Here is a 104,058-nt window from a genome sequence, read left to right as displayed (position 1 = left end):
ATAACCCATATATATAAAATGAGCTAGACATGATTTTTAGCGTTTAACACACCAGAAATCAACGATCATTGGCGCACATAGATCAACGAACCATTGTATCTATATGGAAAGGGATGCCTTTAGTCTCCAATTTCTAAAAGTTAACAGCTATCTTTTAGCTACATTGGAATGATAATGGCTATCTTTCTAAGTTCTAACTTTATAATGGAGTAACTAGTTGAAGTCAAAATGGAGTATTGTATACTTAAGAAGTTGTAGGAAGGAACTCTATTACGTACTAAATTTACGTTTTAGACTTTAGTGTAACTAATAGTATTATTTAGGCTCTGAGTGGTGACAATGTATGAATCACAATAAAGCACTAATTCACATGTTCTTTTTTTGTTATAAACCCAGGTGTATAAAATGCTTGCAATCAGTATAGGTTATAATAATCATAATCCATAGGTTAAATGTCATTAATAGTGATAACTGGACAAGAATTAAAAAAACTGCCACAAACACACACAAAAAAAAATTGAAAGTAAACACAAAATTATCTCAAGTAAATGTCATAATTATGAGTAGTGCAAGGTATATTAATTTGGTAACATCTACCAAAATTTGAATTTTACTTATATAAGATTTTGCAAATTGGTAATAACTTAAATAAATGAGACTTATAGTTAGTTTAGAAATTTAACAAAAAAATCTTTTCCAACTTCAAAAATAATATAAACCAGTTCAAGAACAGAGACCAACTCTGTCAAAAAAAAAAACACATACTGCAAAATAAAGCTTATCTTCCTGAAATGAATTGATTTTTTTTTTGTTTTTGGGTGGTGTTGATGAACCGTTGACGTATAGAGGAATAGGATGTGGCCTTGTTTTCTATAGGACGTGGCCCTAATCGCTATAGGATGTGGCCCTAATTGCTATAGGATGAGAAATCTTTGCTCAACTTGGCTTTTGAGTGGATCCAACCTTGATGTCGTCTTCATCTTTTCCATATCTGTGTATAAACTTCAGAATGCTTTCCCTTTTGGAAATGTGTTTTTCTTTCTATAGCTATCCATGAAGTCTTCTTCTTCTTCTTCTTCTTCTCGTTGCTGGAGATACGATGTTTTCCCCAACTTCAGAGGGGAAGATGTCCGCCATTCATTAGTCAGCCATCTTCGTAAGGAACTCGATCGCAAGTTAATCAAAACATTCAACGACAACAGGATCGAAAGAAGCCGCGATATCAACCCGGAGCTTTTAAAGGCGATAGCAGAATCGAGGATTGCGATCGTCGTCTTCTCTGAGAACTATGCTTCTTCCAAGTGGTGCTTAGATGAGTTGGTGAAGATCCGAGAGTGCCGTGAGGAGTTTGATCAAATGGTGATTCCTATTTTCTACAAAGTAGATGCTTCTCATGTTAGAAAACAGACGGGAGAGTTCGGCAAGGTCTTTGGAGAGACCTGCATCGGCAGAACAGAAAATGAGATACGAAAATGGACAAGAGCTCTAGTAGAGGTAGCAAATCTTGCCGGAGAAGATCTTCGGAACTGGTAATTATGTTTTTATTTATTTATATATTTTAGCTTACATATCAGAATTAGTTTATGCTTTTAGGGATGTTCCTTGATTAGAATTGGCTATTTGTTATTTGTTATGAACCTTTCTTTCCTTGTGAATTAAGAAGAATATATGAAAGGTTAGTTCTCGAGATTAAGGTTAATTCTTGGGGTTTGTTCTTTTATTAATTGATAGATACCCTTATATATCTAGGTTTCATACAACTTAATCATAACCCTAATGCATAACTCTAACGTATAAAAGATAATATGAAAACCAAACTCATCAAGTAAACCACTAATATAATGTTCTAACCATATCCTAATCAACCTAACCATAGTCTTGTATCATTATTGTTATGTAGGCGTAGCGAAGCAGAAATGGTTCAAAACATTGCCAACGATGTTTCAAACAAACTTATTACCCCATCAGATAATTTTAGAGACTTCGTTGGGATTGAAGCTCATATAGAGACATTGATATCAATGTTGCGGTTCAACTCCAAGGAAGCGAGAATGATAGGGATTTGTGGACCTCCCGAAAGTGGTAAGACTACCATAGGAAGAGCTCTATACATCAAACTCATTAGCCAGTTCGAGGATCGGGCCCGGGCTTTCGTAGCATATAGGAGAACATTGGGGAGCGACTATGACCAGAAGTTGTGTTGGGAAAAACAATTTTTATCAGAAATTCTTTGTCAAAAGAATATAAAGAAGATAGAGCAATGTGGTGCGGTGGAACAACGACTAAAGAACAAGAAAGTTCTTATAGTTCTTGATGATGTTGATGAACTTGAGCTACTAAAAACGTTGGTAGGACGAATCAGGTGGTTTGGATCTGAGAGCAGAATTGTTGTGATTACTCAGAAAAGGGAACTTCTCAGGGCTCACAAGATTCAACAAGTTTATGAAGTGGAATTCCCATCAGATGAACTGGCTCTTCAAATATTTTGTCGATATGCTTTCGAGAAAAACTCTCCACCTCATGGTTTCAGCAACCTCGCAGCTGAAGCGGCAAAGCTTGCGGGTAATCGTCCAAAAGCTCTCAAGCACTTCGGTTCGTCTTTTCGAAGGATATTGGACAAGGAAGAGTGGGTGAAGATGCTATCGGAGTTTCGTAATGAGAGCAACCTAAAAATCAGATATGATGGGTTAGATGGCAAAGATCAAGATTACATTGCGTGTTTAACCAATGGTGAGGGAATCAATATTAAAAAATTGCATGGAAATAGTGTTGTTACCACTTGAATTATAATTATTGCTGATATGTTATAATTCCCTTAAACACATATGCATGCAGGTTCAAATTCCCAGCCTCAAAGAAATTACATGGACGCAAGCTCAAGTGTTTCTCAAGTGAAAGCAGAGTGGATCCACTTAGCACTAGGCGTGTCTATGTTACTTAACATCCGCAGTGACGGAACAAGAGATCTCAAACATTTGAGCTACAAGTAATGTGGGATCTTACACAATGTTACGCTTCTTTTTTCATATTACGTTAGAATCTTAAGTAACTAGTAGGATAAATACGAATCAATCTAACAATAAGTTATTGGTTGCAGTCGAAGTGTGGCCCAACAAGTAGAAGCATGGTGGTCGGAGAATTGTGCAAGAGTGTGCAAGAAGTACAATATTTTATGTGGCATTGATAGATCAACTGGTGGTGGTGGTGGTAATTTTGAGGAAAGAAATAAAGTTTGCTATGTTGGGTTAGACCCCAACGGCAAGGATCAAGGTATTGGCCTATTGGGTGACGAAATTGATAATATGAAAAAATGGCTCGGTGATAGTTTTAACATTGGAATTAGAAACATTGATTAAAAGTCTCTCGGACTAGCCCGTTCGTTTCTCCATTTTCGGATGTGGCATCTGGATATGAATACACCATGCATATGTTGTTAGTTGTTTTCTAATTTGGTTTTTGCATCTAGATGATGCATTTGGATTCAAATCCAAATGAATACTAAACTATATCATATCACACGTACGCAATGAATAACTCTCTTGCTTCACATTAGCTATGCATGCAGGTTTAATGTATGGGGAATCTTCGAATTCCCAATTTCAAGGAAACATGGACGCAAGCCTCAGAAGATACAAAACCAGTAATGAATTCTCAAAAGATATACAAAGCTCGAAAGCTTCTCAAGTGGGGGAGGAAAAGACCGAGTACTGTGAACCAGGTGTGTATAATAACTTTTGGCATTCGTACCAATCTTTTGGCGTACGTTGCATGTGGAAAACTATTTTTTTTCACCCTTACTTCTATGCCTGCAGATTTAAGGTATGGACAAAGTTCAAATTCAGAGCTTCAAAGAAACATGGAAGCAAGCAATATGAGAAATGAACCTGTGAGTGAGATGCTTTTCAAAAATTACGGTGCGCATTTGCCCAATGGTAAGGGAAGTGATATTTTAAAACTTGCATGGAGATTTGTAATCTGGACTTAAAATTCTTGCTGATATAAGTCCCTCAAACACTTTATGCCTGTAGGTATAACCGATGGAAAATGTTCAAATCCCCAGTCTCGAAAAAAACTGGACGCAAGCCTCCGAAGAGACAAAATTGTGCATCACTGGATTCGAAGGAGTAGTGACCTCTCGTTTGATTTTCAGGGGCCAACATCTATAGTGAGTGCTTCTCAAGTGGAGGAGAAAAAGATCGAGTGTGAAGAAGGCGTGTATATAACACTTGGCATCCTCAGTGGCAGAATTGTAGTTCTCAAACGTTTGGAGTTCAGGTAATGTGAAATATATATATTCTTACGTACACATAGGATTCATGTCAGTCAATCTAACAATGAGTGGTTATTTGTAGCCGAAGAGTGGCTCAACAAGCAAAAGTTTGGTGGTGGGAAAATTGGATAAATGTGTACGAGAAGTACAACATAAGTGGCATAGATAAATCATTTGATGGTAGATTTAATGGTTAAAAACAAGCTGAAGCTTAGCCTGGCCCTAGAAAGAGTCAGGACCGAGCTAGATATTGAAGCCTAAAAGGCTAAAACGCAGGTCTACTACTGGAATTCTGGTCGCATTACCCCGAAATTGTCTAAATCTGTTTAACTGAATTTAGTGCAAGTCTTTTTACTGCATGGCCTCAAGGCCCTCAATACTATTTAAAATCGTTTGATCACTTATCATTCGTTACATTATGATTTGATTAACTATACTGTAATATGTTTACATAGTGTAGAAAAACATTATGCGCGGGTATTCACCTAGGTAATAGGTTCCGTTCTCGTCTCGGTAATCCTCAAATCATTTTTACCTGTTCAAGTTACTTGATGAAAGCACAAGTAACACTCATTTCAATGAACCGTTTCATCATCCAACCAGGATTCCGTTAGCTTAAACATTTTTTGTATTGATTAATCTGGAAACTGAGCAAGTGTTCAATTATAGACAACAACACAATCTCACTTCTGTTAATCATCAAAGATCAACCAAACTTACAAGACTCCCGTGTGACTCAAACTGCAAACATTTTTAAAAAGCCGACCTTAGGCTTGTGATGCCAATCTCTTTGTACAGCTCTTAGGGAGATGAATACTATGGAAGTTTGGTCCCTTTGGGACAGTTGCAGGTCTTTTCTCCCCTGAAGCAAGAACACAAACAGAAGGTTTGTTGATGACTGCAACTTCTTTAGATTCTCCATTCATCTGTGAGGTTTCCTCCACGGTTTCAATTCCTTTCCTTGCTACTTGCTTCTTTCTACCTAATGCAACCCTGAGAAAATGCACAAAATTTTCAGATTACATTGCGAGAAAAGGTAACTGCTAGACAAGTCAAGACTCGTTTGCCATGTTCTCTCAAGTGATAGAATATACTTTTGTCTTTCTGATCAAGCAGTTTTTACCTCTTGCTATTAATCATGTTCTCAGAGACAAGTGTTGTGGATGTTCCTCTTGGAGCTTTTAGCTGGGAAGTTGTGTTCTTCTCTACCTGCAAGTTGGAGATTATTATATCACCAAAAGAAACACTCACACGATGAACATACATTGATATGCTTCACAAAGAACTTACTCGAACAGGATGATGTTTTGGACCCAAGTTTTCACTATGGAACCCCATAATGCTTGCAGTTTCTTCTTTGGCAAGAGTAGTACACTGTGGTTTCTTCTCCGTGTGTGCTTCCTTGAGAATTTGTCTTTCCTATAAAAAAAAATTCTACCATCAGAAATAAAAAACCAAAGTTGCATATGAGAGAATATATCTTTGATTATTGCACATCATACATCAGTTCGAAGTCGAAAAGGCTTTGGATTCGTGAGCTTAGGTTTTGTATACTTCACACGAGTACCAGCCGAAACAGTCTTGCCATTGAAACATTTATCTGCTACTGTCATAACCTGGTCCATACAAATGCATATAAATACACAAAAGATGATAGTAGAGCCCAATTAATAACTAATAAGTATACAGAAGGTACATAGGCTATGTAACATACCTTTTGAGTAGTTTTACAATTTTCTTTCTTGCCAAAGACTTTCTTTTTCAACAAAGGGTAGGTAGCTTGGTCGACTTTTCTGCAAGATTCCCACAAAACAAGTGTATCTGTGAGATGATGAGCGAACGAGAACCCAAAGTAAAGCAAACAACCAACATTTTCCTCACCTGTTATTGTCCAAGGCTGAAGAATTTTCCTTATCATCGCCTTCTCTATCAACGTCTGTCGCATTAGTAGCATTTTCTTTGTTCTCACACTCCAATGGTAATGCATTTTCCTTGTCTTCAGTCTCCACAGTCTCACAATGCTTTGCTTTGTTCAGTCCACTCACCTTTATTACAGAAATATCTTCTCTATCGACAGCCGCTGCAATAGTAGCATTCTCTTTGTCCTCACACTCCAAAGCTAATGCATTCTCCTTTTCTTCAATCTCTGCACTCTCCTTTACCACAGCAGGATCTTCTGTGGCCTGGAGTTGGTTGTTCATGTTAGCCTTCAATGTGTCTGACAATTCTTCAGATTTGTTTTGGACCACGAGCTCTTCATCTCCACTAGTTTTTTCAGTTCCTGGCAACGACTGATTCTCAAGTTCCTTGCCATTAGCCTCATGAGCTTTAGAAGCATCAGAGGAAAGTACAGGCTCTTCCTTTTTCTTAACCCTCTTCTTCAAAGTACTGACACCTTTGGTATTCGAATCGTTCTGTTTCTGTGACCGCACAGAATCAAACACTCGGCTCTTCACCTCTCGTGTCTTTAGCGGTCTTCTAGATGGAACTGAACTCACAACCTTATGATTAACCCCTAAACCGTTACTTTTGTTCTCAATCTCAAGCTTCCGCATCCCATTACACAACTTCTTCACCGAGGAACTAAGCTCCACAGATCTCTTCAGTTTCACCAACTTCTTTGGTGATTGAAACACCAAAGCCTTTGCAACAACTCTGTTTTCTGACACCTTGGTTGTTGCATTTCTCGGGTTTTGTACACTCCTAAAAGCGGCTGGACTCTTCATTTGCTTCTTTCTCTCAGTTAACGCCTTCTGAGGAACTGATGAGATCACTGAGGACACCTTTGCCTTTGGAGTTACATTCTTCTTTGTGGGAACTACTTTTACTTCCTTTGACCTGATGACATTACCATTACCCTTCTGAGGTATTGCCGAGATCATAGCCAATCTAGAAACGCGTGATCTCGATGGCTTTGCAGGAACCGTGTTTGGACATTTAGGATCAACACTGTAACAACAAAAGTATGTAGAACACTGTAACATTAAACACACATTACAGTGATGATCTCTCTAAGTAGGCCTGGGCATAAAAACCGTACCCGAATACCCAACCTGGAATCCGACCCGAAAAATCGGGTTCGGGTTGGGTACGGGTTTGCCTATAAAATCCTATTGGGTTCAATTTTCTAATACCCGTGGGTTCGGGTTAGGGTCGGATAATACCCGGTACCCGTTTGGATATCCATTAAACCCGAACATATAAACATATTTATAATATTTATCATTAATATAATGCAATTACCCCAAAATTATGATTATAATTTTGAATATTTCATTTAGTTTTATACCTAAATATCAAAAATAATCAAAATATCTAAAATATTTTTTATGTAAGTCAAAATTTAACTAAATTTATTTAAATTTAATTATATTTTTTCGGTTACCCGGTAGTTCGGGTACTAATCGGGCTCTAAAATTTGTAACCCAAACCGACCCGAACCCGATAGTACCCAAACCGAACCGAACCCATATATCTAAAAATACCCAATGGGTTCTATTTTTCTAAACCCGTTTACCCGAACCCGAACGGGTTACCCGAATGCCCAGCTCTATCTCTAAGTACAAATTGTACATGAGAAATGAAGTTCAATACCTGAAATCTTTTCTGTAAAGAGCTTTTCGAAGACGAACACTTGGACTCCTAGCTGCCATGACCTAGTAATGTTGATTAACATCAAAGTTAGTGAATTTTTTTCTAAACGAATGAAAATAAGGAAAACAAAAGTTTAGATCTTTCAGCTAACCCGAAGAACGAATTTTTGGTAGATTGCTTCCGAATCCATGAACTCTTCATGCTTCTGATCACATCCTAAGGTACACACATTATCACCAAGAAACCAAAAACGGATCAAAACACATTCCAATTAAAAGTCAAACCCAAAAACAAAACAAACACTGTTCACTAAGAACCCTAATTTAGCAATTTTCAGAAAACATCAAAATCAAATTTTCCCAGATCTCTGGAACATTAATAATAATGGTGTTACTAATGATTGATTCAAATGCTCAAAAAAAAAAAAGAGAGAAAGTAAAATGTTAAAAAGGATTCAGACCAACTCTGGAACAGAACCAGTAACGATCATCTCCTTCAGGGCGATGATCTGGTGCGGTGAGGTCTACGAACTTTGGAGCTTCTATCGTCTCGTAGAAGTCTTCTTCGGTAAACTCGTCCACTATCATATGCTCGAATGCCTCCATTTACACTAATATTATCAATAAAAATTAGGGATTCACAGGAGAGAGGAACACAGAGCGAGAAAGAGAGAAAGAGAGAAAGAGTAGTGTCTAATTTGGTGCCTGCCTGTCTTTTTTAGCTCAGACAAGATGATTGATGAAGGAACATTCACATAAACTAGCCGTTAAGTGGAAAGGATTGTAATAATGGTCTCTTCTCAGGGTTACTTTTGTCACTACTTGGATTTTGAGCATCTCTCTTTCATCGTGAATAAAGTAAATCTGAAGGAAAAGGAGGATAAAGAAAGAAAGAAGAAGCAAAACCGGTTCTTTTAAACCGGCATTTCCACAGAACCAAACCAAATCCCGTAATGCAGGCATATATTTCTTGTTTCTTTACAATTTTTTTTTTTTTTTTTTTTTGGGGTAAACTTAACAAATCATTTTTGCTTTGTATTCTTCGACAGATTCAAAAATGATCTGTATCCAATTTAATTGATCAAAGTAAGTATACCGTAATACACATATTTTTTTTAATTAAAGACGTCAGCGATCTAAACATTCAATATTCATCGGTATTTCAACCAAAATTATTGGTTGAAAATTAAAGAGTTTGGAGCCTAGTAATAAATTTAAAATTGAAACAAATAGGAATTGATCAATAGAATTTATTTTCAACGGCTACTTGTGAGTACTGTCGAGAATCAATCAACGGCTACATGTGACTGCAGAGCCAAAGGGGTAGAGTTGGCAAGACATATCGGGCCGGTTAAGCCCATACTAAGCCTGCTTCAATTTAAATGGCCCTAAAATAGCCCACTAAGGAAGAGAGAAGCGTTGGTATTATCCCCTTCAAGTCAAGCGAAAGAGAGATCGGTGACGGAGTTTTCTTGCCGCCGGAGCCGGAGTTCCTCTTCCTCAGTCTGTTGTTGAACCAGTAGCAGATATTTTCGATCGGATTATCTCAGTGACTCCTGATTTTTTTTGTTCTTCGTCGCTCGCTTGTGTGGTTTGTTGTGTGGCAGAGTCAAGAGTTAATCCCATTTGAGCAATCCGGTCTCTGTCGATCGATAATTTAGTTCCTAATTGAGGTTCGTTTGCATAATTCCAATTTTGTGTAATCCTCTTTTCGATTCCATCTTTGATTTTCTGGGATTTGAACCTGCGATTCCCGTCATTTCGTAGTCTTCGATAAGAATGATATAGATCTATAGTTTGATTCTATGTATCGGAGCTTATGATAGTTATAAGCTCTCCTGTTCATTTGATCGATAATGATAACTGATGCGCGATGTTAGACATCTTAGTTCTCTTTGGATACCAACTTCAATTTCTCAGCTATGTTTGTTTGTGGCTAGTGAACAATCATTTCTAGGTTTGTTATTTTTTCCTTTTGGTTTCACAGGATCCATTACACTTGTTGATTTTGATAGGTTTTGCTATTCATTGATTGTTTAGTAAAACTCGTGATGGTTTGCAGGAAAGATGAACAAGCTGCTGGAATATGGGAGAAAAGCAATGTTCTATGTGAGAGTCCTCTCTGGGTATGAAGAGCGGAGAATCCGGACTTACAGGTTGCAACTCGAAAAGCGTATCCAGCAGGTTTCTTTCTTTTTTCTTTCTCACCATGCCTTAGTATGAATGGTAGAATAATTAAGTTGATGAAACCCTAATTTCTGCCTTTTCTTGGACCAAAGTTGATCGTATACTTTTGAAAAACCTTTTTCTACATGATTGAGGATGAGACACTGAAGCAGCTTGTATGTCTATAAACTTGTATGCAGAATACTTACTTCAATATTGTACATTTGAAGTGTGATGAAATAAGATTTTCCTTCAATTAGAGTTTCCTAATCATATGGACTTATTAGGTGTTATATATGTTCAACGATACTTATGACTTTTAGCTTCTAGCAAGGGTTGTCATGGAATACCTTTTTTATCTGTCTTGCAGGCCCAACAAAGGAAAGCAGAGATAAACAGACTCCCAGAGCAGATTGTATTATCTGAAGTCCGCCGTATGGTTGAGGAGATGCAGAATTTGAATAAGCAGATTGAGAATACGGTTAGTCTCTTGTCTTTATCCTCAGTCCCCAACTTTGCAAATTGTTTGCTTTAATCCCATTGAGTTTATCACTTTCTTAATATCAGCTATAAGCCTATATATGTACATTAAGTGTCGTCAAAATATGTTTGTGATATCGTGTCAGCTAAGTGCCTTTTTGATCCAAAGCATTCAAAGATGGGAAATTTTTTTTAGTTTTTTGGTGTTTGAGATTTTGATAGCAAAACGTTTTGGAAGGAAAGACCGAAATAGCGAAACGAGACCAGTCACCAGAGCTTGTGTTTCCCAAATTAGAAAGCTTTCCATCTCTTTTGTTTTACTTTTGTCCGTGTTAGGAGAATTTCAAGTCTTAAGTTTGTTTCGGGTCTTTACCAATACAGGAGGCTCAGATTGAAGACTACTTCAAACCGATAGACAAGCAAGCTGGTACCATAATGGAGATTCAGCTCGAAGGAGAGAAGAAAACAATGGGGACAATGATGAACGCAACACAACAGGAAGCTATAAGAAAGATTGAAGAGGCTGAGAGACTCGCTCGGGCACGTGGAAATGCAAATATGAGTGCAGAGGCAAACACGGGCGAGAAGATCCAAGATTCAGAATCCTCAGCCAACGAAAAAGCTCAAGCAAAATAAAGACTGATCTTTGTCTTCATGTTGACACATAATAGATTCAGAGTCTCTGTACACATCCAACGGTTTAAGTTCTCTTAGTTGAGTAAGCTGAGATCGCAGCCTCGCATTTGCTCGGTCTTAATAATTTGGAATTCGGTTGACTGAATAGAAACAAAACCGAGTTTCTGGTCTGTCTACTGTCTAGCGTGCAAGAACTTATAGAGGTGGCCCTGGTTGGATTATCACAGATATATTATTTTCAAATAAACTTAACATCAACTGAAGAATATTTTGAATTAAGTTATCAGTTACCAGTATTTCCAGATGAGTTTGCCGTGTGCGTTTAAATGTAGAAAAAGTATGACGAGTGTTTGTGCATAGTATCGGAAAGATGTGTAGTTTGCTTGAGATTGATGTCAACACTTGCATGTAAATTGTTTACCGGTTTTCAGAATCCGTAAAAATGGGGCATCCTCTCAGACTATATACATCAACGATTTTGACAAGATTGGTAGGTATATTCCTAAAGCTTGTACAATCGACAGGGTACAACATGTGTTCCCAGGAGAAGAACTAATATAAAGTAACAAGACATCTTTCTCTTTCTGCTGAAATCTTACGCAATATATATTTTGTAGTAGCAAAACATGAGGTTTTGGTTTAACCAAGAGATGAAAATGTGAGTTCCTTCTTATTATTTGCTTTGGGTATGAAGAAAATCACGCATTTGATTGTGAACTTCAGATTTCACAACAAGTCGCATTCTCTTAGAGTCTTCCCAAAGAAGGCCTCCCCATTCCCGAGCAAAGTCACAAGCTGCCTCAAACACATCCTGCCAACATAATGTTTCACGATTTTGGTTACTGGGATTTACTATTAACGGATTTGCGACATAAAGAAAAAGCAAAAATTAAGAGGATTCAAGTTTGTTACTTTTGAAGGAAATTCATCGTAGAAGTGGGCTTGGGTCATCTCGATTCTCTTCAGATCACCCTCCCAAAGCCGTATCTGCCAAAAACAATGCATTTGAACTCATCAGCACAAGCCTGATAAATCAGGGGGCAGAGATGGTATACACTTTTCAAGCTATAAACCAATCATAGACACATTTTATTATAATTGACACTAAATGGAAGGAGGGTGTATAAACCTGATCTGTGACATTTTCTGGAATAGATGGGACTCGATCAGCACATCGTGGATGAGAATTTTGCTGGAGAAAAGTTATAATCTGTGACAGCAAAAAGAAAAAAAATAAAAAAGATCATTCAGAAACTTATAAGAAAAGCATCAGCAATTTGATCACCATCTTATGGACAGTATGGGTCCGGTCAAGTGTAAGCATAAAATCATGTATTGGATGGATACTTCAAAAAAAATTTCAACCGAAACCAAAGGTACCTGGTCTGATGTGATGCCATTGTCAAATGCATTGTACAAACTTTCCTTTGTAATTGCACAAGCAATAAGGTTTGGAAGTTGGTACTCTATCCTGGACAAATGAAGCAGCAACTACTTAGACCTAAAGGATCTTAAAACACAGACGAGTAGAGTTTCAGGTCGATGTTCAGGAGCTACTACCTCGCAAACAGACGTAAAATTTCACACTGTAACTTAGATGTGGAGTACGCATACATCCTGAAGTTTGTTTCCATCACGACAAAACCCTGAAAAAGAATAACAAACAGCAATGATACTCGAAATCAAGAAAATGTTGGTAGTACATAGAAATGGGACAAGAGGGGGATAAAAAAAGGTGTGACCTCTTTTCGCGATGATGAATCTGCCAGACTGACTGATAAATTTGTAGCCAGTTTCGTAGGAATAAACCAACTGTCTTTCATTCCCTTTAATAATTAGAAAGACTAGCTCAGCTTATGATATAATTCTATAATCTCTCTAATTTTAACTTCTGCAAAGTTTTTTTCTTTTGGCATTTGGTAATATTACAAATGGTCTAACTCTAACCTGTTGAAGCTTGACTAATCCCAAGTCTTCAAGGTCCTTGAGTGTTTTTCTTTGAACCTCTGTCAACGTATTTGAGTTATATGCCTGCAATGTGTATAAGATGTTTGAGCTCAACGAAATAATTAACAAGTTTCCAGCGCAATCCAGTAAGAGTGAAAAAAGAAGAGAACAAGAACGCTTGAAATGACTTTTTTTGTGAAGTTCAGTTATACCTCACCAGTAACATGAAAACTAAGCTCCAACAAAAACGAAATCAAGTCTGCTGGTTCTACATTTCGTTCCTGAACAACAATGGTATTGCGTTATTCATTCAGCGATATAGAGATTTTAACTTAAATAAACCTTGTTAAGGCATGATACAAACCTCGGCATTCGATATGTATTCTCGAATAATGTACCAAAGCTGGGCATTTGTATCCATCAGCTGCAAGTTAGGGTCAATAAGGTTACACATATATATACAAATAATTAAAGATCACTGATTCATAATTTGCATACCAAAAACTGAAAGCCACTCTCAGTTAATCTTGGGCCATCTTTATCTCTGCAATGTCGCATGAACTGTATTAGGATATATGCCACCACTGTGCATCTATAGACGTGTATGATAATAACATTACCTTTGACTCAATAAACCTCGCTGGAAGATTTTCATCATAGATTCACTGATGCCAGTTAGCTTCTCACCATGACCCGAATTTATGAGTTGTAGCAAGAAACTCTGACAAACATTAGTGGCACATCATCAGATACAAACCAAATTCATATTGAAAAGATATTTCTTCTTTACAATTGCTTCCATCTTACTAGTATTATCAATAAACAAAATTAAGAAAATAAACAGACCTCCCATTTCTTATGGGCATAGGCCTCGAGTTCTTGTAGACTTGGAAGCTTAATAGCATTGTGGGAATTCATAGGCTCTCTAGGTAAAACTCCACTGCAAAGATTAATTTTTGGCTCATCAGCATCTTCTCCAAAAACCTAGAGAAAAAATTAACGAAAAAGGACTATACCATCAACGTAACAATGCCTTTACCCGGAAATAATATGTTTCTGAAGATTGTTCTGAAATGTACGGTTGAGGCTGTAACTGGTTCCCCTTTTCCTGCAAAAATAGGAAGTGGAGGTCAGAGGGTTGAATAAGCAAGCTAACATCCAAAGTCAAGAGAATATATAACATCTGAACAAGTCTTTAACAATGATACTATCAAGAATAAAAGTCAAGAACGCATACCTATCTACAATTTCTGAAAAAATGCGTAATTGAATCAGACGATCAATAGCAACTCTATGCTTAGATGCGCCATCTGCAAGCACCCACTCCTCCATCATTGTAGAAGGTACAGGAACATCAATGTATAACATCTGCAATACATACTTCTTGGCAAGAGGTGGCAAAGACCTAATAAACCATCTCAATAAAATAAGTTCCTTAAATCTTACTTCATAACTACTCTTACTGGTCTTTCAAATCATATAAAAACTATCTATGATTCAAAAAAAATTAACCTGAGAATAGCCTCGCAGATGAAGACATTGTTGTAGAGCTTGTCAAGCTTGATGGCGGGAAGAGACGCCACCATGTCCATGAAACTCTTCGCGATGATCTTAACTTGCGGCATCCTTTCACCAATAGGGATTTTTTTCTACTCACAGGAACGGTTCTGAAAGAGTGTACTAACTGTGAGCTTCCACTTCCACAGTGACCACGAAATTAGGGTTTCTGCCTCAATCGACGCAAAACTAGATAAATAAAAGCATCAACCCAAAATCCAAAAACAGGACTAAAGAAGGAAGGTTAAAATTAGTGCGTTTCGGTTGAAGTTGTAGATAAAACTTAAATCGAAATTAGGGTTTCACTCCTCTCTTGCTTGTCTCGAAGAGCTCCAGAATCGATTACCAACTAAAATCAAAGGAAACTGACGAAATCGATCGGAGAAGATGACCAGGAACAGGATTCGAAGTATGAATTACTGAGATTTCTCCAATGTAACAATTGCATTGTCGTAAATACAGAAGAACCTGCGTGTTACGGTGTTGTTTAATTTCTTATTAAAATTTAACGGGCCTTCAGAATACTAATGGGCCTATGTGAACTCGCGCGCCAAATTTGTTTGTGTTCATAGCATGAAAAAAGGTTGACTATATTTATATGACTATTGTTGACTGACTAAAATGTAAAAAATGCTTACGAAACGATTGGTCATCTGTTAAACTTATTATTACTGATTTATTCCATTGAAATCGAACTCATACAAATCATTACAATCTTCTTTAACGAGATACAATACATAAACTATATGAATCTATACTACGAATGTTTTATTATCATTGTTCTAGAGGGCATTATTTAAATATATTAGCCATTACATAGAGAAACCATATATATATAAACACACTGATCGATGAACTGAAGATGGAAATTTAAGTAAGTAGAATGTTCGAGTCGTATGTGGCTCCGGCGGTCCAATCGGCGGGAATAGCGTTTGGCGACTGGACCCAATTGATACCGGCGCTTCCGTAGACTAAGAACCTCAATGTGAGGGCACCTCTTGGTGGGTTTTGCAAATCGTGAACCGCACCAAACACTCTTCTCATACGTATCCACTCTTTGCAACCCTCCTAAAATCATGCATACACAACCATATAGTAGCATATATTAATTAATGTTTAAACCTTAACAAATATACTTGTTTTGTTCTGTAATAATATTAGATTAAGTTACCTGCCAGACTTCAACGGCGAGGATGTCATTAACACCACCAACGTACAAAACAAGGATGGCAAGATAATGAGGATTATAGCTTTTCTCATGGACCTTGTACACCAGGTTATACCCTGCGTACCGGCAAGGGATCCTCTGGTACTCAACGTCCACCACACCAAAGGAGTAGAGCTGATTCTCTGTGCCTGGTCGGGCCATACGTCCGTACGCCTTAGGGCTTAAGATGAAGTCCGTACCATGTCCTTCCCCGGAGTCCGTAGCCACTACGTATACTCCTTCCTCGCTGCAGTGTGGTGGTATTTTGCACCTCACCTTTTATAATTCATAAAATTATCACATTATACGGTTAGTAATGGACATAGTATTTATTTAGTATGGTGTTCTGATGATATATTAATTAATGATGAAATTGAAATATATAAACCTGGTAACAAGCACCGCATCCGGTTCCATTGTTCCATAGTCGCCATGAAACACCACTCACTTCACCATTATTGATATCTCTTCCAAATTCTCCATATCCACAATGTCCTCCTGCATACATATATAATAGTCAATGATTAACATATTTTTATTCTCGTCAACAAATAAAACATATTTTTTATAATAGATAGCACTAGGCATTTTATCCATTACTAACACTTGAAAAGGTTTATACTAGCTAATTACATAATAATGTCATACTCGAACTGAAGATATGCACACTTTTAATTAATGGAATCGTTTCAATTCTATATTAAGAATTTGGATAAACAACCAATACGTAGACAATGCATAAATTAATTAGTGTAGGTTCATAAATGAGATGTTAGGTCGTACTATATACTAATGAAAAACTAATAATTAAGGACCATAATCTATAGCAATATTTGATTAAAAATACATACGTGGATTTGCTTTGCAGTCCGGGCTGCCATAATAAGTAGCTCTAGAGCTAACAAAATCGTCGGATAGACAATGGAGAGGCAAAAGAACAATGACTTGAACGAGTAGAAGAAGCAAAGCGTGAGATTGATTCATAATGCTATCTTATCTATAAAATATTGTAAGATTATGTATTTCCTTTTTCTTAACAAGCGCGATAGGAAAACTAATAGAATTGGTATAACAAAAGATAGGTGGAGATAGAGGCAAGGCTTAATAGGGTATTTATAGTTGAAGCTAGAGTGCCTACAATTGATTACTATTTGTTACTTTCCACTTGGCAAAAAGCTTAAAGCTAACTCAAATTTATATTAGCTATAACGCGTACTTGCATTACGCAATTTTCTAGTTTAACTTGATCGGCTCAAATGTTAAAATAAATGTTACATCATTCATATGCCAATGTAGCTGTAGAGTTGGCATCAACCCAAAAGGCGCACTTTTATTCTTTGCATACTCTTTCTGTCCCTCAAAGATTGATGTTTTGTGATTTCTTTTTGTCTTACAAAAATTGATTTTTACCACTTTTAGTTAATTAATATTAAACTTTTGTAAACTTCAAGAAGTATTATTAAGAAAATTCAATAGTCATTGGTTTATAAATATATAATATTTTTTAGTAGGAAAACAATATTGTATTTAAAATTAATAATCATTATTTCTTAATTTGTGTAAAATCTCTCAAACATCAATCTTTGAGGAACAGAGGGAGTAGATCTTAGTCTTAGTACCGAATAGTATGGTACTAAATTATTAAATATCAAGTATGAGTATCTGTTAGTGGACTAGAACACTATCTCTTATAATTTATGATGAATGAAATGGAATAATTTATTGTCCATTTTATCTTTTAATTGTGTAGAAATTGTAAAGCTTGGAACATTGAAGACCATGAACCATAACTATCTCCATTTTCTTATAACTGGAGATTCACATACCGAGATATGCTATTATTTTCTGGTTGATGCATTCTCGCTATATTGTGTATTGAAGATATATAATGGGGATTATTATTGTAGATTTCTTATATATAAAGTTATCTATATATAGTGCATTAAAAATGAGAGTGAGGAAAATATCCAAAATATGTGATGCAATAGACAATGGTGGTGGGGGCATGTAACTTTTGGTCTAGTAAATTATCTTAAAAATGATAGGTCGTGCCTCCAAAATGAGAAGTTTATGACACCTAATACTTAATAGATTGATTTGCGACTAACTGCTTGGTGTATTGGATGCATGAACTCAATAGAATTTGCCAAGCGTGCTATTTTTTGGAATCACTAAGCCTTCATTGATTTTTTTCACTAGTAGGATTTTTAGGATTGTGTACAAGATAACATTTTATTTTCTTATCTAATAAAGATCGACATGCCCTTGCAAGTTGTAGCCAATTATATATTTTGACAGAAAACACGGTTCGGTCATTTCCCCGAAATTGTTTTCTTCTGTAACATGTTGTTCGAGTTAGGATCCGGTAAGCCTACGTCAACATGATTTTACGACGAAAAAAACATTTCTAAAGAGTAAAGATACACACAAGTTGCTACTAACCTACCACTGCATCTATAAAATATGGAAAATTAAAAAAAAAGCGCTTTAACTTTCTAAAACTCATAAACTAATGTAAAATAAGATAAACACACCACGTAAGTAGCAGTTGCTCTTAGATGTGTATATATTAATTTTAGTGATGACAATAAGAGTAACACATTGAGTGGTAGGATATTAACAGCAGCCTAGCTTTATATTTGAATAATAAAACAATTGTTGTTACAATATAAGTACGCTTATTAGGAGAAGATTATAGAAAGACAAAAAGGATGCTACAAGTCTAGTTCGAATAGAAGCTAAGTAGAGAATTCACTGAACCCTTTTTGTTGTTGGTTTGGTTGTAATACACTTAATGGTATTTGATTTTTAGTCCCCTAAAGCTCCTAGATACATTCCCTTTGTCACAGATTATATAATATTCCTCTGAATGAGATTCACTTTCAAGGGAAGTTTATATACAATCATCATCTCTACCACAAATATTTTTTTCCGACGGAGTTTGTTTACCAAAATTCAGATTAGTCTCATGATTTACTAGTCAGATAAATAATGATGCCTCGAAATCTGACTGACATGTAGAGAACCGATGACTCCACAAAAGAAAACCAATATCTGATTAGATATGAACCCTTTTTTTTGTCAACGTTTGGTTATGATAAAAAATGCGTACCCTAACTCTAAAATCTAAATCTAAATGATGGTTTCTTCTTCTTATGCCACTGGACGATTCATATTCGCCGGCACGTAAGGAGGAACCGGTGACGTCATTAAAACTGTTGACTGTTTGTGACAAATGTGGGCTTTTCATAGGAAAAAGGGATACAAAGATAATGGGGTGGGTGGAATTTATCATAATGCCTATCTCCTTCTTATTCCAGAAACGGTACACGTTCTTGCTTGGTGTGAACACAAAGCAACATATTGGTTTGTAACACATATACACATCCGCATTAGGGGTGAGCAAACGAAATTGATTCATTTTAAATGATTAAAAGCATATACTATTGAAATACACCAATCCATCCTGTTTCTAGGCATCAAGCCTACACATGGGTTTGTTTCTGTTCAAATAGCACTAAAAATTTGCAGCATTACCAGTAACATTACTAACATGTTTCCAAGACTTTACCCCACTTTTGTGCTGGTGAATGGTTCACCGATTCCCCCTTTTGATCAGTCGTCAAATCTCCAGCCTGAGAAACACAGCGAAATGATAATGTCATGACAGATTAAATTTTCAAAAGGAACGCAAATAGAATTAGAAGTCATAACATAATGATTATAACGTCATAACAAAGTAAAAACTATTAAAAGGAGAAGCCAATAGAATTAGAAGTCGAATATCCTTGCTTTTAGTCACGAAAGACGTATCAATGGTTGGTGTTAATAGGCAGACAATCAAAGAGGACAAGAGTTTGAGATTTAATCATTTGTTTAAGACAACCAATGATACGAATTCTAGTGTCTGAAGGAGCATAACCCTTGGATAGGTGTCGGCCATCAATAGTGAAATTTGTTATAATGGGCAATGAAAATGATATCACTATAAAAATGGGTCCTAAGAGAGCAACAGAGGGAAATGGGAAGTAACTATTTGAACTAGAGGAAATGCAAAACTAGAAGATACGCATCCACTATAAGCATGTATTCGTCGGGTTTCTTCTATAAGGCTATTGCATGAATGCTGAAGTAATTATTATAAACCATTTGTGAGGTGTAAAAAGTATTTCAACTTTTACAGGTGTTCCCTTTTGTTAGTAAATGCTCCTACAATGGGATAATTGGTCCAAATGTGACAGAACGAAAGCAGTACATGATTCCAGAATATGTCCCCGACAAGTGTAAAATTTATGCTTTGTGCAATTATATAGGAGATTGAAGTCCAAAATGCAATTCCATAATCATTATAATCGATATCCAGAATGAAAGCGAGCAAATTTTAGCTTTAACCTGTTAATTTTGGGGGATTTCGGAAGACAATCTGACATTTAAATGAGTTGTGCCTTTTTAAGGTCGGACACAACTCCTCTGTCTTGGCTGCCCCTTTCGTTGTAAACCACCTGCAAACGTAGCACATGAAGAAAAATTCAATTTTGCAGATGGAAAACAAAACCACTAATATGTTTTTCCGATTTTTCTGTCATTTACCGCACCTTATCAATGATCCCGTATTCAACAGCCTCACTGGGACTAAAATATTTAGGGCGTTTCATATCAGCTTCAATCTGCTCCGGGGATTTACCAATATGCTTTGAATACAGCTTGACCTTGAGCACAACATTACATAGAACAGAGACACAACTTTTCAGCTAAGTTTTACGATAAAAAATGAAAAGCATCGGAAAGATAATGATAGCATGATTTTAGATTCGCTAGCAAGCACATACAATTAATGGCTAAGTGATGCATATCAAGATGTCTGCAAGTATAGACCCATTGCCTACATGTTACATATATTTATAGTTCCCCATATCACATATACAACTGGACACTATTGCATAACGAAGATCAAACTAAGTAATCTATGTACATCACGAGGGTCAACACTTATTTCACTACTATGTGAATTTATATCAAGTTTATCTTCTCACCATTTCTGTCTTTATGTGCTTGATTTCTTTCCTTGCAATTTCAACATCGGTTGCTTGGCCTTGAAATCGAGCAATGGGCTACAAAGTTAACATACACGAGAAAATAGATGGATGAGTAAAAGATGCATGAACAGAAATTAGGAATCATAAGCCTTAGTTTCTTCTAACTCGAATACGAAGCACAAAATCTTCTATGGGAGGGAAAAAGACGCCACCTAAGATCTAAAAGAATGATCAGAAAGAACCTGCTTTATCATAATAGTTGACGAGGGCAACGCAGAGCGATTTCCTTTTGCACCAGCAGTCAGAAGCAAAGCAGCTTCACCCCAAGCATTCCCGACGCAAAGAGTAAAGATTGGTGGTTTGACATACCTGAAGTCAAAGAAAAGATAAGAGTTCATTGGTGCATGGATAACTGGTTGGTCTCCCCAAAATAGGCATGATATGAAAACTGTCTCCAAGTGCAATTTTAAATATTTGGGAAGGCAGTTTCATGATTCAAGTCCAGTTACCAGTACTATTAGGGAAAAAATAAGTGAAAGAAGAAAGTAGTAGAAAAGGAATGAAGATCAATTACCCCATGACATCATAGATTGCAAAAGCCTCAGTATCATAGCCCAACTTTTCACCATTCTGAAATGGGAGAAGATAAATTCTCTTAAAACATTTTTAATGAATAGGTAATGATTTGTAGACTCATCATCATTCATTTGAAACAAACAACAGTTTCAATTTTACTCAGCATGCGTTGATAATATGAAGGACTTTCCATATGGAAGCCTACCTTGGTTGTCCCTGTCGAGTTTATGTAAAGGTAAATAGGCTTTTCCTCGTCTTCATACTGAAGGTAAAGAAACTCTGCGAGTATCAACTCAGTAACTGAAGGTACAAGAGACATTCCCAAATATACAATTCGGTTTTTGAACAAATATGATGCCAAATCAGGGGGAGGTTGTTCGTGTGCACTTCCCTTTGAGAAAGGTATAACCTGTTGATAAGAGGGAAGCACGATGATAAGAATCAAAGAAAAAGAAAAGGCTCACCAACAGTGAATCGATCAACCATAAATTTCAGCACAACTAAGATTAGGTAAGACAAAGAAACTGTATGTGAAGAATACAAAAGCCTCCAAATCCTCTATGACAATTGTCAGCCAAGGATCCTGATCATAATCAGAGAAACCTCTGCCACATAATAAGTGACAAATACTCAACTTCTTCTTTACCAGGAAATCATACAACACATAATCTTCATACTCAACCTTCTAATTAAACATGTACCATCTCCTATCAATTAAAAACTAGCAATGAAGGAGCATTCTTTGATATCTGACTACACATATCTAGAGTCGCTCTAATCCATAGATATCGCTGGTTCAAAACTAAATAACAACAGCAGGTCGAAGTATGAACGACCAATACAATTTCTGGAAATTCACTACCACAGAAACATAAATGTCAGCTATAGAAATGAATGAGCAGTCGTACCCCTTGCAATCTGATTCCCTATATCTAGAATCACTCTAATCCATTGGTTCAAAACTAAGGAACAACAATTGGTGTCTCAACCAATAAAATTTCTGGGAATTCACAACCACGGAAGCATCGAGCAGAAATATTAGCTATAGCCACGAAAACCTAAGAGCGGAGACCTCAGCTAATCAAGAAACGATGTGAAGAGTATACAAAATTCAAGTACCATAGTGACAACTCCGCGCTTAGGTTTGGAGCTGGACAAATTTAACGGATTAAGCGATTGCGAACGAAGCTTAGCGCCGCAAAAGTCACTAGAGATGCTTCCTCCGGTATACGGCGAGAGAAAGCCATTAGAGAGAGAAGCTCTGAGAGACGAGGAAGAAGAAAATCTCGCTTTAGATCTCAGGTTACGTGTAGAAGACGGGATTATCGCTGACGGACGAGCTCGGAGCGTTGTGAAGCTCGTCGCAGTCGCTGCGGCTACCTCCATTTTTTACTTTGTTGGAGAGAGAGAGAGAGTGGCCGATAGACCCCGAAACGATAACGACGATCTGAATCAATTCGGGCTTCATAACATTATTAATGGGCTCAACAATAACTCAATAAGCCCACTAGTTTTAGTTTTTTTTTTTTTTTTTTTTTTTTTTTTTTTTTTTTCCAATAAAATCCGCAAGCAATATCATTGATTCAGCAGTAGTCAGAAAATTTGGACAGAAAGAATACAACATATATGGATTATTATGAACTGTCGCCGCTTTTGCTAAGAGATCTGCGCATATGTTCTGCTCTTTATGATTGAAGGTGAATTTTATGGAATCAAACGCTGAACACCATTGCTTTATCGTATGGATATAGTGTTGTAATCTCAGAGTTCTTGCATTGCCATTGATTAATTGTATGACAGTAGAGTTGTCCTCCAGTGAACTCCACGTTTTGAAATCCTAACGCCCATGATGATTTTATTGCCTGTAAGAGTGTTGTACATTCTGCTTCTTGTACTGTAGGACGTCCTTGAAATTTGCCCATTCCGCCTTCAAGAAAGATATCTGAAGAATTCCGAATTAGCCATCCTAAGCCAGAGACACGGTCACCTTCATGATATGAGGAATCGTAATTGCACTTCACCCATCCATAGTCTGGTGGCTTCCATTTTTGGCGCCAAGGTTGAAATTGTTGCCTAGTAGGATTCGGATCCAATAGATGAGTTTTAGTATTCAGCCATTCTTCTGTATCAAGCTTCACATGTTTTGCCGTATCATTGTGGTCAGTCACTTTCCTGTTGAATTCCAAGTTATGTTGGCTTTTCCAGATGTGCCACATTATCCAGAAGGGGAGTGTTTGATTAAGCTTTGGAATATTGGTGTCTCCATGGAGTTATAATAGGTCTCGGAGTTTATCTTCTATTGGAAGATTTTTGTTACCAAGGACATGCGTAGGTATACCAGCTGATCGCCATATTGGAATGACGTGGGGGCATGAGAAAAAAATATGTCCACTGGTTTCCAGATCATCACAACATCGAGAGCAATACGGGTTTAACTTGTATGTTCCTTCTTCTTAAGTTGTCTGCCACTCCAACTGCTCTGGAAGCAATACGCATAGGATATGCTTGAGCTTGGGTGTTATATCCAATTTCCATATTCTTTTAGCAATATCAGGGTTAGTAGCCAACAAAGCTTTTGGTGTGTTGTCGCCCCTTGCCAAGGATAAGGCCTGCCAGTATCCTGATTTGACAGTGTACTGTCCATCTTTGGAACAACTCCAGAGATAATCATCTGCTGTTGGCGTTGAAGGGAGATAAATCTTGTGTATCAGGTAATGATCCCTAGGATCAATAAGCCTTGGTATCTCCATATCATCCCACTTTGGAGAAGACTCATGGATTAATAGCTTAACACTCTTCTCCATATCATTCTCATTAATCAATCTGAGCAGTCTAGGAGGATTTGTTGGAAGCCAAGGGTCGACTCCCATCTTGGTGTTGTTCCCATCTCCAATATTAAATTGAACTCCGGTGGCCAACAGGTCTCGTCCAAATCTAAGAGAATTCCAACCATATGATGGTTTGTGTCCTTTTGTTGCGGAGAAAAAAAATTCCATCTTTAAAATATCTTGCTTTGAGTAGACGATAGACAAGACTATTTGGTCTCTTCATGATTTTCCAGACATGGTTAGCAAGAAGTGCTTGGTTAGAGAGCTTAAAATCGCGAAATCCGAGGCCACCTGTGTCCTTTGAGGTGATTAGTTTTTTCCAAGCCACCCATGAGAGTTTCCGTTTATCCCGTGTAGATCCCGACCAAAAGTTTGCTATTAATCTATCTAGCTCTGAGCACAATTCAGCAAGAAGCTCGAAATAATTCATCGAGTAGACCGGCATAGCGTATGCCATGGCCTTAATGAAAACCTCTTTACCCGCCGGTGATAAGAATTTATTTTGCCAGCCATCAGTCCGGTTCTGGACCTGGGTGTGTATATATTGCAGCATCTCTTTCTTTTTTTCCCCTTCCAAATTGCTCTGGTAGTCCTAAGTATTTGCCACCTCCTCCAAGATTTGGTATGTGCAATGTATGTTTAATACGCTCTCTTCTATGATGGTAGACTCTGCTCCCAAATGTTATTGAGGACTTGTCGAAGTTGATTATCTGTCCGGAGGCTTCCCCATATTCATTGAATATCTTGAGTAGATTGACACTATTTCAGTGATCCGCCTTTAAAAAGAACAAGGAGTCATCAGCAAATAAGAGATGGGAAACTTTTGGTCCTCCATTACTTATTTGAATTCCTTGGATTATCCTAGTCCGTGTAGCTACTAGCTTGTGTCATTAAAGAGCTTAGAACATCAACACATAAAATAAACAAGGAGGGAGATAACGGGTCACTTTGACGTAATCCCCGACTTGCCCTGAAGAATCCATAAGGACTTCCATTAACAGAGAAGGAAACAGAGCGTACACATGCCATTATCTATTTTATCCATTGAAGAGCGAAGCCTTTCTTAACTAACACTTCTTCTAAAAATGTCCACTCAATACGATCATATGCCTTACTGATGTCAGTTTTCACAGCCATATATGAGTTGGCACAACGTTTACGAACCCTTAGTGAGTGGAATACTTCATGAGCGATCATAACATTATCAGTGATGTAACGTCCTGGAATGAAAGCTGCTTGGCTTTCTGAGACAATTCCAGATAAGACATTCTTCAATCTCTTAGTTAAGATTTTGGATATAATCTTATAGGTAACATTGCAGAGGCTTATGGGGAGGAAGTCCTTCATTGTTTTAGGCTCCATAATCTTTTGGATGAGAGACATGTTAGTGTGGTTCCAATCTACTTGAATTTCGCATGTAAGAAAGAAGTGTCTAACTTCGTGAATGATGGCAGGGCCTACAATATGCCAATAATGTTGATAAAATGCAGCATTGAATCCATCAGGGCTAGGAGCTCTCGTCCCACCAATAGAGAATATTGCTGTTTTAATTTCCTCCGTTGTGATCTTCGATAATAAAGTAGCATTCATCTCTTCTGTTACAACATGTTGAATATTAAGAACGACAATGGAGGGAGCAGATTGAGTACTACTAGAGAAGAGATCACTGAAGTAGGTTATGGCCTCTGAAGCTATATCCTTATTCCTGTAGATCGAGGTACCATGTGAGTTTTGGACTGAAGTTATGCGGTTTCGTGCAATTCTGTTTTTTTGTTACAACATGAAAGAAGCGGGTATTGCGGTCTCAATAATTTAACCATAAGTTCCTACTCTTCAGATGCTAGAACTTTTCTTCATCGCGATATGCATTGGCCAACGAGCGCCGTAGGTCATAGATCTGAGCAAGGGTAACAGAGGTATCGGTATGTGCAACATCAAGCTTTTGGGTTAAGTCTTTTATCCGAATAGCCGAATTAGTTCCATTGTTCCTTTTCCAGGCAGATAATTATCTTCTACAATACCTGATTCTCTCATATAAAGAAAGATGTTGTGTGTCTATACCATTCCAGCTTTGTTCGACCACACTTTCAATATCAGGATTTGTACACAATCGTGTATCAAACTGAAAAGGCTTAATACCAATCTCAGTTGTTCGTCTAATCTTATTGATGGCTGGGCGATGATCAGATTCTACCATTTCGAGGTAGACGACTTTAGAGGCTGGATAAGTAGCTTTCCACTGGTCATTAGCCATTGCACGGTCAAGCCAACACTGCACGATATGCTTTTGTCTCTTCCCCGCCCAAGTCATGTTATTTCCTTGGAAAGGAAGGTCGGAAACTTTGCACATATTAACCATGTTCCTGAAATCTGTGAGGCTCCAATTTTCTCGAACTCTTCCACCTCTTTTTCATGCTTATGTAAGATTTCTTTAAAATCACCACACATCAACCATGGACCATTTCTATTGACTGCAATTCGTTGTAATCGTTCCCAAAGAATATGTCTCAGTTTCCGAATTGGGTGACCATAGACACAAGAGAAGTAAAAGAAAACTTCTTTATTATTGATTTTGTAGTCGATGATTTTCTCATCAACTTCATAAAAACATACAAAAATAGTCTTTTTCCAAAGTAAAGCTAGACCACCCCCAATATCCAACGGAGATACACACTCAATATAGTCATAATCTAACTAAGCAGCAACATCGCAGATGAAATCATCAGGATTCTTCCTTTCAACGAGAAAGAGTATGTCCGGGGAATAAGTTGTCTTAATCCCTTTTAGGCGTTGAACTACTAGGGACCCTTTTAAGCACCGGCAGTTCCAAAAGCTTGTATTCATGGTGGCTCCAGTGGATTATGGCCCACCGTACCTTCACCGTTGGTATTTGGGTTGGTCGGAGTTCCTTTCCCTGTACCTTTAGGTGCTTGCTCGGGTGTGTCCTTTGGAATCAAAAACCAGTTACAAACCTCTAGAACTTCAGACTGGCGGATATTACGCTTCACATAACATTGTTGAGTATCCTTCGTAGCAAAAGTCTGTCGCATGTCACTGTAAACCAGAGGGAATTCAGCCTATTCTGAAGAGGTTGATGCCTCTGTTTTCCTCTTCTTGGATGCATTTGGATTACCTTCTGCGTCAGTCGACGCCGGGCTTATTTGGCGGATGGGTGTCGGTGCCTCAGGATGTTGGACGTCGTCACCTTCTGGATTGTAGTCGGGATCATCATCATCCTACTCTGGTGGCGGCGGAGGAGGGTTAATGCCAGAGGGACAATCAGAGACATCATGGGTCAGCATCGCACAGAGAGAGCAGAAATTCTGGAGTTTTTCGTAACGAAATTTCAAGATACAATTCCTGTCTCCAAACTGAAATTGACGTTGGAAGCGGAGTGGGGTCTCAATGTTCCACAGTAGTCGGACTCGAACGTAATCGACCATTACTGCATCGTCACTGCCGAACTCTGTTTCAATGAAGTGACCCAAGGATTCTCCGATGTATGTAATCATTCAGAGAGTGAGGAAATGGACTGGAATTCCTCTTATTTGGACCCAAAACGGAATTGTCTTTAGATCAATATCAGTATGCGTTGGGTTCCAGATTTGGGTCACACACATCCAATCATTAAAGGACCAAGGTCCCCGGCTTACAATCGCCGACATTGATTCCTCTGATTGGAATAAGAATTGAATTTTCTTATTCTCCATGTTCAACCGTAACATCGTCAGCAACGCCCCACAGCCTGGGCAGAGTGGTAAGCGGAGCATGAAGGTTTTTCTTATGGAGATTGACTGGCTTCACAATCAGACTAAATCGAGTCTCGTGAATCGCTTCTTCACATAAATCCCCTCTCTCTCATTTTTTTAAAGGCATCACTAGTTTTAGTTTTTTTTTCTCTGGAAAAATTCCGGTTTTTTCGATTTTAATAGAAACCAAATCAAACCGGAGTAATACTGAGATTCCTATTTTTCGAAAAAGTAAACTCCCTCTGTTCCATAATATATGATGTTTTGAGGAAATATTTTGTTTCATAATATAATATGTTTTCAAGTTTCTGTGTAACTTTTATATTAGTTTAATACTTTATATTATGCAGTCTTGTTTATAATTGGTTGAACTTTTTTAAAATAGTTATTTTTTAATCTGCGTGGTTTTACTAAAAACATCCTATATTTTGAAACGGAGGGAATATAATTTTATGAGGCTACCAAACAAAAACATCTATTGGCCACTTCAGAGAAGCATCTGTCGTGTTCTGTTTTTCTTCAGATTTTTTTATAAACATGAATGAATAGAGAGAGCATTGAACCTGAATTGTTCGACCAATTCTCAGCAAAAATGCGATCAGTTCACTTAATCGTCTTCATCATTATCAGTAAGTAGGATTGTTTTACGAATCTTCATATAAGTTTTTTTTGCATATTGTGTGAAACTAATCAGAACTTTGTTATTTGTGTTTATCAACTTCAAAAAAAGGTCTTGTTAAAGCTTCGGAAAGCGACGATGGATTTTGTTCAGCGCCTTCGATTGTTGAATCAGATGAGAAGACGAAACCCATTTATTGGAAAGCAACAAATCCAACTCTCTCTCCTTCACACCTCCAAGGATTTTATATCTTTCCTTTACATCACTTGTCTTAAGCTTCGTATCATTAAAGTGTGATGCTTTTGTAGGTTAAGTTCTATTACTTTTTTGTGGTCGATTCTGCGAGGTCTTAGTGAATAGGGTTGATTTTGAATTCTAGTTAGAGAGATTAAGTTATTGAAAAGTTAGGATTACTTGAATTAGTGTCTAATCTGAGAAGGTTTATGGCTCATGCCTTGCGAAAATCTCTTAACTTTTGCTCAATTAGGTGCTGACATAGAATTATAGAAGCCATGGAAGCATTCAAGTTTCAGTTCTGTGGAGTGTGGATTCAGATTAAACGTCTCTTTCTGATAGTTGTCATTTTGTGTATTCAGATAGGATTTCTGATAACTTGTGTAATTGATAATTCTGCTTTTGGATCTTCGTTATGTTTTTTAAGCATAAATGTTTTGATTATGTTGTTTTGTAGACTTGCCTGGTTTCACAAGAAGTGTATACAAATGAGATCATGCGTTGATAACACCGGAAAGTCATGTCTACAGCCCTTTACCTGACTGGAAAATTACATAACACTATTTTATTTTCAATACATTTCTTCATCTTGTAGTTACTAGAGTCTGCAAGTTTTGCACTTATTTGTTTGTTTCTCAAATTTGCAAGACAAACACATTAGGGGCATATTTGATCACACCGACAAGGGGTTCCCATTTTGTTATGTACTTGGCAAAAATGAAAGGTTTGGAACCAATTTATTCTCACAAACGATGAACATCAAGTTCTTAGGGATTATTTTCTTATATTCTTCCATAATAGAGTTACTATTGAGATATCAATGTAATCTTTTAGGAACTAGCTTTGTGTCCTTGAGTGCGCTGCTACACCATTCTCATTGTTATTAGAAGAATCCCTTGTTCTTGTTCTTATTAGTCGAGTGATTAAGGATTTGCGGTATTATAAAGGTCTACTCGTAGGAATTGGTGGCATCTAGCTGCATTTATTGTCTCTTGCAGAAATGTCAAGTTCAAGTTTGCCTCCACAAGACAAAGAGAGGTATTGTTAGTTATATGAGCTCTCTCTTTAACATATGCTTATACTTATGATCACCTGCTTATTAACTCCTTTCAATATTTTAATTTTTTTTTCAAGTCTTGTATTTGTGGTTGAGGGTGCTCATTAGGAATATACCTTCCAATCTTGTCAAGATAACTGATGTATATAGTCTGAGAGATGCCCCAAGATTGACGCTTACCACACTCATGGAGAAAAAAGTACGCTCATGTTGACTAGAGCCTTCACAGAGAATAAATGACAAAGACATGAGTCAAGAAAAACAACCAAAACAACAATCCTTCCTTATATGATATATATTCTCAAACCTTTGGACAGAAGGTGGACTGACAAACGCGGCAATTGACATGAAAGACACACTCAACGTCACTGGAAAAACAAAGCATGTTGCAGTTGGGACCAGGACACTTGACAAACTTCAAAAGAGGTAAAACACAAAAATTATCAGAAGTTAAGAGAAACAAGAACGAAAAGAAAAGCTCTGAGTGAAGAAAGATTACCTTCTTATCAATCATGAATGAATCAGTTACAATATCATTGTAAAGAAGCCTACTAGGAGCGTCCAAGATAGAACATAAATGTGTGATGGCACAAAATCAATTTCTCATGTTTCTCAAAATCTGGCAATTTTTCCCCCATTTTGTCACTTAACTCCCGATATGCCATTAATATGTTTGTTAGAATCACCCATTGATTTTAAATTGCCAGATTCTGAGAAACATGAGAAATTGATTTTGTGCCATCACACATCTGTATCCTATCTTGCTCAATACTAAGTAAATAAGGTTGACTAGTATCATTGTAGAGCAGCCTACAATGATACTATAACTGAGGTAGAGCAGCCTACTGTGGAGCAACCTACTGTGGAGCAGCCTACAACTGCTAAGCAGCCTACTGTGGAGCAGCCTACAACAATACATGGGCGCGTACGCCAACTGCTAAGTATTGTTGGACATGGGCTGCGTCCAATATGCCACTCGGCCGAACAAGACTCATTAATTGTGATCTCGGCCCGACAAAATTGGGAGAAAGTCATTAACTCTCCATAGAGGGTAGTTTCGGAAATCCGCGTTGGACACCATAGGGAGTCCTAGGTCAACAGTCGCCTATAAAAGGAAGCAGCATTTATTGGGATCATCATCCTGATCCCTTGACATTACCCGGAGAGCAGTACTTTGCATCGATATCTGTTATTGTTTTATGTGTAATCCGTTTCCACTTTTTAGCTCGTCATTATTAGCTTGTTAATTCTCTTGTGAACTGAAGAGCTCGATCTTGACTCTCTGTTAGTGACGACCTCACGTTTCCTCGTTAATAAAAGAACTAGCTTCACTCTTTCCTCGAAACCTAATTTACTTAGTATTGCAATCCCCGGTACAAACAATTGGCCCCCACCGTGGGGCTAGAGTAGAGCGCTTCTTTTTTACGAATCAAGACCAACAGTCCGCATTTCCACGAAGATTCAAGACCAATGACGAACTCCAGTGAAGATCTCAACATCACGTCCGAACAGACAATGGAGCAACGATGGGGGTGAACAAGAACACACACTGTCCCGCCTCTACCTTCCACGACGACCTCAATCGAAGGCTCCCTACCGAACAACACAACCTCTCCGACAGCGCCCGACGTGCCCTATGAACCTCTCGTCGCTGCACACGCCGAGCCTGGGCTTGTCGCAGAAAAACTGGTCACCAACACTGCTGCTCTCCCAAACGCCTTGCCCACAACACGAAGGAGTGAACTCGACGACCTGATGCAAGCCATACTCGATCAACTCGACAGAACAAACAAACGGCTCGAGGTGATTGCAGCTGCACAAGAGGCCTTCCAAAATCAGATCAGCAGGCTCCAGCGAAGGAGGAGCGAGCGCCGAAATGAGAGCAATCCTGCCGATCAAAACGAGAATCCTCCTGCCCCTCCGCAGCTATTTGTGAAAGACCGATATGAGAGCCACAGACGCCGCCCCGCGTCTATAATCGTAGGATCCGTCGACAGACACAACAGAGAGGAGCCAACTGACGAGCAGCGGGACAGCCGGGGCCGGCGAAGCGGGAGTCCCCCGACTCCAACACTGCCGTGCCGACAGTTTGACGAAGATCTCAAGGACGAAACCATACGACGTTTAGAGACGATGGTCCATGAAATCTCCTCAAGAGTCCACCAATCCTTATCGAGTACTCGAGGAAGTCCAATGCTCGCTGTTTACGGCAAGGATCTCCCGCGTTCGCGTCCGTTACATGAACAAGTTCAAGTTTATCCCATACAACGGATTGGATGATCTGAAACCATTTTTAACTTTAATGTGCTTTGCAATTAGCCGAGCTCATTTCAGCGAAGATGAATACGAAGCTGGCTGCTGCCAGTTGTTTGTCGAGAATTTAGCTCATGAACTCGATAGGAAGCTATCACAAAATCACCACCGCCTTTCTCCAGCATCACTCTACGTTTATGATTAGAGGTGCCTCAAATGCTGATCTCTAGAATATGTTCCAGCAGAATGACGAATCGCTTCGGGACTTTATGGAAAGGTTCAAAAGGATCGTTTTGAAGCTTTTAATAGCCGACGATACGGCAGTCTCTTCCCTTCGTAACGCTCTTGCTCATGGATCCCGATTTAGGGAAGACATCATAATCCACGAGCCTCTAACTTTGGACGATGCATTGCACCGCGCTAACAAATAAATCAAGGTAGACGAAGAGAGGGCATCAAGAGCCTCGTCAACACTTTGACAAATAGTATTCCGATAAATTAGAAAAACGAAAGAAAGGTCAAGCATTCGCTGTTAGCAACCAAAATCCCCAAGTGTCCTCATCAAAACCTTGGAATAACAAGTGGGTCCGGGATCCATTGGGTAAAGGTAGAAATAAGTATTGTGAGTGCCGCACTCTCTAGTCCGTTTTGCTCGACAAATTCAAAGAGGGCCAAATCGACGTCGACCTCGAGCAGAGACAAATAGCAGCCCACAAGGAAAACAACTTCTTTAACCCCGAGAACAAAAATCCGAGTAAGCGGTATGACACTACCCCCGCGCCACACACGGAACCGAGACTCTGCCCCCGCGCCACCGACAAATTAATATGATCATGGGCGGTCTGGCGACCTGCCGAGATTCGGTCCGTTCAATCAAAGCTTACCGGCGGGGAGTGGAGGTTTAACGGGAGTGGTTAGCACAAAGTACGCAGCCTACAACGAACTTTCTGATTGTATTTACTGAGGCAGACACAGCAGGTCTAAGTGCGCCGCACAACGACCCGCTGGTTGTCTAGATATAAATTGGTGAAAGCGTGGTCACTAAAATCTTGATCGACAGAGGCAGCTTGGTCAATATTATTTTTAAGGATGTGCTCATCCAAATGGAGGTTGACCTACGGACGGCCGAGCACGATGTCCAACCTCTCACCGGATTCGATGGTGACACGGTTATGACGGTGGGCATCAATTTCGCTATCGTCAACAAGCCGATCGTGTACAATGTCATTCACGGCACGCCCTCGCTGCATAAAATGTAAGCAGTGGCATCGACTTATCATCAATGCCTAAAGTTCCCGACCTCTAGAGGAGTATTTACGCTACGAGGAGATCCACTGGTAGCGAGAACCTGCTTCATTATCGAACGACACAAGTTGTTGCATGGGGATCAGTGCCAACCTGCCACAGTTCATTAAGGACAAGCTCGTGAAGTTCCTATGTCAGAACGCCACAACCTTCGCATGGAATATGAGCAACATGACTGGAATAGACCCAATCATAACCTGCCACGAGCTCAACGTGGATTCGACATTCAAGCCAATCAAACAAAAGCGACGAAACCTCGGTCCAGAGCGCACTACCACCGTCAATGAGGAAGTCAAAAAGTTGCTCGATGTTGGATCCATTAGAGAGGTTAAGTTCCCCGACTAGTTAAGCAATCCAGTAGTGGTAAAGAAAAAGAACGGCAAATGGCGGGTGTACGTCAATTTCCCTGATCTCAACAAGGCGTGCTCGAAGGATAGCTTTCCCCTACCGCAAATCGACCAACTAGTCGAGGCAACCGCAGGGAACGAACTTCTATCGTTCATGGATGCATATTCGGGGTATAACCAGATTATGAAGCATAAGAACGATCAGGAGAAAAACAGCTTTCATCACTGATCACGGAACTTATTGCTACAAGGTCATGCCATTCGGCCTAAAAACGCTGGTGCGACCTACCAGCGCCTTTTTAACCGTATGTTTGCCGAGCAGCTAGAGCAAACTATGGAAGTGTACATCGATGATATGCTGGTCAAATCAACCCGTGCCAGTGATCATGTCTTGCACCTCACTCAATGTTTCGAAGTACTTAACATATATAATATGAACCTGAACCCAGCCAAGTGCTCTTTCGGCATGACTTCTGGAGAGTTCCTACGATAACCCGTCATGAAGAGGGGTATCGAAGCAAACCCGAAACAGATATCGGCGATTACTAACCTTCCGTCCCTGCTTAATACTCGCGAAGTTCAACGCCTTACTGCGCGAATCGCTGCACTCAACCGATTTATATCACGTTCTACTGATAAGTGTCCACCGTTTTACTAGTTGCTTCGCAACAACAAGAAGTTCGAGTGGGATGATAAGTGTGAGTCCGCCTTCCAGGAACTCAAGAACTATTTAGCTACTCCACCCGTCCTAGCAAAGCCCGATCAGGGCGAAATGCTATATATGTACATTGTCGTATCCAGTTCGGCAGTTAGTGGCGTATTGATCAAGGAGGACAGGGGAGAACAGCACCCAATTTTCTATGTAAGTAAAAGTCTCGTCGGAGCCAAGCTTCGCTATCCCACGTTGGAGAAGCTCGCTTACGCTGTAGTTATCTCAGCTAGGAAGCTACGACCATATTTCCAATCCCACACTATTGAAGTCTTGAACAATCAACCCCTGCGGACCATTCTGCACAGCCCAAGTAAACAAGGCCGCCTCGCCAAATGGGCGGTGGAATTAAGCGTATACAATATTGAATACGAGGATCGCACTTGTGCGAAATCTCAAGTACTTGCTGACTTCTTGGTCTAGCTATCCCCTGAACTAGAGTCCGGCGCCCCGAGAGAAGAGAAGTGGACGTTGCACGTTGACGGCACGTCCTCACGACACAGCTCTGGATTGGCATACACCTCGTTTCGCCAACAAGTGAAGTGCTCGAGCAGTCATTCCGGCTCGCCTTTCCTGCCTCAAACAACGAGGCCGAATACGAAACCCTCATCGCAGGAATGAGACTGGCAGCTGGTGACCCACCAGTTCAGCGGTGATTATGAAGTCAGGAACGACCGAATGGACGCTTACCTTAAAGTCGTCCAAGATCTATCTGACTCGTTCAAGTCATTCGAATTAACAAAAATCCCCCGCACCGACAACGCACCGGCTGACGCCCTGGCCGTCCTCGCCTCAACATTTGACCCCGACCTCCGTCGAGTTATCCCTGTCGAGAGCATCGATCAAACGAGCATCAATCTCCTTGCGAGCCCAAAGTTCAAGTATTAAAAAAGGAAAAGATTCTGCAAGATGAGACTTTCAATGTTTAAGTCTCGAAAAAGCAAAGAACAAATGACGGCAATCCCGTGCTAACGCTGCTCGTCGTTGAACCATCGACCAATGCACTACCAACATCTGTTGAGTGCTTAGCCGAGCAAGAGTCCGCCGAGCAAGTATCTGTGAAAGAAGGACAAGCGTCATCGTCTCAAGGACAAATGTCCCTATCTCAAGATCAAGTATTTTTCGAAGAAGGACAAGCATCATCGTCGCAAGTACACACCAATTCCGAACACCGAGATCAGCCATACGATTAGCAGAATGAAATCCATGGCTACAACGCAGATGGAAGCACACTTTTGGCTTGCGTCGGTCCATAGGCCCTTCTTATCTTCGAGTCGCTTTTTAAGTCCGTCGATAATGGTCTTATTGGTTGCCTCGGCCCTACTATGTGAATTTATATCAAGTTTATCTTCTCACCATTTCTGTCTTTATGTGCTTGATTTCTTTCCTTGCAATTTCAACATCGGTTGCTTGGCCTTGAAATCGAGCAATGGGCTACAAAGTTAACATACACGAGAAAATAGATGGATGAGTAAAAGATGCATGAACAGAAATTAGGAATCATAAGCCTTAGTTTCTTCTAACTCGAATACGAAGCACAAAATCTTCTATGGGAGGGAAAAAGACGCCACCTAAGATCTAAAAGAATGATCAGAAAGAACCTGCTTTATCATAATAGTTGACGAGGGCAACGCAGAGCGATTTCCTTTTGCACCAGCAGTCAGAAGCAAAGCAGCTTCACCCCAAGCATTCCCGACGCAAAGAGTAAAGATTGGTGGTTTGACATACCTGAAGTCAAAGAAAAGATAAGAGTTCATTGGTGCATGGATAACTGGTTGGTCTCCCCAAAATAGGCATGATATGAAAACTGTCTCCAAGTGCAATTTTAAATATTTGGGAAGGCAGTTTCATGATTCAAGTCCAGTTACCAGTACTATTAGGGAAAAAATAAGTGAAAGAAGAAAGTAGTAGAAAAGGAATGAAGATCAATTACCCCATGACATCATAGATTGCAAAAGCCTCAGTATCATAGCCCAACTTTTCACCATTCTGAAATGGGAGAAGATAAATTCTCTTAAAACATTTTTAATGAATAGGTAATGATTTGTAGACTCATCATCATTCATTTGAAACAAACAACAGTTTCAATTTTACTCAGCATGCGTTGATAATATGAAGGACTTTCCATATGGAAGCCTACCTTGGTTGTCCCTGTCGAGTTTATGTAAAGGTAAATAGGCTTTTCCTCGTCTTCATACTGAAGGTAAAGAAACTCTGCGAGTATCAACTCAGTAACTGAAGGTACAAGAGACATTCCCAAATATACAATTCGGTTTTTGAACAAATATGATGCCAAATCAGGGGGAGGTTGTTCGTGTGCACTTCCCTTTGAGAAAGGTATAACCTGTTGATAAGAGGGAAGCACGATGATAAGAATCAAAGAAAAAGAAAAGGCTCACCAACAGTGAATCGATCAACCATAAATTTCAGCACAACTAAGATTAGGTAAGACAAAGAAACTGTATGTGAAGAATACAAAAGCCTCCAAATCCTCTATGACAATTGTCAGCCAAGGATCCTGATCATAATCAGAGAAACCTCTGCCACATAATAAGTGACAAATACTCAACTTCTTCTTTACCAGGAAATCATACAACACATAATCTTCATACTCAACCTTCTAATTAAACATGTACCATCTCCTATCAATTAAAAACTAGCAATGAAGGAGCATTCTTTGATATCTGACTACACATATCTAGAGTCGCTCTAATCCATAGATATCGCTGGTTCAAAACTAAATAACAACAGCAGGTCGAAGTATGAACGACCAATACAATTTCTGGAAATTCACTACCACAGAAACATAAATGTCAGCTATAGAAATGAATGAGCAGTCGTACCCCTTGCAATCTGATTCCCTATATCTAGAATCACTCTAATCCATTGGTTCAAAACTAAGGAACAACAATTGGTGTCTCAACCAATAAAATTTCTGGGAATTCACAACCACGGAAGCATCGAGCAGAAATATTAGCTATAGCCACGAAAACCTAAGAGCGGAGACCTCAGCTAATCAAGAAACGATGTGAAGAGTATACAAAATTCAAGTACCATAGTGACAACTCCGCGCTTAGGTTTGGAGCTGGACAAATTTAACGGATTAAGCGATTGCGAACGAAGCTTAGCGCCGCAAAAGTCACTAGAGATGCTTCCTCCGGTATACGGCGAGAGAAAGCCATTAGAGAGAGAAGCTCTGAGAGACGAGGAAGAAGAAAATCTCGCTTTAGATCTCAGGTTACGTGTAGAAGACGGGATTATCGCTGACGGACGAGCTCGGAGCGTTGTGAAGCTCGTCGCAGTCGCTGCGGCTACCTCCATTTTTTACTTTGTTGGAGAGAGAGAGAGAGTGGCCGATAGACCCCGAAACGATAACGACGATCTGAATCAATTCGGGCTTCATAACATTATTAATGGGCTCAACAATAACTCAATAAGCCCACTAGTTTTAGTTTTTTTTTTTTTTTTTTTTTTTTTTTTTTTTCCAATAAAATCCGCAAGCAATATCATTGATTCAGCAGTAGTCAGAAAATTTGGACAGAAAGAATACAACATATATGGATTATTATGAACTGTCGCCGCTTTTGCTAAGAGATCTGCGCATATGTTCTGCTCTTTATGATTGAAGGTGAATTTTATGGAATCAAACGCTGAACACCATTGCTTTATCGTATGGATATAGTGTTGTAATCTCAGAGTTCTTGCATTGCCATTGATTAATTGTATGACAGTAGAGTTGTCCCCCAGTGAACTCCACGTTTTGAAATCCTAACGCCCATGATGATTTTATTGCCTGTAAGAGTGTTGTACATTCTGCTTCTTGTACTGTAGGACGTCCTTGAAATTTGCCCATTCCGCCTTCAAGAAAGATATCTGAAGAATTCCGAATTAGCCATCCTAAGCCAGAGACACGGTCACCTTCATGATATGAGGAATCGTAATTGCACTTCACCCATCCATAGTCTGGTGGCTTCCATTTTTGGCGCCAAGGTTGAAATTGTTGCCTAGTAGGATTCGGATCCAATAGATGAGTTTTAGTATTCAGCCATTCTTCTGTATCAAGCTTCACATGTTTTGCCGTATCATTGTGGTCAGTCACTTTCCTGTTGAATTCCAAGTTATGTTGGCTTTTCCAGATGTGCCACATTATCCAGAAGGGGAGTGTTTGATTAAGCTTTGGAATATTGGTGTCTCCATGGAGTTATAATAGGTCTCGGAGTTTATCTTCTATTGGAAGATTTTTGTTACCAAGGACATGCGTAGGTATACCAGCTGATCGCCATATTGGAATGACGTGGGGGCATGAGAAAAAAATATGTCCACTGGTTTCCAGATCATCACAACATCGAGAGCAATACGGGTTTAACTTGTATGTTCCTTCTTCTTAAGTTGTCTGCCACTCCAACTGCTCTGGAAGCAATACGCATAGGATATGCTTGAGCTTGGGTGTTATATCCAATTTCCATATTCTTTTAGCAATATCAGGGTTAGTAGCCAACAAAGCTTTTGGTGTGTTGTCGCCCCTTGCCAAGGATAAGGCCTGCCAGTATCCTGATTTGACAGTGTACTGTCCATCTTTGGAACAACTCCAGAGATAATCATCTGCTGTTGGCGTTGAAGGGAGATAAATCTTGTGTATCAGGTAATGATCCCTAGGATCAATAAGCCTTGGTATCTCCATATCATCCCACTTTGGAGAAGACTCATGGATTAATAGCTTAACACTCTTCTCCATATCATTCTCATTAATCAATCTGAGCAGTCTAGGAGGATTTGTTGGAAGCCAAGGGTCGACTCCCATCTTGGTGTTGTTCCCATCTCCAATATTAAATTGAACTCCGGTGGCCAACAGGTCTCGTCCAAATCTAAGAGAATTCCAACCATATGATGGTTTGTGTCCTTTTGTTGCGGAGAAAAAAATTCCATCTTTAAAATATCTTGCTTTGAGTAGACGATAGACAAGACTATTTGGTCTCTTCATGATTTTCCAGACATGGTTAGCAAGAAGTGCTTGGTTAGAGAGCTTAAAATCGCGAAATCCGAGGCCACCTGTGTCCTTTGAGGTGATTAGTTTTTTCCAAGCCACCCATGAGAGTTTCCGTTTATCCCGTGTAGATCCCGACCAAAAGTTTGCTATTAATCTATCTAGCTCTGAGCACAATTCAGCAAGAAGCTCGAAATAATTCATCGAGTAGACCGGCATAGCGTATGCCATGGCCTTAATGAAAACCTCTTTACCCGCCGGTGATAAGAATTTATTTTGCCAGCCATCAGTCCGGTTCTGGACCTGGGTGTGTATATATTGCAGCATCTCTTTCTTTTTTTCCCCTTCCAAATTGCTCTGGTAGTCCTAAGTATTTGCCACCTCCTCCAAGATTTGGTATGTGCAATGTATGTTTAATACGCTCTCTTCTATGATGGTAGACTCTGCTCCCAAATGTTATTGAGGACTTGTCGAAGTTGATTATCTGTCCGGAGGCTTCCCCATATTCATTGAATATCTTGAGTAGATTGACACTATTTCAGTGATCCGCCTTTAAAAAGAACAAGGAGTCATCAGCAAATAAGAGATGGGAAACTTTTGGTCCTCCATTACTTATTTGAATTCCTTGGATTATCCTAGTCCGTGTAGCTACTAGCTTGTGTCATTAAAGAGCTTAGAACATCAACACATAAAATAAACAAGGAGGGAGATAACGGGTCACTTTGACGTAATCTCCGACTTGCCCTGAAGAATCCATAAGGACTTCCATTAACAGAGAAGGAAACAGAGCGTACACATGCCATTATCTATTTTATCCATTGAAGAGCGAAGCCTTTCTTAACTAACACTTCTTCTAAAAATGTCCACTCAATACGATCATATGCCTTACTGATGTCAGTTTTCACAGCCATATATGAGTTGGCACAACGTTTACGAACCCTTAGTGAGTGGAATACTTCATGAGCGATCATAACATTATCAGTGATGTAACGTCCTGGAATGAAAGCTGCTTGGCTTTCTGAGACAATTCCAGATAAGACATTCTTCAATCTCTTAGTTAAGATTTTGGATATAATCTTATAGGTAACATTGCAGAGGCTTATGGGGAGGAAGTCCTTCATTGTTTTAGGCTCCATAATCTTTTGGATGAGAGACATGTTAGTGTGGTTCCAATCTACTTGAATTTCGCATGTAAGAAAGAAGTGTCTAACTTCGTGAATGATGGCAGGGCCTACAATATGCCAATAATGTTGATAAAATGCAGCATTGAATCCATCAGGGCTAGGAGCTCTCGTCCCACCAATAGAGAATATTGCTGTTTTAATTTCCTCCGTTGTGATCTTCGATAATAAAGTAGCATTCATCTCTTCTGTTACAACATGTTGAATATTAAGAACGACAATGGAGGGAGCAGATTGAGTACTACTAGAGAAGAGATCACTGAAGTAGGTTATGGCCTCTGAAGCTATATCCTTATTCCTGTAGATCGAGGTACCATGTGAGTTTTGGACTGAAGTTATGCGGTTTCGTGCAATTCTGTTTTTTTGTTACAACATGAAAGAAGCGGGTATTGCGGTCTCAATAATTTAACCATAAGTTCCTACTCTTCAGATGCTAGAACTTTTCTTCATCGCGATATGCATTGGCCAACGAGCGCCGTAGGTCATAGATCTGAGCAAGGGTAACAGAGGTATCGGTATGTGCAACATCAAGCTTTTGGGTTAAGTCTTTTATCCGAATAGCCGAATTAGTTCCATTGTTCCTTTTCCAGGCAGATAATTATCTTCTACAATACCTGATTCTCTCATATAAAGAAAGATGTTGTGTGTCTATACCATTCCAGCTTTGTTCGACCACACTTTCAATATCAGGATTTGTACACAATCGTGTATCAAACTGAAAAGGCTTAATACCAATCTCAGTTGTTCGTCTAATCTTATTGATGGCTGGGCGATGATCAGATTCTACCATTTCGAGGTAGACGACTTTAGAGGCTGGATAAGTAGCTTTCCACTGGTCATTAGCCATTGCACGGTCAAGCCAACACTGCACGATATGCTTTTGTCTCTTCCCCGCCCAAGTCATGTTATTTCCTTGGAAAGGAAGGTCGGAAACTTTGCACATATTAACCATGTTCCTGAAATCTGTGAGGCTCCAATTTTCTCGAACTCTTCCACCTCTTTTTCATGCTTATGTAAGATTTCTTTAAAATCACCACACATCAACCATGGACCATTTCTATTGACTGCAATTCGTTGTAATCGTTCCCAAAGAATATGTCTCAGTTTCCGAATTGGGTGACCATAGACACAAGAGAAGTAAAAGAAAACTTCTTTATTATTGATTTTGTAGTCGATGATTTTCTCATCAACTTCATAAAAACATACAAAAATAGTCTTTTTCCAAAGTAAAGCTAGACCACCCCCAATATCCAACGGAGATACACACTCAATATAGTCATAATCTAACTAAGCAGCAACATCGCAGATGAAATCATCAGGATTCTTCCTTTCAACGAGAAAGAGTATGTCCGGGGAATAAGTTGTCTTAATCCCTTTTAGGCGTTGAACTACTAGGGACCCTTTTAAGCACCGGCAGTTCCAAAAGCTTGTATTCATGGTGGCTCCAGTGGATTATGGCCCACCGTACCTTCACCGTTGGTATTTGGGTTGGTCGGAGTTCCTTTCCCTGTACCTTTAGGTGCTTGCTCGGGTGTGTCCTTTGGAATCAAAAACCAGTTACAAACCTCTAGAACTTCAGACTGGCGGATATTACGCTTCACATAACATTGTTGAGTATCCTTCGTAGCAAAAGTCTGTCGCATGTCACTGTAAACCAGAGGGAATTCAGCCTATTCTGAAGAGGTTGATGCCTCTGTTTTCCTCTTCTTGGATGCATTTGGATTACCTTCTGCGTCAGTCGACGCCGGGCTTATTTGGCGGATGGGTGTCGGTGCCTCAGGATGTTGGACGTCGTCACCTTCTGGATTGTAGTCGGGATCATCATCATCCTACTCTGGTGGCGGCGGAGGAGGGTTAATGCCAGAGGGACAATCAGAGACATCATGGGTCAGCATCGCACAGAGAGAGCAGAAATTCTGGAGTTTTTCGTAACGAAATTTCAAGATACAATTCCTGTCTCCAAACTGAAATTGACGTTGGAAGCGGAGTGGGGTCTCAATGTTCCACAGTAGTCGGACTCGAACGTAATCGACCATTACTGCATCGTCACTGCCGAACTCTGTTTCAATGAAGTGACCCAAGGATTCTCCGATGTATGTAATCATTCAGAGAGTGAGGAAATGGACTGGAATTCCTCTTATTTGGACCCAAAACGGAATTGTCTTTAGATCAATATCAGTATGCGTTGGGTTCCAGATTTGGGTCACACACATCCAATCATTAAAGGACCAAGGTCCCCGGCTTACAATCGCCGACATTGATTCCTCTGATTGGAATAAGAATTGAATTTTCTTATTCTCCATGTTCAACCGTAACATCGTCAGCAACGCCCCACAGCCTGGGCAGAGTGGTAAGCGGAGCATGAAGGTTTTTCTTATGGAGATTGACTGGCTTCACAATCAGACTAAATCGAGTCTCGTGAATCGCTTCTTCACATAAATCCCCTCTCTCTCATTTTTTTAAAGGCATCACTAGTTTTAGTTTTTTTTTCTCTGGAAAAATTCCGGTTTTTTCGATTTTAATAGAAACCAAATCAAACCGGAGTAATACTGAGATTCCTATTTTTCGAAAAAGTAAACTCCCTCTGTTCCATAATATATGATGTTTTGAGGAAATATTTTGTTTCATAATATAATATGTTTTCAAGTTTCTGTGTAACTTTTATATTAGTTTAATACTTTATATTATGCAGTCTTGTTTATAATTGGTTGAACTTTTTTAAAATAGTTATTTTTTAATCTGCGTGGTTTTACTAAAAACATCCTATATTTTGAAACGGAGGGAATATAATTTTATGAGGCTACCAAACAAAAACATCTATTGGCCACTTCAGAGAAGCATCTGTCGTGTTCTGTTTTTCTTCAGATTTTTTTATAAACATGAATGAATAGAGAGAGCATTGAACCTGAATTGTTCGACCAATTCTCAGCAAAAATGCGATCAGTTCACTTAATCGTCTTCATCATTATCAGTAAGTAGGATTGTTTTACGAATCTTCATATAAGTTTTTTTTGCATATTGTGTGAAACTAATCAGAACTTTGTTATTTGTGTTTATCAACTTCAAAAAAAGGTCTTGTTAAAGCTTCGGAAAGCGACGATGGATTTTGTTCAGCGCCTTCGATTGTTGAATCAGATGAGAAGACGAAACCCATTTATTGGAAAGCAACAAATCCAACTCTCTCTCCTTCACACCTCCAAGGATTTTATATCTTTCCTTTACATCACTTGTCTTAAGCTTCGTATCATTAAAGTGTGATGCTTTTGTAGGTTAAGTTCTATTACTTTTTTGTGGTCGATTCTGCGAGGTCTTAGTGAATAGGGTTGATTTTGAATTCTAGTTAGAGAGATTAAGTTATTGAAAAGTTAGGATTACTTGAATTAGTGTCTAATCTGAGAAGGTTTATGGCTCATGCCTTGCGAAAATCTCTTAACTTTTGCTCAATTAGGTGCTGACATAGAATTATAGAAGCCATGGAAGCATTCAAGTTTCAGTTCTGTGGAGTGTGGATTCAGATTAAACGTCTCTTTCTGATAGTTGTCATTTTGTGTATTCAGATAGGATTTCTGATAACTTGTGTAATTGATAATTCTGCTTTTGGATCTTCGTTATGTTTTTTAAGCATAAATGTTTTGATTATGTTGTTTTGTAGACTTGCCTGGTTTCACAAGAAGTGTATACAAATGAGATCATGCGTTGATAACACCGGAAAGTCATGTCTACAGCCCTTTACCTGACTGGAAAATTACATAACACTATTTTATTTTCAATACATTTCTTCATCTTGTAGTTACTAGAGTCTGCAAGTTTTGCACTTATTTGTTTGTTTCTCAAATTTGCAAGACAAACACATTAGGGGCATATTTGATCACACCGACAAGGGGTTCCCATTTTGTTATGTACTTGGCAAAAATGAAAGGTTTGGAACCAATTTATTCTCACAAACGATGAACATCAAGTTCTTAGGGATTATTTTCTTATATTCTTCCATAATAGAGTTACTATTGAGATATCAATGTAATCTTTTAGGAACTAGCTTTGTGTCCTTGAGTGCGCTGCTACACCATTCTCATTGTTATTAGAAGAATCCCTTGTTCTTGTTCTTATTAGTCGAGTGATTAAGGATTTGCGGTATTATAAAGGTCTACTCGTAGGAATTGGTGGCATCTAGCTGCATTTATTGTCTCTTGCAGAAATGTCAAGTTCAAGTTTGCCTCCACAAGACAAAGAGAGGTATTGTTAGTTATATGAGCTCTCTCTTTAACATATGCTTATACTTATGATCACCTGCTTATTAACTCCTTTCAATATTTTAATTTTTTTTTCAAGTCTTGTATTTGTGGCTGAGGGTGCTCATTAGGAATATACCTTCCAATCTTGTCAAGATAACTGATGTATATAGTCTGAGAGATGCCCCAAGATTGACGCTTACCACACTCATGGAGAAAAAAGTACGCTCATGTTGACTAGAGCCTTCACAGAGAATAAATGACAAAGACATGAGTCAAGAAAAACAACCAAAACAACAATCCTTCCTTATATGATATATATTCTCAAACCTTTGGACAGAAGGTGGACTGACAAACGCGGCAATTGACATGAAAGACACACTCAACGTCACTGGAAAAACAAAGCATGTTGCAGTTGGGACCAGGACACTTGACAAACTTCAAAAGAGGTAAAACACAAAAATTATCAGAAGTTAAGAGAAACAAGAACGAAAAGAAAAGCTCTGAGTGAAGAAAGATTACCTTCTTATCAATCATGAATGAATCAGTTACAATATCATTGTAAAGAAGCCTACTAGGAGCGTCCAAGATAGAACATAAATGTGTGATGGCACAAAATCAATTTCTCATGTTTCTCAAAATCTGGCAATTTTTCCCCCATTTTGTCACTTAACTCCCGATATGCCATTAATATGTTTGTTAGAATCACCCATTGATTTTAAATTGCCAGATTCTGAGAAACATGAGAAATTGATTTTGTGCCATCACACATCTGTATCCTATCTTGCTCAATACTAAGTAAATAAGGTTGACTAGTATCATTGTAGAGCAGCCTACAATGATACTATAACTGAGGTAGAGCAGCCTACTGTGGAGCAACCTACTGTGGAGCAGCCTACAACTGCTAAGCAGCCTACTGTGGAGCAGCCTACAACAATACATGGGCGCGTACGCCAACTGCTAAGTATTGTTGGACATGGGCTGCGTCCAATATGCCACTCGGCCGAACAAGACTCATTAATTGTGATCTCGGCCCGACAAAATTGGGAGAAAGTCATTAACTCTCCATAGAGGGTAGTTTCGGAAATCCGCGTTGGACACCATAGGGAGTCCTAGGTCAACAGTCGCCTATAAAAGGAAGCAGCATTTATTGGGATCATCATCCTGATCCCTTGACATTACCCGGAGAGCAGTACTTTGCATCGATATCTGTTATTGTTTTATGTGTAATCCGTTTCCACTTTTTAGCTCGTCATTATTAGCTTGTTAATTCTCTTGTGAACTGAAGAGCTCGATCTTGACTCTCTGTTAGTGACGACCTCACGTTTCCTCGTTAATAAAAGAACTAGCTTCACTCTTTCCTCGAAACCTAATTTACTTAGTATTGCAATCCCCGGTACAAACAATTGGCCCCCACCGTGGGGCTAGAGTAGAGCGCTTCTTTTTTACGAATCAAGACCAACAGTCCGCATTTCCACGAAGATTCAAGACCAATGACGAACTCCAGTGAAGATCTCAACATCACGTCCGAACAGACAATGGAGCAACGATGGGGGTGAACAAGAACACACACTGTCCCGCCTCTACCTTCCACGACGACCTCAATCGAAGGCTCCCTACCGAACAACACAACCTCTCCGACAGCGCCCGACGTGCCCTATGAACCTCTCGTCGCTGCACACGCCGAGCCTGGGCTTGTCGCAGAAAAACTGGTCACCAACACTGCTGCTCTCCCAAACGCCTTGCCCACAACACGAAGGAGTGAACTCGACGACCTGATGCAAGCCATACTCGATCAACTCGACAGAACAAACAAACGGCTCGAGGTGATTGCAGCTGCACAAGAGGCCTTCCAAAATCAGATCAGCAGGCTCCAGCGAAGGAGGAGCGAGCGCCGAAATGAGAGCAATCCTGCCGATCAAAACGAGAATCCTCCTGCCCCTCCGCAGCTATTTGTGAAAGACCGATATGAGAGCCACAGACGCCGCCCCGCGTCTATAATCGTAGGATCCGTCGACAGACACAACAGAGAGGAGCCAACTGACGAGCAGCGGGACAGCCGGGGCCGGCGAAGCGGGAGTCCCCCGACTCCAACACTGCCGTGCCGACAGTTTGACGAAGATCTCAAGGACGAAACCATACGACGTTTAGAGACGATGGTCCATGAAATCTCCTCAAGAGTCCACCAATCCTTATCGAGTACTCGAGGAAGTCCAATGCTCGCTGTTTACGGCAAGGATCTCCCGCGTTCGCGTCCGTTACATGAACAAGTTCAAGTTTATCCCATACAACGGATTGGATGATCTGAAACCATTTTTAACTTTAATGTGCTTTGCAATTAGCCGAGCTCATTTCAGCGAAGATGAATACGAAGCTGGCTGCTGCCAGTTGTTTGTCGAGAATTTAGCTCATGAACTCGATAGGAAGCTATCACAAAATCACCACCGCCTTTCTCCAGCATCACTCTACGTTTATGATTAGAGGTGCCTCAAATGCTGATCTCTAGAATATGTTCCAGCAGAATGACGAATCGCTTCGGGACTTTATGGAAAGGTTCAAAAGGATCGTTTTGAAGCTTTTAATAGCCGACGATACGGCAGTCTCTTCCCTTCGTAACGCTCTTGCTCACGGATCCCGATTTAGGGAAGACATCATAATCCACGAGCCTCTAACTTTGGACGATGCATTGCACCGCGCTAACAAATAAATCAAGGTAGACGAAGAGAGGGCATCAAGAGCCTCGTCAACACTTTGACAAATAGTATTCCGATAAATTAGAAAAACGAAAGAAAGGTCAAGCATTCGCTGTTAGCAACCAAAATCCCCAAGTGTCCTCATCAAAACCTTGGAATAACAAGTGGGTCCGGGATCCATTGGGTAAAGGTAGAAATAAGTATTGTGAGTGCCGCACTCTCTAGTCCGTTTTGCTCGACAAATTCAAAGAGGGCCAAATCGACGTCGACCTCGAGCAGAGACAAATAGCAGCCCACAAGGAAAACAACTTCTTTAACCCCGAGAACAAAAATCCGAGTAAGCGGTATGACACTACCCCCGCGCCACAACACGGAACCGAGACTCTGCCCCCGCGCCACCGACAAATTAATATGATTATGGGCGGTCTGGCGACCTGCCGAGATTCGGTCCGTTCAATCAAAGCTTACCGGCGGGGAGTGGAGGTTTAACGGGAGTGGTTAGCACAAAGTACGCAGCCTACAACGAACTTTCTGATTGTATTTACTGAGGCAGACACAGCAGGTCTAAGTGCGCCGCACAACGACCCGCTGGTTGTCTAGATATAAATTGGTGAAAGCGTGGTCACTAAAATCTTGATCGACAGAGGCAGCTTGGTCAATATTATTTTTAAGGATGTGCTCATCCAAATGGAGGTTGACCTACGGACGGCCGAGCACGATGTCCAACCTCTCACCGGATTCGATGGTGACACGGTTATGACGGTGGGCATCAATTTCGCTATCGTCAACAAGCCGATCGTGTACAATGTCATTCACGGCACGCCCTCGCTGCATAAAATGTAAGCAGTGGCATCGACTTATCATCAATGCCTAAAGTTCCCGACCTCTAGAGGAGTATTTACGCTACGAGGAGATCCACTGGTAGCGAGAACCTGCTTCATTATCGAACGACACAAGTTGTTGCATGGGGATCAGTGCCAACCTGCCACAGTTCATTAAGGACAAGCTCGTGAAGTTCCTATGTCAGAACGCCACAACCTTCGCATGGAATATGAGCAACATGACTGGAATAGACCCAATCATAACCTGCCACGAGCTCAACGTGGATTCGACATTCAAGCCAATCAAACAAAAGCGACGAAACCTCGGTCCAGAGCGCACTACCACCGTCAATGAGGAAGTCAAAAAGTTGCTCGATGTTGGATCCATTAGAGAGGTTAAGTTCCCCGACTAGTTAAGCAATCCAGTAGTGGTAAAGAAAAAGAACGGCAAATGGCGGGTGTACGTCAATTTCCCTGATCTCAACAAGGCGTGCTCGAAGGATAGCTTTCCCCTACCGCAAATCGACCAACTAGTCGAGGCAACCGCAGGGAACGAACTTCTATCGTTCATGGATGCATATTCGGGGTATAACCAGATTATGAAGCATAAGAACGATCAGGAGAAAAACAGCTTTCATCACTGATCACGGAACTTATTGCTACAAGGTCATGCCATTCGGCCTAAAAACGCTGGTGCGACCTACCAGCGCCTTTTTAACCGTATGTTTGCCGAGCAGCTAGAGCAAACTATGGAAGTGTACATCGATGATATGCTGGTCAAATCAACCCGTGCCAGTGATCATGTCTTGCACCTCGCTCAATGTTTCGAAGTACTTAACATATATAATATGAACCTGAACCCAGCCAAGTGCTCTTTCGGCATGACTTCTGGAGAGTTCCTACGATAACCCGTCATGAAGAGGGGTATCGAAGCAAACCCGAAACAGATATCGGCGATTACTAACCTTCCGTCCCTGCTTAATACTCGCGAAGTTCAACGCCTTACTGCGCGAATCGCTGCACTCAACCGATTTATATCACGTTCTACTGATAAGTGTCCACCGTTTTACTAGTTGCTTCGCAACAACAAGAAGTTCGAGTGGGATGATAAGTGTGAGTCCGCCTTCCAGGAACTCAAGAACTATTTAGCTACTCCACCCGTCCTAGCAAAGCCCGATCAGGGCGAAATGCTATATATGTACATTGTCGTATCCAGTTCGGCAGTTAGTGGCGTATTGATCAAGGAGGACAGGGGAGAACAGCACCCAATTTTCTATGTAAGTAAAAGTCTCGTCGGAGCCAAGCTCCGCTATCCCACGTTGGAGAAGCTCGCTTACGCTGTAGTTATCTCAGCTAGGAAGCTACGACCATATTTCCAATCCCACACTATTGAAGTCTTGAACAATCAACCCCTGCGGACCATTCTGCACAGCCCAAGTAAACAAGGCCGCCTCGCCAAATGGGCGGTGGAATTAAGCGTATACAATATTGAATACGAGGATCGCACTTGTGCGAAATCTCAAGTACTTGCTGACTTCTTGGTCTAGCTATCCCCTGAACTAGAGTCCGGCGCCCCGAGAGAAGAGAAGTGGACGTTGCACGTTGACGGCACGTCCTCACGACACAGCTCTGGATTGGCATACACCTCGTTTCGCCAACAAGTGAAGTGCTCGAGCAGTCATTCCGGCTCGCCTTTCCTGCCTCAAACAACGAGGCCGAATACGAAACCCTCATCGCAGGAATGAGACTGGCAGCTGGTGACCCACCAGTTCAGCGGTGATTATGAAGTCAGGAACGACCGAATGGACGCTTACCTTAAAGTCGTCCAAGATCTATCTGACTCGTTCAAGTCATTCGAATTAACAAAAATCCCCCGCACCGACAACGCACCGGCTGACGCCCTGGCCGTCCTCGCCTCAACATTTGACCCCGACCTCCGTCGAGTTATCCCTGTCGAGAGCATCGATCAAACGAGCATCAATCTCCTTGCGAGCCCAAAGTTCAAGTATTAAAAAAGGAAAAGATTCTGCAAGATGAGACTTTCAATGTTTAAGTCTCGAAAAAGCAAAGAACAAATGACGGCAATCCCGTGCTAACGCTGCTCGTCGTTGAACCATCGACCAATGCACTACCAACATCTGTTGAGTGCTTAGCCGAGCAAGAGTCCGCCGAGCAAATATCTGTGAAAGAAGGACAAGCGTCATCGTCTCAAGGACAAATGTCCCTATCTCAAGATCAAGTATTTTTCGAAGAAGGACAAGCATCATCGTCGCAAGTACACACCAATTCCGAACACCGAGATCAGCCATACGATTAGCAGAATGAAATCCATGGCTACAACGCAGATGGAAGCACACTTTTGGCTTGCGTCGGTCCATAGGCCCTTCTTATCTTCGAGTCGCTTTTTAAGTCCGTCGATAATGGTCTTATTGGTTGCCTCGGCCCTACTATGTGAATTTATATCAAGTTTATCTTCTCACCATTTCTGTCTTTATGTGCTTGATTTCTTTCCTTGCAATTTCAACATCGGTTGCTTGGCCTTGAAATCGAGCAATGGGCTACAAAGTTAACATACACGAGAAAATAGATGGATGAGTAAAAGATGCATGAACAGAAATTAGGAATCATAAGCCTTAGTTTCTTCTAACTCGAATACGAAGCACAAAATCTTCTATGGGAGGGAAAAAGACGCCACCTAAGATCTAAAAGAATGATCAGAAAGAACCTGCTTTATCATAATAGTTGACGAGGGCAACGCAGAGCGATTTCCTTTTGCACCAGCAGTCAGAAGCAAAGCAGCTTCACCCCAAGCATTCCCGACGCAAAGAGTAAAGATTGGTGGTTTGACATACCTGAAGTCAAAGAAAAGATAAGAGTTCATTGGTGCATGGATAACTGGTTGGTCTCCCCAAAATAGGCATGATATGAAAACTGTCTCCAAGTGCAATTTTAAATATTTGGGAAGGCAGTTTCATGATTCAAGTCCAGTTACCAGTACTATTAGGGAAAAAATAAGTGAAAGAAGAAAGTAGTAGAAAAGGAATGAAGATCAATTACCCCATGACATCATAGATTGCAAAAGCCTCAGTATCATAGCCCAACTTTTCACCATTCTGAAATGGGAGAAGATAAATTCTCTTAAAACATTTTTAATGAATAGGTAATGATTTGTAGACTCATCATCATTCATTTGAAACAAACAACAGTTTCAATTTTACTCAGCATGCGTTGATAATATGAAGGACTTTCCATATGGAAGCCTACCTTGGTTGTCCCTGTCGAGTTTATGTAAAGGTAAATAGGCTTTTCCTCGTCTTCATACTGAAGGTAAAGAAACTCTGCGAGTATCAACTCAGTAACTGAAGGTACAAGAGACATTCCCAAATATACAATTCGGTTTTTGAACAAATATGATGCCAAATCAGGGGGAGGTTGTTCGTGTGCACTTCCCTTTGAGAAAGGTATAACCTGTTGATAAGAGGGAAGCACGATGATAAGAATCAAAGAAAAAGAAAAGGCTCACCAACAGTGAATCGATCAACCATAAATTTCAGCACAACTAAGATTAGGTAAGACAAAGAAACTGTATGTGAAGAATACAAAAGCCTCCAAATCCTCTATGACAATTGTCAGCCAAGGATCCTGATCATAATCAGAGAAACCTCTGCCACATAATAAGTGACAAATACTCAACTTCTTCTTTACCAGGAAATCATACAACACATAATCTTCATACTCAACCTTCTAATTAAACATGTACCATCTCCTATCAATTAAAAACTAGCAATGAAGGAGCATTCTTTGATATCTGACTACACATATCTAGAGTCGCTCTAATCCATAGATATCGCTGGTTCAAAACTAAATAACAACAGCAGGTCGAAGTATGAACGACCAATACAATTTCTGGAAATTCACTACCACAGAAACATAAATGTCAGCTATAGAAATGAATGAGCAGTCGTACCCCTTGCAATCTGATTCCCTATATCTAGAATCACTCTAATCCATTGGTTCAAAACTAAGGAACAACAATTGGTGTCTCAACCAATAAAATTTCTGGGAATTCACAACCACGGAAGCATCGAGCAGAAATATTAGCTATAGCCACGAAAACCTAAGAGCGGAGACCTCAGCTAATCAAGAAACGATGTGAAGAGTATACAAAATTCAAGTACCATAGTGACAACTCCGCGCTTAGGTTTGGAGCTGGACAAATTTAACGGATTAAGCGATTGCGAACGAAGCTTAGCGCCGCAAAAGTCACTAGAGATGCTTCCTCCGGTATACGGCGAGAGAAAGCCATTAGAGAGAGAAGCTCTGAGAGACGAGGAAGAAGAAAATCTCGCTTTAGATCTCAGGTTACGTGTAGAAGACGGGATTATCGCTGACGGACGAGCTCGGAGCGTTGTGAAGCTCGTCGCAGTCGCTGCTGCTACCTCCTTTGTTGGAGAGAGAGAGAGAGAGTGGCCGATAGTCCCCGAAACGATAACGAAGATCTGTATCAATTCGGGCTTCATAATATCATTAATGGGCTCAACAATAAGCCCAATAGAGTTTTTCCTGGAACAATTCTGGTTTGTCGATCGAACCAAATCAAACCGGACTAAAACCGGGATTCCCATTTTTCTTAAAAAGTATATAATTTTATGAGGCTACCAAACAAAAACATCAACTGGCCAGTTCAGAGAATCATCTGTCGTGTTCTGTTTTTGTTTTCTTTCTTTAGATTTTAATAAACATGAATGAATAGAGAGAGCATTGAACCTGAATCGTTCGACTAATTCTCAGCAAAAATGCGATCACTTCACTTAATCGTCTTCATCATTATCAGTAAGTAGGAATCTTTTTCGATTCTTCATAAGTTTGTTTTGAGCATACTGTAAAACTAATCAGAACTTTCTTATTTGTGTTTATCACCTCCGAAAAGGTCTTGTTAAAGCTTCGGAAAGCGACGATGGGTTTTGTTCAGCGCCTTCGATTGTTGAATCAGATGAGAAGACGAAACCCATTTATTGGAAAGCAACAAATCCAACTCTCTCTCCTTCACACCTCCAAGGTTTTTATATCTTTCCTTTACAACACTCGTCTCTAGCTTCGTGTCATTAAAGTTTGATCCTTTTGTTGGTTAATTTCGATTACTTTTTTGTTAGGTCGATTCTGCGAGGTCTTAGTGAATAGGGTTTATTTTGATTTCTAGTTAGAGAGTTTAAGTTATCGAAAAAGTTAGGATTAAGTTGAATTAGTGTTTAATAATGTGAGAGGGTTTCTGGCTCATGCCTTGCAAAAAGCTCTTAACTTTTGCTCAATTAGGTGCTGACATAGAAGCCATGGAAGCATTCAAGTTTCAGTTCTGTGGATAGAGATTAATCGTCTCTTTCTGATAGTTGTCACTTTGTGTATTCAAATTGGAATTCTGATATATTTTGTAATTGAGAATTCTGCATTTGGATCCTCGTAATGTTTTTTTAAGCAGAAATGTTTTGATTCTGTTGTGTTTTAGACTTGCCCGGTTTCACAAGAAGTGTATACAAACGAGATCATGCGTTGATAACACCGGAAAGTCATGTATACAGCCCTTTACCTGACTGGTACATTACATAACACTCTTTTATTTTCCATACTTTTCTTCATCTTGTAGTTACTGGAGTCAGCAAGTTTTGCACTTATTTGTTTGTTTCTCAATTTTACAGGACAAACACATTAGGGGCATACTTGATCACACCGGCAACGGGATCCCATTTTGTCATGTACTTAGCTAAAATGAAAGGTCTGGAGCCAATTCATTATCACAAGTGATGAACATCAACTTCTTGGGATTATTTTCTTATAGTCTTCGATAATAGAGTTACTCTCTAGATGTCAATGTAATCTTTTAGGTACTAGATTTGTGTCCTTGACTGCGTTGCTACATCAATCTCATTGTTATTAGAACAATGCCTTGTTCTTGCTGCACAGAACTAGTCGAGTGATTAAGGGTTTAAGGATTTGCGGTATTATATGTTCTACTCGTAGGAATTGGTGATCATCTAGCTGATTTTATTGTCTCTTGCAGAAATGTCAAGTTCAAGTTTGCCTCCACAAGACATAGAGCGGTATTGTTACTTATATGAGCTCTCTTTAACATCTGTTTACTAAACTTATGATCTTCATTCTGCTTATTAACTCCTTTCAATAATTTGGAATTTTCTTCAAGTCTTGTATTCGTGGTTGAGGGTGCTGTGACACTCACTAACACATCCAGTTCTTCAAAAAAATTGACGGTATGATTTGTATAAGAATTATTTACGGAAGTATTCTTCCGATTACATAGTCTCTACCCAGCTTTGATGGTGAATGCTTGCAAGATTTCTCCACTAGTTTCTTCCTTTTTGCTGATAATCCTATTTTTAGTGTAGGTTGATTCATATGCATACCTACCTCCAAACTTTTATCATTCCTTAAACTGTGATGAGTCTGCAACACTTGTTGTCTTCGAGCGGAGGTTCTTCTCCTGCCCCTTATTATAACAAGAAAATTTCAAGTTTTGCTTGGGTTCATAACTTTGAAACTCCTCCTATACCTACATCTCTAGGTATGAACATCTAGGAAGTCACACAACAGAGCTTATCGTTGGCTCCACAGACAAGCAACCACTACTCCAGACTCCTGGTGAGGTAAATGTGCAAAAAGTTCTCCACTTGTAATACAAGTTCCAGATCCTACATCAGTCATCTCTGAAGATCTTTGTTACTATTACAGGTTTTTGAACTGCGGAAACTTCTTCCGATGTCCCTTGCTTATGACTTCAACATCCATGTAAGCACTTCACTTGATCAAATGAATCCTTTCACTTTTTGAGACATGGAATCTTAACTACTGTTGTGTCTTTCATATGCAGATTATGGATTTTCAGCCGGGAGAGTTTCTCAATGTTAAGGTACAGAACTGTTTCGCTTCAATGCTTCATTACCATATGGATCTTGATACCATCCGTTGCTCGTGATTTCCTTTCTCTTGTTATTTTTTCTATTTCAATTCAGTCTAGTCATATTATTTTGCAATGTTAATAGGAAGTTCATTATAACCAACACGGTTTGTTGCTTCTGGAGGGCCAAGGCATTTATCGCTTGGGAGATAACTGGTACGCAAAGCTATACTAATAAATCAAAAGTGTTAATATATAACTTCCACAAACACACACATGCACAACCAAGAACCTTAGTTTTCTGCATCAGTCATGTAATGTGATCAGAAGCATTTTACCAAAATCAAGCTGCTGCCACAGCTACATTCCACATGATACAAGAAGTGGTTATAACTTTTATGTGATCTTCTCTTTGAATAGGTATCCAGTTCAGGCTGGTGATGTCATATGGATGGCACCTTTTGTTCCTCAATGGTAAGACACTGCCCACAACTTGAGTTTATACTCTGTTTCAAAAAGTTCTCAAACGTTTGCAAGATTCAAACTTTCTCTTGGTACTGTGTCTTGACTACCTGAAAGATCATTCGACCACACTTTCTCAGATAGTATTCGTTGTGTCAGGTATGCTGCACTTGGAAAGACGAGATCTCGATATCTGTTGTACAAAGATGTGAATCGGAATCCATTGTGATCAAAGATCTTATAGGACTTGGTGGGAAGTTTGATGGGATCAAGAAGATTTCTGTGTAAAAAGAAGGTTTTTTGCAGTAAAAGCCAGAACCTTGTTGTTTAGCTTTCTGTCTTAAAAGCCTCATGTCTACTCTTAACCACTAGCTACTCGAGTCTTACTTGTATGGGAAAAAAAACTATTTTAAAATGCCATATCTTTGTTTCGGCAAATGAGATTACTCTACATGATATGTATTTGCCTTACTCTACATGATCTGTATGTGCTTTGCCTCTTGTGCAATAGTGTCGACACCTTATTTACGTACCAACATTATTTTACAGTCTCACTGAATAGTTACCACAGTGTTATACACTTATAGTACTAAATAAAGCTATATATGTCCATAGTCAAACTTGATAACAAATCTTTTTCTATAATAGGTCCCAATTTTATTTGATCCTTCATAAAACTATTAATAAAATCTTTCTTGATAAGATCAATCGATACAAAATTTGATGGGAGAATTATTAAAAACGTAGTCCACCACCAGAACAGCCGCCACTTCCAACACCAATAGGACGTCAGGTTCACTACCCTTCCCATTTATCCTCACCGACGGTGACTCTTGATGAGGTCACCACATCCCCTTTTCCTAAACCGGAATATTATGATGAGTCTACTTGTCTTTTACTCCTCCTAATTAAGCTCTTCCTCTCTTTATCTCTCACTCACTACCTTTTTATTATTTACTTTCTCTAAAGCTATAACTAGTGGTCTCGACATAAGTCCATGGTTCCCACTTATGCAATAATTTAACACAAGTGTTTTGTGAATGCGAAAAAGGTACGAAAAAGGTAGCCTATAATTTGGAATGGCCCAAAGATTGTTTAATTAATTAGTTCATAATTTATAAACATGTTCTCCATAAAACAATAACTTCTTTACAAGAATTTATAACCTAAACATGTTCTCCATATATGGGTGCTAATGTGTTCGACTTGGGGTTGAGAATGACTGTATTATACTATTATACATGTGTAATAAACTAGCTAGAACCCAAATATGTTACGTGAGGAATTAGAGACACTAGAGTCTCTAATGTTATCAACGTCTCCTTTCTTCCAAAAGTTAAGATAATTTGATCATTACACCTAATCTACCTAATGTATATCTTTTGACTGAATTTTAATTTCTATTCACCACTAATATATATATATATATAGGTCAATTGTAAGACCAAAGTTATTATTTTTTTTTTTGGGTCAACAACTATGTAGTGAACTCAAACGAGCCAATTACGAACAGAATTGTTTACATAAGTAACCTAACGCGGTTCGGTGGTAAAGTCATTTGCAAAACCAAAGTCATTGTTTGCAAAATTTAATAATTTAATTCAACATTTTCTTACGAATACGTTTCGTCAAAGGATTTATGGTTTAAAAATTTACAATCATGGATGTCTTTTCATGTATGGCAGACCACCTTGGTTTAAATTAGGTCTTGAATGGTGACGATACAAAAGGCGTTTTTCTAGGTTCACGAGAAAAAAATAGACAATGTCACCGATTACACTAAAAACTAAAAATTTACGTTATTACAAAAAAATAGTAAAAATACTATTTGCGGTTTTCTAAACACAACATTACTCTATGGACCGCAGTTGTTTGTTAAACAACCAATTATCCAACGTTTTTTGCCAAAAACGCCTTGAGTAAAGCAAACTTTTTATTTATTTAATTTGTGATTAATAAAAAAACAATAATCAACATAAGTTTTAACAAATGATTGTATGCTGAAAAGGGTTTTTAAGTTAAATTGTTAAAGATTCTCATAAATAATTTGTTACCTATATGTGTTTTTAAAAAAAAAAAATAACTTACCTCATTATTTTTTTCACAAATTGTACAATAATCAATTTTAATACAAAAAATAACAGATTTGTAAAACAAAAATCTATAGTCAACTTTATGATGAAAATATCATTAAACTTTAGTATATATTAATATCTTAATAGACTTAACAATCTCAAAATTAAATTATAGTTTTTAATTATAATTTCCGTAAAAAAGAATTTATTTTTAAAATACATATTTCTTCACTTTTTTATTAAACAAAATTCACTTACTTACTTCAAAATAAATTTTGATTTTAAAAATTTTAAATAATATAATTATACTAATTATTAATAAAACAATATGAAATTCGCACCGCATATAGTTTTTTACCAATCAAACATTATTTTGTACTGCTTATTTTGCATTAACCGGACTTGTCCCGCAAATACATTTGTCCCGCACGTACCGCAGTTCAACCTTACCGCACTATCAAATCGTTTATCCCGCACAACCAAATCTGCGGTTACCATTCGGACCAAGTTCCATGACATATTTAAGTTTACATGTTACATCAAAATATTTTTGTTTTTAAATGTTTACATCAAAACAATATTTACATCAAAATATTTATGTCCAAAAGATTAAAGGTACATCACATCGTTTGATATATAATTAAATGCGGAAATATTGTTGACAATCTTGTTGGGTACTTATTTTTGTTTTGAGTGTCTTTGATCACTTTCCTTTTAAATGTTTTGTAATTGATTTGAACTTTGCAATAATCATATATTTTTTGTTTGTTTGTTTTCCTTTAATTATCTTGCAACCAAACTTTGCTTAGTACTAGGCTAAACTTCTTGTGGTGGACTGGCGGGAATTTTATAGCCTGGGATAAACCAAAATAAAATTAATACAAATGAACTAACCTCTCTATGACGTACGTTAAGGCACTACTCTAGCCAAATAAGACAAATATATAAATGGAATAATTTGATTGTTTAGTATAAATCAATCGTATTGTGTGCATTAGGAGTTTCCACCATAATAATTAAGAATAATCTAACGTTAATCCAAATTAGGAAACCGCAAAACGATATATATAGTAATGTTGTTCAAATAGTAAATACCTGTACAAATCAATAAAGAACTTCTTGTCCTTTGACATACACCACAACCCATAAGTACAATCAAGAGAAGATAAAGATTCCTTAGATGTAAAAAATAAAATTAAACAAATAAAAGATTGTATATGTATGAATTAAATATAGATAAATATACATTAGAAAAACATATCATACTAAATAAGAGTTTAGAGACCAAATAAAAAAAAAATGGCGACAGGAGACGATTTTAGGATTTTGAGTGGGGGGAACCACGATGCTACTATGGACGAGATCGGAGAACAGGGCAGACCTCCGGGAGAACCACCAGATGGGCTAGGCTCATGGGTGCGGAAGGTGATTGGGGGGGGAGTGTAGGAGGAAGGTTGGTGTCGGAGGACGTAGTAGAGGGGAGTTTTGTGGATGAAAGACTTGTTTTGGAGTTCCCTAATGGAGAGGATGGAGAGCCGGTGGTGACTATTGGAAAAGAAGTTTTGGATGCGATGAATGGGTTGTGGAAGAATTGTATGATAGTGAAGGTGCTAGGGAGAACAGTCCCAATAGCGGCGTTAAGCAGACGATTGAGGGAGATGTGGAAACCGAGTGGCTCAATGTTCGTTGTGGATCTCCCAAGGCAGTTTTTCATAATCCGGTTGGGGGAGGAGGAGGAATATATGGCTGCGTTGACAGGTGGACCGTGGAGGATGTTTGGGAGCTATCTGCTGGTTCAAGCTTGGACACCGGAATTCGATCCGCTCAGAGATGAGATATCCACGACGCTGGTATGGATTCGGTTGACGAATATACCGTTGAACTTTTATCACAAGAATATCTTGTTTGGGGTTACCCGAGGGTTGGGAAATCCAATCAGAGTAGATGGGACCACGTCGAACTGTGAAAGGGCAAGATTTGCCATAGTTTGTGTGGAGGTTAACTTGAAGAGACCAATGAAAGGGACTATCATGATCAACGGAGAGCGAAACTTTGTGGCATATGAGGGCCTTAATACGATTTGTTTGGGGTGTGGAATGTATGGTCATTTGATACATTCATGTCCTCAACGAGTACAACACAGTGAGGTCGTTGTCTCGACACAGGTGGTGGTGAGTAGTCCGATACACACAGAGGCACAACAGGGAATGGATGGCTTTGTTCCGGTCAAGTAGAGGGGGAGGAGACCGGACCCACGACGTCAGATTAGGGTGGCAGAGGTGATGGCCGGGTCCGCCAAAGTGGGAAGTCAATTGCGTGGATCCTGGGTAGCAAATAATTATTCAAATATTCCCATATCAAACACTTTTGCAAGGTTAGCAGAAGATTTGGCAATCCCTCCGGGAAGAGAGGAGAGTATCACGCACAGAGCAGATAAGGAAAATGTTGGTTTTTCGAATCAGAGGATTCCGGAGAAGAATGACATGCAGAAGAAGACACTAGTTTTCGGAGCAGGCCTGGATGTGAATTTAATTGGGCCCAAGAGTGGGTTTAAGGGAAAACCTCCGGTTTTCAGTAAAAAGCATGATAAGGTTTTTGTGTGGCCCAAACAAAACACATCGGTTCGGCCCACGAAGGGGCTTGTCGTTGGTCCAACCAGGGGGAAGAGACAATGCCAGTGAATGGCAAACAGTTGAGGATTGAAAGCCAGAGTGTGGGGAGATCGGGGGCGCCTTTTCTGCGGTCCACCATGATACCCATATGGACCAGAATGGTTCGGGTACGCAGAATCCACAGAGTTCGATGGAGCTGGAGAAATTGACTTTGGTGGAGGTTCCGATGGCGACTGAGTTGGTGTTGATGAGGGTAGTGGAGGTGGAGGGGAAGAGTCTCGCCACTCAATGATATGTCGCCCCGGTCGTTCTATTTGCCGATTATTTTCAGATGATGAATGTTTTGATGTGGAATTGTCGGGGGACAAATAAACCTAACTTCCGTCGATCGATACGATATCTACTGAAGAGGTTTTACACCGATGTGTTAGCAGTGTTCGAGACTCACGCTGGGGGAGAGAAAGCGGCCCAGCTTTTTTTGAGGCTTAGGGTTCGAGTTTGGGTTGACGCTGTTGGTCAGAGGGGAGGCGTGTGGTTGTTGTGGAGAGTTGGTATCGGGGAGGTCCAAATTGTTGATTCCTCAGAACAATACATTCATGCTTTATTGGTGAATGGGACTGAATTGTTGAATCTGATTGTGGTATATGCTGCACCAACAGTTAGTCGAAGATGTGGTTTATGGGAGAAATTGCAAAAAGTGGTCGGTGCAGCAACTGGACCGATTGTGATGGGGGGAGACTTCAATACAATCGTCCGGTTGGATGAAAGAACAGGAGGTAATGGCTTGCTCTCACCAGATTCCCTAGCGTTTGGCGAGTGGATCAACGAGTTATCTTTAATTAATATGGGGTTTCGGAGAAATTAATATACGTGGAGAAGAGGGAAGGTAGGAAGTAATTTCTTAGCAAAGTGTATGGATCGGGTATTGTGTTGCCCTCAAGCAAGGCTACAATGGTAGGAGGCGGTTGTTACTCATCTTCCCTTTCTAGCTTCGGATCATACTCCGATGTATGTGCAATTGTTGCCAGAGCTTACTTTGAATGCAAAGAGGAGGCCATTCAGGTTTGAAGCCGCCTGGTTACAACATCCTGGGTTTCGTAATCTGTTGAAAGCTTCTTGGGATAACACGGTCTCGACTCTGGAGGCGTTGCAGAAGTTGCAATCAGTTCTGAGGAAGTGGAACTGAGAAATCTTTGGTGATATTAACTCGAAGAAGGAAGCTTTAATTCGCAAGATTAAGGAAGTCCAAGGGCGGATTGATATTAATCACACTGATGAGCTTTTACGGAGGGAGGAGGTTTTGTTACAGGAGTTTGATGTTGTTCTGGAACAAGAGGAGATGCTATGGTTCTAGAAATCACGAGAGAGGTGGGTGGTCCACGGGGATCGTAATACACAATTTTTTCATACTTTCACTGTTATTAGGCGCAAAAAAAATAGAATTGATATGTTGAAGGATGAAATGGGTAGATGGATAATGGATGGTCAGGAGCTTGAGAAGCTTGCGGTAGACTATTATAAGAAACTTTATTTGTTGGATGATGTTGAACTTGGAGGGGAGACTTTAGCTTGTGAGGGGTTCCCCAATATGTCTCTAGCAGATAGGGAGATATTGAATAAACCGTTTACCAATGCTGAAGTGGAAATGGCAATACGCAAGATGGATAAGTTTAAAGCTCCCGAACCAGATGGATTTCAACCGGTGTTCTATCAGCATTGTTGGGAGGAAGTTGGAGATTCGGTGATGCATTGTGTGTTGGAGTTTTTTCAAACTGGTCAGCTTCCTGAATGTATGAATGATGTTATTGTGGTTCTCATTCCTATGGTGGCGAAACCGGAGAGGATTATGCAGCTTAGGCCGATTAGCCTCTGCAATGTGCTGTTTAAAACCATCACCAAGACGATGGTGGAGAGGTTGAAGGGTATTATGGCAGAGTTGGTTGGCCCAGCACAGTCGAGCTTTATCCCAAGTCGTATGAGCTATGATAATATTGTTGTGGTTCAGGAGGCTGTATACTCAATGAGACGTAAAAAAGGACAAAAGAGTTGGATGATGTTGAAACTTGATTTGGAAAAAGCTTATGATAGAATCCGTTGGGATTTTCTGGAAGAAACACTTGTAGCAGCTGGTTTATCTGAGAGTTGGGTTTGTTGGATAATGCAGTGTGTGATGAATCCGTCAATGAGTCTACTCTGGAATGGAGCAAAAACAGAGGCTTTCCAGCCATCGAGAGGCCTCCGTCAAGGTGATCCCTTGTCACCCTTTTTATTTGTGTTGTGTATGGAACGGCTACGCCATCTGATTGAACAGGAGATTAAGGATAAGAGATGGAAACCAATCCGGTTATCAAATGGAGGACCCTATTTATCCCATATTTGCTTTGTGGATGATTTGATCTTGTTTGATGAGGCGTCTGTAGCTCAAGTTCGAGTAGTGAGAAGGGTGTTAGAGAAATTCTGCCTTGCTTCAGGTCAGAAAGTCAGCTTGGAAAAGTCTAAGATCTATTTCTCTGGTAATGTGTCACGCGAGTTGGGGAATCTAATTAGTGCCGCGAGTGGAATTTCATCAATAAGAGAATTAGGCAAACATGGGAATGCCTATCTTACAGAGGCGGATCAACAAAGATACATTTGGGGAGGTCCTCGAGAAAGTGTCTTCTCGCTTGGCTGGCTGGAGGGGTCGGATATTAAGTTTTATAGGTCGTCTCACACTTACAAAGGCGGTTTTATCGTCTATCCCAATTCATAGCATGAGCACGATCAAATTGCCGGCTAGTATCTTGGATAAACTGGATAAGGTCTCTCTTGACTTCCTAATTTCCTATGGGGTTCAACTACAGAAAAACGGAGATTGCATTTGCTCGTGTGGGATCAGGTATGTCTCCCTAAATGGGAGGGTGGTCTGGGGATGAATAAAGCGAGTGCTATGAACAAGGCTTTGGTTGCGAAGGTGGGGTGGCGAGTCCTCCATGATAAACAAAACCTATGGGCACGAGTAGTGAGGGCCAAATACAAGGTAGAGGATATATTGGACCCGACTTAGCTGAGGAAGAAAGGGAAATGGTTGTCAACTTGGAGGAGCATCTGTGTTGGTTTGACGGAGGTGGTGTATAAAGGGGTTAGCTGGGTGGTTGGAGATGGGCAGCAAGTTAAGTTCTGGACAGCCAAGTGGCTAACTAGTAGTCCTCTCGTGGACTTGGTGACATGTGAACTCCCAGCAGGCTATGACGTGATACGAGCCTGTGATTTTTGGCGTGATGGTGTCGGGTGGACCATGGAGAGGATTGCACCTTATATCTCTAAGGATCTTCAGTTAGAGTTGACAACAGTAGTTTTGGATAAGGTTACGGGGGCTAAAGATCGTTTGTCTTGGGGGAAACCGATGATGGGAAGTTTTCGGTTAAATCTGCGTATGAATTGCTAACAAGGGAGGCGGTTCTGACTCAGAATATGGGCTCCTTTTACTCGAAGGTTTGGAATCTTAGGGTTCCAGAATGCGTGCGTGTCTTTGTTTGGATGGTTGTGAGACAAATAATTATGAAAAATACAGAGAGGTACCGTCGACATTTGAGTGATACAGATACGTGCTCGGTGTGTAAGGGAGGAGTGGAGACTATTTTACATGTTCTTAGGGACTGCCCAGCTATGTCTGGTGTTTAGCTGCGGATTGTTCTGGTGAGGAAACGGAGAGTGTTTTTTGAGTTGTCTCTGTTGGAATGGGTGCATTGGAACTTAGGTGGAGGGATGACTAGCAATAACCAAGATTGGTCTACCCAGTTTGCCATGGCTATTTGGTGGGCATGGAAATAGAGGTGTGGTAATATTTTTGGTGAGAACAGGTTATGGAGGGATCGGGTCCAGTTTCTTAAAGATGTTGCGAAGGAGGTTATCGCTGCAAATGCGGGGAGCAAGAGTAAACTGGTTGAACGCAGGGAGGAAATGATCCGATGGGTGTGTCCTATGAGTGGATGGTACAAAGTGAACACGGATGGGGCTTCTCATGGTAACCCAGGGCCAACGACTGCAGGAGGAGTGATCCAGAATGAGTTTGGAGAATGGTGTGGCGGCTTTGTTTTAAATATTGGTCGGTGTTCTGCTTCTTTGGCTGAGTTATGGAGTGTTTCTTATGGTCTCTATCTTGCATGGGAGAAGAGGATACCGAGGCTGGAAGTAGAGGTGGACTCGGAGCAGGTGGTGAGTTTTCTTAGGACAGAGATCGTAGATATACATCCGTTGTTTTTCCTGGTGCGGTTGTGCCATGGCTTTTTACCGAAAGACTGGAATGTCCATGTTTCACATGTGTATAGAGAAGCTAATCGTTTCGCGGATGGATTAGCAGCCTATGCTTTTACTTTATCTTAAGTTTTCATGCTTTAGTCTTGTACCGGAGTGTGTTGAACCTTTGTTGCAGGAGGACAGGTCGGGCGTTGTGTGTCCCTGCTTAGTTTGTTTGTAATTTTCATTATTGTTCTTGAATAAATTTAATCGGAAGGCTTTCTTCCGGTTTCCCACAAAAAAAAAAGACACCAAAAAAAAGAGCGAAAAAAAAACATAACAAGCGATATTACTTAGGACAATAAAAAAAAAACAAGCGATATTATACAATCAGCACCATATTACCGTCATCAAATATTTTTTTTTATAAAGTAAAGAAATGTATTTACAGGAGTGAAAAAAAAACCGTCATCAAATTTTTAATTTGACCAATTATAAAACTGAATTATTACAACGTAATTTGGTTATTGTCTGATGGTCATACATTCCTGTTAATTAGTACTCACTACAATCTTCACTTTGCGCAGTTGTGTAATTTAGAATTCGTTAGTATGTGATTCGATAAAACAAATTAGTGAAAATACCTATATATATTTGGTCCATGTATTGCAAGTTTAGTTGATTTTTTAGATACAAATGAATCGTGTCCATCATCGGAAATATGAGCTAGGAAATCGAATATTCCTATATTCGATTGTTAATACTTAATAGAATGTCCAATCTGGCAACCTAAATTAATCATTTGCTATAACTTGTAACTTAGAAGTCTAGAACATTGAAATGGATCTTGTCATTATCACATTTTATGGGGTAATGATGATGTTATAATGATGATTTCACTATTAAATGTGTTTCCTTTTCTTTTCTTAATTTTTATAAAGTTTGGGTTCGTGAACTAGAGTTAATCTAAGACTCTATGGGTGTGAATGGTAACCGCGGTCGGATGGACGAATCCGTCTACAAAGCAGACCGCCATGTTTTAAGTGTGGACAGCAAACCGTTGCGGTCCAACTGTATTTGTAAGCAAAAGCGGTCCGCAGTTGGTCCACTGTGGTTTTGTCTTTGTTTCTTTTGAACCGCATCACTGCAGATTAAAATTAATAAATGGTAAATAAAAAGCGGTTTAATCCGCAGATAGATTTATCCGTCCTGACCACTGCAACCATTCACATCCTATATTTCTTTTTCTTTTCTTAATTTCTATAAAGTAATTATAAGATTTAAAGATTATTTAGAAAATTCGAATACAGAGAAAATTAATAATATATTTTTTTATAATTACTTTCGTTTATTTTTAGTGAGTGGACAATATCAGGTCATCTTTGGACCATGCATGATAGCGGTGGAGTGGATTAAAAACGTTTGGTAAAGCTTTAACTTTGTGGTGTGATGTTCATTTTCAAATGTCAAACTCAAATCTTTGATAATAGTTAATCTATCTATAAAACAAGATAAATATATTTGATAACAGCAGCCTTATTAGCAGTTTTCAGAAGAGTATCTTAACACTAAAAACAAAAATTAGGAGAAAGATATATGATCGGTTCTTATTTTTAGATATCTTAATAAAATTCTCTTCCCAATGTCTATCTATAATTAAGTTAGTTTTTTCACAGTTTAAAATTTAATTTTATAATAAAAAGATATTACAATTATTATTAAGATATCCTAAAGAGTTTCTAAACCGATGGAGCTGCTTTAAAGCACTTAAAACACATTTTTAATAATATTATTTAGTGTATTAATTTTTTTGTATATTTTCTTAATTTATGTAAAATATGTTAGAATGACATTCTTTATGGATTAGAGAGATAGTGTATATATATATATATATATGTATATATATAGTTTTTTTTGTTAACATGATATTTCTAATTCATTTTAATTAATACATAGCTATTTTATAAGGACCCTTTTTAAAACCTTCATAAACTTAGGAAGCAACTAGCTGAATAGTCTATTTTGAAAACTTAAGTTGCCTACATGTGTCTTCATAAAGCAGTTAATAACAAGTACTTGTTAAAGTGTTGAGATAAAAGGTTGGTCATTTGGTGATTTGAAATCTCACAAGATTAATTCCTACGTTGGGGTTTGGTGATTAATTTGACCAATAAATCACTTATAATTTCATACGCACAAAGTCAAGTAACGTCATTTTGTTCCTTGATAAATATATAAAAACGGAAACACTTTACACGTCGATGACACCAAAATTTAGAATATATTCAAGAAGAACATCTCCAGGTATGTTAGCATACATCAAAAGATGGTTTCTTTTTCGGATATAAGACAAATACTTTATTTGTTCAACAAAGAAAAAAAAAAACAAATACTTTTAAGAATATTTAAGGTGATGACCCAATCAATTAGGTTAGCAGAGACTTGACCATGGTTCACTTCACTACACTATGCATTTATACGGACGACAGAGACATGAACATGTCCCACTTCATTACATACTTTACATTATATAAATATATTCATATCTTTACAGCGTATGTAATGTGTACATATAAATAGGTAAGTGTATTTCAGCTTTTATACGTGCGTTTTACAAAACTTATCGTTCATGCTTAACCTCTGATGATATTTTTGAATAATAAAATCTTAACGTTTGCATAATTTATCTTAAGTATATACCACGGTAACACGGTTTTTACCTGAACTTGACCGGATACATAACTAATGGCACCTGATACATATTAAAGAAACGAATACCAATTTCTTATGTTCTCTGCGAATAGAAATGCATAACAAGAATTTCACTTTCTATTGCTTTAATTTGTTTTCTAATATAAATTTTTGTGAATATGCTCATGAGCTGCTCCAATAATCAAATATATATTTCCATTTCAGTATCATACCCACCATATATGTATAATATATCAATCATTGTAAACTTCAACAGTTTATCTATTGATTTGAAGAAAAAAATGTGATAGGACATATGGTGAGAACTTAGAAGTATTGTTCGTTGATTTTTAAAATTGCAAATGGAAAACAATCTTTATTGACGCGTGTTCATTTTCATTTGATAGTTAACTATATTTTTTAGCCGAATCAAGTTCAGGATAATTTAGCGTATTTAACTTAGAAAAATCTCATATATTAATAAAGAAACACTCTCACAAAAAAAACTGAGGTGTCGAGTTTACAGAGTTCATATACATTTTTTAATAAATGCTTTTACTTCTTATTATTATTTACATAATTATGCCACTGAAATATTATGAAATAATGTTTTCTCTATTAGTTTTTAAAAATGAAAGATTTAATCAACTATTAAATCCGAAAATGTATTTAATTATCATTTTCATAACCTATTTACTTATTAAAAGTAAATTATATTTCACAAACAAGAAAAAAAATATTCATTTATTTATCAATTTTATCATTTTTCTCATTGCATTTTTAAACTTAGATTAATTTAAATGAAATCAATTAGTTTAAAATATTGCTTTATCTATATAGTGATATAGATAATAATGTGAAACATAAAATATGTGAATTTGATTTTTAGAAACACAAAAAGACATCAAAACTTTCTACACCACCTTTAAATTCTTTTCTAAATTCAAATATTTCACGGTTGAAACGTATTTTACAGAATATAAGCGCAAATTTGAATAAACGAAAAAAACTTTACTTACATATTTTGTTTTATACAGACAAATCTTAAATCTCAAATAATAATTTTACTCATAATATTTATTGAAATCGATTTATATCCCGTACATAGTGCATGTTGGTACCTAGTATAGTCTTAAGATCCGAGAAAGGCAAATTTAAGTCCTTTGAATTTGATTGCATTTGTGATCGATCGTAGATAATTAATCGGTTTTAAATTTAACTATACGTACGTACGGTTATCAAGTAGTTTGTTCATCTCCGTAATAATATTGGGTTCTGAAAAATATACAAGATAAATTATAGGATATATATATATATATGTATATATATATATATAATTGCTCATATGATGAACAAAATTTTGGGTTAAAAATTCACGTCATTTAGTCGAAATATGAACAAATGTATTTTAGCCTTTGCTTATTATAATTTTTTCAGAAATTTCAGAAAGTTTAATGTATATATCGATTCATCGAATGTGTGCTGCAGAATCAAGTTCAACAAGTCATGCATATATACAAACAAATATTTTACCTGATTTTTTCTTATAAGCTGAGTACTTTTGCTTATAAGGTATTACATATTGTTAATAAGTAGATGCTTTTTAAAGATAAGAGAAGGATATCAAGACAAAGAATGAGCTATATACACAGTATACTACTTTCTTTCCCGTACATCCATCATCATAATATACATTATAAAGAGAATGAGAATTTTGGTCATTCGGGCTGCGAAAGGCTGCAAATGCATGTGTTGGTTGGTCTAAAATTAAGGAATGGTTATTATTTTGTATGTACTTGCGTTGACGTGTCGTGGGAACAGTGGTTTAGATATAAGGGTAATACGATAATTGCAATGTACAACTCGTGAAAAGGGACATACAAGTACTTTCAGCAAAGCTTTTGTAATAAAGTCCGCAGTACACCCACTTAGATTCTCCCAGTGATCACGATCAGTTTTGTGACTTTTGTCCTACGAACAAGTCTATTTATCTTCTTTTCTATTATTTTCTTAAATTACTAAATAGAATACGGAATAAAAAGCTCACATTCCAAAGGCAGGGCACGAAGCTTTTTTCAGCAAACTAATCGTTTTAAAAGTCTTTAAACACATGTAACAACGAAATTTTGTTGAATATACAACATTATTAAATTAATCGCGTATTTATGATCATAACTACATTATCTTACAAAGTAATGGACTAGGACTATTATCAAAATTTAATATTCAAAAGTAAAGGAGGACAAATCAACATAAAAGGAGTTATGATAAAGAGATTTGAAATCGAACGTTCGAAACTCAAACTAAACGAACGTTATCCAAGATCCTACTTACTAATTATATATAGAGCCACTCGTCAAGCTAAACAAACGACCTTCTTATAATTCTCTACTATCATATGAACGAAAGAGCAAAGAGCAAAATATGTCAAAGTACTTCCACAGCCTCTCACAGACACCACACAGGCTCAAGTCCAGGATGCTCGCTACGTGGACTCCTGATCAAGAAGTCAACCAAGTCCGCCTCCGCTCCGGTGCGGACATGAAGCGCAAACTCCGGTGGTTTGACCTCGTCTCTCTAGGTGTCGGTGGCATGCTCGGGGTCGGTGTCTTTGTGACAACCGGACCCGTCGCACGTGATATCTCTGGCCCGGCCGTATTCATTTCCTACATGGTCGCCGGATTTTCGGCACTTTTGTCCTCACTTTGTTACACCGAGTTCTCAGTTAACGTCCCGGTTGCCGGCGGAGCGTTCAGTTATCTCCGAGTCACATTCGGTACGCGAATATAGTTTTATAGGTTCTTTATTTCTTTCTCTTTTGCTTGTTTGATAAGTTTTCACTCATATCTACTTCATACAAATAATAATGACAACGACGGAAATAAACTCGTGGACAACAAACAAAGCAAGCTAGAAACAAGATTGTGAAGTAGTTAAGGTGACATTGTAATTTATTAACAAAAAAAAGGTGACATTTTAATTAGAAAGAAGCCTAAATTTGTACGAGATTTAGAAAATTAATAGATATGTCTGAGGTCTCTAAGAACGTCACTAGAGAATAAAAAGAACTTCCGAAAGAAGACATTAACTATGGCAACTAACGGTCATGAAATCAACTAATTAAATTTGATATTTTGTAGAATTATATATTCGTGAATATTAAATTCGACATTAACTTCTTTTTTTTGGTCGTCAATTCGACAATAATTTTTTATCGCTCTTTATTTATAGAAATTAACATAATAAAAGTATTATGTGCGTTTATTTTTTCTTTTACCTGCACAAATTTAATTGGTTTAGGAAGAGAAAAAAAAGACACGTAAAAAGAAAAAGGTAACTGTCAGCTGCCACAGTCAGACAGATCTAAAGAACATGGTTCATGGGATACGAGATTCCTCTTTGTTCATCCTCATATGCGATCTTTCTTTGTCAGAAGAAAAGTATCTGACCCTTCAAACGCGTACGTGGGGCATCATGCAGGTGAATTTATCGGGTATTTTGGAGGAGCCAACATACTATTGGAGTACGTTTTGTCGAACGCGGCAGTTGCGAGAAGCTTCACAGAGTATACATGTACGGCGTTTGGCGTTTCTGATCCAAACGCTTGGAGAATTAAAGTGAATGGTCTCGAGAATGGTTACAACGAACTCGATTTCCCTGCCGTTGCTCTTGTTCTTCTCCTCACTCTCTGCCTTTGTCATAGGTACGTACGTACTAGCTACATTATCCAATCAAAAATTCAAAATATAGTTTTGCTAAATATATTAACATTACTTCTACTTTGTAAAATTTACAATAAAAGGATAACAAAATTATTGGCCTTATTCTTTTTAAAAAACTAATTAGCACGAAGGAGAGCTCAATGCTGAACCTAGTGATGACGGTGTTCCACGTAATATTCTTCGGATTTGTAATAATCGCCGGATTTAGTAACGGTGACGGAGCCAAGGCGCTGGTGGAGCCTCGAGGGCTGACCCCATACGGCGTTCGCGGAGTTGTTAACGGAGCTGCCGTAGTGTACTTCAGTTACATCGGATACGACACCGTTTCGACTCTCGCCGAAGAGATCCAAAACCCTTCGTTTAGTCTCCCCGTCGGGATCATTGGCTCCGTTTCCGTCGTCTCCGTCCTCTATTGCCTCATGTCTCTCGTACTCTGCCTCATGGTTCCCTACAATGAGGTAATTTACAATGAAATGTTACAAAATATATTTGGTGAAGATTTTAGTAACTTCGAATCCATATCGAATGTAATCACATCACATGCATGATGATGCATCCACTTATGAGTACGAGCTAAATTAATTTAGTGGAATAACTCACTGATTGCAGGTTTAATATTACTTTAATTTAATTAAAGGTAAAAAAATGTTGTAGATATCAAAAAGCGCCTCGTACGCGGTTGCATTCCGGAAGATTGGGTGGGGTTGGGGAGGCAACGTGGTGGGTGCTGGTGCGAGCCTAGGTATCGTGGCTTCGCTGTTGGTGGCGATGTTAGGGCAAGCCAGATACCTTTGTGTGATTGGAAGAGCCAGACTTGTCCCTTCATGGCTTGCCAAGGTGCATCCTTCGACTGGAACTCCCTTGAACGCCACTCTTTTTCTCGGTAATTAAATAACATTTTTAAAAAATTTCTTAACTTATAAAAAGTATATGATGGATTTGATTAACAATACTGGGAAATGGTGGAATCGGGATATATATATATATATATATATATATATATATATATATTATGAAATAATGTCAATGATATAATTAAAGGGAAAAAGTTAACCTTGATTACTAAAAACCATGTGGAATCATTCTGTCATTATACTATTACCAATCAGATCATAAATTACACACATGATTAGATCATATTGGCATATAACCTAGAATTTTCTGTTAGTGGCGTTGGTGCGTTACAACCCCGAGTTCAAACCGATAAATGCATAATATGTTGATTAAAAAACATACAGTATTGTTGAAAAGGGGGAAAATTGCATATATAAAAATGTAATCATAAAAATTAATTTAATTATTCAACTTAACACTATACTGTACTTCTAAATTCTAATAATGTGTGCGTTTTCAGGCATATGCACAGCTTCAATTGCTTTGTTCACGGATCTAGAAATAGTGATGGAGCTGATTTCACTAGGAACGCTCTGTGTTTTCTACCTAGTCGCCAATGCTCTTATCTATCGCAAGTATACTTTAACAGGCCAAAACTCACCGCTTCACACTCTCTCGTTCCTTGCCCTCCTCTCTTCTTCCGCCCTCGCGTTCTCCCTATGGTGGAAACTGAACAAACCGTGGTGGGGTTTGTTGCTATTTCTTGCGATCACTATAGCCGTCACCGTGTTTTTTCAATACCACACATCATTGCTTTCGTCTACTGCTAACAAAAATCTTCTTGCACCTATACCCTCCACATGGTCGGTGCCATTCATGCCGTGGCCAGCCGCAATTTCGGTGTTCCTTAACGTTTTTCTAACTACAACGCTGAAAAAGCTGTCATTTCAGAGGTTTGCGATATGGACATGTCTTGTAACGCTGTTCTACGTGTTGTATGGCGTGCACAGGACTTATGAGGCCGAAGAGATGGGTAGAGACAGAGTAGAGTTTGTTGAAAGTCATGTGACTACCTCGAGGGTGCAACCGGAAATGTTGGACAATGTCCAAATGGTAGTTCCTTAAGTTAAATTGTGTATTCTTTTGGAATGTTAGCATAAAAACCCACTCTTCATTTTCACCAAAACCTACTTACAAAAAGTGGTGGACTTTATCCCGACCTTTTCACTTTCTTATACCTCTTAATGTCATTTTTGTCCTGTAACTAAACGTAATATTACTGATTACGTTTCACCTCGTTATCTTTTCAATTTAAGTTTAAAATTAAATATTAAAAAAGGTTATGCGGTAAAATTTGTCTATACGTAATTTATGGGTTTAAAATTAAATATTAAAAAAGGTTATGCGGTAAAATTATATCACCACCAACCAACCCTGATCTCTGATATGCACTATGGCTAATGACTACTTTTCTCGAAGAATTGCTAAAGTATGTGATGTGCTTGTATTGGCCGTTGGTTATAGGCTTGCGCCTGAGAATCGGTATCCTGCGGCTTTGAGGATGGAGTCAAAGTGCTTAATTGGGTTTGGGAAACAGGCTAATCTAGCTGACTGTTGGAGAGTCTATGGGTAATCGACGTGTCAATGGCGTTGAGGTGAAGAAGCTGAATGTTCAGGGACATATAGTGGATCCGTTTGTAACTTCCATGGTGGTTGACCCCTGGCTAGCAGCTCACGCCTACCCTTAGGCAGATAATGAGCATGGGATATACAACAGTGGTGACCATACGTTCAGTTTCTTGTGGCCACAACAGCTTCTAATTGTTCTTTGGCTTGTCTAGATCGGTATCAATTTCACCTTATCCACATGATCACATCTAAAGCCAACGTTCAGTCTTTGTTCCTCAACTTTAAAGTGATCATTATGACAAAGTGATCCTAACTGAGAATATTGCACTAATGGTTGTAATGAGACATACAATGTTTGCTGTAAAATTTGTCTATGAAACGACCGCACCCGGATTCCCAATCCTCACACAGGATCCACAGAGAATGATCTCACCAGAACCCCATAATACCGACGAGACAACCAGCGTAGAAATCGCTCCTTACAAAAACTCTCATAAATACACCAAACACCACCTCATCTTATTACTGAGTCGCACAACCAACCATCCCTAGCGACCGAGTAACAAGAGAGGTGGACTAGAATATTTGATTTCATCCAGCCACGGACAACACTTCTACACAATTACTCTAATTCACTATCAACTCCTCTAGTGTCGAACGTCACCCATCGCACCACTTGCGAACCAACACACCGACGCTCACGACATCGCTTCCGTCGATCTTTCCTCAACCAAACCTAACTTCAGCTGCCCTCCTAGGACCCAAACACACCACAACATGTTGGTGTCGACCGACACCACCTTTGTGTCACCCGACACCCAACCTTACCACAAAACCGTCTACACCAGACCATAATACAAACACTCGACTAAAACACAAACCAACCGTTAATGTCACAATCCCACCGTTGGATACGAACCCTATAGCACCACGAAGGTTTCCACCAAATTTCAGCCAAATCGGACTCCGTTTCATCCCCAAACGTTGCTTCGAAGTAGTAATCCCGAACCAGTCCGCACAGTCCATCTGCGGGTGTTGGTGTCGACCGACACCACAATGGTGTCGAACGACACCACAATGGTATCGAGCGACACCAACCCAGAAAACACGATCCGAGCTTCTCTTCAAGCTCCTTCTCGTTGCAAATACCTAATCCTTCACAACTATCGATTCCCTAACCGATTAAGCATCAAACAACACGACTTACCTGGATAACAGCTAGGAGAAAGCCTCCTTTTGTCCCCCAATCCACCACCAATCTCCCATCCATCCCCTCACACATGAAGAAGATGGATCTACCATCTTCTCCTTTGTTCCTAACACAAGATCTCCACACCACAGGAACATGTCTCTCAAACAAGCCAAGAATCACCCCTATCTCTCAAGAACACCCTCTCCTCTCTCTTTTTCTCTCTGAAAGCAGCGACAAAAAGCCTTCCCCCGAAACCCTGAGTCGACCTCCTCTTTATATATGTCGGTTCGGGCTTCCATTGAATCAAACCAACCCAAAATCGACACTTTAAATCAATCTGGCCAAACCAGAAAAGCTGGTGTCGATCGACACACACTTTGTGTCGATCGACACCCATCCCCAAATCCTACTATTTGGTTCACGGATGGTACAATCTACAAAGAGTATTATATGCATGTCGTGTGGTTATATTTTCTGTGATTGTTGTACAATTAGTTGGCTACAAGTGAACGTTGTATGTCCATTATGTCGTTATATCGCAAAATATAAATAAAAATTTCAATTTTCTGTTTACTTCTCTGCTTGATTCATCCTTTTATATATAACACAAGATAACCACATGGACAGCACTTTTTGGACAACCATACTTTTGATTTCTGGTTTAGTTTTTTTTCTTCCATTTATGGTTTTTTTCTTACGCTCAATTTTGTTCATCTTTGGTGATTTTTTTAAGCTTCATTATCCTAGAGACGGGTGTTTAGATTAAAGTGAACACATCATTTGAGCTGGTATAACAGCGGAGAAAGAAGTCTAATCGTATGTTCATTGCTTTGTGGACCAATTATCATGGATACATGTGTTTGGTGTTAAAATTGGGTTTTGTGTTTGGTGTTAAATTTGGTTCTGTTAACTTGTGTTTCATCTAAATGGGTATATCCATGTAAATATGAACAAATGGTAAAAGCCAAATGTACACCTGAAAAAATGGGAAGAAGTAGAATATTAATTATATGATTAGTTTAATTTAAAATAACTGAATAGAGATTTTGGAGTGGAGATGGTCTAAGTGTTTGGTTACATGGATGTCACGTGTGATGAAAATACTAAAAAGTCATATAATCAACAAAGACAATCATACTTCATAAAGTAAAAATATTTCACAAACCATGACCAAACCACCACACACAATCATATTTTTAAAACACCTTAGCTTGTATCTCTTTCTCACCCAAACTCACCACACTTTTGAGATCTTCAATCTCTTTCTCACATTTTTTTGCGATTTCTTTGACAGCTCTAGCTCATGTAATTCTTTTGGTAAGCTTCCCACTATCATCTCAACTACACTGTCAACCTCTTCAACGAGGGATATGTTGGTCTACTTAAACAAAATGAGACTTATTCTGCAACAAAAATACACACATGAGAACAATTTGCATATGAACAACTTGCTTCTACAACTTAGGAAAACAACGAAAGAGTATCCTTGGATTTTTCATACATTTACATTGTCTTAGGATTCCACTTCCTCTTCCAGAAAACCTATCGCTTACTCATTCACCAATCCGCAAAAAAATTAAGTTTCTATCAAAATTTATCAAAATTTATAAGGAAATTAAACACCTTACGTTCTCAATTACTGACCTGAACAAGCCGATGAAGACATCTTGGTCAACACTTATGAAACTGGACAGAAACCAAAACCCTAGATTTTCTAATCCCCAACTCAATTTCTTGTTTAGAGGTTGAAGAGGAAGAAGACTCACGAAGTCACGATAAGAGCTGAAGATGATGAATTAAAACGACGTTATTTTAACATAACAAAACATAACTGTATTGTCTCTTTCTTACCTAAAACGACATTATCTGACACTTGGTATCCACATAAGCAACCATTAACATATCATAACTCTGTCACAGTTTAGGCATATATTTATACAAACTTACGTATTTAGGTTGTGAATTTGAACGTTTGGTTAGTTAATGTATGAATTTGCACAATTGTAAATTTCAAATATGAATTGAACATAGTGTCCGGTTAAGACAGATAAATTCGCTTATGAATTAAATTATTTTTTGTTTATATATTCACATATTATGTTTATAGTGGTACATAAAAAACGCTGCAGACCAACCACAAACAACTTTTACATATAAATAGAGTTGGTCTCCGGTGGTTTATTATATGTCTTAAAAATATGATAGACTAAACTGCTAATAGATTTGTCTACCATCACCATTGTAATCATTCAAACCCATAGTATTAGATAAGATATGTATTAACAGATTTTCCTAACATTTTCAATTACATGAAACTATGAAAAAACAATAGAAAAAACTTTTATAGAATCAAATTTTGTAGAATTATATTATATGTAAACACCGGCAAAAACAATAGAAAAAATCTTTTTTAGAAGCAAATTATGTAGAAGTATATTATATGCAAACCCCGGCACGTCGTGCGGCTACTACAGTACTATTATGATATTTTTATTTACTTTTTGAACTTATGATGACATCTCTAAGAGAAGAAGATCCTTCATAAGTTCATATGTAACGAGTTGACGGGGACTTGGTGTTTTTTCCTTAAGTCAGGGTTGACCCATATACTCTTGTAGTCTTTTAAAACTCTTTAATCCATCTACTAGCCATGTTACTTCAAGAAAAAGATATATGGAAAAGGAGTAGTTTGGAGTTTGGACATGGGACAAGTAAGACCACCTCCACTGAGAGGTACTCTCCTCAATTCTCTTGTTTTTGGGGCCCAAATTTTGAATAAAAAATTCATTTCAGGTCTAATTATCTGAGAATCGATCCTTTGAGAAGCAATTTGAGCAATCGATAAGAACCGCGACGTGGCTAATTGGGATTGGTTCATGAAAAATATAAAAACTTTTTTTTTTTTAATTGTTCATTTTTCCTTTCTTTCTTCCCCGACTCTCTCTCTTCTCTCTCGACACAGAACGGCGACTCGATGGCTATTGAGATCGAAACCGGAAAATCAGTGGATTCACCTCGAATCCTTTGATTTTTCCGGCTAAAACTGGAGGGTTTGTGGTTGAGGAAGACGATGGCCACTCCGATCGGGTTAACCGTAAGATGTGACGCTTCGGTTCTCACGACGACCTACCTCCTTTTGCGACAGAGAAGGTTCGTCTTCTCATCTCTTAATTATTGATCTCGTTGTTAATGTTAGGGTTTAGGTTAAATTCGATTTGATTGTGAGAGTGGGTAATGTTTGATGTTCATTTGGTTTGTGATTTGTATCGATTGTTTGTCTGATATATGACAGTTTTCCTTGTGTTGTGTGAGGTGTTGTTTTGTGTTTTAGATTGTAAAGGGATGAACTGTCTTTGTGTTTTAGATTGTATAGGTAATCATGCTTTTGATCCTAGTTGAACAAACAATCACACTTTACGATTTCTGGTGCTTTAAAGGTTTACAAGACAGTGAACTTTTGTTTCTAATCTTTTCTAATGTAATTGTATCCGGAACTGAAATACCAGACTGTTGTTCTATGATCAGAAGGTATGAACTTCTCATGTCTGTTTAGTAGTATAGGGTTTAACCGTGTGTTGTCTTGTTTGATTGTGAGAATGTTTGTTATGTTTGTATATATAAAACGATTGTGAGAACTCCTTTTCTTTATGTTTGTTAAAGACCCACTCGTTCTTCTCCCTTTTTATGTTTAGTGAGTACTCTCTCTTGCTTGTTCCTCATGCCTTCCTTCTCTCACCTTTGATTTTCCTACCTGACGAAGAATCTGCTTTTTTTTATTTTGGTCCGGGTTAATTTATTGCTTTTAGTTGTCTTGTCTATGTTTGAGGTAAGGGTTTTAATCCTCGTGAACACTTTACAGTTCTACTGAAAGATACTACTTTCTTTGTTTCTTAACAAGTTTCTAGCTTTCTCTTCTTTTTTCTTGTGTTACTCTTTTTGCTGTGACCAAATAACATAAAAAAAAATCCCATTTTGTGACTTTAAGTTTTTATCTGAATGTTGTTGTTTGTATCAGGAACTGATTGATTATAAGGTGAAGCAATGTTTTTGGTTTTGGTTCTATTGAGCTTCACTCTTCTTATTGGTGATGGAGCTTCAAGGCCTCGTAATGTTGATGTTGGAGCCATCTTCAGTTTAGGCACTTTACATGGTGATGTTACAAGCGTTGCCATGAAAGCTGCTGAGGATGATGTCAATTCTGATCCTATCTTCCTTGGTGTATCTAAATTGCGTATAATGACTTATGATGCCAAGCGCAACGGATTCCTCACCATCATGGGAGGTGAAATAAAGTGACCTTGTTTCATTGGTTCTTGTTTTTGAAACTTAAACTTCTACTTATCCTTGTGTTGGTTTTTATCTCACAGCATTGCAGTTCATGGAGACTGATGCTGTGGCTATAATTGGTCCTCAGACATCAATAATGGCTCATGTTCTGTCTCATCTTGCAAATGAGCTTAATGTGCCTATGTTGTCATTCACAGCTTTAGACCCTAGCCTCTCTCCGCTCCAGTTCCCGTTCTTTGTATATACAGCACCTAGCGATCTCTTTCTGATGCGTGCCATTGCAGAAATGATAAGTTACTATGGTTGGTGTACCTATATGAACATATAAAACAACGGTGTTGTAAGAGATTTGCTTATAAATCCCACAAATTCTCATTCTAATTAATAATCTTATTACTCAACTACACACATAACTACAACAATTAGAGATCATTCTAATTGATCAGTTTTTTTTTTGTCGTGAGTTCTAATTGATCAGCTTCATACACAAGATTGCTACAAATCACATACAAAAATGTTACAAGAGAGAAAACTCACAACAGTTTTTTTGATTTCTATTAATATAAAGAATTTAAATCATTCTTTTATCATTTTAGATAATTAAAATTTGATAATTAATAAACAAAATTTTAAAAATTATTATTTAAATGGTTGAGCAACTTTATTTGGGTTCTTTAGTGGAGAGATAATTTTGTTTAAATTCTTAGTAGGTTGCTTTAATTAGTTTAGTATTAATTATATGATTAATTAATTTCTGAGCAACTTAGGAGGGTGACCGGAGTGGAGATGCTCTAATGTCCTTCATAATGCAAGGAGTTGACCGTAGACTTTGTGTTTTGTACTTATCTAGGAGTTGTAGGAGCCCAAAACAAAAGAAAGAAAAAAAAGAAGACAAAAAAAAAACACTGTGGAGGCAGATGCCTGAATAAGTTTTGTGGTTGCACAAAGGATTGTTAATAGAGTATCGGATATGGCAGCTCAACCAGCTGGAATTAACGAGGCGGCTGGAGCTGGGAATATTGAGAGACTATACGTTTTGATTGCAGGAGATCCAACAATTCTAGGACAATATGATGAGCTGCCTTTTTGTGAAACGCCACTACACATTGCAGCCGAAACGGGGCAAACTCATTTCGCCATGGAATTAATGACCCTGAAGCCGTCACTTGCTTTGAAGCTAAACCTGTCAGGTTTCAGCCCAATGCATTTAGCTTTGACAAATAACTTTTTTCAAACTGCGAGAGGGTTATTGGCAATTGACAGCAGCTTAGTCAGCATCAAGGGAAGAGGAAGGACCACCTCTTTGCATTATGTGGCTCAAATAGGTCAAACAGATTTGTTGAGTGAGTTCTTGTTTGCTTGTCCATCTTCAGTAGAAGATCTGACGATTAAGTGCGAGACAGCTGTGCACATTGCCGTGAAGAACAGCCAGTTTTTGGCATTTAAGGTTCTATTGGGATGGGTTCAGAGAGCACACAGAGAGGAAATCTTGGACTGGAAGGATGAAGATGGTAACACAGTCTTCCATATTGCTGCGTTGACAAATCAAACAGAGGTATGTCTATCTCATCATTTAGTTACTCTTTTCCCCTAAAACTCTTGTTTCGCCGTACAAATTCTTGGTCAGTTATTGCTGTTTACTTGCTTGGAGCTTCTTAACATCTAAGACTTTTGCATTTTTTCCGATTATGTTCGTGTGAAGTTAGTGGGATTCTGTGGTAAGGAGTGGGGTTATCAGTAATACATAGATGATTGTGTGTGCTTGTACGTTTCAGGTCATGAAGCTGCTACGTAGAACCGTGAAAGTAAAAGCCAGAAACTTGGCTGGTAAGACCGCGATGGACATACTTCAGACTCACCAATCTCCTCGTTTCCCCATAGTAAGCAGACTACTCCAAAATGCTAAAGATAAATTACTTTTTGGCCCCACGATGAATCTCGTGGGATACTTGCGCGAAAAGCCATCACTTATTGAGAAGCAGAACAAGCTCTTAGGGCTGAACCATTTGTTCCAGACTAGCCACAGATCTTTAAATAGTAATGACGGCCGTAGTGCAATACTTGTGGTGGCTATACTGATAGTAACAGCCACTTACCAAGCTGGTCTTAGTCCTCCTGGCGGATATTGGCAGGAAAATTCCTCAGATTCAACCCAAGATAATGATAACACCATTCACGCAGCTGGGCAGATGACCATGTCTTTCAACAATGCCTTGTTTTTTTATATCCTTAACGGAATTGCCTTCTTCTCATCTCTATATGTGATCATGATTCTCATAATTGGACTGCCTATGTGGATGGTTCTTTATGGTTCAACAGCGGCTCTCGGTATTGCTAATTATGCATCCTTCATCGATACATTCCCAAATCCAAAGAGCTCATTTGGAGAGATCGCAGTGTCCCTGTTGCCCTTTGCATACCCGGTGATTACAGGATTTATATTATCACCTCCTGTCGTGGCATTCTTTATGAACAAACGTCGCCGGAACCGAGTGGACTTTCCGGCGAGGTACTTTACCTCATCTCAGGAGCTATCGTAATGAAGCCTGAAGCGTTCAAGTTCAAGTGTTTTAACTGTTTATTATTGTCTGATGGAATTAGCTCTTCTTCCAGAATTTCCCTCCACTTTGGTGTCTGTTTCGTTTTTCAGTAGGATGACTTATGTCCCTTTGTTATGTTTTCCAACTCTAATAAGTTCGCTATTAAGGTATTGTCCCTAGACTGTGAACGTTGTTATATGAAACAAAGTTCTGTAGACAATTTGTACCAGCCAGCGAATTACTTCTGCCTATGGGCAAGTATCGAATTTTCCAAGTTGAAAGGCGGGAAAAAATGAGTTTACTTCTCTGCTCCAACATATAAAAAAAAAACAAAAAGTCACTGGCTCACTGCAGACACAATTTGGCTATGCTATGTTAAAACACAAATGTCATCTTATCAAATTATCAAAATGCCAATAATTAACAACTTAACCTGCATTACTTGCATCAAATTTCACTGCCGTTTCTGTTCCTAGTAACTCGAAGATGACACTTCGTAGTTCGTACTACACTCAGAGAGCTATTTGATCATTATAGCATATGAAAATCCATGTTATGAACCGCTAATTCAGCGTTAAAAAGAGTTCTTCTACTACGAAACCGGCCTCCTTGCATTTGTTGTGCTCTTTTTCTCGCTCAATGCTTCAGCAAACGCGCCTATGATCTGCTGCTGCGACTCAAGCATCATCTGGCAATGCTTCAGCTCCATCTCCATTCTCGACTTCTCCATCTCCCTCATCATCTCCATCTTCGAATTCTCCACCCTCACAAACATTTCTGTCAACATCTTAACAGAAGAAACAACTTCATCAATCGGGTCAGACTCAACTTCTGCTGCTGCATTCATTTGCTCGTGCTTGAACCTAGAAGACGATCCATACCCATTGGAAACACCAGCGTTTCGAGGATAGCTCCCTTCTTTCCTGCTGTAGCCACTCCCCCGCGAAGAGCTCCTAGAACTTTGAATCCTCGGGTTGAATCCTTCCCTCTCTGCTCTATCATCATCATACTCATCATCATAATCCAGATCCTGAGAGAAATTGGGTTCAGTCTTACTGAAGTTCTTGGGCTTAAACCCATGAGAAGCAAAACTCCGATCACCAAAGGACTTCAACGGGAAACCACCACCACCGCTGTGGCTAAAATCACCAGAGGAAGGCTTGCCATGAGTCCTAAGCCTAGTTGTCTTCGGGACTAACACAATCTCATCATCCGAATCAGCATCGAAATCAGAACTAACCTTTTGATTCCCATTGTATTTCCTTTTCAATCCAAATCCACTTCCTGAATCGTGATCTGAATCAAACTCAGACTTGAAACCACTATACAATTTCATGTTACTCCTTGCCCTAGATCTAACCCCATATCCTTCTCGAGGTGAATCAGAGTAACCACCGCTAAACTTCCCAGACCTCTTCGATCTAGCCCTAAATCCATCCAAACCGTTACTCTCATCATCATGATCCACATCGGGATCGTAAGTTTCTACGGTCGCCGGAGTCACCGGAGCGAAACCCATAGCATCCAATATTGGGAACAAATCCCAAGAGGAAGAGAACTTGCCTGGCCGATTAAGAGCTCGTTGTTTTTCGCCGCGATAACGTTTGCGAAGCTTCTCGATCTTGTGTCGACATTGGATGGCTGATTTCGGAGTACCTCCTACGGTGGACGAGGACGAAACAGCCGCGGCGACGTCGTCCCAATCAGCCGCACGGAGGTTCCCACGGCGGAGGGCGAACCACTTATCCTTGTAGGCGTTGACAAGCGCAGCGGTTTCCTCGTCGGTCCAGCACGGAGGAGGAACTCGCCTAGTGGTGGTGGTGGCAACGGTTACGGCGGTGGAAGAATCGATGGCCATGCCGACGGGGGATCCATCATCGGGGATTGACATTGCGGCGGCGAAGAATAGATTAGTGAAAGTAGAAAGAACGGTGGGTAAGAGATAATAAAGAGGCGGAGGAGAGGAGAGGAGAGGCGCAGGTTAGAGAAAAAGTTAGGTTAATGAAGGATTGGGCCGAAGAGGTGGCCGGTTGAGAGTTGTGCTAAAGTGCGCCGCGGGAGTGGGTGACGTGTGCGCACCCGACGCAACCTTCTCCACCGCCGCCGAATACGCGCGGTCGTTTTAAGAGACTTCTCTCTCCCACAATCAGATAAGTCAATTTGCCGGTTCAGTGTAACCCAATGGTTTCGGTTCAAATTCTTTGGACATTTAAAAATACCCTATTCAATTTCGGTTTTCGTTTTGGTTCGACATAAGAAATATTTAGGAGGAGGTATTGGTTTAGGATTTAGAAAGAATTTTAATGACTTTATGTTCTTGCTGATTGTTAAAATCATAGAAAATTGAAAGTTAAAAATGAAGGATTCTAAGAGATTGTTTAGGAAGTTTTTTAAAATTATGATGATTTGTTTTTTCTAATCTTGTAAAATCTTTCTATTTGATGAAAAAGTTTTCATGACTTTTGTTATGAAGGAAATGATATAAAATCCTAAACCAATAACATAAAATTTGAATTCATTAACAATCTAAGATTCTTTTGATTTACTTGAATAACATAAAACTTTTAATGACTTTATAAAACTCTTAATCCAATAACACTAAATTTATCAAGATTTTAGATAACTTTTTACAAATACACAACCAATAACACCAATTTTTTAAAGAGTTTTTAAAAGTCTTGATTGAATAACAACTTTTAAAGTCATTAAAATTCTTTCTAAATCCTAAACCAATATCTCCCCTTAACTTTAGAAGGATAAGTGAATTTTCATTTAACGGAACCAAGAAATTTTCTGGCGTTTTTGGTAGTTTCTATTTATGAACAAAAAAAAATTACTATAAATTTCAACAAAGAAGAAGCAAGGACTATTTTAAGCTCATTTCTAGCTTTTTCTTCATGAACCGGTTTCTCCTTGTTCTTGGCCCGTCTTCATTCTCCGCACGGCTAACGACACCGGTTTCTCCAGCACAGATACATGAACGCCGTTCCAGACATCAGCTCTTGTTGGTAAACCAGCAATCGTCTCCACGACATCCATGTCTTCTGGCAGAACAGAGCCGAATACAGTGTAAGATTGTTTCCATTCGTGGTGGTTTGCTAAACTGATGAAAAATTCTGGACCCGAGCCAACCCACGCCACCGAGCCACGGCTTATAGTTGGGCAGTGCTCGGTTGGGATCGGTGTGAACATGTTTCCCTCGGCCTGGAGGACTCCTTGAATCATGGCATATGGTGGGCCATAGGGAGCCTGGCACAGTGAAAGGATGAGACTTTCAATAAAACAAGAAGCAAAAACTCTGTTTGTACATAGGAAGATAGGTGTGCAAGCAATAAGGTATGAACAAGCTAAAACGGAAACTGAACAGGTAAAAATCATGGCAAGTGTAGTCGATAGCAGCAATTCAAACCTATAGCGCTAAAGCATTTTCACAACAGAAAACTCATTTGATCTTCGATATGAATATAAAAGGCTAAAGAGTCTATCAAATTGACAGAATCATATGCATAACAAATGAATCACAATGTCTACTATGTGATCAGACCAGTCATGGTTTATGCCTCATGTACAATCAGTTGTGCCTACGTTATATGCGAGATATGAACAAATATCTCAAAAGAAATTTCATTGGTAGAAAGGGTAACAAGCATACTCGATACAGTCTGAAACCAGAAATGGGATCGCACTACTACATGCGTTTCTGGTTAGTGAAAGACAGATACTCAATAATAAAAAGGTATAACAGATGAATCAAGTGGCTACAAGTCTATCAAATTGTCAGAGATCCAAGCACATTGATCAATATTCATACTTCGAGATCACAGATTTAAGAGTGAAAATTGATTATGCGCTGATCTAAGAATTAAAGGCAAAATTTGTGTAAGGTCCCTTACATTATGTACATGATCGCCTTCTGGATCCCAATATGATCCTCGGTTCTCGGCTCGATGAAACTGGCAGCCTGCGCAGTGGCGCAGAGTTAACAAACTAAGAATGTAGTATACTGAGTGAGGAGCGCACTCAGGGTGAAGCTGCAACAAAGAGAAGCATCAGTGTCAAATCTGGAACTTTCTAATTTTCCCTTGAAGTACAAAACAGACATTGTAAATAAGATACTTACTTTGACATGAATTACGCCGTGTTCCGTTTCAAAACCAACAATGCCCTATCAGAAGCAAAGTAGCTAATCAGTTATTACGACAATCATCACGAACACGAACTGTTTTCATGAGAACAAGGAAAACAGAGCGGTTATCATAACAATAAAATCAGAGAGACATAAAATTTGAATTCGCACCACCAAAATAACATTACCCGACACAGTAATTTTGCAGATTAGTAGGTAATTAAGAACACAGTAAAAGTATAGTCTGATAAAACAGAGCAGCTATTGTCATCTATTCACACAGACAATTCAATACCAGAGGCTGAGTAGTATTCGTGGAATAGTAAATGTTTGAGGAAAATGACAACAACAATTAAAGCTATATAATTAGTGAAATCTCATTGAAACCTATTATTTCCAGCGTCAGAAAAAAATGCATTAACTTTGAATTTGGTCGATCAATCGAGTTAGTAATCAAGACAAGTTATATAAGATCACACTACCTGTCCTTGTCCAAAGATAAGCCCCGATGTCCACATTACTTTCTCCCCACCTCCTTGTCGATCAGGCAACATGACATCTTTTTGCTTCTTCAACCAACACTGCACAGAGAAAAAATTACCTCAGTCTCTGGAACTTGAACCAGTGGCAAGTGTCATCAATTCAACATTTCTCAATCACTAATCACACATAGAGTCAAAAAAATTACGAGGTGTCTTTAAATTTAGTCACTTTCCACTAAATTTGACGACACAAGGCTCAGTTAAGCATTTTGTCGAACACTTAACGGACGATATTGGTAAATCATGCACCAATCGATTTCAATACACAAGAATCAAACTTTACCTCTCCAAACTTAGACCCACAAGCCTCTTTATTCCCACAAAACACCCACGAATCACACAAGCAAGGACCATCGTTTCCGTTACACATAACTTTACACGCTTTACAACATTCATTAGAAGAATTAAACTTAAAATCCGTCCCCCACTTCACCGCAGGACCCCAAAGCTCCAAATTATCAATCCCACGGCAACACCCGCCTCCACCGTGTACAGACGCGGCGTGATCTCGCGACTCCTCCGTGAACCGGACCGAGGAATCAACGAGCGTGCGATCTTGGGAAGGACGGAGGACAGTAGAGAAGACAGCGTAGACGATAACACAAAAGATCAAACCTATGAAAAGAAGAGCGGTGGCGGTAAAACGGCCAGGCTCGCCGTCTTTTAATCGACGGGGCATCGCCGGAGAGTACGAGGATTCGTTGACGAAGACGAAGACGCGTGTGACGAAGAAGAAGATGCGAGAGCAAAAGGAAGAGACAAGGGAGATTTCATGTGAAAATTTTGGAATCTAGTTCCAATAATAATGAAGAGAGAGAAAGAGAAGAGAGTGTTGTTGTTGGTGAGTCAAATCGTTGCTGCGGCTTCCGCTCTGGAACCTTTGAACCTTCATGGCAGATGCATATATGATTGTGATCTCTTCTTTTGTTCTCTTGTTGCTATTTTTGGTAGTTTTTTTTTCAACGTTGGATGTTCAAGTAAACGAAACGCTGTCGTTTTAAGGAAACCTTGCCTTTTAACTGGGGTATGAATCGCATATGAACGCAATAAATCCACTAGTGTATTTTTTTTTTTTGACAAAAAAATCCACTAGTGTGTAAAGAATAATAATTTATATTTTTAAAATGGTTGGTTTCAGACTATTTTGTGCGTGTATGAATTTTTTTATATGGTAACAAAAAGTATTGCAATAAATCATAAAATGTTTATATTCAATATGCATTTGAAAGAAAATTTGGTAAAAAAACATGGAATGAGGGGTGTATTACTATGATGGTAATTATACCGATGACAAGTCAAACGACCACATTCCACATGTATCTCAAGGTTAGCTGAACTAGGAAAGATACAAATGGAATCTTTTTTCCTTTTTGGCATGTCAGGCTCTCAATCTAAATCAACGTTGGAAAATGAGTTCTTAATAGTAATGGGCCAAAGCGATGTTTGTGTTGTGAAGGCTACGTACATGGTTTTATTTGAAGGAGATTGCATTTTGCGGGTGAGCTTAATTATCAAACAACAAGCTTGTTGAAGACTTTGAAGTTCAATGATGAAAAGCGTGATCTGTGAATGTAAAATTCACGTGGATCTTTGGAGATTCAAAACAAGCGGCAAACATGCATGAAGGAAAAATTCTGAGCATGCGAATGTCTCAACGCATTTATTTATTATGCAAGCCTTCAAATGAGGTTTGTTATGTTTTATTTTTAGTTTAATTTTTTACAAAAAAAAACATGCAAATGAATTTCATAAAACAATTCAATATTCTAGTTCTTTTCTTTCAATCATACTCAAAAGTTTCAAAATCTATACCAATATCCGCATACCGGTATAAGATTTGTTCACCTATTTCGATATAAAAATTTACATTACCTGTATCACTAGAAATCGCACACCCAAGCTTCAAGGCATGCTCGAACTATGGTTAAGAGGATTTTATCTCTAGTATCTAACTTCTTTCTTTTTCATTTGGTTTTTACTCCGAGTATGTTTAGCTCGGTTTTGCTATCGTTGTTGTGGTATCTCTATTCTAAAAACTAACATATGTAACGATGTAACAGTTAAGTTGGAATATAATACCAGAGATTTAATTTTTAAAAAAAGGTCAAAACAATTTATCAAATTTAATCTCTCTTTTTTCTTTTTGGCACACTGCACTGAATATGATCACTGTAAAATTATAATTACACCGCACTAATATAATCACCTTCATATAGCTTTGAATTTTTTATGTTTCTGTATGGCCTAATTCGCATGTTCTCAAAACAGACACTTGGTAATATGATTGGCTAAAACGCTCCTATATTAATTGTCCAGAAAAAAAGAGAATGTATTGCGACATTAAATTAATGTGTCCACAAGAACTCTGACCACACAACTCGAATACAAAATCAATTTGTTCATTTAAATTTATCTAATTTTGTGTAATCTTCAATCTTTATCCTTTCGTAAATATGGAAATGAGAACTAGGGAAGCAAAGCGTTGAAAAACACATTTAGCTAGCCTGGGATTTTGGTTTATTCGGTTCGGTTAATTCGGTTTTCGGTTTATTTTGATTTTTAAAAATGTTATTGAATTTAACCGAAATAAAATTCTGTTCGGTTTTTGGTTTATTTTCAGTTTTGAGGGTTAAAACCGAAATAACCGATTTTTGTTTTTTTTAAAAAAAATTGAGTACTTTTGAAAAAAACAGAACTATTGAACATCAGAACAAAATTGTTGGACCAGTTTAAATTTTAAAATTGGGCTTGAATATATTAGACCCATTAACAAAAGAAAAAGAAAAAAAAGAAAAAAAAAAAGAGCTTTTTCTCCGACGAAGAGAAGAGTCTCCTCCGACGAGTCGACGAGTTGGAGACACACCAGCGGCAAAACTTTAAAGGCGAAACTTGCAGATCCGATCGAATGACATAACGAAGAAAAAAAAAAGATATCCATAAGAAGAGGAAGAAGAGATAGAACGAAGAGGAGGAAGAATAGATAGAAGAGATAGAACGAAGAATAACACAAATGAGGGAAAGAAAAAGAAGAAGACGAACAAAGGTAAGAAGTAAGAACTAAGAAGAAGGAGAAGTAGAAGAGATCTGTCATTGAAGAAGTCGGAATCGAGCGGCTAATCAGGTTAGGTTAGATTAGAATTAGAAGAAGTTAGGGTTTTATTTTTATTTCGGTTAACCGATCGGTTCAGGCAAACCGAACCGAAATAACCGATAACCGAAGACCCAAAATAATTACTACCGATCGGTTTAGCTCTTATAACCGAAACCGATCCGAACACCTAAAATCTCGGTTCGGTTCGGTTGGTTTTTTCGGTTCGGTTTTATATCCCAGGGCTACATTTAGCTAAAGAGATTGTGAACTTAGGTTTACCGTGTAATATTGTTACAAAATTATATTGACATTTAAGAATGTTATATTGATCATTATGTTGCGTTGTATGTTCCGAATTTTATATTAACCCACAATTCTTTTTTTTTTTTTGACAAACCAAATACTTTCATTAATTAAATTAGGTCCTTACAAATGATGAATTTTGGAGAGCAGCCTTAGCTAAGGCATCTGCCTCTTTGTTTTCCCCTCTCGGTACAAATCTAAATCGACCAAGGAAAGAAGAACAGATAGTCAGGATATCGTGTTGAATCCCGTGGAGCTCCTTCTGTTGAGTTCCGGAATTAATGGCTTCAATCAATTGAGATGAATCTGAAGCTACAGAGAGTTTCGTGAAACCTAGAGTCAAAGCATGTATCAAGGCATGGAACATTGCAAGTCCCTCCGCCATCAATGGTGATCCTACATGAAGTGCTGCAATGGACTCAGGTACTTTGATTCTCGAATTGTGGTTGAAGAAAGCCAACCCAAACCCGCTTTACGGGAACCCATATCCCAAGCCGCATCCGTGTGCAGATTCATAAAATCCGATCCTGCTATGGGGTTGCTTTCTTTTGTGCGGGCTTGTTTTGGTTTCGGGGGAAGAATTTGGGCATCCTGCCATTCTCGGCCTAGGGCAATTGCAGCGGATAAGGTATCCTTTGGTGATTCATGGCGCTTGGAGAAAAGTTTGTTGTTTCGCTCTTTCCAGATCTTCCAAAGAGTCCAAGGGTGGAGGGGGCCTTGTCCAACCCCGGAAGGTGGCAAGACGATGACGTTTTGGAGCTTTTCAATGCCCTCTCTAACAGTCGCAAATAGGTGCACATTCAACGGTTCCTTCAGGGGAGCAAGTCTCCAGACTTCTTTTGCAAAATCGCAGTAAAAAAGAAGAGGTGGAAGGTAGATTCGAGGTTGCCACAAAGCAGACAGGTCGCCTCAACGTTCATCCGTCGTTTCCTCAGGTTCTCTCCCACCGGTAAAGCTTCTCTCATCAACTTCCACATGAATAATTTTAGTTTTGGTGTACAATGTGACTTCCAGATGTGAGTGTTCCAGCTAAATCCGCTAGTTAAATCATGCAGGGAGCCACTCTTTGGGTCGTGGACAATGCTCTCATAGTAACCAGATTTAGCAGAGTAGATACTAGATGTCGTTGGGAGCCAGGCGTACGTATCTTTTGCACCTAGTGTACTCGGTTTGATCTCCAAGATTTGATCAACATATCCTGGGAGAGTTTCCTGAAGTTTTTCTCTATCCCAGTCCATGGTTATGAAAGTTATCAGATTTGCAACAGTGAGATTCGCTATGTCTTGCGGAGGTGGTCCCATTGGGGTTATTGGGGAGGTAAGGGAGAGCCATGGATCTGTCCAGATACGGGTATCCTTCCCATTACCAATTATCTTTCCTAGTTGTGATTTCAGGAGATCTTGGCCAATTAGTATACCCCTCCAGCCATGGGAGGAGGAGGAAGGAGCCACACTATCTAGAAACGGAGTGGAGTGGCAGTATTTGCCTAGAAACACTCTTGCCAAAAGACACTCAGGGTTGGTGAGGATTCTCCAACTGATCTTAGCCAGGAGGGCATCGTTAAAGCTCTGTAGGTCTCAAAACCCGAGTCCCCCTTCTCCTTTTGCTCTTGTAAGTTTTTTCCAGGCTACCCAACACATCTTCTTTTTTTCCATACTTTCGTCCCACCATAAGCGTGTTAACACTGACTGTATACGCCTGTACAAGGAGTTAGGGGGTTGGAAACACGACATGGAATAGGTTGGCATAGCCGCTAGGACAGATTTTAGTAAAGTTGTCTTCCCAGCTGCTGAGAGATAGCGAGTTGACCAGCTGCTAGCTCGTTGTCGAATTCTATCCACTATGCTAGTGAATAGATCTTTCTTTTTCCTGCCAAAAAGTTCAGGTAATCCAAGATATTTACGTAAGCCACCTTCCTTCTGGATCCCCCAGCTGGTTTTGATTCTCTCTTTTGTCTCCACTGGAGTTTTGGCAGAGAATGTTATGGCTAACTTATCGGCATTGATCTTCTGTCCTGAGGCTGCTTCATACTGTTGAAGGATTTGCATCAGCGTATGGCAGTTAAGCTCATCGTTCTTGCAAAAGAACATTGTGTCATTAGCAAAAAGTAAGTGGCTGATTCTCGGGATCTGTTTCCCAACCTTTATACCTGTGAGTTTATTCTCTCTTTGTGCTTTTTGGCAGAGTCCCATCAAGACTTCACTGCAGAGGATGAATAGATACGGGGAGAGGGGGTCTCCCTGTCGTATTCCTCTCTGGGGGGTCATCAGTCCTTGAGCAGATCCATTCACGAGGTAGGAATACCTTACGGTTGTGACACATTGTAATATCCAGTTAATCCACGTAGCATGAAAATCCATCCTTTCGAAGACTGCATTGATAAATTGCCATTCGATTCTGTCATATGCTTTACTCATGTCTGTTTTCACAGCCATGTAACATCTTTGTTTTGCAGACGAGGAGTGGAGGACTTCATGCGTGATGAGGACATTGTCAGAGATTGATCGTTGGGGAACAAAGGCGGATTGATTCTCTGCAACCAGTGTATGCAGGAGGGATTGTAGTCTTTTTGTGAGGATTTTGGATATGATCTTGTAGTAGACTGTGCATAGGGCTATTGGTCTGTAATCTGCCATCCTCTTAGGGCTCTTTATCTTTGGTATCAATATGACATGAGTGTTGTTGATGTTTTTCGGCAGGATACACGAGATAAAGAAGCTTTGAATTTTGGAAATGATCTGAGGGCCTAAGGTGCTCCAGTTTGATTGAAAGAAACTGGCTGAGAAGCCATCTGGCCTGGTGCTTTGTCAGGATGGATGGAGAAGCAGGCTGATTTGATTTCCTCTGGCAAAGGTATGGTGACTAGAGCTGCATTTGTTTCCTCTGAAATTTGATGGTTGATGGCTTCATCGACAATTGCAATATTAGCGGTTCCAGTAGATTTAAAGAGGTTACGATAGTAGTCCGTGATGGTATATACAATTTGGTCTTCTTCATACCGCGTATGACCATCATCATCCTCTAAAACCAAGAGTTTATTCACAGTCTTCCATCCTTTTGTAATGGCATGGAAGTACCCCGTGTTTCTATCACAAAGTGTAAGTCACAGTTGTCAGCTGCATTGCTTCCAGAATTCTTCTTCTGTCTTGTACGCTTGTTCTAGTTCATCATTGATTAAAGCTAACTGCATTGGGCTTGAATCTTGACTGGCCATGAGTTCTTCTAGCATTTCCTGTGTCGTCACAATTCGCTGTTGGCTATTCTGCTGGTGCTTTTTTGTCCATAGAATGATGGCTTTCCGGCAACGATTGATCTTAATTTCGACTTCCTCGGGTTCTTCTGGGTTCCAATGGTTCCGGACCAATTGGGTAACTTAATTTCGACTTCCTCGGGTTCTTCTGGTTTCCACTGCTTCTAGACCAATTGGGTAACTTCTTTGTTTTTTCTTAACCTTCTGTCGTATCTAAATAGCCCCTTTTTCCTTTTATAGTGCAGGTCGAAATAAGTCACTAACGTCCTATGATCTGAACTTTCGAAGTTTAAGTATTCAACACGTCCAGAGGGGTAAGATTATGCCCACAAACTATTTGACATTGCTCTATCCAAACGACAGTGGACTAAGTGGTTGTGTCTTTTGCCTCGCCAGGATAGGAAGTTCCCCGCGTGCTGGAGGTCGAAAAGGTCACGTTCTGACATGAAAGTACGCATATCAATAAAGGATCCCTCTGGTGTAATAGGTCCTCTCTGCTTTTCACTTGAGTCAATCATATCATTAAGGTCCCCATTGAGGTACCATGGTTCTTCTCTGGTTTTACCAAAGGTACATATTTGGTCCCAGATTACCTTTCTCTTTGATTTATCCGGTTCTCCATACACAAATGTGGCAAAAAAGATTTTACCTTCCGCCTTTATGCAGGTGTCTATGTAGTTGGAGCAGGCTTGAAGTATCTCTACCTCCAGATGTTGGTGCCAAAGTAGAGCTAGTCCACCCCCTCCCCGACAATGAGGTGAGACCAATTTCATTGTTGAGTAATTTAGGCTTTGAAGTTTTTTGAGCACAAAGTCATCAGCATTCTTTGTCTCCATGAGGGAAATTATATCCGGAGAGACACGTTTATGAATCTCTCTTAGTCTGCGAACTGTCGTGGGATTCCCCAAACCACAACAGTTCCAGCTCAAAACTCTAAAGGAAGAGGATTTGGGGGATCATGAAAATCCCCCTTCTTCCTTGCAATAGCAGGTATGATAGCAGTCATTGGTGGCTCTTTGCTAGTAGACGGAATAGATACCTCATTATTATTTAAAGTGAGTCTCTTTTTTGTTTTGTTCAGATGGTCAGAGGTTCGACGGTCATCTCCCTTTTTAGCTTGCCCTTCAGGGGTATTCCTTCTCTTGGGTGAGTTATGTATTATCACTTTGTTTTGTTTGCTTGATTTTGCACCCAAAAGTTGTGGTTGGCTTCTAATTGTAGGTTTTGGGCAAGGAGGTCGTCCTCTCTTTTTCTTGAGACCTGCTTGTGGAGAAATGGTTCTCAATGCAGGATGTATAGGTAGACCCGGACTTAGCTCTGGGAGGGCATTCACCAAGGTTTGGTTTGTATTATTGTTTACCTCCAGGATATGATCTGTTGTTTCTGCCATTAATCCACGAGATTCGCTTTGGATAACCCTTTGTTTCCTTGCAGCTTGTTCTGTAGGATCCACGCAGCTAACATATTGTATGGTAACATCTCGGAGTTCTCCCAAGACCTCATCTCTCGACAAAGGAGGAGGGGGAGGTGTATTGGAAGCCGATACATGTCTTTCCAGAGGTGGACGACAAGCTCGAGAGGTTTCTGAAAATTCCATTGGTAAGATATTTACACTACTTCTAGCACTTGATTTTTCTCTCCACTGTAAGTTGGGAGGATGGTGATTGGAGTGATACCTGCCTGATTCTCTTCTAGGTAGGTACGAAGAGCGAGAGGGGGATCTCTCCGTGCTAAAAGGGTGTTGGTACCTTGTTCTATCCATAGAGGAGGGTCTAGAACTTTGTACTCTAGTTCCTGAGTATTCCCTTTGGGGATTAACCTGAGCCCTGAGCTCATGTCGGTAAGAGCTTTTACTTTGATCCTTTTTTTGGCTAGAGTGACTCTCTCTATGCGAGAGGGATCCTCCTCGATGTTCTGATTGGTATCGAGTCGGTAATGGTGCCTTGTTCTCCGTTTCAGGAGCTTTTAAGCCCGGACAGTTTTTCTTCTCATGAGATAATCGGTGGCGGTAGAGACAGTGATTTTCAATCCTTTATACTCGAGTGATTAAAGCTTCACTTCCATCTTGGATCTCTACTATGGTTTCTTTTATCAGATATTAACCCACAATTCTATGAATCTTTTCTCGTTAGTTTTGCTTTATTACCTTTCCAATTTCAATTAATTTACTTTATTAGGGTCAAAAGCTTTGTTACCTTTTTATCATTCGATATTTTGTATATAAGGCTTTTGTTTGATATAGATAACAATTATCTACATTGGAAAGATGGGGAGCCCATATTAAAAGGATAGAGACTTGTGCACTTTTGGATGATATATCTCTCTCTATTTCTAAATAGAGAGATATTATTAGAAAGTCAAGTTGCCACAAACACTTTTATCTCTCCATTGCGATTGGATCGGTATCGAACGGTGCCGTTTCTATTATCTCGAGGCATTAGGTGATATTAGCCGCTTTGTTGCTGACACGTGGCCTCTGATGAGCAGCTCAAAGACGCAGGTGACTCATCTTACCTCTTATCACTTTGTTATTACAAGACCACCCCTGCTTCTAATCTCATCTTCCTTTACGTGCACTGGAAGAAAATAAATAGAATTATCAAGTAACAACACAAACAACTAATTTGTGATGAATCTTAATACAAGACACAAGAAGTTGAATATATATATATATATATATATATTGATGACTTATTCTCGTCTTTGAAAACCTTACTTGTGAATTTGACTTTTCTGTATTACTAATTCAAACTTTTTCTACTTTTTAAAGTTAATTATTCATTAAGGTCTATTATTATTTACAAATGTAATGATAGATTTAAATACATGGGAGTTGAAATTACATCTTAATCATAGTTGAACTTTCTCTAGTTTAGGTATGAGTTTATGAGTGAGGTGTATTCTTTTTTTTTTTCAATTTAGTTGTTTAATTGTTAATTATGTTTAAGAACCTTTTTCTTATTATTTAAATATATTTTTTGATTAAACTATATTGGATGTTTCTTGTGTGATCTCACTTCTTGAATAATCTAATTGCTCTACGGCGAGAATCAAATAAATGTCAAAAGAAAATAACTTTTGTTAGATCGCACTTATGTATATAAGAACAATACTTCTCATTATAATTATGTGTATGTAGTTATGTAAAATATAATAATACACTATAGGAAAAATACAATGAATTGGTTATGAATCAAATAATTGTATTTTGGATACAAAGAGAATAAAATGAGTAGTTGAAATAATTGATTATTTATCGAGATGAGACCATTACCTAAAAACATTAGAATTAGTTAAAAACTTTAAAAACTTTGAAATGAGTTATGCATGCTAAATATTGGCTGACTTGAAGGTTACATATATATATATATATATATTTTTATGTATAATGTTTGCTTAAAACGATATCAATAATCAATAAATAATAATTAAAAACATGAAAAGGGTAATGTTTGTAATGCTAATGGCAGACACGTAGAATTAGGACCGTACAAGCAAAACAAGAAGTCTCAATTCAACAAAAAACCATCCGGATAAACATAATTAAAGTTCATTTTTCTTGCCATTTCTACAAGCAATTGACACAATTATTTTACCTAGAATAATACTACTTTTAATACTCGTAGGAAAGTTTAAAGACTTTGAATTTTAAAAATTTATGTACGGCATTAAATGTTTGAAGAACATTGAATCGCTAAGTATATTAGTTTTAATTAATTAAACTAAAAGAGAGTCTTTTGGGGTATCTTAGAGAATAATACTCTCTTGATTAATGACGAAAGAGATTTAACTAATCTCACATTATTAAAAACTAAACTTGAGGATCAAGTGGGGGGGGGGGGGGGGGCAAACGAATGGCAATATCTGTAAATAAAACCAAAAAACGAGGGCTTTATTTTACAAAGCTATCTTTACCTTAGCTTCAAAACTGAGCTCGTTCTTCATCATTTCCTGAAAACTAGAGAAACACAGTTTAAAGAGAACCCAACAACAACAACAAAAAAGCAATACTGTCTCTTTGAGATCACAGAAACCCTAATTTTTATTAAGAAACCCTAATCTCAATCTCCAGATTCTGTATGTAAATGCATCTGAAGAATTCAACTGTAGCAGAACGGCGGTACATCGGAAAAGAAACCGCCGGTTGTTTATCTACTTCCTCCGATTTGGATCCAAAGCCTAAGATTAAACATCATCATCGCCCTCTTCAGGTACCTGAGATTCTCACCCCAGACATTGGTGGGTTCAGTGTGTTCAACAATCAAGTTCAACAAGCTCAGAGTCGTCATCATCTGACGGTTGAAATCCCAGATTCGTCGTCTCGGAATCTTACTTCCAAGAGACCTGTGGTGGTTACGGCGGCGGCTCGATCTTCTAATCCGTTCAACGTTGACGATTTCAGAAGACAACGCGGAAGCTTTGGTTCGATTTCGTCTTATTGTCCGTCGTATCTTTTGTCGTGGTTCTCTTCATCTCTTCCATCGATCCCATCGGCGACTAATCAGAAGCTTCTCCGTCATGTTCTTAGAGTCCGTTTGATATGTTTCCATCTTCGTTTCTTACTTCTTCTCTCTGTTCCTCCTCTTTACATCTTCTTCTTGTTGATTAGTTTCAGATTCTTCCTTCTTTTCGTCTTTTCGGTTATCGCTTTTTCTTTTGTCCTTTCGATCTCTCTCAAATTCGCTCTTCCTCACTTACCATCGATTCGTTTGATTATCGCTCGGTTGCTGTCTCTCAAGCTCACCCCTACCAGATCCTCGTCTACATCTCAGGAGAGTACTAAACATGTTGTTTGGTCAATTGGGTCGAAGCCTGTGACTGAGAAGAAGACTAACTCTGGCTCATGGGTTCAGAAGTACAGCTCTGGTGATGTTTACGAGGGAGAGTTTCATAGGGGCAAGTGTTCAGGGAGTGGTGTTTATTACTATTCTATGAAGGGTAAATACGAAGGGGATTGGATTGATGGGAAGTATGATGGATATGGAGTAGAAACATGGGCTAAAGGAAGTAGGTACCGAGGTCAATACAGGCAAGGGATGAGACATGGAACTGGAATCTACAGGTTTTATACAGGGGATGTGTATGCTGGTGAGTGGTCTAATGGACAGAGCCATGGCTGTGGTGTGTATACCTCTGAGGATGGTAGTCGTTTTGTTGGAGAGTTTAAATGGGGTGTTAAACATGGCCTTGGTCATTATCATTTCAGGTGAGATATTCTTCAGTTTTAACTTTTGCAGAAATGGTTTAGCTTAGGGTGAACTTTTTAGTCCTATGATATTGACGTTTTAGTGTGACTGGTTTGGAATTGAAGTAAGTGTGGTTTCTGAAAGTTAAGGCTTTACTTTTACTTTTATGATGTTATGTTTAGGTTCATGTCTATGTTGCTCGTGGGTTCTTCTTGAAGTTTATGTGGCTTCCAATCTTGAGTTCTTGATAGATTGTTGTATTGCCTAATACCCTCTACCGTTGGCGTCTCTCACCCTTTATTTGAAGCGTGATTGTTACTGGCATTAGTAATTGCATGAGATTACCCTTTGAAAGATGCTGGCTTTCAGTTCATATTGCATTTCAACCAAAAGTTTTTTTGTTGGCTGTCTTCTTCCCTAGCCACGGTTATTCTTATGTTTCAGACAATTATAAGTCTAGGGGGAATCAAGGCTCAAGCTTATTTGTTGCTGACTTGAGCTTGGATTTATACAATTGCATTCATCACTGTCTTCTCTTATTAAGTAATATACCTGTCTGACTTGAAGCCACATCTCTCTTGCAGAAATGGTGATACATATGCTGGGGAGTATTTTGCCGACAGGATGCATGGTTTTGGAGTGTATCAATTTGGAAACGGGCATCGGTATGAAGGAGCTTGGCATGAGGGGAGAAGGCAAGGGCTTGGTATGTACACGTTCAGGAATGGTGAGACACAGGCAGGCCATTGGGAAGACGGAGTTCTCAGCTGTCCTACCGAGCAGACCACTCGTCCTGATTCATCGTTTTCCATCAGTCATTCCAAGGTTCTCGACACTGTCCAGGTATCTTATAATCTATCTTACTCTTGCTCATATTTATCAAGTTACGTACTATAATTTTTGTTCATCTCCTGAAGAGATTAGATTTGTTAGCAAATTGAACATAAACACCCACATGAGATTTGATCCTTCTCCCTCTCTCTCTTTGATCAACAGCAAGCAAGGAAAGCAGCCGATAAAGCACGTGAAGTTGTGAAAGTTGAAGAGAGAGTGAACAGAGCAGTGATGGTCGCAAACCGAGCAGCAAATGCTGCTAGAGTTGCTGCTACGAAGGCTGTCCAAACCCAAACATTTCATTGTAGTAGTGGGGACGATCCTTTGTGAGTTCCTGTGGCAAAGATTTTGACATAATCGCAGTCATGACCACACCTCGAACATCTTCGAAGACACAAGAGTGAAGAGAGAGACGCTTAGAGAACACAGCCAACAAAATTCGCAATCTCCGTGGAGATTTTCTTGAAGGTGAACCACTTGGAACCAAGGTCGAGATCTCATAAGTAATAATTAAGAGATCTGGCTATGGAGCAAGCAATACAGGTATTACTTTTTCTTTTCCTCCCACTTGTTTTATGAGCAGGCTGGTTTTTAAACTGTACATAGGTTGTTGAAGAGTAAGCAATGTTGTCTGTTAACAAAAAATCTTTGTAACAAGCGTAACCCATGTAAGAGAAGCAACAAAACATTGTCTTACTTTTACAACGTGTGAAAATAACACCTCTTTTTACTACTTTTCCTTAGATAGAAGATGACATGAGAGAATTCCAAATACAATCAACTTGAGAAGATTAAAGATATCTGGTCTATGACTAGGTTCAAGTACAACAAACGGTCATACATATGGTTATATATATAACATCCACACCATAAAAACCTAAACTGCAAATATTATAGAAGATGGAGCAGAACCACTTAGTTGATACAAGATTGCGTCAATTTCATCTCCATCCTTAAGCTCCAGCTCATCCGGTGTATGATACTCTCGAATCCTGGAACCATCCAAAAGAAAGCGAAATGTGTTCCACTCGACGCCTCTCATTTCGGTGTAATGTTCCACCAACCTAAGCAACTTAGCGTTCCTTCTCACCTTAAACACTCGAACCCTATCCTCGTCCTATCACCCTTGACGTTTAGAGTAACATGGGTAGACGACTACGACTCCGAGGCAACTTTAGGCTTTTCCCCTTCTTTCTTCACCTTACTTGTTCCATAAACTCTGCTCAGCAGATCATAAGGAGCGATCCTTGGACGAGTTGTCTCAGATCGCAACTTCGATTGCAGAATTGAAGTGTTGTCGCCGATTTGGCTACCTTCTTCGGACATTTTTTTTTTTTTTGGCGCACAACAGTATTACGACAGAAGGTCAAAAGAAAAGAGTTAAGAAGAGATCGAACATGACTTAAATGGGCTGGGCTCAAATATTAGCGTAGGCCCATAAAGTGATTCTCTCCCGCTCTAAACTCTTTCTAATCCTCAGGAGAGAAAGAAATGATGATCGGAAAATTGAATTCCCCCAAACATCACAGAAAAGATGCAGAAATCGTTCTCGTTGATCCAAACGGTTGCAATCTCCGGCGTATTCTCCGCCGTCTCATGCTGGTGAGTGATTTAATTTTCATCTCTCCCACTAGCTAGCTAGCTCCTCTTCTTAATTTCTCGTTTCTTCCCTCTCTCCATGTCTACTATTTTAGGGTTTATACAGTCTCTATTTATTCGCTTTCCAGGTATGGATTCATGTTCGGTAGAGAGTCCGCGAGAAAAGAGCTCGGCGGTTTAATCGAAGAGCTCCGTCGTGGAAGTTCCAATTCTGACTCTACTCCACCACATTCCTGAGTTAGACATTCCGATTTCCCCAGGCGCTTTCGTTATCTGTGTTGCTAACTGCTAAGTTAGTTTCCGATTTCGATTCATCTTCCTGTGAAATTTCCATTTATGTCACTTTCCAGAATGTTCATGATTTTTGAGCAACTGTTGTATAAACGATGTGTTCATGAGTTAATTTAACTATGAAATTGTTTGAAGGAGTGATGCATATTGATTGAGATAAGATTTTAAGAGAGAGAGAGAGAAAAAAATGCAAATATTATTTGAGATAAAAGAGTTTGAAGGTGTACAAGGAAAACTCAATAGGATACACGGTTTCTAACTGCAATCTAAGTGTACATCATTTGATTTTGGCTTCTCTTTGCTCTGACTCTAACCCAGAATTGTGCAAATCTATAGCTTTAACACTCTACTGGTTTCATCTTTTCTTTTTTCTTTGGTCACTCTCATCTCTCTATTTATTTATTTAGCAGATTTAGGAATACAATGCAACAATAGACCACACTTTATGTACCTATGTGGGGAATTACACTAGAGCAGCCTCTTCGACATTCTCAGCGATCCTGCCTTTGACAAATCCCACATAAAGGTCACTTCCAGTTGTGTCTTCTTCTGAGAGTCTCCTCCCATGGCCACCTTCCTTCATGTTCTTAACAAACTCCACTAACTGCTGCCAGTTTTGACCCTCAAATAACCGCTTGTTCATTCTTAGGTATGTAAATGCGGTTAACCCGTTTCCGGAATCTGACCTATTTGTTGCTACCACTTGTCCGAATGCGCTCGAGTCATATCGTTCTAGCGCATTCTCCCCTGCTAGGTCCGTTCCAGCTTGCTTTGTCGCGTTCTGTACTTGCTTTACCAGACCTTCTGGTGAGCAGTTTGCGTGTTCCGGTTGTTCCCCATCTTTCATCTCCATGCAGGTGAAGTTTAGTACAACCCCATGTTTGCTGAACATCTTAGCTATTGGTAGATACCCGTCGTGGTTCCTCGTGTTGTAGTATCCGGCGGTTAGCTCAGCTGCGTGTGACCTGGTGTTGTAGTGCCAGTGGATTCCGGCTACCTTTCCTGATAGCTTTGCTCCGGATCCTTGAAAGATTCCTTTTGCTGAAGATAGGAGTTGGTCTCCGTGTTCTAGTAGCTTTCCGGAGTACCATTCCATGAAAAACTTTCCATACTCGCTATTCCATGTTCCGTCTCTTCTGAAGAATTCAGTATCTTCTGGGAGGTTCTTGTATTCGCCGGCATCATGAGGTCCACTTGTTCCCCAGTTAGTTTTCCCGATTGATTCAGCATATGCTTGAAGTGACGATTTCATATACTGCAATCAAGAAGCATCATTTCTTAGAAGAAGCATATGGAGTATTAAGTAAGCATAAGTATACATGATCTCTCTGGTATTTGTCTAATCTCATGACTAATGTTCTTATGAATATTAAGGCTTTTTTTCTGCTAGTTTAAAATACCTTGTCATAGCACTGGAACTCTCCAATTCCGGGAAATCTCCAGGTCCCGTTGCTCTCAGGGTATGATGGGTATCTCAATTCTCCACAAGGTCCCATTCCCACTTGAATTTCCTGCAATACATGAAAAATGATGATACAGTTAGCTTAGGCCACTGTATGAATTGCTCATGATACAGTTTGTAGTCTAGATTTATGCTTACCGCAATAACTCCTCCTATGTAATTATCGAATCTTTCACGGAAGCTCCTCATGAAATCTGAGTAGACCTGGATAGGTGTTCTTCCTCTAAGGACAGGCACAGAATCACATCCCAAGGAGATATACTCCGGGTTCCTTCTACCAGATTTGTCTGTGTAGACAAGATCAGGGTTCTTGCTGACTTCTTCAAGTACCCATGGGGGCAAGGGGATACTAGATTTTAAGAGAGAGCAAACAATATAGAGGATTAGCTAAGCTAGACATGAAAGACAGAGATCTAACTCGATGGGAAACTAAAGTTGCTTTATTACCTGCAAGAGTCTCCGACGTTTCCTCCACATTGATGGAAAGACATAACGACCTGGAGTTTGAGACCGTGCCTTTGAACCATTTGAATCAGCTCGGCATAGCCATCCCAGTTATACTTCATAGGTCCATCTTTCTCTACCAGTCCCCACCAAGCATCCACCATTACACCTTCCACACCAGCTCCTTTAAGAGCCATCAAACTGGCGTTCATGGCTCTTGGTTTGTTCAAATGCCCTGACATTGTTACCGTGTCAAGCGGTAACATGACAAACACCGGAACACTAGAGTCGCTCTTGGGGTGTGGGTATGAGAGTACATGAAGCTTCTCCCATCTCTCAGTGGTTTCATTTTCTGGCGAGTAGGTCTTCTCATGAGTGAACTTCATTTCCTTCACCGAGTTCTTTGCTTGGAACTGATATGTTGGCGGCCTCATCTTCGCAAAGGTCATGTTGTTAGAGGAACTTTCTTGGTTTCTGGAATTCTTGGCATCTTTGCGTTTGATAAGAGAACTTGAGGAATTCAGTGTCAACTCCATAGCTTTCTTTTTTCTTTCTCTTGTTGAGAGTGAAGATAGAGAGAAGAGTTGTTGGTGTTTGAGAGAAGAAGATGATGTATGTGTTTGATAGAAGATGCTGTTTGTGTGTTTGCATTTATAAAGAATATTGATTGGCTGTGATTTGGGGACAAACTTTCAAAAAGTGGAGAGAAAATATCACAAAAGGTTGCTTACTTTTTTTGTTTGTTTTTGTTTTTCACTTATCACACGGTTCTTACACCTATCAGAGTGAAAAAGTGAAAATGTCACTTCAGTAGTTACAAATGCAGATATTTTAGTTGTAGTAAAGTTTTTTTAATTGTTGGTAAATTATTCCTGCAGTTTTTAATTAAAGATATAGTCATTGAGAATAATGTTTGCTTTTTGCTCTTGGTCATGTAGATAAGCTATAAGTTTTCCTACTCACCTTTGGCTTTGAACACATGGTTCGTGTGGCTGAAAATTCTTAAGGCCTATTGATTTTAATTTGAATAAGAAGATAAGTTGCAAGGATTTAATTATTTTTTAGCATGAAATATCTTGTGGTGGCTATTAACTTTGCTCTTTTCTCCTTGTTGGACTTTCCTGTAAGGTTTATGTTTTCCAACTAAGCAGCAGACAGGTTCATTGACTCATAGACTTCTAATAAAAGCTAATTTATTTTCTTTGAAATTTCCTCTCATGGCCTTCTTGTTCATTGTGATTTTTTTTTATTTTTTCCTATCATACCCATTGATATGTTTTTTCTGAT

The 104,058-nt window shown here is 39.0% G+C and overlaps 22 protein-coding genes, 2 long non-coding RNA genes, 1 other non-coding gene and 3 pseudogenes across 32 annotated transcripts; 11 read left to right on the top strand and 17 right to left on the bottom strand.

The window, feature by feature from the left end:
* The first annotated feature begins 646 nt into the window (after positions 1–646).
* LOC104723406 (disease resistance protein RLM3) lies at positions 647–4,670 on the top strand. Of its 4 annotated transcripts, none has more exons than XM_010441772.3 (8): positions 647–1,529; positions 1,901–2,730; positions 2,836–2,986; positions 3,098–3,270; positions 3,554–3,718; positions 3,813–3,932; positions 4,029–4,275; positions 4,353–4,670. In XM_010441772.3, exons 1-8 carry the CDS (start codon positions 1,054–1,056, stop codon positions 4,465–4,467), a joined length of 2,277 nt encoding a protein of 758 aa, XP_010440074.2. In that variant the 5' UTR covers positions 647–1,053; the 3' UTR covers positions 4,468–4,670. The 4 variants fall into 4 exon arrangements, 2 of the variants coding, with proteins under 2 accessions (XP_010440074.2, XP_010440075.2); XR_015572416.1 differs by having other exon boundaries at positions 685–1,529; positions 2,836–2,991; positions 3,566–3,718; XR_015572415.1 differs by having other exon boundaries at positions 685–1,529; positions 2,836–2,991.
* Positions 4,671–4,880: 210 nt separating this feature from the next.
* LOC104723404 (uncharacterized) lies at positions 4,881–8,795 on the bottom strand. Its single transcript, XM_010441770.3, has 9 exons — positions 8,325–8,795; positions 8,016–8,080; positions 7,865–7,926; positions 6,152–7,219; positions 5,985–6,063; positions 5,773–5,886; positions 5,561–5,689; positions 5,394–5,479; positions 4,881–5,263 (listed from the first exon to the last, which is right to left on the bottom strand). Exons 1-9 carry the CDS (start codon positions 8,467–8,469, stop codon positions 5,038–5,040), a joined length of 1,974 nt encoding a protein of 657 aa, XP_010440072.1. The 5' UTR covers positions 8,470–8,795; the 3' UTR covers positions 4,881–5,037.
* Positions 8,796–9,258: 463 nt separating this feature from the next.
* LOC104723403 (uncharacterized) lies at positions 9,259–11,441 on the top strand. Its single transcript, XM_010441769.3, has 4 exons — positions 9,259–9,536; positions 9,926–10,047; positions 10,400–10,510; positions 10,891–11,441. Exons 2-4 carry the CDS (start codon positions 9,931–9,933, stop codon positions 11,143–11,145), a joined length of 483 nt encoding a protein of 160 aa, XP_010440071.1. The 5' UTR covers positions 9,259–9,536; positions 9,926–9,930; the 3' UTR covers positions 11,146–11,441.
* Positions 11,442–11,621: 180 nt separating this feature from the next.
* LOC104723402 (general transcription and DNA repair factor IIH subunit TFB2-like) lies at positions 11,622–15,119 on the bottom strand. Its single transcript, XM_010441768.3, has 15 exons — positions 14,605–15,119; positions 14,330–14,497; positions 14,132–14,200; positions 13,939–14,032; positions 13,713–13,813; positions 13,591–13,636; positions 13,457–13,516; positions 13,305–13,373; positions 13,093–13,176; positions 12,888–12,971; positions 12,706–12,791; positions 12,526–12,616; positions 12,275–12,355; positions 12,058–12,132; positions 11,622–11,956 (listed from the first exon to the last, which is right to left on the bottom strand). The coding sequence occupies exons 1-15, from the start codon at positions 14,715–14,717 to the stop codon at positions 11,819–11,821; spliced, it is 1,359 nt and encodes a 452-aa protein (XP_010440070.1). The 5' UTR covers positions 14,718–15,119; the 3' UTR covers positions 11,622–11,818.
* A 184-nt stretch (positions 15,120–15,303) lies between these two features.
* On the bottom strand, positions 15,304–16,944 carry LOC104723401 (expansin-like B1). The gene is made up of 4 exons (XM_010441767.3): positions 16,708–16,944; positions 16,245–16,354; positions 15,821–16,132; positions 15,304–15,717 (listed from the first exon to the last, which is right to left on the bottom strand). Exons 1-4 carry the CDS (start codon positions 16,838–16,840, stop codon positions 15,520–15,522), a joined length of 753 nt encoding a protein of 250 aa, XP_010440069.1. The 5' UTR covers positions 16,841–16,944; the 3' UTR covers positions 15,304–15,519.
* A 2,324-nt stretch (positions 16,945–19,268) lies between these two features.
* On the bottom strand, positions 19,269–30,569 carry LOC104718649 (ATP-dependent Clp protease proteolytic subunit-related protein 4, chloroplastic-like). The gene is made up of 11 exons (XM_087474897.1): positions 30,455–30,569; positions 30,263–30,370; positions 30,072–30,176; positions 22,588–22,915; positions 21,674–21,877; positions 21,467–21,522; positions 21,135–21,261; positions 20,890–20,967; positions 20,452–20,565; positions 20,249–20,358; positions 19,269–19,491 (listed from the first exon to the last, which is right to left on the bottom strand). The coding sequence occupies exons 4-10, from the start codon at positions 22,852–22,854 to the stop codon at positions 20,287–20,289; spliced, it is 918 nt and encodes a 305-aa protein (XP_087331023.1). The 5' UTR covers positions 22,855–22,915; positions 30,072–30,176; positions 30,263–30,370; positions 30,455–30,569; the 3' UTR covers positions 19,269–19,491; positions 20,249–20,286.
* Positions 23,181–23,684, bottom strand: LOC147933941 (uncharacterized). Its single transcript, XM_087472399.1, has one exon. It carries the CDS (start codon positions 23,682–23,684, stop codon positions 23,181–23,183), a length of 504 nt encoding a protein of 167 aa, XP_087328525.1.
* LOC147933940 (uncharacterized) lies at positions 27,230–28,296 on the bottom strand (annotated as a pseudogene).
* A 3,401-nt stretch (positions 30,570–33,970) lies between the features above and the next one.
* LOC147933939 (ATP-dependent Clp protease proteolytic subunit-related protein 4, chloroplastic-like) lies at positions 33,971–37,947 on the bottom strand. Of its 2 annotated transcripts, XR_015572215.1 has the most exons (6): positions 37,624–37,947; positions 36,710–36,913; positions 36,503–36,558; positions 36,171–36,297; positions 35,729–36,003; positions 33,971–35,625 (listed from the first exon to the last, which is right to left on the bottom strand). XR_015572215.1 is itself a non-coding variant. In XM_087474899.1 (5 exons), exons 1-5 carry the CDS (start codon positions 37,888–37,890, stop codon positions 35,914–35,916), a joined length of 744 nt encoding a protein of 247 aa, XP_087331025.1. In that variant the 5' UTR covers positions 37,891–37,947; the 3' UTR covers positions 35,431–35,913. The 2 variants fall into 2 exon arrangements, 1 of the variants encoding a protein (XP_087331025.1); XM_087474899.1 differs by having other exon boundaries at positions 35,431–36,003.
* Positions 37,948–38,212: 265 nt separating this feature from the next.
* On the bottom strand, positions 38,213–38,716 carry LOC147933938 (uncharacterized). Its single transcript, XM_087472398.1, has one exon. It carries the CDS (start codon positions 38,714–38,716, stop codon positions 38,213–38,215), a length of 504 nt encoding a protein of 167 aa, XP_087328524.1.
* Positions 38,717–42,404: 3,688 nt separating this feature from the next.
* LOC147933937 (uncharacterized) lies at positions 42,405–43,327 on the bottom strand (annotated as a pseudogene).
* A 1,259-nt stretch (positions 43,328–44,586) lies between these two features.
* LOC104723398 (uncharacterized) lies at positions 44,587–47,789 on the bottom strand. Its single transcript, XR_757333.3, has 4 exons — positions 45,486–47,789; positions 45,294–45,401; positions 45,103–45,207; positions 44,587–44,948 (listed from the first exon to the last, which is right to left on the bottom strand). It is a non-coding gene; the product is annotated as an uncharacterized LOC104723398 (long non-coding RNA).
* A 2,722-nt stretch (positions 47,790–50,511) lies between these two features.
* On the bottom strand, positions 50,512–53,102 carry LOC104727973 (ATP-dependent Clp protease proteolytic subunit-related protein 4, chloroplastic-like). The gene is made up of 5 exons (XM_087472397.1): positions 52,656–53,102; positions 51,742–51,945; positions 51,535–51,590; positions 51,203–51,329; positions 50,512–51,035 (listed from the first exon to the last, which is right to left on the bottom strand). Exons 1-5 carry the CDS (start codon positions 53,100–53,102, stop codon positions 50,946–50,948), a joined length of 924 nt encoding a protein of 307 aa, XP_087328523.1. The 3' UTR covers positions 50,512–50,945.
* Positions 53,103–53,134: 32 nt separating this feature from the next.
* LOC104723399 ((S)-ureidoglycine aminohydrolase) lies at positions 53,135–56,284 on the top strand. The gene is made up of 13 exons (XM_010441765.2): positions 53,135–53,310; positions 53,408–53,536; positions 53,981–54,068; positions 54,171–54,247; positions 54,533–54,572; positions 54,674–54,740; positions 54,876–54,961; positions 55,052–55,133; positions 55,219–55,275; positions 55,358–55,396; positions 55,530–55,600; positions 55,805–55,858; positions 56,006–56,284. The coding sequence occupies exons 1-13, from the start codon at positions 53,274–53,276 to the stop codon at positions 56,073–56,075; spliced, it is 897 nt and encodes a 298-aa protein (XP_010440067.1). The 5' UTR covers positions 53,135–53,273; the 3' UTR covers positions 56,076–56,284.
* A 3,049-nt stretch (positions 56,285–59,333) lies between these two features.
* LOC104727972 (uncharacterized) lies at positions 59,334–60,155 on the top strand. Its single transcript, XM_087472396.1, has one exon. It carries the CDS (start codon positions 59,334–59,336, stop codon positions 60,153–60,155), a length of 822 nt encoding a protein of 273 aa, XP_087328522.1.
* Positions 60,156–60,203: 48 nt separating this feature from the next.
* LOC147933936 (uncharacterized) lies at positions 60,204–61,719 on the top strand. Its single transcript, XM_087472395.1, has 4 exons — positions 60,204–60,512; positions 60,628–60,786; positions 60,865–61,309; positions 61,562–61,719. Exons 1-4 carry the CDS (start codon positions 60,204–60,206, stop codon positions 61,717–61,719), a joined length of 1,071 nt encoding a protein of 356 aa, XP_087328521.1.
* A 291-nt stretch (positions 61,720–62,010) lies between these two features.
* LOC147933935 (uncharacterized) lies at positions 62,011–64,895 on the top strand. The gene is made up of 4 exons (XM_087472394.1): positions 62,011–63,256; positions 63,374–63,483; positions 63,577–63,932; positions 64,373–64,895. The coding sequence occupies exons 1-4, from the start codon at positions 62,011–62,013 to the stop codon at positions 64,893–64,895; spliced, it is 2,235 nt and encodes a 744-aa protein (XP_087328520.1).
* Positions 64,896–69,667: 4,772 nt separating this feature from the next.
* On the top strand, positions 69,668–73,348 carry LOC104723397 (cationic amino acid transporter 6, chloroplastic-like). 2 transcript variants are annotated; one of them, XM_010441764.2, is made up of 5 exons: positions 69,668–70,215; positions 70,920–71,142; positions 71,286–71,619; positions 71,816–72,044; positions 72,516–73,348. In XM_010441764.2, the coding sequence occupies exons 1-5, from the start codon at positions 69,864–69,866 to the stop codon at positions 73,118–73,120; spliced, it is 1,743 nt and encodes a 580-aa protein (XP_010440066.2). In that variant the 5' UTR covers positions 69,668–69,863; the 3' UTR covers positions 73,121–73,348. The 2 variants fall into 2 exon arrangements, with proteins under 2 accessions (XP_010440066.2, XP_087331018.1); XM_087474892.1 differs by having other exon boundaries at positions 69,725–70,215; positions 71,816–71,998.
* A 2,463-nt stretch (positions 73,349–75,811) lies between these two features.
* LOC147933934 (uncharacterized) lies at positions 75,812–76,606 on the bottom strand. Of its 2 annotated transcripts, none has more exons than XR_015570568.1 (3): positions 76,461–76,606; positions 76,318–76,358; positions 75,812–76,219 (listed from the first exon to the last, which is right to left on the bottom strand). It is a non-coding gene; the product is annotated as an uncharacterized LOC147933934 (long non-coding RNA). The 2 variants fall into 2 exon arrangements; XR_015570567.1 differs by having other exon boundaries at positions 76,318–76,364; positions 76,461–76,602.
* A 1,081-nt stretch (positions 76,607–77,687) lies between these two features.
* Positions 77,688–79,488, top strand: LOC104723396 (glutamate receptor 3.2). Its single transcript, XM_010441763.2, has 3 exons — positions 77,688–77,966; positions 78,832–79,098; positions 79,184–79,488. The coding sequence occupies exons 2-3, from the start codon at positions 78,858–78,860 to the stop codon at positions 79,429–79,431; spliced, it is 489 nt and encodes a 162-aa protein (XP_010440065.2). The 5' UTR covers positions 77,688–77,966; positions 78,832–78,857; the 3' UTR covers positions 79,432–79,488.
* A 455-nt stretch (positions 79,489–79,943) lies between these two features.
* LOC104723395 (ankyrin repeat-containing protein BDA1) lies at positions 79,944–81,791 on the top strand. The gene is made up of 2 exons (XM_010441762.2): positions 79,944–80,658; positions 80,879–81,791. Exons 1-2 carry the CDS (start codon positions 80,074–80,076, stop codon positions 81,641–81,643), a joined length of 1,350 nt encoding a protein of 449 aa, XP_010440064.1. The 5' UTR covers positions 79,944–80,073; the 3' UTR covers positions 81,644–81,791.
* Positions 81,792–82,018: 227 nt separating this feature from the next.
* Positions 82,019–83,954, bottom strand: LOC104723393 (protein FIP2). The gene has a single exon (XR_015572214.1). It is a non-coding gene; the product is annotated as a protein FIP2 (transcript).
* A 436-nt stretch (positions 83,955–84,390) lies between these two features.
* On the bottom strand, positions 84,391–88,314 carry LOC104723392 (uncharacterized). The gene is made up of 5 exons (XM_010441759.3): positions 86,595–88,314; positions 86,252–86,350; positions 85,764–85,808; positions 85,537–85,674; positions 84,391–84,892 (listed from the first exon to the last, which is right to left on the bottom strand). The coding sequence occupies exons 1-5, from the start codon at positions 86,988–86,990 to the stop codon at positions 84,539–84,541; spliced, it is 1,032 nt and encodes a 343-aa protein (XP_010440061.1). The 5' UTR covers positions 86,991–88,314; the 3' UTR covers positions 84,391–84,538.
* A 1,787-nt stretch (positions 88,315–90,101) lies between these two features.
* On the bottom strand, positions 90,102–92,341 carry LOC104727971 (uncharacterized). The gene is made up of 3 exons (XM_010447022.2): positions 91,363–92,341; positions 90,607–91,191; positions 90,102–90,538 (listed from the first exon to the last, which is right to left on the bottom strand). The coding sequence occupies exons 1-3, from the start codon at positions 92,339–92,341 to the stop codon at positions 90,102–90,104; spliced, it is 2,001 nt and encodes a 666-aa protein (XP_010445324.2).
* Positions 92,342–96,786: 4,445 nt separating this feature from the next.
* Positions 96,787–99,708, top strand: LOC104723390 (uncharacterized). Of its 2 annotated transcripts, none has more exons than XM_010441757.3 (3): positions 96,787–98,161; positions 98,726–98,984; positions 99,138–99,708. In XM_010441757.3, exons 1-3 carry the CDS (start codon positions 97,041–97,043, stop codon positions 99,303–99,305), a joined length of 1,548 nt encoding a protein of 515 aa, XP_010440059.1. In that variant the 5' UTR covers positions 96,787–97,040; the 3' UTR covers positions 99,306–99,708. The 2 variants fall into 2 exon arrangements, 1 of the variants encoding a protein (XP_010440059.1); XR_015572213.1 differs by having other exon boundaries at positions 96,898–98,161; positions 98,324–98,984.
* Positions 99,685–100,389, bottom strand: LOC147933933 (putative small ubiquitin-related modifier 4 pseudogene; annotated as a pseudogene).
* Positions 100,368–101,002, top strand: LOC104723391 (uncharacterized). Its single transcript, XM_010441758.3, has 2 exons — positions 100,368–100,577; positions 100,703–101,002. Exons 1-2 carry the CDS (start codon positions 100,510–100,512, stop codon positions 100,809–100,811), a joined length of 177 nt encoding a protein of 58 aa, XP_010440060.1. The 5' UTR covers positions 100,368–100,509; the 3' UTR covers positions 100,812–101,002.
* Positions 101,003–101,043: 41 nt separating this feature from the next.
* LOC104723389 (beta-amylase 3, chloroplastic) lies at positions 101,044–103,761 on the bottom strand. The gene is made up of 4 exons (XM_010441756.3): positions 102,775–103,761; positions 102,466–102,676; positions 102,266–102,376; positions 101,044–102,120 (listed from the first exon to the last, which is right to left on the bottom strand). Exons 1-4 carry the CDS (start codon positions 103,305–103,307, stop codon positions 101,329–101,331), a joined length of 1,647 nt encoding a protein of 548 aa, XP_010440058.1. The 5' UTR covers positions 103,308–103,761; the 3' UTR covers positions 101,044–101,328.
* Positions 103,762–104,058: the final 297 nt, after the last annotated feature.

Source organism: Camelina sativa, chromosome 11 (assembly GCF_030686135.1).
Source record: "Camelina sativa cultivar CO46 ecotype springtype chromosome 11, ASM3068613v1".
Taxonomy (NCBI): Eukaryota; Viridiplantae; Streptophyta; class Magnoliopsida; order Brassicales; family Brassicaceae; genus Camelina; species Camelina sativa.
The sequence above is the reverse complement of the archived record's forward strand: the minus strand, read 5'-3'. Positions and strand labels throughout refer to the sequence as shown.

Coding starts and splice junctions, on each gene's coding strand:
- LOC104723401 (XM_010441767.3), bottom strand. CDS start 16,840: ATGAATCAATCTCACGCTTTGCTTCTTCTACTCGTTCAAGTCATTGTT. Junction 16,133..16,244: donor GATGCGGTGCTTGTTACCAG/GTTTATATATTT, acceptor GAATTATAAAAG/GTGAGGTGCAAAATACCACC. Junction 15,718..15,820: donor TCGCCGTTGAAGTCTGGCAG/GTAACTTAATCT, acceptor GCATGATTTTAG/GAGGGTTGCAAAGAGTGGAT.
- LOC104723389 (XM_010441756.3), bottom strand. CDS start 103,307: ATGGAGTTGACACTGAATTCCTCAAGTTCTCTTATCAAACGCAAAGAT. Junction 102,377..102,465: donor ACATAGGAGGAGTTATTGCG/GTAAGCATAAAT, acceptor CATGTATTGCAG/GAAATTCAAGTGGGAATGGG. Junction 102,121..102,265: donor AGTTCCAGTGCTATGACAAG/GTATTTTAAACT, acceptor TCTTGATTGCAG/TATATGAAATCGTCACTTCA.
- LOC104723392 (XM_010441759.3), bottom strand. CDS start 86,990: ATGCCCCGTCGATTAAAAGACGGCGAGCCTGGCCGTTTTACCGCCACC. Junction 85,675..85,763: donor ACGGCGTAATTCATGTCAAA/GTAAGTATCTTA, acceptor TCTTTGTTGCAG/CTTCACCCTGAGTGCGCTCC. Junction 84,893..85,536: donor AAGGCGATCATGTACATAAT/GTAAGGGACCTT, acceptor TCACTGTGCCAG/GCTCCCTATGGCCCACCATA.
- LOC104723402 (XM_010441768.3), bottom strand. CDS start 14,717: ATGCCGCAAGTTAAGATCATCGCGAAGAGTTTCATGGACATGGTGGCG. Junction 12,972..13,092: donor GATTAGTCAAGCTTCAACAG/GTTAGAGTTAGA, acceptor TAATTATTAAAG/GGAATGAAAGACAGTTGGTT. Junction 12,617..12,705: donor ATTTTACGTCTGTTTGCGAG/GTAGTAGCTCCT, acceptor TCATTTGTCCAG/GATAGAGTACCAACTTCCAA.
- LOC104723406 (XM_010441772.3), top strand. CDS start 1,054: ATGAAGTCTTCTTCTTCTTCTTCTTCTTCTCGTTGCTGGAGATACGAT. Junction 2,987..3,097: donor CTCAAACATTTGAGCTACAA/GTAATGTGGGAT, acceptor TATTGGTTGCAG/TCGAAGTGTGGCCCAACAAG. Junction 3,719..3,812: donor GACCGAGTACTGTGAACCAG/GTGTGTATAATA, acceptor CTATGCCTGCAG/ATTTAAGGTATGGACAAAGT.
- LOC104727972 (XM_087472396.1), top strand. CDS start 59,334: ATGGGTGCGGAAGGTGATTGGGGGGGGAGTGTAGGAGGAAGGTTGGTG.
- LOC147933936 (XM_087472395.1), top strand. CDS start 60,204: ATGGCCGGGTCCGCCAAAGTGGGAAGTCAATTGCGTGGATCCTGGGTA. Junction 60,513..60,627: donor TCAGTAAAAAGCATGATAAG/GTTTTTGTGTGG, acceptor GAGGATTGAAAG/CCAGAGTGTGGGGAGATCGG. Junction 61,310..61,561: donor GTTGGATGAAAGAACAGGAG/GTAATGGCTTGC, acceptor AATTGTTGCCAG/AGCTTACTTTGAATGCAAAG.
- LOC104723395 (XM_010441762.2), top strand. CDS start 80,074: ATGGCAGCTCAACCAGCTGGAATTAACGAGGCGGCTGGAGCTGGGAAT. Junction 80,659..80,878: donor CGTTGACAAATCAAACAGAG/GTATGTCTATCT, acceptor TGTACGTTTCAG/GTCATGAAGCTGCTACGTAG.
- LOC104723390 (XM_010441757.3), top strand. CDS start 97,041: ATGCATCTGAAGAATTCAACTGTAGCAGAACGGCGGTACATCGGAAAA. Junction 98,162..98,725: donor CTTGGTCATTATCATTTCAG/GTGAGATATTCT, acceptor TCTCTCTTGCAG/AAATGGTGATACATATGCTG. Junction 98,985..99,137: donor AGGTTCTCGACACTGTCCAG/GTATCTTATAAT, acceptor TTTGATCAACAG/CAAGCAAGGAAAGCAGCCGA.
- LOC147933935 (XM_087472394.1), top strand. CDS start 62,011: ATGGATGGTCAGGAGCTTGAGAAGCTTGCGGTAGACTATTATAAGAAA. Junction 63,484..63,576: donor ACAAGGCTTTGGTTGCGAAG/GTGGGGTGGCGA, acceptor GACCCGACTTAG/CTGAGGAAGAAAGGGAAATG. Junction 63,933..64,372: donor CCGATGATGGGAAGTTTTCG/GTTAAATCTGCG, acceptor TGGTGAGAACAG/GTTATGGAGGGATCGGGTCC.
- LOC147933941 (XM_087472399.1), bottom strand. CDS start 23,684: ATGTGGCACATCTGGAAAAGCCAACATAACTTGGAATTCAACAGGAAA.
- LOC104727973 (XM_087472397.1), bottom strand. CDS start 53,102: ATGGGAATCCCGGTTTTAGTCCGGTTTGATTTGGTTCGATCGACAAAC. Junction 51,946..52,655: donor AGCGCGGAGTTGTCACTATG/GTACTTGAATTT, acceptor TCTTATCAACAG/GTTATACCTTTCTCAAAGGG. Junction 51,591..51,741: donor ACTCGACAGGGACAACCAAG/GTAGGCTTCCAT, acceptor CTCCCATTTCAG/AATGGTGAAAAGTTGGGCTA.
- LOC104723391 (XM_010441758.3), top strand. CDS start 100,510: ATGCAGAAATCGTTCTCGTTGATCCAAACGGTTGCAATCTCCGGCGTA. Junction 100,578..100,702: donor TTCTCCGCCGTCTCATGCTG/GTGAGTGATTTA, acceptor TTCGCTTTCCAG/GTATGGATTCATGTTCGGTA.
- LOC104727971 (XM_010447022.2), bottom strand. CDS start 92,341: ATGGCAGATTACAGACCAATAGCCCTATGCACAGTCTACTACAAGATC. Junction 91,192..91,362: donor ACGCTTATGGTGGGACGAAA/GTATGGAAAAAA, acceptor GAGTGTTTCTAG/GCAAATACTGCCACTCCACT. Junction 90,539..90,606: donor GATGAACGTTGAGGCGACCT/GTCTGCTTTGTG, acceptor TTGCAAAAGAAG/TCTGGAGACTTGCTCCCCTG.
- LOC104723397 (XM_010441764.2), top strand. CDS start 69,864: ATGTCAAAGTACTTCCACAGCCTCTCACAGACACCACACAGGCTCAAG. Junction 71,143..71,285: donor ACTCTCTGCCTTTGTCATAG/GTACGTACGTAC, acceptor AAAACTAATTAG/CACGAAGGAGAGCTCAATGC. Junction 71,620..71,815: donor TCATGGTTCCCTACAATGAG/GTAATTTACAAT, acceptor AAAATGTTGTAG/ATATCAAAAAGCGCCTCGTA.
- LOC104723404 (XM_010441770.3), bottom strand. CDS start 8,469: ATGGAGGCATTCGAGCATATGATAGTGGACGAGTTTACCGAAGAAGAC. Junction 7,220..7,864: donor CTTTACAGAAAAGATTTCAG/GTATTGAACTTC, acceptor TTGTTGTTACAG/TGTTGATCCTAAATGTCCAA. Junction 5,887..5,984: donor ATTGTAAAACTACTCAAAAG/GTATGTTACATA, acceptor TGTATGGACCAG/GTTATGACAGTAGCAGATAA.
- LOC104718649 (XM_087474897.1), bottom strand. CDS start 22,854: ATGGAGGTAGCCGCAGCGACTGCGACGAGCTTCACAACGCTCCGAGCT. Junction 21,262..21,466: donor GCAATCTATGATGTCATGGG/GTAATTGATCTT, acceptor CTTTGACTTCAG/GTATGTCAAACCACCAATCT. Junction 20,359..20,451: donor AATACGGGATCATTGATAAG/GTGCGGTAAATG, acceptor CTACGTTTGCAG/GTGGTTTACAACGAAAGGGG.
- LOC104723396 (XM_010441763.2), top strand. CDS start 78,858: ATGTTTTTGGTTTTGGTTCTATTGAGCTTCACTCTTCTTATTGGTGAT. Junction 79,099..79,183: donor ATTCCTCACCATCATGGGAG/GTGAAATAAAGT, acceptor TTTATCTCACAG/CATTGCAGTTCATGGAGACT.
- LOC147933938 (XM_087472398.1), bottom strand. CDS start 38,716: ATGTGGCACATCTGGAAAAGCCAACATAACTTGGAATTCAACAGGAAA.
- LOC104723403 (XM_010441769.3), top strand. CDS start 9,931: ATGAACAAGCTGCTGGAATATGGGAGAAAAGCAATGTTCTATGTGAGA. Junction 10,048..10,399: donor TCGAAAAGCGTATCCAGCAG/GTTTCTTTCTTT, acceptor TCTGTCTTGCAG/GCCCAACAAAGGAAAGCAGA. Junction 10,511..10,890: donor ATAAGCAGATTGAGAATACG/GTTAGTCTCTTG, acceptor TTACCAATACAG/GAGGCTCAGATTGAAGACTA.
- LOC104723399 (XM_010441765.2), top strand. CDS start 53,274: ATGCGATCACTTCACTTAATCGTCTTCATCATTATCA. Junction 54,573..54,673: donor CCTCCACAAGACATAGAGCG/GTATTGTTACTT, acceptor ATTTTCTTCAAG/TCTTGTATTCGTGGTTGAGG. Junction 54,962..55,051: donor CTTGTTGTCTTCGAGCGGAG/GTTCTTCTCCTG, acceptor CTACATCTCTAG/GTATGAACATCTAGGAAGTC.
- LOC147933939 (XM_087474899.1), bottom strand. CDS start 37,890: ATGGAGGTAGCCGCAGCGACTGCGACGAGCTTCACAACGCTCCGAGCT. Junction 36,559..36,709: donor ACTCGACAGGGACAACCAAG/GTAGGCTTCCAT, acceptor CTCCCATTTCAG/AATGGTGAAAAGTTGGGCTA. Junction 36,298..36,502: donor GCAATCTATGATGTCATGGG/GTAATTGATCTT, acceptor CTTTGACTTCAG/GTATGTCAAACCACCAATCT.